Genomic DNA, 122,299 nt, shown 5'->3' on the forward strand with positions numbered 1-122,299 from the left:
TGTTTGGCACCTATATAAATATATTAATGCTATTATTTTGTTGCTTTTGCAGCGTGTTCTTCTTCTTGTTGCTTCAGATGTTGATGCATTATGTGCCTGTAAAATACTCCAAGTAAGTCTTGGTTCATTATCATTGCAGGCTGAACGTAGGAGAAATACGTATGCCCTGGGATCCTATAAATGGGTTTGAACTGGGAAAAGGGGGGAGGTTTAATCTGCTTTTGTAATGTTCATTACCATGAGTTATAGCACTGAAATCTGGTGAGTCATACTCTCAGAGTTTGTGTAGATTTGTCATTTTGGATGTCTTTATTTGAAAGATTTTTATGGAATCGAATCATAGCGTGGTGTAGCGTTGCAGGAGAAGCTTTTTCCCCTCCCCTTTGCTAACATCTGTTGCTTCCTTGCAGGCTTTGTTTCAATGTGACCATGTGCAATACACACTCGTGCCAGTGTCTGGGTGGCAAGAACTTGAAACTGCCTTTCTCGAGCATAAAGATCAGGTGAAAAAATACTGGAAAATTTTTAAGCTGCAGCTCATCTTTTGTAAAGATAAATTTCTTCCCTTCCCCAATTTAAAATACCAGCACTTAAGCTCATGATTATTAGTGGTTACTTCAAAACTGTGGTTGCATTTCAACATACTAGTAATAAACTAGTGAAGTTTTTAACATGACCTTGACTGAATGTGCTGTAATGTTGATAGAGTCAAGTTAAGTTTGCACACATTTTGAGATACAAAGGTGGTGATACTGGATGTCCAACATCCCTGAATTGTATGTTTTGCCTCAAAAATTTTTTTCTGTCTCAGAGACATCAAATATCAGAAAGTAAATACAAGTTTTGGCAATGATGAGTGCTTTGGAGGTTTTGTAAACGTGTTTTCAGTTTTCCATGTTTCCTGGCAATTTAAGTAACACTCTGATTCTTTTTTTCTGCTTTTGTTTGCAGTTCAAATATTTTGTTCTTATTAATTGTGGTGCCAATGTTGACCTCCTGGAAATCTTGCAGCCTGAAGAGGATACTCTTTTTTTTGTATGTGACAGTCACAGACCAATCAATGTAGTGAATGTTTACAATGACACACAGGTAAAAGCTTTTCTTTCTTCTCCCCACAGTGTGGTGGTGAGCAGTGTAGTGCTTTTCTGTGTTTGCAAGACATTAGAGCATTAGCTTGTAGGTCAGAAAGCAGCATTAGTAAGTAAATATTTGCAGTAGTAATGTACATGATCAGAAAAAATCCTTTTTCCAGTAGTAAAATCTCTAATGTTAGCAATGTGGTAGTTGTCAGTAGTAAACACCTGTTAATCTTGTTGTTATAAATCAAATTGCCATAAATCAGAGGATAAACATCCTCCAGAATGTAACATGTATTATCCCTCAGCATCTAGCAACACACAGAATTTGAAGTATTAAGCACAAATTATTTGATTTTAACAAGCATTAAAATGATAATTATTTCAGTAATGCTGTAACAAAGGAATATGGATTTTTACTCTTATTGTCTATAAATCACTATGGTATTTGTACTAAAAACCAATATTTTTTAATGTCAGGAATCAATCACAGCCTAAATGAATTTTTAGTTTCTTTTACTAAGTAAGAGTCCATTTTGCTCACTATATAAGATACTTACTCTAAAATACAGTTTTCTTCTTGCTAGATTAAGCTGTTAGTCAAGCAAGATGATGATCTTGATGTTCCTGCTTATGATGACATCTTCAGAGATGAAGAGGATGAAGAAGAGGACTCAGAGAATGAAAGTGATGGCTCAGAACCCTTAGAGAAGCGCAGACGCTTTGAAGAGGTTTGTTTCACTGCTGTGTTGTGAAAGGAAGAAAAATAACTCTGCTATTACATAGATTTTACATCATAATAATATTTAATTTTAAAATTGTGTTCCATTAGATCACAAATCCAAGTGTACAATTTAAAAATAATCTACTACAACAGGTACAGTTTCACATAAAAAAAATTATTTATCTGAACTACACAGAAATATTTTCTCCAAATAAAAAAATGTTTTGAACTTGCTTATGCATAATTCTTTGTATAATCAGTGAACTGGAGAGATCTATCTCCTAATATGTGCTATGGGCTTGGCAGTCTAGCAATAGAACTTGTTTAGATATGAACTCCTAAAACAAAAGTGTGAAGGTACAAGCTCAAACAGTTTAGCAATGCATTTTGTCTGTGCTTGTAGCAGTAAATTAACAAAAGTATATTAAGTGTACACATGAAATTAAATTTGCCATGTTACTTGCAGCGTATTTTCTATTTATATTATAGAAGCAAGCAGAGGAATGAGACCAGCAACATTAAGGGGCAACTAAATACGAAGACATCCTTAGATTAATATATATTTCACGTTATCTTCCCATTAGCATTGTATGTTTTTTTACTACTAATGTAAAAAAGGCACTATCTTAGCAAAAGAAGATACCAAATTCAAAGGAAAATTACCAATACACAAAAACTTTTCTCAAATCTATTAAATATTTCACAAAGATCTTATGTGTGTTCCTTGGAAATATTGTTGGTAATACTTTTCTCATTAGATGTTGTAAATGGCAATATTCTTTTTTTCTTTTTTTTTTTTTTAAGAAAGCTTTAAAACAAAAATTTTAATTACATTTTTTAAATTAAGTTTTAATTGAGGTATTTAGATGCTAATCTGTTAGAATATTTTTTATAGCTTTTTAACATGCTGTAAATTAATTTACAGGAGGTAATAGAGAGGACAATGAGAAGGCGACAAAGGCGAGAATGGGAAGCACGCAGGTGTGTAAATAGGTGTTTCGTGTGTTGCTTCTATGTTCTTCTTTCATTCTTTGATTAAAATTGTGTTAAGTATACAAACACAAGATACTAAGCTGTGATTTGCAACATGCTTTAGTTGTAATTTTGTTTACAAAAGCTAGAGAAAGCGGAGAGAGATACTTAGTACATAAAAAAGTGTTTAAATGGAGGAAATTGTAAACAGTAATTTAAAATTTGAGTACCAATAGGTGGATTGGCTCACTTCAAATAGCTGTAATATTCTTACCTGTCTTGGGGTGAAATTTGTGCTTATGTTTTCTACTTTTACAATTCCACTGTAGTCAATAGGAATGAGCAGAAACAAATCAGATAAAATGGGAGTTGAGGAATAATGCTGTAAAAAATTTTTCCTTTTTGCTTTATGAGTACATTTCATTGTGGCTTCCACGTTGTTACTAAAGACTAATTGCTTTGCAGATAATTCCTAACCTGAGTTTAATATTTTTAATTGCTAAAATGGAATTTAAGTATTAATCACCATTTCTGGCTTATATTTTTCATAGGATCCAATGACCAGTTCAGCATTTAGTCAAATGTGGTTTTTTTCTCCATTTTAGACGAGAAATTCTTTTTGATTACGAGCAATATGAATACCATGGGACCTCAGTAAGTATAAACTCTGTTTGCTATAAAACTTCAAGGTGGGAATGTAAAGGTAATCGGACAATATCCAATGTTATAATTACAATTATATAATTACCTAACAATACTATTCAATATAATAATATTATTACATCTTGCTATTTTTGTATCTTATTGTTATATATATATAAGCTACATTATATATATACAAGTAGTTTAACTTAGTTTAATGTTTTATGGGTTTTTTTAGATCTTTAAAAGGGTATCTATCATTTACAAAATACTGTCTCAAAGACTTGAGCATGTAGGAAAGTTGTTTGTCTTTCAAAGTGTCAGGCTATCCTAAACATAGCACTTAGGACATCAAACTGTTCCTTCTGTCATTTGGCCTCTCTGATTATATTTTATTAAGTGTTTGCTTTATACATAATGCAGATTTACAGAGCTCTCTAGAATATTTTTCTTTCTACTTAGTATCTTAGGAAGCAGCTGGCAGATTGTCAGACTCCAGTGTGATTTCTAGAGCTTTAATAACACGTGCTAGTACTTGGCAGATTTAACTGTTCTATTTGTTTAGTGAACTGTGTCTTGTGCTCATTTATCCTGTCTTTTTTGCTTCTCCCTCTTGTAGTCTGCGATGGTGATGTTTGATCTGGCATGGATAATGTCTAAGGACTTGAATGACATGTTGTGGTAGGTTTCTGTCATCATTTTTGTAGCGTTTGGAAGCTTAAACCTGTCGCAAAGACAGGCAAGATTTCCCAAAATTATTTGGTTTCAGTATGAGATTCCAGTTTCTTTTGTACTTGTCTTCAACTAGAGGATGCATCTGTGTAAATTAATTAAAAGGAAAAAGGGAGAATGGTACTATGTGTGTATGTCTGCAAAAAAGGGAATAATAGTAGATGATTTTGTTATTAACTTCTATGTACTGTTAGTAAACAATGTTTCTGATTCATTCTGTTATATACTTAGAGGATTAAATATAATACACTCTATTGGAATATTTGTGAGTTTAACCTTTTTTTTCTATTTCTTTTTTCTTCCAAAAAAATTTTAGGTGGGCTATTGTTGGCCTAACAGATCAATGGGTCCAAGATAAAATCACTCAGTAAGAAAGTTGTTGGTTTTTTTTAAATTTATCTTTTTTATTATTCTTCTTCCTTATTTATTTGTCTATCTTTTAAAATTTTGGTTTTGGGAGTAACTAACAGCAATTAGTAGAGATCAGGAAGCGTAAGGGTATTATTATAACAGATGTAATTAACTAACAGTGATATTAAATATATTAATACCTGAATGTGATCTGTTGCCTTCCAAAAATAAGAATATATATGTCTTTAAAAATTACTTTCTATTATTTAGAATTTTTAAGCTAACTTTGTTTTTCACAAAATTATAAATCAATTGCCTCTGGTCTGGGAAGAAATGGTGTTTAATAGTAGTTTACCTAATCATGAACTTGATACAGCTTTATTAAAGGAAAAATTTGTATGTTCTGTATCCTCCAGCTGCCTTTACAGTTTTAATGAACAAGTTTCAGATATTTTTCCTCTTTTTTTGTTATTTCCTACTAGATACGATCAGAATTCTAGTGTTACATGTGTCGACTTTAATTCTGGTGTTCTATTGTTACTAATACATGGACTTTTTTGAAGAGATAAATGTAATAAGTAACTGATTTCATTGGTCAGTCTGTTGGTTTTTGTTGTAATTGCATGGGTGTATAGATGAATATTGAAAAAATATTATTTAACAAGTTGGGGGGTTTAAAAATGTATCTACAGTTTTCATGCTGCTGATTTTAGGAAGCAATTTTGTGTTCTTGTTATCAAGAACAAAAATTCCCAGACAGAAAGTGAAGTGACAAACTTGTTTTTGTTTAAGAATGAAATATGTGACTGACATTGGGGTCCTGCAGCGCCACGTGTCTCGCCACAACCACCGCAACGAGGATGAAGAGAATTCTCTGTCCATTGACTGCATGAGAATTGCATTTGAATATGAGTATCCTTAAAGAAGGTCTGGGGAAAATACACACTACCCCTCTCTGGTGAACCCCTCTGGAGTTTTTATCTAGGGGAAAAAAAATCCCAGCACCATCTCTGCTGAGAATGGAAATAAAATAAAGGGAAAACTGAATGTTTGTTGTGCATGAATCCCTCTTTCAGCAGCTTGTGGAGCTTCAGTTCAGCTTAACCTTTCAGAACTGGTTACTGTTCTGTACTGTACTGAGGTCAGTGTTGCTCCTCTTGTGTTACATCACCTGAGCTTCTCATTGCATCTTGTGCAGCACAGACATGCAATGTGTAAGGGCAGCTGAATACTTACCTACTTGTTGTGGAGTTTGTGGGGTCAGAGGATATTTGTGCTTGCAGTTATTTGCCATAACTCCTGTTCAGCCTGCGCCTGGCACTGTATCAGCACTGGTCTCTCTACGAAAGTCTCTGTAACACCTCATACACCTCTGCTAGCCTTAAGCTTTGGTCTGTACAAGGGCAGAAGAGGCTCCAGGAGTTTTTGGCAGACATGGGGTGAGTTATAAAAATCTGGATCTTTTTTTTTTTTTCAGTGACTTACAGGAAAATATAGCTTGCAAGTAGTCAAGCTGTTGGTTTTTAAATATGATTGTGGGGCCCTGAATAGGTGGCAGTGTCTCTGAGTTACACAGCTTGTGTGTTGGTTTACAAGGAACGCTTGCTGTATGCCTTTATGGATGGCAGATCAGTAAAGTAACCTCTGCTTCCTCACATCCACTTTTCAATGACTGAAAAAACAAATGCCTGCAAGTTTAGTCAGACTTAACCTTAGTAAATTATCTAATAATTTTAAAAGTCCTATGAGAAAAAGGCAAAATACCTGTTTCCTCTGGCATACCTGTCAATTAATTTTTTCCTTCTGTTCTTAGTTTGCCTTTGAAGCAAGTGAAACAGAAATTTAATTCCATGGACATATCTTTGAAAGAAAATCTTCGGGAGATGATTGAAGAATCTGCAAACAAATTTGGGTAAATTGTTTTAATACAAAGACTTTATCTCAAAGTACTTTTCAATTAAGTTCAAATATTTTTGTATGAAGAAGATCTAATATGTTCTTTTAAAAATATGGTTCTTAGATTGACAAAGTAACACTAGACTTGTTGCAAATGTTAGGATAAGGCTTTTCTTCATGTTCTTTAGATTAACATACTCAGGAGACAACTGGTCAATGTTGATAATGTTGATAAACTTTCCTGGTTTATTTCATTTTGCAGAATGAAAGATTTACGAGTTCAGACCTTCAGCATTCACTTTGGCTTTAAGAACAAATTCTCAGCAAGTGACATAGTTTATGCAACTACTTCTCTCATGGAGAATATAGAGAAAGAGGGGCCTGAAACAACTAATTTCATTAAGGCTTTGGACAGTCTCTCCAGGTACTCAAACATGCCTCTTAAGTATTTTGCAATTTTATTTAGGGAAATGTATTGGGATTATGGATCTAAAGTATTAATTGTTGCTTCACAAGCTATTGAAGAAAAAAACCAAAACATCTCCATGAATAGTGTTCATGTGAAAAACTTTATTTTAATAAGAAAGTGTCTATTTTTATTCTTTTTGTTGCAGGGGTAACCTGGACAAGCTGCACCAAGGACTGGACCTAGCCAAAAAGCAGTTACGTGCCATTCAGCAGACAGTGGCCAGCTGTATTTGCACCAACCTTGTCATTTCTCAGGGGCCCTTTCTCTACTGTGCCCTCATGGAGGTCAGAATTCTGTGTTTGGCTTCTCATTTGACTCTCCTTTTTGACTGTATCATCCTTGAATAGCAGTTTCCCTAACTGCTTGGCACAGTAAGAGCTACTTTGTAAGAAAGAACCTATTTCTCTGTACTGTGCTGTCCTCTGATGGGTCAATATCGACATTGCTCTGAACTTCCCTAAGGCAGAATCAGCCCTCACAAACAGGAGAGGGCTTCACTGCAAAGCTGGGTGAGCTCAAACTCCTATATTGTAATGGTTCTTATTAGTGTTCTTTGAGCCACACAAAGCTTCTGGACTTGTCAGTAGGTAATAAAATTAAGTTATTAATTAAGTATAAGAATCATCTTGGATTGTAATTGAAATAATTCTTCTTTTCCTAGGGCACACCAGATGTGAAACTGTTTTCCAAACCAGTGTCTCTGTGCCTGCTTAGTAAATACTTACTGAAATCGTTTGTTTGCTCTGTAAGTAAATCAAAAGCTTTTGACTCTCAACCTTCTGGCTGGTGTAGGACTTATTGTTCTGTCAGATACTTGCAGCTGATTATTAAAAGCATTATATGAAACTATTAATAATATTTTTCTGCTGATTGATTGGATGATTTTAGCATAGTTGTGAATGCTGCTCTAGGGAAGATACCTACTTGGGACACTTCATAGCACTGAGTTTTCATTACTAAGATAATTACAATCTAAACACTTGTGTAATTTTTTAAGTTTTGAGGGAGTACATCACTGAAATTTCTACTAGTCCTTAAAGTGACTTTTACTGTAAGGAAGAAGTGGATTAAGAGATCCTGTAAAGAAACCACCTTCTGTTGAACTGTGGAATAGCTGTATCCTTAGGTGGCTATGTAATACTATCTCACATGGAGAACTGATATTAAATTGCTTTCTGAGCCTTGTGTAACAAAGAGGCTTTCTGACTTCCAGACAAAAAACAAGCGTTGCAAGCTGCTGCCCCTGGTCATGGCTGCACCCATGGATGTTGAACAGGGAACTGTGATCATGGTGGGGATTCCTCCGGAGACAGAAAGCTCGGACAAAAAGAAGTAAGCATAACGTTTACAAGCAAATATATCTTTCCTGTACTTATTTAACACTGATTATGTTGACTTGAATTGTATCCTTCTCAAAAACACACCTTTTGCATACAGTGTGCATGAGATACTTCAAGAGAAGATACAGATCTTCAAGACCTTCCTTACAAGGCTTTTTCTTTTCCTTCCTTCTTAAAAAAGGGAACTAGTTCACTATATGGCCCATTACTTCACTTCTAAAAGCCTCCAATGTAAATAATCTTGCACGTGAATAAGTGAGGTGCGTGTTGAATACACCTGGAAAAATATCTGGGAGCCATTTCCACCTCTCAGCCAGGAAAAAGTTCCATGCTTCTACCTTGGCAAACATCCTTTCCTGTGACGCTTATTTGTATTTCTACTTCTGCCTCAGCTTTTTTGGAAGAGCCTTCGAGAAGGCTGCGGAGAGCACCAACTCCCGGACGCTGCACAACCACTTCGAGATGTCGAGTGAGTAGCGCTGCCCCGCTCCGGGGCCCGCAGGGGGCGGTGCTGGCGCGGCTCCTTTGTGCGGGTCTGTGCTGCAAGCGCAACCCACGGGAGGGCTCGGCCCGGGCTCAAAGCGCTGCCTCCGGCTGCAGAAACCAAAAACTTCTCTTTTCGAGGCAGTCTGCATTTTGCATGCAGCAACGGTTTTCACATTTGCACTTCACTTTACAGTCCGTGATGTTATGTGTGAAGGCTGTAAATTTAGCAGCCGAACCAAACATGGTACTGATGAGACGCTTAGGCAGTGAAATCAGCCCAACTTGCACATGCTTGAAAAAGAGACAGGCTTTTTTAACAATATATATTTATCTATGCATGTTGAACATACAAAGAAATACTCTTAGATTTAAGAAGTGCCTGCTATATTGTGTAGTGAGCACCTAGAAATTAGTTTGCTAAGATCTAAGCACAAAATAAACAATCTCTTCTGCATTTTGTCCAAATAGCTTCTCCTTTTTAAAGTCGAGTAAGAATATAAATTGGTATACTCAGGCTTATTGTTCTTCAAGTGTGACATCTGGTATATCTTTCAGTTATTTGCATCCTGTAATAAAATATTTCCTATTTTAGTAATTGAATTGAAAACAGAAGATCGGAGCAAATTTCTGGATGCACTCATTTCTCTCTTGTCCTAAAGGTAAGACACTGTAAGGATTAATCTAAAAATTATTACAAATCAAGTAGCCTGCTACTATCTGTAGAATATTTTTTTAAAATGTGGCAACCTTTAGTGAAAATATAAATTGAAGCTAGGAGTTTCTTACAAAGACAATTGTTTTCGTTTGGAGGAGGAGGAGGCAGACAATGTACAAATGAAATTTTTTCCTCCTTAAGAGATGTAAGTTTTGTCATCCATGAGCTTCTCTTTCATTGTTCTTAACTTTTTGTGGCTTTTTAACTTAGGGTGGAAAAGGACCATGTGTTTGTGTTGTGAGAGAAATGGCAATATTAGCCAATTGTAGCTGACACTCTGTTACTGACATTTAATTCTGATGGCTTGAGATCAGGATGGAATTTTGGCCACAGCAGTGCCACTGGCTTTGACATTAATGCAGAATTTGCAGTTTTCTTTCACAGTGTTAAGTTTGTAGTTTATGTTGCTGTGTAGTTTTTGCCTGGAGCAGAGATGAGGCTATAAGACTCGTAGTTGTGACAAGTAGCTTCACACTAGTTCAAAGCTGCTTGTTAGACAGCAGAGTCATGCATGGCTTACAGGATTTCTATGGCGGTTTGTTTCTTTCTTTACACTCTGACTACTGATTGTTTTGTCTTCTGCTCTTGTTATGCAGTGGTGCCTTTTGGCTCCTTGTGCTGGAAGCTGAGGATGAGACCCTCTGAAATTATTTTGGATGTTCCAAAGTTCATGGTGCTGCAGTTTTGGTGTGTCTTAGGTACTGGTACAGGCCTGGACCGGTGTTTTTATGCCTTTTGGTCAAAAGGATTTTGATCTCAGCACAGAGATACTGAACACATCATTTTCTAAACATCCCACCCTTGTAATGGCAAAAGCTGTCACCTGGTATTTGTATATTGGATTCCTATTTATCAGACCTGCTTTTATTAGTAGACTATACTCTTGTGATGTTCAGTTGTTGACCCATAACAAAAAATAGGTTTTGAAGTTCCATATTTATATTACCATTCAAATGTGCTTTTAAAATTGTCTTGAATGCTTTTTATTTTTTTGAACAAACTATTTGAAACTCTCCTTGAAGTTCTAGAATATTGAAACTGGTTTTTAGTACTGTCAGGTTGAAGTCTTGTAGTTTAATTGAAAGACTTGTTTTGTGAGAGGAGTTTTAAGATTTTAGGGTTTTTAAAATCCAAATACTGAGTAACTGCCAAATACCAAATGAAAAATCTGGGGAATGCCAGTGTTAATAAAGCTTTTTTAGTCATGCATTGTGATACTGCATTGTCACTTGTAGCTTGACTCTGGGAATAGTTTTCCTGGAAGGAGGCTGAAATACTATGATAATTCTGTGTAGACTGTAGCACTATAAATATTGACAGAGTAGCTTATCCTGTTCCATAACAGCTTTCATTTTACTTTGGCCATATGAAATGGGTTATTGGCCTTACCCTGCTGTGCATTGGTGAGTGTGTATATGTGTACATGTGGAATGCTTTTCTACTTGAAGTGTTTGCTTGAATTCACTGTGACTTCAATGTTTTCATGTATTATAATGAATAAGTAGTTTATGTATTATTACATCATTCTTTGTACATATTTTAATACAGATTAATTTAATATTAAATGTGATTTAAATGTAGCCAATAGAAACCTAATTAAACTATTTTTATTCAAACAAAACCTGGTTTGAGTTTTTAAAAAATGTTTTATATGTTGTCATCTTATCTGAATAAAATCCCTGGGCCAAGCTGGGATGGCCAAAAAATTGTGGTTCCTTGGATAAAGCAGTGCTTTATCAATTTTGGTTTTGCATGCTTACTAGGTAGTATTGGCAATAAATGATATTGCCCCTTACCAGCACACTTTGGGTTTTACACAGCATACAATAATTCTATCACTTTTCCGAAGTGCCTTACTGGGCTTTAGATCTCTGGAAATGGAAACACAGAAGCTTCTGCTGTCTTTTGAACAGGCCAATTAATATGTAAAAGGTAGGAGTCTGCCAATAGATAAAAAAATTTGCATGTCAGCATTTTACAATGTGTGCAATAGAATCCAATGCTCCTTATGTAGTTTATTTTAGGCTCTAGAATTTGTAGATTAATATGTTAATACTACCTGGAGAATAATTGTATGAGGAAATTATGGAGCAGTTTCATTCAGCAGCAGTAACTTGATGGTTTGAGTGGCCCACTGAAATTTGTGGAGGTTAGGTAAACCCCATGGTCACTTGCCATCTCTGCCTGAAGAGATAACTATGCTTTTGACTGATGATCCCAAACAGAAATTACGGCTTTAATGAGTCATTTTAAAATAAATAGAGCACTGAGAAATCAACTAAGCCTCTTAAATGTATAGTTATATTCCACCTAGCCATCTCTGAATGCAAATAGAAACATTCCCTAAGGATTATATTGAAGCTGCAGTAACTCTTCCAACATGTTGGCTTGCTGTAATAATAGCCTCCTAATCAGGTCTTTAAATATTTCTGCTGCTGCTAATCTGAGAACAATAGCAGTATGAAACAAATCCTTTAAAACGTTTTAGGTTTTTCTAACAAAATAAAATGATGAAAAACCTTAAATACGAAAGTACTGAAGCGACTGAACAAGCTGATTTATACCATTCCTGCTCAGTAATTCATGGCTGGTTTCTTTATGGGGTGATAAATTTACACATAATTGAAATTGCACAGTAAGGACCTGATCTGATTGGAATTGAAGTGAATTCCTCTCCACAAAAGAATTGTGGTGACTTAATAGACTTGTACCTACCAATGTCAAGGTTGCATAGTGGGTAAGAATTCACTCTTACCTCCTTTCCTATTTCTCTTTAGGAGGAAAAAAAAAAAAAGAAAATTCAGGAATGTTACAGCTTCCTTGTATGAAAGACCTACACGGTCTGTGCCAGTTTGATTGTGGCAGTAACAGCCACAGGGGGAGGCCAGTGGGCTTTGGTCAGTGGCTTGGCCTCTTTAATGTCAGAAGCAGGTGCTGGGGAAGGGTAGAGAAACAAAGCAGTTGCATATGGTGCTTCCTTCCAGATACAAACAAGTGCTGTCCCAGTGCTTGTGCTCAAGGACATCCTGAGCCAGGTGTGGTTTCTGTGTGTTTGGTCACTGTCAGTCATTATCTGGGAATCTGGATTCACTTCCTCCCAGATCCTTGCAAAATTCTTGCCTGTGCAGTATCTTTTGGTGAGTAGATCTGCAGCCTAGCTAGATATTGTATGAAAAACTACAACTCTATGGAATAGTGTGTTAGTGCTGATTGTTCTTATTAATGGAAGTTAAAATCTCTTCAGTGATTTCTAAGCAAATTACTTTGCAAATATTCATTATTTTTACTTGCTATCATAAAACTTTTTATTATAAAGAACAGAAAACATTCCTGGGTTGAATATTTGGCGATATAAGCAGATTTTGTCTTGATCTACAGGAGTATATATGTTTATCATCAGACTGTCTTTTATGGTTTGGTACTTAGATGAAAAGGTAGTTGATGCTACAACAATAGGAGCTCTAGTTCATGAGCCATATCAAATTTAGCTACAGTATCTGCTGGTTTTTCCCACTACTCCCTGTGACTACTCTCTTAGAGCCTACTGCTCTGCATTTATGGCAGATGCAATAAATCAGAGCTACTTCAGAATCTGATGTTTTTAGCTGCTCTATCAGCAATTTGAGTTTATATTAGTAGATAGCAATCATCACTTGTAAACCTGACAGGATCTGAGAGAGCCATTGCAGTCTTAAAATGTTGAATTGCAGGAGAGCTGTTTGATTGTTTAGTTAAATCCCATGTACTCTAGAGAACTCAGGTAGGAAAAGTACCTTAGAATTGACATGTTTGACATCTTTTATGCTCCAGTTTCACTTTTTCCACTCCTGTTTTCAGGACAACTTTTCCAATGCTAACCTGTCCAGAAATACAAGAGAAATAAAGCTTTACATCACTCTAATCACTAGTCTGGAGTACCCCAGTTGTAAGGTCCAGAAGAGGAAGTTTTAAAATCAGTCTCTTTTGTACAGAAGTTCTTTGAAGATGGTTTTGTTGGGTTGAATTGGCCTCTCAGGGTGTGCTAACTTGTAAAGAGGGGAGTAGTACAGAGCAGTATTTATTAAAAGGGAAATGGAGTAATCACAACTGAGGAGGAATCAAAACGTAAAACACCAGGACTGTTCTCACGGCAATAAACAGTATCATTTGTTGATTTTATGTGTACATCTGTCAATCAATGGTTTTGGTTTCCTCATAGAAGGAATATTCTTGAAAACATTCCTCTGAAAGTTCCTTTGTGAGTAAGCTTGCCTTGAGGGAAAGAAAGCAGTGAAATGTTTGTTTCTTTAAATGGAAAAATTGAAATCCCTCTTGGCACTTGTGTACCATTGTTGGCTTCAAGGTGGTACTAAAAGTTCCCTTGGAGCAGATTCAAGAACTGAAAAAAAAGCTGCCCAGGGTGGAGCTCAAAAATGCCACCTTTATGTACAAGCATTTGGGTTATAAACACTTAGCAGGAAATACTGCAGAACATTCACTAGGGAAAGAAATTTATGTGAGCTTTTTATTTCAGACTGGACTCCCATTCTGTTAAAGCATTTGACTATTGATTTTTGTCATTCAGAAGGTGGCAGAATTAGAGAAGCAATGCAAAGGTCAAATATTGAAAATAGGCAAGAGATCCTTTACTTCATGGTGCCCGAACTCATGACATCCCTGGGTCTGACAGAGCAGAGAATGTGGGTTTCCCAGTCACTGCTGCTGTGTGATAGAATAATTTTGACTTCCTCTGCCCCCTCAAGGCAGTTGTGGCTGCTGGGTTTTTATCCTGGCATCTGTTACCTTGACTTGCTGTCTGCTCCTGTGGTTTGTAGCTGGGCAATACGCTGTGATCTCAGTAATGAGAGACAAAGACTTGTCTGGTAATTTGATATCACAACAAGCATTTAGCAGAGTTGCTGATGCATGCTATTCTCAATGAGCTGAAGGCTCATAAGTCATTCTTAAATCAGAATTAGAATCAATCCCGTAGGAATCGATGGGTAAGCCTAATCATACCTCATGAACTAAACTAAGGTAAAATGTATACACGAGCTGTATCACGACGTAGCTCCTTCCTGTACTGGGTCTGGGTTTATTTTAATAAGAGATCTGGGGATTTTTTTATTCCCTGGTTCAACACCATCCTTCTCTGAAGTCTTTGCCACTTGCTTAAGAACTGTAGATGACTTCTCTGGGTATTCCTTCACGTTAATGGCTAGGTTGCCTGTGTTAGACAAGTACCATGACATTCTGGGTCATTTTTTTTCTTTTCAAAACCTGTTTTAATTGAAATGATTCCTTTCTGGCCCTTGCAAAAGAGATAATACTCCCTTACAACAAAAGGGTGCTGTCTTTTTAAGTGGATGTAGCACTTAGAGTCACCTCTTCTCATTGCTGCAGCTTGTCTGTGTTTCCAGTCCTCGTGGTGTTGGTGTCTCTTTCCACTGTTTAGCTCAGTGGAATTTACTTTCATTTAATCATTCATTTGCAGCATGTCAGTGGAAAATCGGAGGTACCTGCCATTGAATTGGAAAGAATTCACAGGGACAGTCAGCTCTTAGTATGTTTTTATTTGCTGAAAGAAGTCACCAAAGGGCTCCTGAAATAAATATGCCATTAATAACGATCTACTGTCTGATGTGAAAGTCTAACTGGATCAGTAGCCTAGAAGGAAGGGGCATGTAAAATGGTCAGTATAGTAACTCAGGGCTCAAATAGCCAGAATCCAGAATGCACTGGATCAAGCATGCTCTGAGGTCTGAGATGACCTTCTTGGACCCTGGCTAAGTTCCTCGTCTGAGACACATGCTCTGACCAAAATGTCCCCTCCTTATTGTACAGGATGATATTCATCTTTAAAAAAATTAGCATTATAAATTTTTTCCTGAGGCTGCTGTGCTTCCTTCAGGGAAGTTTCTTTTAACTGGAAGTGGCTTTGTTACATCCTATGGAAGCTGTTAAAATTAATACATTAAAATTAAAAAAAAAAAAAAAGGAGATGCTCTCCCAACAGTTCTGGTCTTTTCCAGTGGTAACTGCCAAGTGCAATGAAACTCAGAAGAGCCTTCAGCAATGTCCAGCTAATCCCTTGTGTGGGGCAGACTGTCTTAGGAGCTTTTTTTTACAGGATCTCAAGTTTGAAAAACTGTTGCCCTACAATGGAAACAAGATCTCAACAGCTGCAGAACTTGTGCTGTAATATGATTCTGCAACCTGATACTTTAGTTGAGAACTGTGGTGTTTCATGGTGCAATTTGGTATGTGCCACACTGCTCAAATAATTGCCTTCTAAAGAGAGCCAGAGGTTGTTTAGTGTTTAATTTACACTGTCCATGTTTGCCTCAATTACACAGTCACTGCTTACTAGGTTAAATCAATATCCAGATTATAGACAAGATCAAATTTTGTCTATAATTGAGAGTTCAGGTGACTATCTAGCACCAGACCAGATCACCACCCAACACTGATTGTGGTATTTTCTTTGGGAATTTTAAGATGTTACCTGTCATCTCAAGCTTTACTTTCTCACTTGCCAAAATCTTCATGGTTGAGAACATTTTCTACTTGAAAAATACAACACCTGGTAGGCTCTTCATTATTTATAGCTCTTGTCAGTAAAATGCATTACCCTCCAGGGTTAATGGCTCTGCAAGTGTGTGCTATCAGAACAGCACCATTTCTGGACTGTGTAAAAGTTACATTTTGAAAAATTAAGCACAATCCTTTAAAGACCTGTATGCACATATTGTAAAGCACTCATGGAATTTCCCAGACATGTCTGTTCTAGGGAGGGAAATATTGTCCCCCTAAAACATTGTAAGGAAAAGCCAAACCATCCTGCAGTTTTTCCCTCTCTGCCTGCCTGTTTTCTCTCCTTGTGAGATTTTTCTGCTGCTGTGTTATCTGCCTCCAATGTTAAGCTAAACTGCCTCCCATTCTTCCTACCAAAGGGCTGAATCTCCCTCCCGTGTTTAGGTTTCTTTATCCTGTTATTGGGCTGCAGTTTGTTCACACCCACAAAAACAGCATACATGGGTGTTGGATTTGGTTACCTGCTTTGCAAATCCACTGTGTGCTGTTTCATGAACACGAAGAAGGGGAAGAGTATTGTTGTTTCAGCTGGTTCCACTTGCTGTGTAGCCATGTAAGTAGATTAGCTGATATCAGTGTTAAGGACAGAGTAGTTAAAACAATAACTTAATGAACATATCCTTTTTATGAGACCTTTTCCTTGCAAAAGCTACTGAATTCTGACTCATTTTTCTGACTCATATGGAATTGCTGGCTCCTGTTGGAGAATATCCCCTTAGTAAAGTCCCTGAGCATAGCACACTGTGTCAAAGGGACAGAGCTTTCCAACTGTTGCATACAAAACTGAGAAGGGGAGCTGAAAAGGACTGAAAATGACAGGGTGAAGTACAAAAATAGGAAATAAAGAACTAAGAGGAAAAGAGAGACTGAGTAACAATAGAGGGTAAGCAGTAAATCTGGTGTGCCTTTCTAGCTCAGGAAGGTGTCTTGGAATCTGTATTTCAGGGCACCCACTGGGTGGTCACCAGAGCTCTTTGAGTGTGTGAAATGAAATGGAAAACAATAGCTCAGCAGCAATTGCTTTTTTCCCTCTGATGAGGTGTTCCTTGAATTGCCAGCACGACTCCTGCTTGATTTAGCAGTGAATACAGCCAGGCATTTCCTGAAACGACAGCACTACATGGCACTATTAGAAATGCTAAGTGAAAGGTTCTTCTGTGAATAATGAGGGAAGGGGAATAGGATATGGGAGTGTGTCCCACTAAACTGTCTGTGCAACAAAAGGGGGAATGAAATGTAGCACAGCTGCACGGGGGTCATCTACCCGGTCTGAAAACCCTCATCTCATTCCACAGAGAGGTGATAGGAGCCAACAAGATCTGTTTGGAAGAGGTATACCTTTTTGGAGTAGTTAGAAGCTGAAAGCCAGCATTGTTTGTCTTAATAACTTGTCTTCTTTTTTTTTTAACTCATATTATCTAATAAACTCTCAGCCCTCTTAATTCTTCACTGGGAATTTTTGCCAGTAAATGTAGATATTGTTTGTGTTATGGGCTGATATCCCATTCTGACCAATCTCCATGTATGTATGTATCTGCTTACTCATCTGTTCCATTATCTCCAAAAAACCAATAAATGATTCCTTTTTAGAAAGGGTACCTTGTCTGAGCCTTTCAAAGATGCAAATACAGTGCATGGCTCCAAGAGTACTGCACTGACTTGGCAGAAACTATTTAAGAATCACTGCTACTCCTCCTCCTCCCTGATTACAGCCCTTAGGAAAAAAAATGTGATGACCCCTCATTTTTTTGTTATTCAGCACATTTTTGTGGTCTTTTCTTTCATTAAACTTTGTATTTCCTCTTTGCCTCAACTTCTTCCTTCATCAGGATGGACATTAGAGAGCACCTCATTCAAATGGACAGGGAGACCCAAAAGGACATTACTGTGACAGGTTAATTAGTTATTAGCTAAGCAATATCTAGTCTCATCTCATGCCTTTATATTTAGTAACTTGTGCTGGTTTTTATCCGGGGTCCAATCACTCATATTAGTTCTATCCTTTTGTTTTTAGAACAAAAAAACTTGTACATTGCTGAGATCAGTTTTAAACCCTCCCACTGTCCAGGGCGTTCACCGCCTTACCTACATACATGTTCTATGTACTATTTTCTAGTCTGTTAAAAAAGTCCTTTCCTATTGTACTTTCAACTTGGGTACAATCTGAAAAAAAAGTTAACTGCAGTTCTACATTTACATTTTAAGTTAATTGAGCTCTTTAGTTTTTGCTTCTGCCCTGGATATGTTCATTTCCGTTTCCAGGCTCTCATTCCTGTTAACTGTTTATCAGTGTACAGTGTCTGTGCCTTCTCTGTCACCTCAGATACTCAGTTTGGTGCCTACAGCAGGGTGGAGTCTTACCCGACTTTGCTCATTGTGAAGCACTATCATTATGTCTTTCCTTTTTCTCCCTCTGAGTTAAGACCCTTCTGTTTGATTCAGAGTTACTTGCAAGGTCGCAAAGTGAAGTTCCACAGCAGTTTAAGTGCTCCTGCATCCTGCCTGCCCATGTTATGAGGGCAGGACAGACTAAGACATTTTGGTTCAGGAGAAGGATTGCAGTTTGCCCTTTCCTTTGCAAACCAAATTCCTGTGTGGAAACAGGTACTAAAACTGAAATTCTCAATTTCATATTGTGACGTGACTCAGACTTCAGTAACTCTATCAAGGGGAAAATACTCCCTCTTACAATTTAGCGCCCCCTCCTACCCTGCCTTTGAAGTGGGCTTGTTTTCTACACACCAGTGGAGTTCAACACTTCCACTGCAATCTGCCAGAGGCCATTTCTGCAAGGCTGTGAATACATTTTGCAGAGAAGGCAAAAAAATCTACAACCTTGTGAGAGAGGCAGGAGAAAAATGGATTGCTCTTCCCACCACCTATGATCAGCCTTTAGGACAGACATCAGTAATGGCTTCAGAGCGTGAAATGAGCCCATGCAGCATCCAGGTATGAAGTCAGGATTGCTGTACTGAACTAAAAGTGCAGGTTCTAAAGAATGTAATCAGCTCTGCAGGAATCTGGGCAGGATGCCATGGATAATAGCGTTCCTTTTAGGAGGAACACTATAATGATGGTATGGATGTCTTAAATAGTTGTAGTCATTAATAACCCCAGGTAGACAAGAAGCCTCTTTTAATATTATCCAAACAACAGCATTTTAGCCCTAGAATCTTAGAATGATATTGGCTTCTGGGAATATCCACTATCTGTAGTTGCAGAATAACTGCTTTAATGATGCCTTTGTTTAATTTCTTCCTAACCCACCCAATGGAACTCCCTCTTTCTCCAAACTGCTGCTCAATCCACATTGTTACAGTAGACAAAGATTATATTTATGGAGAAACTAGTTCCATATGTCTGAAAAGGGACATTAATGTGTCTTATACCTTTCTGAAAAATAGAAATTCCTCTTCCATGGCACAAGCTGTGGGAGTTAAGATTTTATAAAACTGGCAGGTATTTGTGTGCATAGATATTCTCAACTGGACAAGACAAGAAAATCAGGAGAAAACGAGACAGTCTAAAAATAACATAAGGGTTCAAGAACATAATGGAATTCAAGTAGATGTTCAATTTTTAAAACTTGCCTTGCATGTCAACATTTTGAAATGTCAACAGTATAACAAAAATAAAGTAGATGTAAACAGTGAAATGTATTATGTTGCTTGGATCTTGGCAGTCGCTTCCAATGAAATAATAGCAGGAAATTATAGAGGAAAAAAATGGTGAAATCATTCTGTAGTCATTGGGTATTCATGTGAGTCTTCTGTGTTGAGATAACACTTGGGTTTATTTGTATTATAGAATGAAAGATTGCTGTTATAACTGGAAACTGTTAAAGGTTTTGTAGCTCAGGCTAAAGGTTATCCCGGCTGCTGCAACAGATATCCTAATTCTAACAAAAGATATACAGTAAGGACAGAACATTATAACTGGACGAGTAATCTAAAAATATACATAGTGCAAGAATTCTGCCGTGCTAGGCACTTGTTAGAGCTGATAAGAATTGGTGATTGTTGTTTGTTGCCCCAATCCTTCAAATATGTGAAGGTATATTGAAACTGAATCATACCATTTTGAGATTTCACATATGTTCTTGTCAAGCGGTGCCTATTTTTCTTTCCTGAGTGATCTTTTGTGCCCAAGCCTAAATTCTCTTAAGGTTTAACCTTCTGTGGAAGTGTTCTGATAACCAGCACAGTTAATGCTAATGAGTTATGTATGAGTGTAACAGAGGGGAATCGATTCAGCTCCGAATGTGTTTGAAAGTGGGAAAGGAGCCCAGAGGTACCCACATATGGTTAGAATAATTGTCATAGTACCTGGCGTGGCATCAAGAGGAATGTCACTCAGGGCTCTGTCAGCTAACCTGCTTGGTTGAAACTTCCGGAACATACACAGCTGAAACCCAAAAATGCATTTAACATGGCAAACTATTTTTGCTACCAGGTTAAAATTGTTGTTGTAGGATCTGGTTTTGTGCAGCTCCTAGCTTTTAGAGCATTTGTTCAGCCAATGAAAATCTTCTGGTTGTCTCAAAAAACCCCAAAATGTTCCACAGCCGGCACAGCTGGCACTAGAAGGTGTAAGACCTAAAATGGGCATGTGTAACTTACCTCCTTGCAGGAGCCAGCAATGACAGAGGCACAGGATGATACAACTGGCACAGAGTTCACAGCTTGCTCACTGGACCAGAGTCACTTTTGAGAGGGTTATCTTTTGTTTGCCTGGAAAAATCAGCTATTTTAAACATTTACTTTTGTTCTTCACTGTAAATAAACATGAACAGGCTTCGTCTCATCTGTTTTGTTTGTGTACACCAGAGCACCTCCCTGGGCCATGCAAACTCTCTGCCTGGCTAGTGCAGCCTGGAGGATCCACCAGAAGGGAACATCCCTGGATTTGGAGCTGAGGTGTAGTAAGGAATGGATCCACTGCTATTGCTGTACATAATAGCACTGGGGCACTTCCTCATGCCTAAACTAAGGCTATTTTTTCCAAAAGAAAGAGTAACTTGTGTGGATGACATATCAACTGAGCTTCAGGAACACACTGTACCTGCTATGAATATCCTACCAGCTGCTGCCAGGGCTTTAGTCAATTTGAGTGGCTTTTGCCATTCAAGGAGGATCAGAGTAAAAGATGCAGCTTATTTTATTTTCTGCCTGGTTTTCTAGATGGTCAAAGTCCTTCTGTACTGTTCTGTACTGGGTATCAGAGGTGGTCTTGTCATTTACTCTCCATTATTAATGTAATGAGATTTGTGTGCCTTGTTGAAAAGGCTGTGGCTTGTGGAGTGAGGTGCTTTCATTTTTTTTCCTTTTGTAGCCTGAGACCAAAACAGCTGGATAGTAGTTTCAAGGCTCATTCTTCTTTTGCTTTAATCAGTGCTGTATGTACAGTTCCCCATGCTGTATGATTCCATTGTTCTCAAATCAAAAAGCTAAAGCCAGTAGTTCAGTTAATGCACCAATTAATTCTAGTCAGGATGGGTAACATCCAGACTCATTCATATATTCATTTTCCTGTATCACTTTTAAAACAGGCTCTGATGCTGATGAGTATTTTCACATTTTAAGTGGTAAAGTTTGTGTGATATGATCCCCCATGATCCTGAGTTTATTTGGGTACGGCAATCAGCAACCCAAACTTATAGGTGCCAGTTCCAGAGAGGCAAAGCTCTCGCTCAGGGCAATAGATGAGTGGCCAGGGTGCAGCTGGGCTCAAGCATGATGAGAAGACTGGCACGAGCCCTGGGTAGATACCTTCAGCACAACACTTGTTTCCATGCTGAGTCCTACTACTCCCTACCTTTCTCTGTCCAATTTTGGGTTGAATCCACATGGTGAGCTTTGGAAGGAGGGGAAAGCTCAGTGTTGTAAACAAAATCCCCAAATGCCACAGACAAAGGACACTGTTAAATTGACTCATGATGTCTCAATCTGTGTTTAAGAAAAAGAAAAGGTGAAGGAAGTCTTGTGTATCCAAGCAACTGTAAAGCCTTCACTGTTGCCGTGGGAGGTTTTATCAGTGACGCAGTGGTTGAAGTTCTCCTTTTCTTCTAACTGAGGGTTCTAGTAGGTAGAAGGGGGTTTCTAGACAGAGAGCCTACTGCTGCAGAGAGTCAGCAAGGAACAGTCTGGAGTAGTCACACATGCACAGACACAAACAAAGGTCTGATCAAAATAAGAATGACAGAAGTCAGTCATGTCCAAAATAGAAATATAAGACCCTCTTGAGGCTTTGCTTTTGGAATTATTTGTCTTATCACAATCAGGCTACAAGTAAAGCAAATGCAGTATTTGACCTGAAAAGAGAACTCACCTGCTCTCTCCCAGTTAATCTAATACAGCAGGAATATTTGTTATGTTTTACCAAGCAGACTTATAAAAGCAAATCCTCAAACACGTGTACTTAATTAATGATTTTCTTCTTCGGTGCACACACAAAAAGGGATGCATTGTGGTACCATCTGATGCTGAATACTGCATTAATATATTGTTGAATATATGCATGAATTTGGCACTTACATGCGGCATATGGCTCCTGACAGGCAGGATTATCTTCTAGCATTACAGACACATGGATGAGTTGGAGGACACCTGCCTATGGAGTTTGAAAGATGGCCAAGGAAAAAGAAAAATTCCTTGCATAATATTTGATCAGAGAATAGGTTTTAAATAAAAATCTGAAGTTACACTGCTTTCTCACTTCAAGAGTAAAATGCTTTCATATATTCCAAAGAGCAGATGCCCAACAAACATCTCTGGACAGGAAAAGGAAATATTTCCTTAAACATCCTGCAGCAAACGTGACTGATTGAGCTTCCTTTTCCCTTTGCCTGGTGCATTTCCCTTCTTTGCACAGACAGGATCTAACCAGATTTGCAGGGTATGAACTGCAGGTTAATTCCAAATTCATAACTATGAAATGGTTCGTTTAGCAGGACAAAGGCCAAGCCGACAGACACCCTTTTTCCAGCTCAGCATGTGCATAGCAATGGGAGGGTGGCAAGGAGCTTTTGTTAATCTCAACCGAGCTGGCAAGAATGCTGCAAAATGAAGGCTTTGAAGATGTTTTTTCTTAATTTTTAAAGCAACAGTTTGTTAGAACAAAGCTTGAAAATCTTGCAAAAAAAAACAATCTGCAAAATATTGAATGTCCTCCCTGGCAGTCATATAACTTAGGCAGATTTCTCCACTAGCAATTAGTCTGTACAGTTTACTTTACCAGTCTTTATTGGTTTTGGGGGGTTTTTTAGATTCTGTTCTGCTGCATCTGTGAAAATGTTTTTCCCCCAGCTTGAATGCACTGAAAAAAAAAAAGAAATAGTTGGCAGAAAGAATTAGGGTATCAGGTCAGGTTGGGGCTGATCCAAGCAGTGGGATTTTTTCCTTTTAGTTTAAACGTGTAGAAATTGAAAGCTTTAAAAGCTTCGTGCTTAGAGCTGTTCCCAAAATAGCTGGGACTCACACTCCACTTCCTAATGTGCTCACATCACAAGACTAACTGCTGCTACTTGCTCTCTTTTGTCTGAGGCTTCAGTGGAGAGCTGAGATGCTGACTGCTCTGCTCTGCAAGGGAGCAGCCCTTCCTTCTTCCCCGGAGGTGACCCAGCTCTCCTCCCCAAAGGTAGCCCAGGTAATTTCCCTCTGGGCACCAATATCACACCCCACCTTCCTGAGCCCAAACAATCCAGTGGCTTTCACAAAGTACAGTGACCCTCTTCAGGGATTGGTTTACATGTTTTTATTTTTATAATCATAAATACAAAATAAAAATAGTAAACAAGTGCTATAGGTTTATCTTTTTGTTGGGATGAGGTTCAGGCTTGATCCTGAGCACTTCCAAGTTTTTAAGTTCAGGACTAGATCTTTGTTCTTAGAAAACAAATCATAGCAAAAACCAACTTAGACTTTTACCCCGAAGCCAGTGCCATCAGTAACAGCATTCTCTCAGGTTGTCTTTTAAAGCACAGCAACAACTAAGGATACTGAAGGATGAGAGTAAATGCAAAAATATTTTTACAAATGGACCCCACTTCCTGCAAGTATTGTTGGGTGCTGCCCCACTGACCTCAGCCACAAGTTATGGTTTTGGTAGGATGATGCTGTGTTTAGTAGCACGTGCACAGTTAGCACCGGCTTCTTCCAAGAGGTCTTTCTGTGTAATTTTTTCGAATTTTGGTTATAAGAGGATCCAACCTTGCCTTGATACAAGAAATTTGGCTTGTTAAAATTCCCTTCTAAGGCGTGGGTTTCCCTCCCCCTCCCAAAGACACCAGTTTTGATTTGAAATGCTAGTGATGCACTGTCCAGAAAGAGTTCATCTTTTGGTCAGACCGCAAATTCTGCAGCACTTCTGAAGGCTCTGCTGTTCAGAGACATGCAGACATTTGTCAACGGGGTTTAGTTCTTTAACTTGAGACAAAAGAGAGTGAGGTCCAGCATTTCAGCTAGTATCTGTGGACTCATTTTCTAGAGACCAGAGAGCTGAGCAAGGGTGAGGGTGGGTGACAAATACAGTTGGATGTTACAACTTAAAATAAAGTAGTCATGAAACAAATAAAGGCACCAAACCATATAACAAGCCAACTTTGGTAGATTTCTTGCAAAATAGATGCATTTAAATACATTTACAGTTGACAAGGTTATACTGTTCTTAAAAAGTTGCAATGATGAAATACAGAACATTTCATTCTTGTACCAAAACTACATATCACATCATAAAAACAATATTACAGCTTTTATTTAAAGGGAGACAGCGTTAGAACTGCACCTCTTTATAGAGAAGTAGTTGTAGACATACTGCTCTACTTTTGTATTGTCTGATAAAACAGACCCTGTTATTTGTGTGTTTAAAAAACAAAAGCAGTTATCTTCAAGAGGGTAAATCTTGTGCTCAATATTCAACATCAAAATTTGCAAAGGCAAGGCTTTAGTCTCTTATTCCAGTTTGTGAATTGTTGATATCTCCAGGATTTTAAGTTTGCTAAGCAAGGCAAGAACAGAGTCAATGTAAATCTGTCAGACCCACGGCTATGGTTAGTCCATAAGTCTGGTGTTATCAGAAAGCTGCAAGAGTTAATGCTCAGGGCAGGTGTGCACTGTATTGGTACGTGATTGTGAGGACCTATGAGGTCGTAGTGCTGCTCTCTGAGGAGTATAAACAGCACATTTCCTCGCTAACTCTTGGTAGAAATCTTATGGCAATGCTGATGCTGCCACCATTAGTAGCATAATCCTGTGTGGATTTACAAGGAATTAGATTGGAGGAGTATCACACATCCCCTTAAGCCCCTCCCTTAAAAAGGTTTGTCTCTGCAGTGTAAAATAAAAAAGTATAAGCTAATATTTCAGGCTGTGGTGAAGTTCAGGAGGTGTTGAGCTCAGGAAAATTAGTTATGTTGCCCAAACCATCTTCCTTCCAGTCTGCAGAGTATTACCAAGGCAATGCAGAGGAGCTGAGAGCTGTGAGAGTCATGACTTCACAACTGATCGATCACCTGGCATAAAGTCTCAGTCAAGATATTTTTGGTAAAATTCTTCTAGCAATTTTTTACTTGATTTGGTAAATGAAGGAAAGCACATGTTAACAAAATCATAGTGGGGAGCCAACCAAGTGCATGTCCAACTGAACACACATTTCAAAATTGGCAGCAAGCAGAACTTGGCAAGAAGGCCACCAAGGCATCATTCCCCCCAACCATCAGTATCTGGGGCGGTTTTTATGTTTCCAGTCTCCTGTAGTGCAGACGAGAGGAGCAGAGGCCCTGCTGGAGCTAGGACATATAGTGATCTCCTAGATTTCTTAATCTAGTCCTCGAATAATTCTGGCAATGACTTCATATTCAAGTAAAAACAGAGCATAAGCTGAAGAAAGAGAAGAGATGAAGAACCTCAAGGGACAACTCAGTGTTATCTGATTTGTACTCCACTAAAGGACAGCAACTACCTGAAATCTCTTTCAAGGTTTCATATACACAGACCAATACATTTCACTGAGGGACTGAAACAACTGAAGAAAGCCAAGTAACTTTCTCCAAACAGTTACTGCTTGCGGGATTAAGGACCAAGGTTAGTGTCATGCTTTGGACAGAATCCCTATTTTATTTGCCCAAATAGATCAAACCCCCCCCCCCCCCCTTATCAGTCCGAGCGGGAACTGCCAAATGTAGCCTTTTGGGAGAGATGACGGAGATGGGAAGCTGCTCCTCGGCTACAGGGCGCATCCGACGCCCGGTGCCAGCAGTCAGGCGGTGCCCCGAGGCACCGGCAGCGACAGCGGGCGGTAAAGTACTCACAAGTGTCACGATAACGCCGGGGAAGGGCCGAGGCCCGCGGCAGGAGCCGGGCGGGCAGGCGGCGGCGGCGAAGCCCGGACGGGGCGTCCCGGTAAACGCCGCCGTGACTCGCCCGAGCTCCTTGGTTCCCCCGGCCGCCCCGGGCGGGGGAGACGCTGGTTCGGCTGCTCTGCGCGGCCGCGGAGGGCTCTGCTCGCCCGGCAGCGCGGTCGGTCAGTACCGGGAGCCGGCGGCGCCGAGCGCGGCGCTGCCCGTAGCGGAGCGGCCGGACCCGCCGGGGAGCCGGGCTGGAGGGCAGCGGGCGCTGCCCTGCCTAGGGCCGCCGCTTCACGGGGGTCCCCGTTAAGAAAAGCCTCCAGGCAGGGGAGCGCTGGAGCTCCCCGCAGACGCTCCCGGCCCGCAGCCGTCTGTCCGTGCCCCGCAGGGCTGCGGAGCGGGCCAGCCCCGCTCAGACGTAGTTCTTCTTGTCGTACTCGCCGTTGGACGTGGGCCGCCGTGGCGCCGAGTACTTAACGGGGAAGGAGGTCTCGTCGCGCTGGGAGCAGGAGCAGCAGCAGATGAGGCAGCCCCCGAAGAGTAGCAGGGCCGTGGCCGCCCAGCCGATGTAGAGCGCGGCCCCCATCTCCCGCTTCTGGGACGACGGCACGGTGGGGTCGTAGAAGTCGCTGATGACGATGTTGGCGAACCAGCAGAGCGGGATGAGGACCAGGACCCCGCAGAGGATGTAGATGGCCCCTCCGGCGATCACGATGCGGGACTTCATCTTACCGGGCCGGATGCAGTTGGTGCACTGCGCGCCCACCACGGTCACCATCAGCGCCACCAGCCCCAGCAGTGCCACGATGACGGTGAGCGCCCGGCCCGCCTGCACCTCGGGCGGCAGCGCCAGGATGGAGTCGTACACTTTACACTGCATCTGCCCCGTGCTCTGCACCACGCAGTTCATCCACAGCCCTTCCCAGATGGTCTGCGCCACCACGATGTTCACGTCGATGAAGGCCGACACCTGCCACATAGGCAGCCCGCAGGCCAGGATCACCCCCACCCAGCCCAGGATGCCTAGTCCCAGCCCCAAAATTTCCACCGCCGCCGAAGTCATGCTGCTGACACCGCTGTCCCACGGGCTCCGCAGGAAGGAGGGCGCAGCAGGTCTCCTGCGCTGCCCCGGGCGGCTGCCGAGCCGGGTCTGAGCGGCGCGGTCGCGGGCAGTGCTTTATGAGGAGCCGCGGGGCGCCCGCCCTCCGCCCCCGTCCCGCCTGGCCCGGCCCTGCCCGGCAGCAGCACCGCCCGCCGCGGGCCGGCACCGGGCCAGGGGCAGGGGGCGGGTGTCCGGCCCTTCCTGCTGCTCGAGGGGTCCCGCCGGAGCTGGGAAACTTCGCTCTGGTCTCCCCGGCACCCTGATCTGGGAGGAGCTCGCAGGAACGCTGCCCGTTCCCAGTTAAGCGTGGGGCGGGAGGCATCTTGTCTCGGATTTCGGCTGTTCAAATTCCTTTCAGTGCCGTTATCTGTGTATTTCCTATTTACTGATAAAGTCCGCAGCCAGACCTGTGGAGAGGTCTTGCCAATACAGGCACCCAGCAGTGTGGAAGTCCTGGTTATCGGAGTGTAATCGATCATTTTTCAGAAGACTGAGCACTGATGGACAGACACAGCTCTCTCCTGCACACTGTCAGGCAAAAAGTTAAGAAAACACTGTCAAACGCTTAGGAGCCACCCTGAAAATGGAAGCGCTTTGAATATGGGATCTGCATGTCACCTGTCAGTACCAGTAGACAGATTCTTAGTTTGGTCCAGGAAGAATAACTGCTCTTAGCTTACACCAGGCATGAAACTCTGTTAGTTCTGATCCTGGTGCCAAGAGCAAGGCATACAATTTACACGTTTTCACAAAGACTCCAAACCTGACTTTAGTGTTTTAATTGCTCGAGTACATTTTGAATCTTTATGGTATGTTAATGAGTTACATGGCCCTGTCAAAAATCTGTATTTACAAGAGGTTTTATCATCAGGCCGGGCAGACACTGTAATTGCTACAGTCTCTTCATGACTGCTGGTGTCCTGGATTGTTCTTGCAAAGTAGCCTTGGTTCAGCCCCTGCTGCAGCCAGCAGCAGCTCTCAGCCCCCCAGGCTGGCAGATGCAGGGAGTGTTTGTGGTGTGAATGCTGCAGTTACAGAAGCTGGAGAAAGAGAACAGACCTCACCAGCTGCCTCACAGCACTCACGAGGAGCTGTGTTCCAGTGGCTTTGCACTGGGTGTCCTGAGAAAGGCTTGTTTTGATTGCAGTAAGTTAGGATGTTTTAGACAAAATTGAAAGTTATGTTCACAGTGACTTTTGAATTGGTTTGACTAGATTTAGTTTCAGTTAGCCCAAAGTGTCCTTCCAGTGTAGAGAAGATCACAGAGTTGAAAAGAGCACATTTCCTGCCCCTATATAAGCGGTTTTCTCTGTTGTACAAAAATATACAGCACATAATGTGGCATGCAGAGGTTTGTGATCCAAATCTTAAGACTGATATGTATGCAGCATTAATGGAAAGGTCCACATGTTAAGCAGAAGCAGCAGAAGAAAAAATAAGCAAAGGTTAAAGGAATCACATGGATTGACAGCTGAGGATGTGACTGCTGAGGTAACAAGGAGCAATGCCCTGCGCACATCCTGACAGGTGACTTCAGCAGAGGACCCCAGTGTAGTAACAGGAGGATGACAACAAGGTCACAGCACACTGGATATGGCCTTTCACTTCCTTTTTTTAACAACCAGAAGATGAACTTTAGCTGCAAGACACCAAATAGCCACACGACACCCAAAAAAAGAAATACAAGAACATCAGGAGCTTGTGGACCGTCATGGAGTTGGACATGCTGACGCAGGATGATTGCAGCCTTTTGATTATCTCTGCCTGAGGAGCTGCAAACATTTCTAGCATGGAAAATGTCTTCCTAACAAAGGCTGCCTGGTAAACGGAGTTCAGAGGATTTATCTCCTCTCCCAGTTGTATATAAAATAGATATATTTACTTCCATTATTCAAAACTGCAAATTCCAGTGTGCAAGTCCAGGAGGAATGTGTGACTGGGGCTGTGCAGTCTGTCAAACTGAGGCTGCTTACAATCACTCAGAAGAGTCCCTGGTGTCAGGGAGAATGTGCAAAAGAATCATCCACAGAGACAGAGATATCTCAGAGGTGAACAGGAAGAAACCCAGAACACAGGCTGAAACTGAATAACGTCTGTATTTATGATTATAATAATGATTATATAGAGAACAGCACAGAAGAACAATTAAGAAAGGGGGGAGAAATGCCAGTTATCTTAGCCCATAAGCACAGGAAAGTCCCACCCTTGCCACTTGCCCGGGAGCACGGAACTCTGAGTTTCCTCTGATACATGGCCTGTGTGTGCTCCTGTGCTGGCTGGGAGGCACTCATGGGGCTGGCGCAGCTGCCTGGGTCTTTGGGCTGAGAAAGGAAACCAGCCCATGGCTTGTTTTACCTCTGCAACCCTCACCCCACCTTCCCTTGCTACCTGTAACCCAGCAACTGATTCCTACAAATCACTTAATCCAAGGCAATTATTTCTCTGGGGAAATACATGCTTAATAATCACAGAGCAACCGAACCTTTCTTCTTAGAGGCATTTCCATTCCTGGTATTTCACTTTTGTCTGTTTCTTTTCATTATCCCAGATATTAGCTTTTATCCTGGTTACTGGCAACAACCTCTGTTTTTAATTACTTTATTTTCTGATCCTAAAAGTCTGTTGCACAGACTACCTTTAATGAGACCACTGGTGCAAGGTGCTCACAGGTTTGCTTACTTGACTTACTGGTACCTTGACTGACAGAGCTGCTGGGGGGCCTGAGGACCCCATCAGCATCAGCATGTTGTGGTTTCTGACGGTGTTAATGTCAAAACACTGGAAATTAAACTCCCAGAAATGAAAAGGTTCTACTTTCTTAAATGGAAGTACAAATCAGCATGATGTTTTATTTGGGGTGTTAAGTAAAGAAAATCCCTCCTTGTAAGTTAAACCCTTGCTGGAAAAGTCTGGATTCCTTTAAACTCAAAGGCACAATGTTTTTGCAGCAAAGTGGCTCTTTAACAAATGACCATTCCTGTCATTACATCTATTCCTGCTTCAGCTATGTATTAATTGAATTACTCTAGGGGGATACATAGGGGGGCTTTACAGCCCGTGAAAATGGGCGGAAGTGGTATTCAAGCTGAGAACAATTGCACAGGAGCCATACTATGGCAAGAGGGGCTTTGGGATTAGAGGTGATTGTGTTTTTGCTCCTTTCCTGACAATCAGGACAAACACCAGGCGCAGAGTTATTGGGAGGGCTGTGAATGGGGGGTCCAGGCTCTCACCAGCATTGCTTGTCCTGGTGTATGAGCCCTGTCCCATGGCACAGACCTGCTGTGCCCAGCCCTCCAGCCTTGCCAGGGCTTTGCTCAGCCCCAAGGCCTCCCACCACCAATGTTTGGATAGATTTGCCTTTGGACCTGAAATGTAGTGTGCAGAGCACACTTGGTTTATAATTTGTGGAGTGTCCCTCACCTAAGTGCTTCTGCTCTTTCTAATTCCTAAAATATTAAGCATCTGGAAGACAGAGGGAAAATGACATTTGGGATCAATCTTATGCACAAACCTTGTATTATTTGTGTGAGTAAGATGGAGTATGAGTCAAAAGATTAATTAAAAGCCCAGTGATCTCGAGACAGCTTACCATAACTTTTGGATCAGACATAAGCAAAGGTGAAGAATTAGGAATCCTATTAGAGATAGATTTTGTGCCATATTTTGTATTCTAATTAGTGCTGAAATAAAGGCAGGGAGATTTACAAACACAGAGGGGTTAGGCAAAGGCTGTTCTTTATTTAGAAAGCCTGAGGTTTCTCAGCAAAGATTACTTCTTTCTGAATTATCATTTAAAGTGCAATTTTTTTCCCAACAGAAGAGATTCCATACTAGGATAGGGCTCCAGGAAGTTCTTGTGTGTCAGCAGTGCCAATGTATCTTCAGCGTGACACATCAGAAGACTGGCACACAGGAAATGAGTTCTTGTCAAATGAGCAGGTTATTACAAAATGAGAGTGGACAATTTCACCACAGGATCTATTTCAAGATGATTTATTTTGAAAATAAGCTGAAGTGGTTAACACGAAATTGTCACTTCTTCTCTTATATCATCTTTTGAGCAAAGAGAAAGCCAGACCAAAATTTTGCAAGAACAAGTAGTATTCTCAATGACTAATGCTAATGATGTAGAATCCAACACTTTTTTTAGTACAAGTGTTGCTGCTGCTCTTTGGGATTGAGGAATGGATGCCCTGCTCCCCCTCAGTGGTGATATGGCTAGACTCAGGTAAAAGAAAGGAACGAAACAGATATATATATATAGCTGGAGAAACACTGAAAGAATAATAAGTGTGCTTCCAGCCTTCATATATTTGCTGCTGCATATCCCTTTCCAGGCCCTAGCCCTGTATCAGTCTCTGCTCTTTACACACACCCTCTGCCTGGATGCAGCCAGGGCTACACACGGTGGGAATGCTGAGACAGTGTTACAGGCGCTTTCCTCACTGAATGAGGAAAACAGTAGTGGTAAACCATCATTAGGACTAAGTTCCACATCCCCCTGCTTGAATTTCTTTACACACAAACTTCTAGAGCAGCACTTGAAACTTCCCAGTGTTGGAATTGATCATCATGTCTCTCTGTTAAAGCACACCCTGCTGAGAACATTTCCAGCCACCACAGTCAGGACCAGCTGGGCTGCACTGGTGAGCTGCTGTGCAGCCAACCCTTCAGCACCTTGTTTTCTCCATTTAGCTTTCCAGAGAACACTGTGGTGTCACTGGACAGCCATTAACCCCATGTTAATGATGTTCCAGGGCAGTTAATATGGGCAATGAAGGCCCTTTCCAAAAGTTTAGAATGTCATGTAGACAAGCATATAAAGAGTTTGATCATCCTGCTCGTCAGAAGATCCCACTGAATATATGCTTAGGCCATGCCACTTCAAATATTTCTCTTTAATGCTATGGACAGATCTTGAGAACATAACATATTAAAGCTTGGATAGGCGGGGGGGAGGGGGGGAACCTATAGGAAATACACATTGTTTCATGCCCAATGGTTCATTCTACATCGTGTTTCCTTCAGCACAAAAGTAGTTTAATTTTGTCCTCTTCCAGAGTTAGCCTCCTTCCACAGATTGTGGTGTACCAGGATCCTGGTAGATCTCTTTCTGATGTAATTCTTGGGAAATCACATCAGATGTCAGTTTGTAAAGAGCAGCGTCAGTAAAGAGAAATGCCATTGTTTTAAATATACTTCGCAGATGTTGAAAGTAATTAGTAAAGACATGACCATGAAGTTACTGAACACTATTCAGGGTTAGTGATGGGAAATATACTACATTTATCAAGTTTCCCAGGAAATGTGCATTGCTGAGAAGAAGTTTGGAAGGTTTGGGACACCTCTTCTCGGCAGTGCAGCCCCTACACGTCTTAGATGAGCTCTACTGGGAATAACACACATCTGTTTGGTAAATTCTGATTTCTTTCTTAAAAGGGAAGTTTGTTTTCAGTAAGAGGAAGGATGGCTGCTACTGGTGAAAAGATGCAAAATGTCTCTTATACTGGAGAATATTTGTAGGCATTTCTTATTGCTTCTTCATTGCCATAAGTAGCATCTTGAAAAGGAGGGCTTGTACGTGCTTGTAAATGCAAAAGAAACACTTCTGTTCCTCTGAAACTACTATCAATCAAACAGTCTTCATTTCCTGTAGTGTGTCACTGAAAATGAAGCTTGGGTGCTTTTTGCAGCAAGGGAAAATACTTACCTGCTGCAGATTTTCGTATGGATTCCTACTTGTAAAGTAGGTTGTGTCGGTAAATCCTGGTGCATGCACAGATGGTGGCTTCCTGTTCGTACCCTGCCCGAGCTCCAGCTCTGAGTTGCAGACCTCGGAAGGGCTCAGCAGTGAGACCAGCCTTCCGTGGACCTGACATCTCTGATTCCTGATGCGGTATGCCTGCAAAAACAGAGGAAATTTCAGATGTTAGAATGGTGATTCCATAGATAAATGGGAATCACCTGTTGGTGATTCCATAGATAAAGCCCTACACAGAAGAGTATTTTGATCAAATCAGCACTTTACCAAACACTAACAGACAATGGGAAGTTCACCCTTAAATTTCTGTCTTTCAGCACACCCAAATCCTACAAATTATCCCAGGGAATATCTAAATTACGGTATCTGACATTCACACTAGCTACATTCAAAGTACTTTTTTCTCTGGTAATCCTTTAAAAGATGATGTCACCCACAGTGTGCAGGAGATTTATTTCTTAAAGGTTTGGACCTGGAGCCATGTACTGTAACTTGGCAAAGCATACACAAATATTTTGAATCAAACACAAACTGAAATCTTACAGAAATGAAAATGATTTATGTATATGATTAAGTTGTTTAATCAGGCCTTGGGCAGTTTTATCTCCAGGGAGGATTGGGAGAATTCAAGATGGTCAGAGTCTCACATTAGTGAGTCAATATCTCCATGAATTGCTTTTATAGTGCAGCCATTACAGCAATCACACAGAATTTTAGGCTCAAATCCAAACATTCATCTATGTGAGGAAAAGATTGCACTGAAAGAAAATCAAGTTAAAAGGGATCTCACAACTGAAAAAAAAGGACAGTTTTAAGCAGCATATCTTAAGGGAAATAATACCAAGGAGTGTGGAGTTGGTTTATCTATTAAAACTCAATTTAGGTTTCAGTTTATGGTTGTATTTATTTTATTATAATCAATATCACCATTTTCTCTGGTAAGGACTGGAACAAAAGGCACATAATGTCTTTTGCTGAATGAATGAGGTATTTCTGACTAAGATGTGACTCTACACGAAGCTGAGATTTGAATTCAAGGAAGGACTTCTGTGCTTTTGATAGTGTAAACCTAGATGTACCAGGAACTTTAATAAAAGGCATTGGAATTTCCAAGGGAAAAATAAAACAGAATTATTTTTAAAATAATAATTCTGGGAATGAGTGAATCACAGTCAGACTGCTGTTCACAGCATGAACATTTCTAAACTATTTAACCAGTGTTCTTCAGTACAACCATTTCTTCTGTTTGCACTTCTGCTAATACTGGTGTGAGAAATAACAAACATGCAGCATGTGTTTGGGGGGGCCTGCATTTGCTGTAGGTGTCTGCAGTGCAGCATTTCTCAGTCCCACATCCGAAACAGTTTCAGTTCTGCTGCCTGGCATTCCTGTAAACTGCAGTTCCGTAACGAGTCTCCTAACAGGTTTCGAAAGTAACAAAAGTATGTTTTCATCAAGTGAGTAATGCACTGTAACACTCATTGTCACAGGACGCTCTTTAATGCCAGAAGTTGGGATGGGTTCAAAAAGCAAGAAGAAAAATTCATGGAAGAGAGAACTATCAAGATAAAACTTCTGGCTCAGGAAGCTGCTGAGCCCCAGATTGCCGGAAGCTGGGAGGAAATACAAGCACGGTGCTACTTTTATCTTTTCCGAAGCATCTGTTCCTGGGCACTGCAGAGGCAGGGCACTGGCTAGGACTGACCTCTGCTCTTACCCCAAGTGCCCTTCCCTAGGTCACTTTCTGGCCTAATGGAACCTTTTGGGGAGGATTGTGGCCTCCCGGAACATTTTGGTCAGTGATCCGATTCAGCCATGACTTGGGAAAAATATTGGTGTACCTCAGTAGTGAAGGATTTGAAATTTCTGGAGGCTGTTTCACCCCTTGCACTAAATCCTGCCAAAGGAAAGGAGTGACAGTCATGGGAAAGCACTAGCTCCCACCTGACTGTGGGAGATGGCAGATGGCAGGCTGTAGGTTGGCATTGTCTGTGCTAATTTCTTATAATTTCTGCAAATTAACTAAACAGGTGTTTGTAATAGCAGTGCATGTGTGCAAAATCTTGTGTCCATCACAGTGTTCTAATTTAGTGAAAGAAAAACCGCCACAGTTGTTCCTTTGGTGATAGTACAAAGCACCTATATGGAAATCCATTGAATATTTTAAAATAAAACCTTAGTTTCTAAAGAAGACTGAAATGGCATCTTTTAACTCCTCCAGCAAAAAAGTGTGTATCAGAAGTTTGAGGTATAACATTATATTTTGTTGTAGGAAGTGGAACTTGCTTGCACTTTCACTGGCTTTTATCTTGTTCTTACTCAGATCACATCAATGCCCAGCTGATAATATCAGCACAATGTGAATTGCAAATAATGCCAGTCTGCCTTCAGCAGCATTTGTTTCACTTCCACATTTTCCTGTTGTGAGCTGCAACCCAGTTTGCTTAATGGACGGGAATATAGGCAAAACAGGAATGCATTTCTTGGTATTCAGAATTTTAAATCAAAATACTTGCTGCTAGGCCACACATACAAATTGCCCGTTCAAAATGTGTGGATGGATTTCTAGAAACTTTCCTGAACAGTTCTTGCAGCAGCAAAGTTGGAAAAAACCTTTCCGGTACTTCTGCTAATAGCGTTTTAGTTTTGACAGTGTTGCATTTAGAGTTTGGGCTATGTCACGCTGCTTCCCCACGAGAAAGTGATCTGTTTCTGTAATCTGACTGTAGGTATCTTTTACACTCCAGGTTTATGTCCGCTGGAGTCCCTGATACCTCAGAGAACTTGCAGGTGAGAATCGCACTCAGCTCTGCAGCGATGACAGCGACCAAGGCTCTCACAGAACCAGAGGGAAAGCCGTGAGGAAAGAGAATAGTGGAAGTAAAACAAGTACATTGGATTTTTTGCACAATGTTCGGGAGAGGAATTTGCTTCATGTGTGAATGAGCATCTGAAAACTAAACAGGGTTGTGTTACATACTCCATTACAATCAAAGAGCACAAAGTTTAAGCTCGATTTCCCCCGGTTATCACACCAGCCAGGTTTTCCAGTGAGGAGTATCGCTAAAACCTGCTGTAGGTGGAGCAATCTCAAAGTTCAACGACGTTTGGGTAGAAAACAGAAACCAAACCATTCCGTGTAGATGTGGCACCTCAGGAGTTAGTCCGCCGGTGGCCTTGGCCCGCGAGCCGCCATGGCCGCGCCCGCCGAGGCAGGGGACGCTCTATCCCTCCTCTTGCTGCTCCCGGAGCCGCCTCTCGCTGCTGTCTCCGGCACGGCCCGGACCATAGAGTGGCGCGAGGTAGGCGGGCACTCTGCCGCGGTGGGTTGTGGGATGCGGGAGGGCTGTGGGGCGGGAGCGGCGGATCGCGGCCTGGCGGCGGGAGCGGCCGCGGCCTCAGGTGAGCGCCGGGAAGGGGCCGCGTCCTCCGCGCTGGCGGCGCCTCCGCCCCCAGAGCGCTCCAGGGGCTCGCCCCCTGCAAGGCGCGGCCTCGGTCCGGCCTCCCGCCGCCGCTCGCGGCGAGGTTTGTGTAGCCGGTGTGTGGGGACGGGAGAAGCGCACCGGGGCAGGAGCCCCGGGACGCCGCGGTCGGGCCGTTTCGCGCACACCTTGGTTTGTTTTTAAAACAAGGCAGAGATTAATTTGAGATGTGGACAAGGCCGCGGTGCTGGGGTAGCCGGAGATGTGAGGAGAGGATGGAGCAGGAAGTGCTGTCTCCACTGGGCATTCCTCGGATGCTTTTAAAATTGCAGCACCCACCATGGGATTGCAGCTGCCGGGAGCCGGGGATGCGGCGGGGGCATGCACAGAGCGACGCGTACCTGCTTTGACCGCTGACCGAACCAGTGCTTTACTTTCCTGGGTTTTCTTTTTGTGGTGTTTTTCTTGGATTTTTGGCTTTTTTGTCTTTAATTATTGTTCACGTGTAGGTCAGAGACTTGATGGTATCATGAGACTTAAGCATGACGTGGAAGTGATTTAAAGACAAACTTAACAGTTTGCTGTGCGTTGCCAGTATGTACACAGTTATATTTATGCTCTGTGGGTGTGAGGCAGAGCTGCCTGTTTCCTGATGAGTGATTGTGGCTAATATATTTAGCTTTTTAATTTTAAAAAGCCCCTGCTTTTCACAATTACAGGTCTGTTTAAAAGTATCTCTGTGACACAGTAACTCTGCAAAAATACTGTCAAAAGCTCCTCGCATAGGGACAACATCATCCCTAAAACTGATCATTTACAAGAATGGCATCACTGCTTCCTTTGTGTGTTTCAAGTGATCGAATTAATTGAAAAAACACTACGAAAAGAAGTTGTTTAGAGTCATATGTTAGCGTTGAAATGGAACTTTTAGGATTAGAGCTTTAGGTTTCTGCATTGCTTTTTCTTGGCCTTTTAAGAATAGTGCTCGTACAGGTGGTTGAACTCCTGTTTAGTCCTTGTTCCTTTTGCTGTGCATATGTGTGCTGTTCAGTCACATGCATGTTCCGAATTTTGATGCATTCCTAGTAGTAATTCCCGTACAGTTTCCTTGGTTCAAATACAATAGCAGAAGGAAGCTGTAGAACTTATGAGCACTGAACATCAATTCCAAGCCAGAGCTGTGGCTCACACTTAGCATAGTCTGTCTGCAAAGGTCACAGCTGGGTTGTTGCATTTTCTGTGAATTCCGTATTTGGTGGAAATGAGACAGTCATTTTCCTGAATAAGAATAAAGCAGAATTGTTACTGTGTAAAAGATGATTCCTTCAACTGATAATATCCATTTCTAATGAGGAAAAATGAAATCACCTGGGATTGCTGGTCTAGAGGGAGTGGGGAGGAGGGGGTTTCCCGCAGTGGTGAGGACGTGCCAGGAACGAAGCATGGCACACGGAACAGGCTCTGCTGGACACACTTGTTAGAACTCAGTGATTCACAGATTCATGTCATTTTTTCTATTATTATAGGTGTGACTCAGTATTTGACGTTTCTTCCTTGGGTTTTGTGGTTCATTTAGTGAGAAACCACAAATACTGGTGGTTTACTGACATATTCTCGGTGTTTCTGTCTGCTTTAAGTCTGAAAAGTGACTTCAGAATGCTGATGTTGTTGAGACCATTTCCAGCACTGGGAAACCTTTTAAAGTTTTCACTGCTTTTATTAAATACTGCCAAAAAAGTATCTGAGTTATATAGCCTCTGATGGAAAGAAAGAAGCCTCATCTGAGAAATCAGGAGGGCTGTTCTGCTTGTCGAGATGGTTGTAAGGTCCCTCCAAAGTGATTATTTGAAAATGTTGTTTGATACCCTTATATGGAAATGCTCTTTGTACATGTTTGGTAGTGCTTTCTTTGTGCTGGTTCCTATTAAGAAGCTCCCAGTCTGCCTGTTCCTCGCAGTTTACTTCTTGCATCCTGACAGGAACAAAGGAAATGACCCATTTTCCTTCCCCTCTCTTTCTCTCACCGGAATACTGTTCTTAGCAGAGGACGGTGGGATGGCACGTTCCAGCTACAACTGAACTTGGTCGTACTTTGCTCCTTTAGATTGCCAACATGATGTTGTTCAGGATAGGAATAAACATGTTGAGATCTGAAATGAAACTTTATTATGTTATCCATTGTTCAAAACCAGATTTGGACATTCCTATGCTGTAGCGCAGTGTCCCTTTTTTTCTGCTAGGCCTGCTAAATAGGGCCCAGCATTATTTACAAATAAAGTTTCACTGCTTTTTGCAAGTTGTTGTGAATGTATCTTGTCTATTCCTTTCTCCTTGAACTGTTTTGTATGTGCTGATTTGCTAATCTCATACTGATTGAAAGAGTACTTTGAAAATGTAAAGAAAACAGAACAGATACAGTTCTTGCTCTCGTTTGCCTTAGTTGTGGGGTTTTTTTATACATTTTGTTCTGGACAGTTGATAAGAAATTAGATGTTACAATTTCCAGGTGTGGGACTACTCAGACTGTTGTTAGAGACTCAACTTCACGTTGTTTTGATGTTTGAGTCAGCTGTGTGCAGACAGAGCTGGTGGGTTTCCGCAGTCACTGATGTGCAGTGTGGACTGGTCCAGCGCCAAGCTCTCACTTGTGAGCAGTGCTGAGAGTGCTGCGGTTGTTTGGTGCTGTAAGAAGATTTAATGTATGGCATTTTGTTAATTCTGAGGTTTTGATTTGTACTGTATGGTAGAGCTTCGGGAAGACAGCACGTGGTCATCCAGGTTTGGTGGAATGATTTTCGAGGAAACCTCATGAGGGCAGTACTAGGAATTGCAAAATGTCATGGCTGAGCAACTGAGCTCCCAAATGAACCTTGGCGCCTTAAGCATTGTAGCACAGCAGGTGTTTCTGTGGGGTTTTTTGTTGTTGTTGAGGTAACTTTTAGCTAGCACATTTCTATTCTAACAGAAGACATTGGGAAGTGACTAACTGGAAGTGTGAGCTGCAGTCATGATGTGATCAGAGCAGCTGGGCTGCTGCTTTGGCTACAGCAACTTTTCGGTCAGAGTAAGGCACGAGGTTTGCCTTATAGGAAACCGGTTTTGTAAGCTGTATTTGTGGAACAGATGATTTTATGAAAAAATGTTCTTTTATGAGATGACAGACTAATTTTGAAGCCGAATGTGTCATAATCAGTTGACAACAATTTTGCCTCTTCTGCTTTTTAATCAAGTAACTTTAGTAATGCCACAATGGATGTGACTATACTGTCAGTTTAAGGTAGAAGTGGTTAGAGAATTTGCCATATGTATTGAAACCTGAATCGTTCCCCCCCTCTCCTTTGTCTATGGACAGCTGGCCTGGGTGGCTTCTCCCCTGGCATTACTGTGAGAAATGGGTCAGGTATGTCTACATTAGCACTCCGTAAATATGAGCTTTTCTAAACTCTTGAACTAGGTTACTAATTTTATTGACAAGGTGACAACAGAGGTTTCCAAACCTAGAAACAAGATGTGGACAGAGCCACAAGTTACTTCTGTCAGTGGGTTTGTGACTGTCTTTAAGGATCTGTGACAATAGTTAGCTGGAGGCTGGAATGAGCCTTTGAATACTGGTCAAAGAAAAATAAGCACTGTGTTTTCAAAACCATTCTTAAGGGATGCTTTCCAGAATGTTTTGAGGAATACACAATTAGAGGATGACAGAAGATGATTAGAATCAGGACCTCCCTATTTTCCAGGCAATGGATGCATTGGGCTTTCATTAGTAAGCAAATGAGCTGGATATGGGGGAAAAGTAGTTGGAGGAGGAAAAAAACAACTTTCCTTGCTCATAGGGTAGCTGATACCTGCACAGCTGCCAGGATTTTAAGTGCCTGCTGCAGGGCAAATGAAATACCATGGGAGCTGAAGACCTGTTTACTTAAAACTCCAAGTGGCAATTATGCTAACTTCGATGTTTCCTTCAGTCCATAGTTTAGTGTGTCTCTGCCAGGATTTGACTGTCAAACTGCCAGTGTTAGAAACTGGACTGTATCCTGCTAAAACGACTCCTGCTACCCAACAGGAAAGTCTGAACACACAGGTGCCTGCATAGGTCACTTCCCTGCTTTTCCAGGGGAAAAGAGCAGGGAAGCTGAGAGCAGCATTGTCAACAAACCAAGCTGTGAAGTGCTCCTGCCACTTCTGTGTTTCCTGTCCCTACTCTGGGGCTGCTGTAAATGAAAGGGCCTTGCTATTGCCCTGATAACTAATCTATAGCACAGCTAACATCCTTGAGTAAAGAGATAAGGGCTTGCCAAAGTCCAGCTGTTCAGGGTGTCTGAAACTAAAGAACAAGTCTTTTTTGATAGTCCTTCACACCGGGGTGAATTTTTGTGTCCAGCATGGGTTAGCCAAGTGTAGTGTCCTATTCAGCAATAGCACTTTGAAGTCACTGAAAATAATGTTATGTTCTGACCCTCACCTGAGAATCATGTAGGTGTCCTGTTCTCATGAGAATTTTTGGATGTGGTAATAATTCTCAAATGTAATGTTTGGACAACATTTGCATTACATTCGCCTATCTGTGAACCATCCTTCTATGAAGACAGGATGGGTGAAAGTTTGTTGTGATACTAAATTTTAATATTTTGCATTTTAAATGAATATTTCTGTTTTGAAAATTTTAAGTATTTAAATTAAATACTCCTGTGATTTATTTCAGAAGCAAGACATTTTGATTAATGGCTTGTTTGTTCTGGTAATCCTTAAGTATGTGACATTTCATTCTACTAGAATAGAATGTGATTATTACATGCAATTGATCAGTTCAAAATTAAAAGTAATGTAATCTTCAAGTCAGCTAACATGCACTATGACTTTTTTTTTCCAGCGTCTGAAACTTGAAGTGGAGAAACATGTCTCAGTCAGGTGAAAAAGTAAAGGTAAAGAGATGGCTGCATAGCCAAAATTTTGTCTAGAATCTGTTCAACTTCTGAAATACTTGTGGTTTTACTGAAGTGCTAAAAATGTGAATAAAAGATACCTTATTTCTTCAGATGTGTTTCTTAAAAGGAACTGCTTAGCAGAGACAGAGATTGCACGTGATCCTAGTGATAGGCTTTCTGGTGTTCACCAGACATTCAGTCTCTGCTTACAAAGTTAAAATGGTACCTTCACCTAAGGAAATTTCATATGACAAGCCTTCATTTCTAATGTTTTTGCCCATGTGGATAGGCTTTAAAAGGATTGTTAGCAAATAAATAATTACCTTTTAAGTGATTTCCCTTGTATCCCCCCACACCACTGGAAGTGTATGGCATTGTAAAAAATCTGTTCTCATCATAAACTCATCTGTGAAGAAAACATCTGGTTCCAGGTAGCCCATAGGTCCCTAAGTCAGGTGGCTGCAGTTCTTATTTAGGCTCCTATTAGGTTTTCAGTCAATGGATAACAGATGGTGAAGCAGACTGCCCTGTTTATAGCCCAAATCTCTTTGATAAGTTTTTCAGGCATGTTTCTTTTTCCTGCTTTTGTGTTAGAAGTTAAAGATTGTGAAGATAGGTGAACAGCTTAACAAGCAAAAGATACATCTCTGTGTGATTATATCTCAGTAATCCCCCCCTTAGTACAATGTTCTTGTTTTTTACCTGTAAGCATATACATTATTTTTATAGAAGATAGTAGCAGCAGACACCAAATTTGAACAGATTTTTTTTTATTTTTAGCTGTAGTTATTTCTTAAGATTAATAATAGTGTGTTCTTGCAAGCTTGCAGATTTTTATTTTTATTTTATCCAAGGGAAGACTTTTGTTTGTATAGCCCAAGGTACTTATCTGATTTCTATTTGTATCTGCCCGCTTGGTAAATGAGCCTTTTCAAGGTCTGCCTCGCTATTGCAGCAAGAATTGTTTCATTCTCTATTCTTCCTTGTGCTTTATAAACCCCTGCACTTTATTGTGTAGAATCAAGTAAACTCTTTTCCAGCTTTTTAGGGGGAAAGGGATCTCATTTATATTCAACCTTTGTTTTCTTGTCAGTTTTCCGACTCGGCAGGCTATGTGGGATTTGCTAATCTGCCCAACCAGGTTCACAGGAAATCTGTGAAGAAGGGCTTTGAATTCACACTGATGGTGGTTGGTAAGTGACTTCTTTAAGTATTTTTGGCGTTATACAACAACAACAACATCATTTCTTTCAGGTAGACATATACATCTTCCTACTTAGCATTTGGCTGTTACACAGAAGAAGAAGCTTTGAACCTCTATACACTTTCTAATTAAATCTGTTACTATTTTGTCATGTTTAGTAGGAGGGAGTATTTATAATGATTAAAGATGATGCCTTGGAGCCAACAGGACATTTTTGTATTCCTGATTCATCGTCAGATGATAGGGATAGTTGTTCAATCTTTCTTTGAGTCTTGTTTCCCCATTGAAAGCCTGAATGCTCATGGTGAGTATCTTGCTGTTGAAATGGTGATGCTGCTGTTGTGTTTTCTGCTGTTCTGTACTGACTCACTCTGGTGTCAGAGATAAACCTGTAATATGCCTGTTCTATCAATGAGCACCTCTCAGTCTCTTTGATGGAGAGTCCTTTAGGCACAAAGCTCTTCCCAGGGACATGTTGAATTATGATTCCATTAAATCAGTTTAATGGTGTACATGTGCAAAGGGAGTCCACAAAACCGTCACTCTTCTGTAGCACCTAGTGAAAAATGAAAATGTGCTCTGTAGTACCATTTGGGATTACTTGGTGACAGTATTCAGCAGTGTTTGTGAGATAAATAGGTAATTCATGATAATTGTGGAGTTCTTGTGTCATGTAGTTTGTGATGAGAAATGCAGATAACTTTTTCATCTCTAAGATCGGGTTAGTAGAATCTAAAATAACATGGCTAGTTGGTCTAAATGCTGACTCCTTTGATTCCTTGAGTTAGGAAACAAGTGATTTTTTGAAACTCAGATTTAGTAGTTAAATTTACACGTTTCACTTTATTACTCAGATGTAGGACAAAATTTGTATCATTTGAAGTTACAGAATTATGAAACTTCTCAGGTGAATTTTGAATAATTTGCTTTATGGTTTTCAGTTTCATAGAACATATATGGGCTTAACTGTAAGGGTGCAAAACTTGACTGTTAGTTTGGGATTGCTTTACTCATTTTTCTTCCCAGCAGTGTTCCAGGTTCAATTTCTAGCTTAGGAAAACCTTCAAGCTCTCAGAAATTTTCTGCAGGAGAGTTACAGCTCCTGATTTTGTAAGTTTAAATGAAAAAAGCTGTGATTTCCCTGCAAGTAACTGAGCTATCTCTAGATCTATAGTCCAAGTGCTGTATGACCTTTCAGCTTTTATTGTGACATCTGTTACAGTAAACTTAAAATTTTCATGTAACTGTTATGAAAACACTGGAGGCTTGTTTTTCCGGTGTTTTCAAAGCGCTTAGCTGAACCTTTGATGTTTTTATATCAAAAGCTAGGGTGGATCCTGATGAACAAATTATTTTTCCTATAATGTGGGCTTGGAGAAAGACAAGGTGCTTTAAAAATCTTGGAGTAAAAAGTGTATATGCTTAATAACCTGATTTATTTTGTTTGTAGGTGAGTCTGGCTTAGGAAAATCCACTTTAATTAACAGTCTGTTCCTGACTGATCTTTATCCAGAACGTTATATTCCTGGAGCTGCAGGTAAATGTGGTTTTGCAGTTCCTCCAGCACACTCCACCCTATAAAAGTTCATGTTCTTTTCACTTAATATTGCTTCATTCTTCACCTATTACACCACTTCGTCACGCTGTATTTAAATTTTCTAAATTACGTTTTGCTGAGTTGTCATTTTCCTATTTAGATTTCCTTTCAAAGACTCAGCTTTTGTTTCTTTATCAGTTGTTATTAAAAAAACACCTCCCAAACCTTTTAGGTATCAAATACCTAAATGTGGTTTTGCTCTAATCCCCATTTCTTCTTACTGCTTTTTGTCTCTAGTGCCTTAAATCATGGTTAGAGGTGTAAATAACCTTTTTACAAAGAATCTATTGTGCTTTTGAGTATTATGATTTTATTTTTGCATATAGTCATAATAAGCCCACGTTTTTGTTCATTGTTTCTTGTTTACTTACAAAAACATGGTGTTAAATTTTGCCTACTACTTTGTGTATTTTGATAAAATATTTTATGTCATGCAGGTTACAACACACTTGTGTTTGCAGTTTCTCCTCTCTTGCTCTCTCCTGTGGGGGTCTCTGCAGCAATTGATAGGCAAATAACAATCCAAATGTTCCTTTATTTTAGAGAAAATAGAGAGAACAGTTCAAATTGAAGCTTCTACAGTAGAGATAGAGGAGCGAGGGGTGAAGCTGCGTTTAACTGTAGTTGACACACCAGGATATGGAGATGCCATTAACAGCCAGGACTGGTATGTGTGTAAATACTGCTTTGTTAATAAAGTGTGTGCCGTACACAAACACTACTTTAGTGTGTCTGTTACTTTCTACAACTTCCACTTTCAATTTTCTAACCGCTTCTGATGTTCTTAAAAGTTTTGTAGGCTGTGTCCATGATTCTGCCTCAAAATTAACAGCCTCTCCTTCAAAAAGTTTCTCTGAGCACTGCGGTCAGCTTTTTGTCTCTATGGCCATTCCAATAGGACAAAATTATGGTGGGGAAACTTTCTGTCTTTTACTTTCTGTGTCTCTGGCCCATCCAGTTTCCATGTTTTTAAGACAGTTCTTTTCATTCCCTGTCTTCTATATGTATTACTAGCAATTTAGGTAGAACTGGTGTTTTTTTATGGTGAAGTTAGCACTTGGCTCTCTCTGGCCTAAATATCACTGAGAATCTTTAATGGATGAAGTAATTGTCAGCAAATACACTGGAAAACACACATAATTGCTTTAGCATAATGATTGTGAAGAGAGAAGTTTATAAAGTAGCTAGATAGGAACTGGGCAATTAGTAACAAAGCTAGAATTAATAAGTTCATAAATGTAGTTTCCAAATAATTACACTCAGGCAATTCTCATGAACTGTGGAAAGCTGGTAACTTTTTTCAAATAAAGATGAGCTATCCTTACTGGGATGCTTCTAGTTGCAGTGGAGTAAAACTTCGAATTTTGACATGATTGTTTTTTAAGAAGCGCTAACAATATTTATTTTACTTAGTTATTAATTTTGTTGACGCTTTATTTGTGGTGGTGGTAATCCCAAGGCAAACAAGGGTCACTGTGCAGAGAAATGGAACATAAAGCTAATACAGGTTTATTTGAGTCCTTCAGTATAAGTTAAAGACAAGAAAAGAGATAAGTAACAGGTAAAATAAACATATATATTGCTAATAGAATGTTTTTCATTCTTGCATTGACAGAATGATGTATCTGCAGTGTTCTTATTATCAGACAGGGTTTTTCTCTTCTTTCTATGGTGTAGATGTAGGGACACAGCAAAAGTGAAGGCAGCGAAGTTCTGTAATGTACTAAATGAAAGTCTGAAAGTGAAGCTTTAGTGAGGTTTTTATTTTCCTCCCACTTTTCCTACTTTAGTAAGTTGAAAAAACCTGAACTTTTGGAATAAAACAAAGGCATCTTTCTGGGCTGCATCATGATCTTGCCTATTTTGTGCACTGTTGACTAGAGCTTCCTTCCGCTGGAGCTGAGAGCTCTGCAGCCTGTGCATTGTGTTATAGAGAGCTCTTCCTGTTGATTGTGTTCTAGTGCCCTTTGTTTATTCTGCTCAGATGTTTCTTGGAGACCTCCATGTTCAGATTTTCCCCATTCTTTTTGGAGGTTTTCTGAGTAGAATCATTCCGTGGTGATTCATACCTGAGTAGAACAATTTATACGTAATTTTCTGTGACAAATCTGAAACATCAAATACGCTACAGGAACAAACAGCACTTACATCCTACAAAATAAAAAGATGCAGTTAATGGTATCACTTTAGTCTGCTTATGTCACATGAAAAACCTTTCAGCCCAGGCAAGTGTCATTTTGACAAAGTCTGTTAATCTTTACAGGATGTCTCCAGGACTTGAATGGACAGACTCTTTGTTCTGAACTGTAGTGAAGACTAACCCAGTGCACCCACCTTCCTTCCTTGGTAGTTCAGAGGAAGGAGCAAGTTCATGTTCTTGAACTTATCTTTGTGTTCAGGAGCATTTACTGCAGTTGTGGTTCACTGGTAGATAGTGCTGATCATGATCCACGGTTTATAAAGCCCTTTTTTTTTTTTTGGGAAGGCTACAATTTGTGCAGACTATTTGTTTTTCAGGGTGATGAATTTTACTAAGGCTATTTTTGAACACAGGTAAACCAAACTGGCATGGTGTCTCTAGGAGGCAACAGTCGCTGGGACTGTTTCAAATATCCTTCTCCTGAGTGGGTTCCCTAATGGCTTTTAGTCTCTGTCTGGGCATTGATGAAAGGGCTAAATTTTAGAGTTTGACTTTCGTGGATGGGAGCTCAGGTAAATTTTTACGTATTTTGTGTCACAGAAGAAGGACTGATAAGGATTTTGTGCTACCAGGAGTGTGTCCAGGAGGTCTACTGGATTGGGAAATGATTTGTTATAGATTTAGTACAACGCAGAGTAATTCTCGTTTTCTGGGTGCTATTGTACTTAAAACAGTATGTAAGGAGAGGTGGAGGTGAACCACAGTTAACTATAGTGATAATTTTTTAGATTCTGAAGCTTTAGTGCTGGCTGGATTTCTGTATTTTACAATCAGACCCACACCTAGGGTTGCTCATGGCATCAGTTTAGGGGTGTGTTCAGAGAACAGCAAAATTCCTTATGGTGGGAGGTTTGACGCGTTTGACATCTTTTCCATGCGTAAATACATTGAGATCATGAGAGAAACATGTCCTTAAAATAACATCTTTCATGAGAAGAGAGAGGATATAATCGGGGAGGAAAAAAAATTGCTTGATGCTCAGATTTGCTTTGATACTTGGCCTCAAAAAAGTGGTTGACAAAAGCAGACTACAGGTGAACTTGTTCGATATTACCGATCACACGCTTTATTTCATCTTGCTTGTGGTGTCACAGGTCATTCTTTGATAGCTGCTCTCTGCTCTCTGGCTGCTGCTAAATTATTTATTTTTTTCTTTCTTTCTCTTTTTTTTTTTTTTTTAAGCAGACTAAGGTTATATTTTGTGGGTTTTGGCAGCTTGATAATATTGTTCATTTTCCCCCAGTGGGCTTAAATGCAGTATTTGTGCTGTTTGCTGTTACAATACAGGATGTGCTATCTCCTAAGTAATGACAGCACTGTGGTATAAGCCAGGTGTTTCCCGGACGTCAGGAGGTACAGGACACTTAACACCATATTTGTAGGGAAAATTACAGCTGTTAGAGCTAGAAAACTGCACGTAAACTGATTATATTGCCAGAGAAATGTGTGATAGCTCTTTCCCATTGTTAGTGTTTGGTTTCTGTCCTAATATTTTTATGTCTTCAGTCTCATTACCTTTTACCAGCTAAGAGATCAGCAGTTGAAGATCAGCAGGAACAAAAACCATATTGATGTGTTTCAGCACATTTAGGTATTAAGATGCTGGTTCCTAATGAGTAGAAGTAAGGTCAAAACCCAATAAATTCCATCTTTTGCTGTGTTGTGTTCTGTAGTATGACTTAGAACAGCTGAATCTTGCAAAGATGTAAGCATGTGTATATATATTCTACTGTGGATTTATTCCTGCAATTCAATCCAAAAGCTTACCTAGCTTTGGAGAATCAAATTCCCTCCAGGATCTCTTCCATCATTCTTGTTACTTTCTTTTATTATCTTCTTTGCAGCCATGCAGCCCTGGGTCAAACCTTGCTGCCTGTTGCAGTATTTGCCAGCATTCTGTGTTCATTTTCCAAATTTTCTTTTCTGTTACCTGCTCTGTTTCCTCCTTAAATGTATCTCATCAAATTTGTGCTTTCTCAGCAACAGAAATATGTATGTTCCTATTTCTCAAGTTAAGCTTTCTGCTTAGTTGTTTCTCAAGTAGTTTAAGACATGTTCATGATACACAGTCATCTACCTAATCTTATCTACGTCAGCTGTTCATTTCCCTTCCCCTGCAGTACCTAATATAAAGTGTTCTTTTATATTAATGGTATTTGCAGGTGTCTGCATGCTCTGGAACAGCTTAAAATGATCTTCTTAGTTATGCATTGTGTTTTCTCTCTCTAATCACTGCTCTCTGTGTCTGATTAATCTATGTGATCAGATTTTGTGCTCATTTACTTCTTTGTAGGGAATATTTTACATTACCTTGAGCTAAGTAGGAATTATTTTCTTCGCCAACAGAAAAGAATTCTGTAAGGTAACAAAAATAGCTTAATAAATCATGTGATGCTTGAGTGCATGACTTGCAAATGTATTTGTATTTAATTCAAACAGACTAGAATACCAGAATTTTCAGAGGTAACTATAGAAACTTGGCTCTAGGTTCAGGGTTGTAAATCAAGAGGATATCTAGGATATGTCATTTGTCAACTAGTTTAAAAACATCTTCAGCCCCTACCCCCAGAAAAAAAGGCAGAAAAATCCTCAATCTTCTATTCCTGTGTTGTCTCAGCATAGAGTCGTTTTTTCTGAGCTTGCACTTGAACTTTTTATTCAGTGAACAGAATAACACTTGAAATTGGCTCTAGGCATAAGTTGACACTTAGTGGTTGTTATGAAAACACCCTTTTGCATTATCAAAATATTTTTCCTCAGTACTAGATAAAATGCTAGGAAGTTGAATTTTTTGTAACAGTAATGTTTTTAATGAAAGTGTGTTTGTCCTGTTCTTATCTTTTCGTGATTCTTTCCTTATTACTTAAAGCTGATGTGAGATGCCTCTCTTTCTCCCCCCTCCCATACCGCAGCTTCAAAACAATTATCCACTACATTGACAACCAGTTTGAGCGATACCTACATGATGAGAGTGGTCTGAACAGGCGCCACATCATAGACAACAGAGTCCACTGCTGCTTTTACTTCATCTCTCCTTTTGGGCATGGGTAAGCAAAAACTTGAGCTGCTTTATTTTAGGGTGTTGTACCTTGTCTGTTCATTACTTGAACTGGTAACTTAGCAGTAATATTAATTGAGTTACTTCCCAACCTGTCAGCTCGTGCAATTAAAGCAGTCTTTGGGGATTAATGCTCTCCTTTACCTTGTCCCCTTTTTGGCATTTAATATTGTTTTGAGGTAGTCAATACTGCATTGTTTATCACCCAGAAACATAAGTGTTTTTAATATCCAATTAATTGTATAGTGACAATTTTAATTACAACTTAAACTTTACACAACCAAGTTAATAAGCAAGGGCATTAAGCTGACTTAATTTATTGTGAAAATATTGTTTATGTGGACACTTGAAATAAATAATTTTTAATACATTTGGTCTGTTAAAAAACAAACAACACAAGACCCCATGCCTATTTTAAATCTTTTTTTTTCTTTTTCCTGCTTGTTGGCAGACTGAAGCCATTAGATGTAGAGTTCATGAAGGCTCTTCATGGAAAAGTGAACATTGTCCCTGTGATTGCCAAGGCTGACACCCTGACGCTGAAGGAGAGGGAGAGGCTGAAGAGAAGAGTAGGTCTAACACTTGGTCATGAGAACAGAGCAACCCATACAATATAAAAGCCAAATATAAGTAATTTCAAACTGAAGAGGGGTGAATGATATTGGCCAAGGACCTAATCTTCGGGAAGTGTGAGGTGGGAAATCTTCACTGAAGTCTGATGTGCTCTACCAGTTCCACTTGCTAAGATGTGTCTGTTAACTGGCTTCATGTATCTTAGCAAGCAATGCACCCAGTAGGGCAGGTTTTGAGCAACGTGGTCTGTAACAAGGGTTCAGGCAATCCTGAAAGAAGAAGTGGAGATGTTTCAGACTGGCTCTCATAGAGCAGTGACCTGAGTGCCCATTAGTGCTGGGAGTGCATTAGGTGTGTTCTGAGGGCATATCTGCAGTTTCATCCAAAAGGTGCTTGGGTTGTGCACTCTGCTGCATGGTTTGTAGCAAAATGTGGTTGGAAACTTATTAAATAAGTGCACCCATGATACAAACTAAAACACTAATACGGAGACAGGACAGTTGGGTTAATATATGAGCAGGATGCTTTTGTAGCTCCGTTGTTATGGATAAATGCATGTCATTGTGTGAACATTTTTCCTCCTGGGTTATCTGTTCATCTGAAACACCAGGACATACTCAGGGTTGGAGTGGAGACTGTCTGTCTTTCCAGACAGTGGTACTAAAATCTTTCTTTTGCTTTGGAAGGTTTCCTCAGCATCTTGAAATTTTGTTTTTTGACAAACCTTTCCAAGACAGCCCAGCTTTTGGCAAATATGACATTGTAGTGAATTAAATGGAATAACGTCAATATTTGTGGTTATACAAGTCTTTAACCTTAAATTGAATTTCCGTTTTATCGCATCATCTGGGCAATGAATGTAAATATTTAATCTGTTCTGGTTTATCTTCTTTGACTGAGAATGGTTTCATGCACCTTCTTAAAGGAATGGGTAGGTGGTGTGATTGTATTGTGTATGCTTAGAGGTAACCCAGTAAAATTTATTGAGATCACAAGCTTTGTCAGGTTCAATTGACTCAAAACAAGTACAATAATTTGTAAAGTCTTAAGGGGTTTGAACCCTACAAAGCCTGTGAATTTTTACAAATTTAATGACTTGAGTAATGTAGAGATAATTAGTACTTCTAAAATGCAGTCTGTATTTTACACCAGAGTAAACCTTTTCATGGTAAGGTATCTTTTATATTACGTTTTCATACAGGGCATGACAGTTGTTTTAATTGTGATCCTGTGACTTCCTGTAAGCCTTTAGGATGGTTATTGGATCTTTATTCCAAGGGTGTTTGTGTTGGGAGTATTTTTCAATTTTCTTGAAGAGGGACTACAGTTTTATTTAACTGGGAAAATAGTATAGATAAAATGATGCCGGCAGAGCAGCACATTAGCTGAACTGCACCTAAATGCAGAGGATTTGTTTGGGGCTCTTTTGTGTGAGCCAGCGCCACAGTGACAGGTGTGGCCATGGTTTGTGTGGGCATGTGAAGAACTACAGTTCGACAGAGTGAGGTACTGCTGGCATTGCTGCTGTGTTTTATAAAGCTCAGTGATGTAAGAAAACTTGCCCAAGAAATGGAATGAATCCTTTGTAGCTGAGGAGGTTGAAAGTGGGGACAGTGACTGTATGAACCTTGTCTGCAATGCAGACAAACATCCACTGAAGAGGGGAAGAGATATTTGTATAGAAATGAGCAGCTTTATGGTGAACCAGGTGAAAGGAGGAAAGAAATAAAAAAAAAGTTCGTTCATTGAGACGAGAAGGGCGTTTAGATCTTGCTGGAAGAAATTCTGTCCAGGCTCTTGAGCTTTTAATTCTGTTCCTCCACAAATACTGTAAGGTAATGACAGGTGCACTGCATGCAAATTGAAAGAACTCATAGGGAAATAATAAAGCAAAAATGTGGCTGATGGTGCAGGTTTTATTGCTATTCCTTTTCTGTTACTGTACTGACTTGGTGAAAGATTTATATCTCACATTGTTTGTGGAGCTGCTACTTTTTATAAAATCCCCTGTATTTACCCTTTCAGCAGTGTACTTCAGGCTCAGTATTCATAGTTGCTTACTTTTTGGTTCAGCATTTGGGAGAAGAACGATGTTGAAAGAATTGAAGGAGGCATTTAAGTGGTACATTAATTATTTAAAAATATAATTCACTGGGAATTTAACAAACTTTTAACTAACTAATCTTTAAAACAGTCTTGACATATGGACACCACATTTATACACTGGCTAAGTACAATAAGATAAAAGGCATCTGTAGTCCGAGGGAGTGGTTAGGAAGCAGGTAAACAAGTTTGCATTATTTTTATACTGCAGGCAAAGGTCAGTCTGCAAACTGAGTTTATATTAAGTGAAATGTATAATGTGCTTCCAAAGCTTTGAAAATCAAAGCTACTGTATATTGTTTTAACTCAAAGCATCTTGGCCAACAGAGTCTCTAATCAAGAGTAGGAATCAAGGTCCTGCTTTGCTGACGCAGCTTGAAGTCCTACTTTTTTTAGATGTTTCTGCCATTTGGCCGTCAATCTGAAGTAAAATGTTTTTGTTTTGCCGCTATGGACTAAGCAGCAAGATTAGCTTGTGGTGCTTGCAAAGGAAACCCAGCTTGGAGTAATTCCTGTTTGGGCTTTCTGGAATTCAAAGTTATTTTTTAAAACTCTTGAGTGGGAAGAAATGCAAGACATTTTCACAAGCTGTGCCATGCAAGGCTGCTAAGGAAACATGCTCAAAGGAATGACTTCATGAGAGGGGAGCTAGTATTTTGACTTTTTTTTTTAATTTCCCATGGGAAGGCTAATCTTTAGGAACACAGAATCCTCTGAGGCCAATAAAATTCAGATTTGAAGAAGCAAAATGCTGTTTCATTGTTAGGAGCATAAAATACAGTTTGTTTTTATTGCAATTCTTTTTCCTTTCAGGAAAGCACTAGGTTTAACAGCTGTAATATATTATTCTAGCACCCCTTGCTGTCGGCTTTCCCGTTATTGTTCCACTTGCATTTTATCTTGAAAATCTCAGCCAGGTTAAATGTGCTTTCTTGTTTTATGCAACTACTTAAAGGCATCGAACTGCAGCGCTGCCCCACCCATCCCATCTGTGCATCCTTTACTGTCATTTGGTGACAGTTCAGGTCTCTTCCATTTTGCAAAACAGTAACAACATGCATTGATTTAAATGTCATTGTGTGAGTGTATTAAATGCTTTTTGGCAACACTTATTCGCAAATTTCTTTTCTCTTTATGAAGTATTGCTCTCTGTGTAGGTGGGGGCTCGCAGTACTTTTATTCAGTGTGTGAGTGCGGGGGATGTTTATATACCTGGCAGGAAAACATTGTCAGGGGAACAGCTGTGGCTCATACATGGTTCTTTCCTCTGCTTATGGTCTGGAGAATTGTTTTCTTTTAAACACCTGTTTAATAACCAAGTTCTGGTTGGACAATTTTCATTTATACTGTAGCTGTTGGTTGCCATGATGACAGAGGATCGAGGAAGCCAACAATACTCATGGAAGGCTCATTAAGACCTCTGTATTTGAAGTCTATTTGTTTTTGTGCTACCAAGTTAATCTCCAGTTGTATACATAGTAATGCCATCACAAGTCCTTACACAGGCTCTTCTGAATATTTTTACAATTAATTCAAAACCCTCTGTGAATTTGCCCAAGCTTTGTCTATGCTGAGAGTTCATTCAGCAGCGCAGCTGCTTGGTTCAGGTGCTGTTTGTAGGGTTACAGTTGCTGCTCTAGGAAGTTTGCACAGTTTCTCTTTTCTGCTGAAACATCCGAGATCCCTTTGGAGAGAGTCATTGTGGAATCTCAGCATTCTTCATGCTGTTTTTATACCACCACACTTCCTTTACTGAAAGTAACTCTTGTCAGTGCATTTGATGCTGTGACAAGAGCTGACTTAAGTATATTCAATAGTATGGCAGCAGAAACATTCTCTTTGGTTTTGAAAAAAGGGTTGACTTGTGCCACCTTTGGAAACTGCCAAAGGTCTGGAGTTATGCTGGCTGCTCACCCCTGCAGTGATTTCATTAGGAAAAGAATGTGCCCAGGAATACAGATACTGTATTTTTTATGTTAACCTCAGACATTAATGACAAAGAAAACTGTTCAAGAACAGGGTATTTTTCTTAGCGGATTTTTAAGGACTTTCTGCAGTTTAAGTGGATAATAAGCTTTTATCTTTTTTGATTCAAGAGGCAATAGGCACTGTCTTCTAAATTTTTGAACATATCAAATGCACAAAAATGTAGTTTGACATGGGGTGAATGGTTTTGATGCTGTAACTAATGAATTCCTTCTTGTTACTTTTACTCTTTTTTTTTATATTAACCTCACTTTGCTTCTGTATTTGCCTTGTAAATCTTCTGGCACTTTTTAATGATTTACTTGCTATGTTTTCTAAAAATACATTTATCTTTTGTGCCTTTTAAAAAAATCTTCAAGCCTATGTTATTTTGCAGTTTGGACACTGAGTCAAGTGAATATTGGTGACAGACTAGTAAATCAATTTTATGTATTTTTAACTGAATACCTCTTCAATGAAATAAGAGTATTCCTGCTTCTTTTTTGCAAACTTTCAGGTTCTGGATGAGATTTCTGAACATGGCATTAGGATTTATCAGCTCCCTGATGCAGATTCTGATGAAGATGAGGAGTTTAAAGAACAAACTAGAGTTTTAAAGGCAAGTTTCACTCCTAGTTTATCATTTTGCTGCTGTAGTTCTTCACTCTACAATATGCCGAAGGGTACTTTATTACTTATACAATGTATTGAAAATTTCAGTTTCCTTCGTACGTTGACTCTGCATTATAATCCTTTTTAGTCCAGTCTCTGCTTCATCAGAATTCCAAGTGTAGTGTGTCACAACTTTCTCTTCTTTTCTCTTTTATGTGTAAACAACTGTTAAACATGAACTACTATTTGCAGTCTGTTTTTTGACTCAAACATTGTAACATGCAAGCAAGGAGAGAGATTGTGTGTGTTATGGTTGCAGTACTAATTAACAACTTGCCTCTTGTTAAAGCAGATAATCAAGTAATTTCCTCTTTGTGCTTGCAAAGGTGTTTGAAGAATGTGTCTGAAATTCTCTTTCTAAGTACTTCACTCTGTATCTGAAGTATGTTTCTGTTGGCTGTTCTCCATGCATGATGTTATGTCAGATGACATATTATGCCCAAACTGTACTTGAACAACAGTCAAGTGTTCCTAAAATGAAACGTCATTTCGTTCTGTGCCTCTGTTCATACAAACTGATAGTAACAAAGCTACAGGTGCTCATAAGGAGAGGTTGCATTGTCTAGAATGGGATTTGTTGGTTTTCTGATGTGAAAGGATTTTAGTAGAGTGTTTGTCAACATTTCTTTCCCCCCCTCCTGCCTGTTACTTGAATCTTTGTCCTTTCTTTAAAAGAAAGACAAAGCAAAATACAAAAACTAACCAGCCAAAAATCAAAACAGTAACTTGTTTTTTCTGTCTCAACTAGGCTAGCATTCCCTTCGCTGTTATTGGATCCAATCAACTTATTGAGGTGAAGGGGAAAAAAATCAGAGGCCGCCTGTATCCCTGGGGAGTTGTTGAAGTTGAAAATCCAGAGCACAATGATTTCCTCAAGCTGCGCACAATGCTGGTGTGAGTAATGGTAAAATGATCCCATCTCCTGTGGTGACGTAACTGCCACAATGACTAAAGACCTATAGCAGTGTTAATTCCTTATTTTAAAACTAGCCCTGATGGCAGTGTAGAGTGACATTTTAGTCCCCTGCAGCTTGTTTTCCTGCTGTATCCTCTGATCTCTGAATTCAGAATATTTTCTATATTTTATGTTGCCAGATATGTGTGATGGTTTTATGTCTTAAGTGAACTGATTTGATGGCTTTACATACCAACTGAAGTTTTGTTATGGCACAGCTGGTGGGGCAGAGAGGCTTTTAAAATACTCTTCAAAGTGAAGGGTATTCTAAAAGCAAAGGGCAATTTTCTTGGCAGTATGGGAAATCCTTTGTTAAATATGATACCCCACCCCGTTATGATTTTAGCCGATACGGATATTCTGCCTGCGTAAATGGTTTTAAGTGATTTTTAAAAAACGATGGTTTGCTATTGTTGGAAATTAATTCCGTTGTGTCATTCCAAATTCAGTTTGCACCGGGCAGGGATTGCCCTCTGCTGGGCATTGGGAGCAAGTGGGTTTTCCTTTTTTATTTTTTTTGGCAATTGGAAATAGTTAAGCAGTGTCAGCTGTTGTGCGAGCCAAGCAGCTCCACCTAGTTCCCAGTTACAAATTATATTTGACAGCACTTAAGAGTAATAAAATACTTTAGGAATTAAAGTATCTTTCTGAATAACTGTCTTTGGAAGATTCTTAACACTGCAAAAACTGGTATGAACAACTTGTCTGGAGTAATTAATGATCAAGAGGAGGACAGCATATTTTGGGTCTTTGAATAGTATTGATGGGGGCACTTAGGAATGAGTTAAAGATCAATGAACTTGAAAGCAGAGTTCTGGTTGGCTTTCTGACTGCCTTGGTCTGTAAGGATTTACTTTTCTGGTAAATAGATCCATTAGATAAAACAGAAACAGAAGATAAAAGGGTGTTTTTCTTTGCTTTGCTGAGAATGACAGAGTGTTTAATAGCCCTTTGCATGTTCTAGAACGCACATGCAGGACCTGCAGGAGGTGACCCAAGACTTGCACTACGAGAACTTCCGTTCCGAGAGGCTAAAACGCACTGGCAAGTAAGTGTGTGCTGCCCCTGGGCTCTGCTGCTCCTCATTCCCCACTGACATGGGACTTGCTCTTCCTCCTAACTAATCCCACCTGTAAACAATTATTTCTGATGAGATTTCAATCTATGGAATTCTGAAATTTGTATGAAATGCTGTACTTGAAGAGGACTAATATATAGCGAAGTGCTGTGCTTATAAACAGCTGTGTGTTCTGTATCCATTTCCTTTTCTCTGTGCTTTTAATTGGAATGTGCAGAAAGAAGATGCCTGCGAACAAAATAGGTTTTACACAATGATGTCTGCTTGGAGAACATGAACACTAGTGGGCACATTTAAACAGCCCCCAGTCTATCTGCTTAGGGAGGTGTTTCTTCTCTTGCTCCTTCATATATAGCTAAAGAGAGAAGTTTAGACCAAACAATCTTCTCTGATAATTTATGTGTTTTTAGGGAGTTTATTATCTCTTCTTTAATTCTTGGCAAGGTTGTCCTTGGCAACTTAATGCAAAAAATCCACATCTACCTTTGCTGCATCTTTTTGGATAGCAACTTGCTCTTGTCCACACTCCACTTGTTCTTTAAGTATTCAGCAAATCATTTTGATGTTAAAGAAGGAAGGAAATAGGAAATAGCCTACACAGCTTTTTAGTGGTTGATTTTTGTACCGTGAATAGATAGTGGAGGAAATCTCTTCATTAAAGATCCATATAGCAGTAAAGAAATCAAAGTTTAAGAAATGGACAGTGAATAGCAGGAGTCTGTGAGGTAAAGATGGCCTTTTACAAAAGGGAAGTATGATTTTAAAAATGTCCTAATTTCCCCTGTGTGGAAGCATGTAGACTTTGTTAATGTTATATTAATTAAAATACAAGTCTTGAATCTGTTCTTGGAGATTTTTACTTCTATATTTTATACTATCAATGCCTTCTTTTCTTCAATAGGCCTGTTGAAGAGGAAGTGGTAGACAAGGATAGAATCCTCCAGCAGAAAGAGGCTGAGGTAAGAGGGACTTTCTAAAACTTGTTCTTTAATATAACATGATAATGTTCCATTTTCAGTTTTCTGACTTGTTCTTTAATATAAGGTGATATGTTCCAATTTCAGTTTTCTGCATCAGCTACTGCCTATGGCAGGTGGGATTGGAGTTGTGCAAAATGACAGCCCTAACCTGAGCATACAAGTTGCCCTTAGTGTTTTGTTTATAGTCACTTGCACTGTGGATGGGAAGTAGTGTGTGCACTCTTGTTTGTGGGCAGAATGTTTATCACTTCCCGTTTGGGTGCTAATTTTCCATAAGGATATTTGCTATTTTAAGTATTGAAATCAATTTATGTTTGTCAGCTACATATGCTGCCTTAAGCATACAGTGGTGAGATAGACTGACAGTCTAATGTCATTTCAGATGTGCTTGTGCTTACTGCAAGCATGTTACCAGTAAATTTATTTTTATCTCTTGTGGTTATGGAGTAGAAATAGGCTTTTGAGTCTTAAAAATCCCATAATATAGGTAATACATATGTTTTTTCATCTTAACCTTGACTTAAATCATAGTATTTTTGTTGCACCTGTCAATTTATGGATTTGGTGTTTTCAAACTCTGATTTCTCACTCTGTTTCCAAGTTATTGCTAGGCCTTTTAACTTGGTATTTTTATGTTCAAGTTGTAAAGACTCAGAAATTTTTAGCCTGGTATTTAAATTCTAGCAGTATGCTGCCAGTGCTCTTACTACTTGCAGTGGGAAAACTGAAGACTTGCTGCCAATTGTAAGATAGTGGGGCTTTTTCTCTTTATCCTTCTTTTATCCAGTTCAGCTTGGATCCATGTCCATAACTGCAGGAAAGCATGATTGGAAGGATCATTGCACATGTGCAGTGATTTGGAATAAGAAATCCAAAACTACAAGCAGTTTTGTGTGTTTCTGAGGTGGAAGATTGACTCCCATACATGGAAATTTTTGAAATTTATGTTGGTCTGTGCAGTTCCTTTTTCCCTTATAGCATCCATATTTAAAAATAGCTCACCCTGGTTAGATATTGGCTAACCCTGGCATGTTGATATAAATAGCAAAAAATTTTCCGAAGAGGAAATGCAGAAGCAGCTGATTATCACCATAATTAGTAGTTAATAATATGAATTACTGGAGATTGAGTGAGCTGCATATTTATCACTATATAACTTCATTTCAGCAGCATAAGCACACTTGATGGCTGTGCACATACAAGAGTGGAGCTTCTGCAAGTTCTGTACACAAATTAGCTGCCTCCCATTTACTGGGGCACGTGCAAAGGAGCAGTAGCCCATCAGCTGATAGCCAGCAGTACTGGACACTTGGCAAATTTCAAGAGCATTTTTTGAAAATGGTTTTTGTTTTTCTTTTTTTTCCTTACTGCTTCCAAGCAGACAAGTAGACTTAAATTCTCTAAGTCATAACTGTTTCTCCTGTTATTTGAACTACGTAAATTGTACATGCCTAGTAGTTAAGTAGAATCTTGGGTACCCTTGTAGAACTACTTGTTTTAAGACTTATGTCTGAAAAAAGTCTCCTATAAATATTTTCCCTGGAAATTGTTGATATGACAGGCACATTACATATATATATATATATATAATGTCTATTTATGCATTGACACAGAGTGGTCAAAATAGACCAGTATATAAATATGTAATGTGCCTTTTATATAACATGGCTAAAGGAATGAAATTTTGAATTTCTCAGGGGACAGTCTTTGAAAGTTTCCTCTGGGGCTAATCATCTCTGAATAATTGCTGCTGAAGTTGAAGGGGATTAGGTTAGAACTTGAAAAAACAAATACATTTTTAACTTCTGCATTCTATTGTTCCAAAGAGATCAAGAGGCTTTGCTGAATCTTCTGTAGATAAGCTGGTATGAAGTCCCTTCATCTCCAAATCATCCCTAAGGTTCAGACTGGGAAAAATCTGTGGAGGAAAGAGGCACAGAGGAAATGGGCTTGCATTCCATGGCCTTCACAGAGAAAACAAATATCCATTTCCCCTCCTGTTCTGCATTCCCATCAGTAACGGTGCTTGATGTTCTATTTACAGTTTTGTGAGGTTTATATAACCTTGGAAGGAATGAATGCTTGAACTAGTGCCAGGATCATCTTTATCAAGGCATCACTTTTGCTAAATGGTCTTTTATTATGCCAAAGGATGTGGTCCCCACTTCAGCCAATTTGGAATTGCTAATCTGTCATTTTGGATTTACTGCTTAGTCTGGTTGTGCTTTTGCTCATTTGCAAGTGATGACCTGTTTCTAAGAGCTGGAAAATGAAAATAGGCATAAAGATATTCTTGTTCCTTTCTGTAAATATGATGCAGAACAGATTATTTTGATGTTGTAGTGTAAGTGGACACAAACTTAGTTTGTAGTTTTGTGCCATATTTCTCCTACTCTGAAAATGTCTTGTTAATAAAAACCTTTCAAAGTTTTGAGAGGTAGTACTTTCAGAAAAATGTTAGGGCTGTGATTACATGAAAACAGCAAGGAATAAACTCCTCTGGTTTTTCTAGTGAGCTACCCTGAGACTTCGGGCGAAACCCACCACGCCGCTGTTTTCAGTGGAGTTGGTCAGCAGTGGGCTGTATATAGTAGAATGAAACAATGTTGAAATTGTTTTCTCTCTGTCCTTCCATTTTCTGAACGTGTGTAACCCTTTGGCAGATGCGATAAAGAGCCCTGGGTTAGTGTGGGAGTCAGGAGGGGGGAGCAGAAGTGTGGGGGCTGCCAGGCTGGGGGCCAGCGGTGGCCCCATGGGGAGTGAGGACGTGACCAATGTGTGCAGGTAATGCCTGCTGCTGCTGGGGTTTGGGAAAGCATTGTTTTGAAAGGTAAGGGGAAAACTTTTATGGGAAGAGACAGCATGACTGCTGATGAAGACCTGCAGACCTGAGGGAAATAAAAACAGGTCTGCAGTTTAATTTGTTTTGTGGGATGTTACTGCCCAGTGCAGGGGGCAGAATGCTTCAGCCTTGCCCTGTGAAGTGTGCAGTCTTACTCCTGGAGACTTCCAAAGAAGAAAACCATTAATAACCACTTAGCACTGGGAATCCCTGAGGAATTATAATGTAAAAACTTTTTTTCTTTGAGTAATTGCTTTTTTTTTTGTCCTTTTGAGCTGTTTTTGAACCAACAGTGCATACTGCTCATGTACTCTAATGGCTGTGGTCAGAGTGACTTCTGCTCTTTGTCAACATGTCCGATGGAAGACATTTGTCTCAATGGTAGCTCCATTTCCAATTTATCAGGAGTATTTTTCTTGTCTTCAGTTAACAAAATTATTTTGTTCTTTTGTATTGGAGGTATTTTTAATCAAAAGAACTCTTATGGGAACATTCACTAGAAAAAATCCACTGTCTCCAGTTTTCCATCTTGCCCTGTTCTTGCAGCCTCTTCACTTACACCTTTCTTATGTAAAGGCATGGGCAGAAATAATCAGACTTGGCAGAGGGGAAACATACCAGTGGGAAGTAAATGCTGTTTGTTTCTTAATATTTCTCCTCCTATGATACCTGCATGCTGGTCACTGGGAAGCCATCCGCGTTGTTTAAACAGGAATAGTATTTGTTGGTATTGCGATGAAATCCTGTAGGTACAGCAGAGCTGTGTGTCTGTGGTTTCTGTTAAGGGCATGGAAGCTATGAACAAGAGATGTATGGTTCACTTTTAGCTCTGTAACCTTAGCTCTCGTTTTAAATGTTTGTTTCCTTTCTGTTTTGCTGCAGTAGTTACATGATAGTTTGAACTAAATTGTAGACCTGGCGTAAGTAAACTAAGGGGCATTTATACCAAGGTTTCGTTTATTCTTTTGCCTTTTGTTATCTGAGAATTCACAGGAATTATTTGTTTTAACAGATTTCCAAACATTGTTTGCTAGCTTCCTTTTCATTATGTGCATTTGGCCCTATGCTGTCATGTTGTAGCATCCGTCCTTTAGGGGATGAACACAAATATATCAATGCTGCTCTTGCAAGTGAGAGGACTTGCTGCTGAGCAAGATCAAAGTCATTTTCTGCCCTTGATGCTTGCAGTCCCCAACAGCTAAGGGAACGCAGATGTTGACGTGACATCAATTTCAGTCTTTGGTGTGATTTTTTAATTACATTTGCCTTTATTAAGAGCAGAGGTTTTTTTCTGTCTATTCAGTAGATCCAGTAAGGTGAACACGAGCTGGTTTTGGTTTGTATTGTAATGTGGAGGAACAGCTCTTGTGTCCTGTCCTCTACTCGAAGAGGAATTGTTGAAGAGACTGGCATGGTTACCACTTGAGCACAATACAGCTTGATTCTCTTTTTTTCATTTTACAGCAATGTGCCTAGTTTTTTTCACGGACCTCTTGCCTGCAAGTTTTTCTGCTGAATTATTCTAAAATAGCTTCAGAAACTTGCTATTACTTACCTAATGGAAAAGAATGAGACTTCACCAGTAGGTCTCAAAAACACCACATGAGAATGGAAAAGGAAAATCTTTTACAATCTTAACATTAGAGCAGAGTAGGTATCCTGGGATTTTTGTGCTACCTTATATTTGTGTCATATGCAGCATCTGATTTATTTTTTGCTATGGCCATATTTTTATCAGTTAAGAAAATGCAATTCTCAATGCTATATTTAAGTCTTAAAATATGATGTTGGCTATTAGCAGAATTCTGCATTTGAGCAATCACTGTAATACATGTGCAGCAGCATTTCCCCCTGTGATTACTGAATGGTTTCTATTTTGGGAATGTTTCATGGCTCAGCTTGGAGTGCTCTTGGGAAAGCTCAAGTAGGAGAGCTTCCAAAAAGCTAGTTTTATTCTGATGGTAAATCTGCAGAGAGGCAATTCAAAGGACCAGGTGTCTTACATTTTACAAGTTGATCTTTGAAGCTTACTTTTTTCTTGTATCATGAAATCAATGCAACACTCATTTTGGGAACTTTCTGCTTTTTTTTTCCTCCTTCCTGCAATGTTATGCCATCTTCTTGATCAGAAGCTTTTTGTTTTAAGTATTTAGCAGAAAGATGTCGATGGATTTATAATAATCCTCACAGACTTAGCTGTATCTCATGCTGTTCCTGCGTGACTCTCCTTTTGTTGGAGGGCATCTCTGCAGCAGCCACAGCAACTTGAATTAGCCTCTCCTGAACCCTGTGCTGCTGCAGCAGGAGGATAAGTACATAAGCCAGCTAGTTTTGGGCAAGCTCTGTTACTGCTGGCTGTGCTGCAATCTTTTTTACTCTTTAGTTAATCTTCAGTATTTTACTCTTTCCTAAATATGTATCTGAGAGCAGGCAAGGAAAAGTGATACAGGCACCTGCAGTTAATTTTTTTTTGTTCTGTGATGTTTCTTTCTTTCCATTTGGTGGTGTGGTTTTTTTTGTTTTGTTTTTTTTTAACGAAACAACAGCTCAACACCACATGCATTTACTCAAGCATTTGTCTCAGGTTCTTTTGTACTGAACCTGGTGGAGTAGCGACTATCAGAATAGTTAATGTGGCTGACTGGATGAAAATACAGTATAATTGTTTAGACATAGTGCTTTTTCAGTTTGTTTCCCCCCTGAAAATAAATGAAAGGAGTTTTCTACATAATTTAAAAGAAAAGAGAACTTGCTATACAAGCCTCAGGTTTTTACAAGATCTCTGGTTTGAGAGGGACTCAAAGGTTATACAATGTGCATGGAAATAGCAGAGTATTTCCTTTCCACCTTGTAAAATGGGGCACTTGTAGTTCTGTATGTGGAGCTTCCCCACCTGCATTTGGAAGGAAGTACCCAGTCATTTGTAAAGCAAATTAGAGGTATTTGCATGTATACTTCGAAAATCTATATTAGTGTTCTTTCCTCTTTCTTAGAACATTTGTTCCAATTAATTTTTTTTTTTTTTGAAAAAACAACGAGCAACAAAGCATTATATATAACTGGCCTTTTATGAGATGGAAACTAACTTTTAAGTGTTAAAAGAAAATGCCTTAAGAAAACAGTTATTTCCAGGAAAAGTCATTGTTTAGATGTAAAAAGTATTGGTGCTTAGTATGTTTAGTCTGGCTTTCCAAATTTTATAAACATCTATTTCTCTTTTGAAATAGTTTTTAAATCTTGTCTTCATGTTTGGCTGTTAGTGCTTCTAAAAGTGTGCAGAGTTCCCTGATAGTCACAGGATGAGTGCTCCTACATGATACTGTGCTTTGAGCACCTGTATCAGAACAAAGCTGCTTTAGCTCACTCAGGTATAGCTCTGTGCATGCTTTCCTTATTATGGATTAAATGCTGATTCACAAGTCTGCAAACGTAGCTGGCTTCAAAAGATTTGGATTCTGTTGCTTAATTTTCATTATAAGTATTCTTACAAATCTTTTGTGAAAGTTAGATGGACTGAATTGAAGAATATGAGATGGGAAAAACCGAAGTATTCAGTTATGTGAATTACTGAAAGTTTCCAGTTTGTGAAGATGAAAATAGGATCTGTGTCCTACCATGGAAGAAAAAGTTTTAAGGTTTCCTGGATTTTTGGGCTTCTCATGAAATTGTTGTAAACATTTGGGTGTCTTTCTCTTCCAGCTGCGCCGCATGCAGGAGATGATTGCCCAGATGCAAGCCCAGATGAGGATGAAGCCTGGTGATGATTAAGGTGCTTAACGTCTGGATGCATCAGGTATTGCTTTTCTGACTTGTTTTCACCTCTTACATAAGATTTTGGCAGTGATTGTTGTTAAGTTTGCACTTTGGACTTGCATTTACAGTACTTAACAGGAAATAAAAGTGATGTCATGAGCAGACTAGAAAAGGTATATGTCAATGTTACCTTTCCAGCTGTTTTTAAGAACTGTAAATCCTTCTCTTCAGTGCCTTATTTTTGGATCATCAGGCTTTGCTTCTGTTAGCAGAAGCTGCTCAGAAAGTTAATTTGATATGTAAACAAAAGTTAGAGTGGTTTGGGGTATGTAGGCTGCTGAGTTTTCAACAGTTTTCTCAAAGAGCCAGACAATTTTGGTCAGGTGTGCTGAATACAGACTCCCTTGATGATAAGTATGATGTATTAGGGGGGATCAGAGTGAGTGAAGAAAAAAATTTGTGTAGCACATACTCATTCTTTCTTCCGGTAGAATTCATCCTCTAAACGCAAGAACAAAAAATGGACGGATATGAGGAGTCCTGTTGCTTAATACTTCAGTTTAATACTCTAGTTGTGATTGCTGGTCTTGTGGAATGTAAAGCTTGAATAAAATGGATTATGTTATCCCTTATGACCTTGTGTCAGCTGCCAACATTCCAAGCCTAAAATAAGGAGATTTTTTGTTGCCTTTATTTGAACCTTCAGTCTTCCTGTTTACATAAAAAGAAGAAAAAAATAATTAAGAAATAAACTTATTCACTGGATTCTCACTTAAGCAGAAGTTGATGGTTTTACTGGTATGTGCACTGTTATCTTTGAGTGAAGTACTTAAGGGGAAATAAGTAACTCAGTCTCAGGTTTCTTACTGTCACAGTTTCAACTGTGGCAGATAGAGGAGTCTTCACATCATGTCTTCCAACTTCCATACTAAGATATGTTTTCCCAGAGCTGGAAGTCTAAACACTGAGGCTGACCACATGGTGTATGTGATAGCAGTGTCTGACAGAAAGCTCTCATTCCCTGCACAGGAGCTGGTCATTTTGCAGCCTGTTCAATATTGTTAAATATTATAGTTGGAATTGAAAGTTCCAAGTTTTCACAGTGACTTTGTTGTCATATGGTCAAATTCTGACTACTTGTGGAAATGGTTATTTGATGCAGGAAAGTGTTCTTAGTGTAAATTATTGTTACTGTTTTTTGCTAAGGAGCTCAGTTCTTTGTAGGAGTTAGAAATCATGTTTAATTACATGGCACTTTAAAACTGATAGTAAGAAAAAACCACCATAAACCTAACCTTGTCCACAGTTGCTGGCAGAGCACAGGATGGCAAGGGGTACAAATATATTCAAAGTTCTTTCTCCAGTTCCTAAATGCTTTGAAATCAGTATCTGAGGGCTAATGGGATGTAGTATTCCCACTAATGGTTAGCCAGAAATGGCCCCAGATCCCCTGTGTTTCGCAGCTTCTGGCAGTACTGGATATGGCCTTTAGAAAAAGGAACTGGAGCATGGTTTGTCCCAGGCTGAATTTGCAGCCATGGCTACGTAAGTAAACAGAGTTTGAGCATGCTCATGTGTGTCCAAGGGAAATGTTCTTCTGTAGATACTTCACACTGCTAATCTGGAGTGCAGCTTGGACCACTCTGTGTGTTAAGGAGACTTTGCAGATTTAACTGAGTGTTCCCATGATCTTGTTGTGATTTGAACTAAATCTTGAGGTCACGTTTATTGGCCTGAAATACTGAGCATGGATGAGATATTTTGAGAAGGATTTGAATGAGATCCTCATACATGGAGGTCCTGCTGTTATTTTGGAATTTGCTAAGATACATTTCTGATGCTGCTGTGGAAATCATGTTTGACAGGTTATTTCAGGAAAGACTTTTGAACTTTGGGTTTTGTTACCCTTGAGAGAGAGAGAGTGAGAGATAGATTGATTTTTAGTGTAGTTTGTTGGCCAGTATGCACAGTCAGAACTGCAGATGCAGTTGTATGGTTCTGGCAGCATAATGAAGGGAATCCTAATCCAGATCTTAGCCGTAGGGAAGTTTCTCTCATGCATGTTAACTGACTTTGCAGCTTAGGAGGAGTGATGAGTTCAACCTCCACCATTCCCATCATGATGTATTTTATTGACCTCACTATTTCTAGAGAAACCAGGAAGCTTGTAATTAACACAGTGGTTAACAGAACCAAACTGCCAACAAATTTAAATATAGTTGGTATTAATCTTTTTGTTCTATCAGAGTTTATCTTGAGCATCTCTCAGGTTCTAGTTTTACAAGAACTTTAAAGAATCACCTGTGCTACTGAAAGCACAGTCTCTCCTCCCATTGCTCTTTTGCACCCTTACTTTGTGCTGAGAAAAATATGTGACTTTATAAACACAGAGTTTATGTAAAAATTAATATTTTCACTCTTTTTATTTTGGGTACATACCTACTTTTTGTGTTTTCTTCAAAAGTCCATTAAAATATTTTCCCCTACATAAAGCACAGATACAAAGATGTTTTCAGGTATTTTGGGAAAAGAGGAGTGGGGTATAGTATGAAGACTTTCATAGGTAGGAGCTGGAGAATAAACAGTAGGGTAATGAAATGTGTTAATATCCAAATATGTGAAATACCCACTTCTGATTTCAGATGTATTTTGGGGTGGGAAGGAGATTGCTGAATGCTTTGGGGTGTTCTGGGAGGAGCATTGCATAATGATTAAGAAGTGCTAAATTCAAATCCTTGCCAAAAAGACTGACAAGTCTGTGTTACCAGAAACTGCTGCACCGATGGGATGACTGGAAGGTCTGGTTTGCCTGATCCCTTTTGAATAGGGCCATCTTTAAAGGTTTTATGGAAAGAGCAAAAGGAGAGTTTACTTCAAGCAGTTTCCTTTTCTTTCAAGGCTGGAGTAAGAGAAGAATAAGGGGAGTGACAAAGGCATAGATTAGACGTAGATGAAGGTTTCCAAAGAGGGTGGACAGATTTCTTGCCGTGAAGTAGAATCCTGAAAGGGAATGAAGATGAATGCTGGTGGAGACTGGGTTAGAGGTAGGAAAGGAAGATGATTTTGGCACACTGGTCATTCCTGTTTCCGGCTGCAGTTTCTGACAAAAGCCTGTGAGAACAGATGATGGTGATTAAGATCTTTTGAGTGCAGCCCTAACAAAGGTGTGTTGAGCTACACTTTTGTCTCTTTCCTCTAAACATTTAATAGCTTCTGTGTGCAACCAGTGCAGGTGGAGCAGGCAATGAGAGCACAGCTAGACACCAGGATATTCTTAGAATAAGTAGTAACAATTTTTTACCCTGACTTTTGATATACTCTCCTTACTAATCTTCCTTAGATTTTTTTTTTCCCCTTGTAAAACACAAGATACTGCTGTAAAGTGTAGGAGCTTATTGGTTCTTATATTTGACAGTTCACACAAAGGATTGAAGAGGAAGATGGAAGGGTGGAGTAAGGTACCAAAACCTAAAACAGGTTTAGTTTTATTTGGGTGCTCAAATATGAAATGCTTTTGAAATAAGCCTCTGTAGTAACTCCAACAGCACATTTACTAATTTCTGAACTTTACCATCTCAGATGAGCAATTACTATGAAAAGCTGGAATAATTGTACCAAGTGAAATGGTTATTAGTTGATGTTTCTTCCCTTTGCTTCTCTGTTTCTCACAGCGTATCTCTTTGCAATCTGTTTTCCTCTTGCTATTCTAACAAATCTGGTTTGTCTGTCTTCACTCAGTTTCAAGATCATACTGGGACAAATCAGTAACAGAAGCCAGGCTGTGGAACGCTAATATAGCCATCTGGAAATGTAGTTATAGTTAGGGAAGTATATTCAGACAAAAAAGAAACCCAAGCATCTTGCACTTAAAATATCTGTAGCATGTTGAAAATTCTTTTAGTATAGCTTGTGATTTCCACAAGTATTTTAAAGCCTCCTGAGCACATTAACACTGTTCTGGTTCTTGCTAAGAACAGTGCTAAAGACACCAAACAGCTTCTTCTTTCTACCAATGAATTGACATCATTTAACAGAACAACACAAAGCATTGCCATAGCAACCAGCCTTCTAAAATGATGCTGCTGAATACTGAATTGATCTGATGAGAAATGTCATTTGAGGCAGCAGAAATGATGATGTAGTTTTTTGGCAGCTGAAATTGAGAGCCTAGAGAATGTGAAGCTTGGGCAAATTTGTAGTATTTGGAACATCTGCCTGGCACTGCCAGTGGATGTTTCTCTGGCTAGAAGCTAGACCAGGAGAGTGCTGTCAGTGTCCAGCTCTCCTCAGCTCTTCTGACTCTGGAGTTGTTCAGCAAATCCTGCATTGATGGGCTGGCACAAGCTTTTTCACCCTTAGAGAACAGACTTCAGCTGGAAATTGTATGGTATAATGGGGAACCTGAAAATGTGTCAGGGCCACTTTTTGCCAAGAAACAGAGGAACGTTTCTGATAGTTTTGAAGCTTAGATCCTGGTATGTAGATGTGCTTCTGTGGTTATCAACCCTATTAACATATTTAACTGATGAGCATTGGAAATCAGTTCAAAGGTCAGTTTTGTAACTTACTGTGAACTCAGCTGATGATGATTGCTGTGGGGAAGTATGAGGTCTTGCTACAGAGTAGCAAAGGAAAGGGAGGGAGCAAACTTGAAGCAGTGAAGTCAACAGAGGGTGACTGAAACAGCAGAAAACCAAAATGTTTGGGGTGTGGTGACAAAATGAGTCAAAACCTACAGCAGGGCGCTGGTATCATCCAGTACTCCTCTGCCTTTTGGAAAGATGCCATTTCTCAAAGTTCTTGCTCACGAAGGGACACACAAAGGGCTGTAGTTATAACATTAAATGAGTGCTATTTGAAGAAAAACAACTGAGGTGAGAAAGTGCAGCTGCTTATAAAGCAAATTTCTCTCATTGGGAATTCAGAAGTGAACACATAGAGGTGTCAAGTCGCCCTGCATTGCAGTGGTGTTCTTGGAAGAGCTGAGGGGGAGGCAAACCCATTTCCTTTACAAGGTTTTCAAAATCTTTACAAATACAGGATTCTGAGCTATGTGACCACATGATCAGGGTGCAAGTGTATGCAGTACTTGCTAGTTATGCTACTTACTGAGAGAGTTCTGTTTTAATGGCACACTGGAGAAATGCCCTCTTTGTTAAATGATGGTATGAACTCCCATTGCAGATGGAGGCATTTGTTAACTCTGTGTGTTCGTGAAATGAGCACGGGGGACTATAAGGCTGGTCTAGTAAAGCTGGAGGTCAAACTTGTCAAGAGTAGTATCAACCTAATTGTATCATAAAATACTGCCTTACAAGGAGATGAGGAAGAAAGAGCTGTGAGATGAATCCACATTAGAACTACACGAACATACTTTGCCCAAGTGTGTTCTATGAGCTTATAAAATGTGGGTATCGTGGAGCTAATGCTGCTAACATTGGTGCACAGCTGTGCTTAGAACCCAAGCCGACATGTTTATTGGAAATTCCAGTCCTTTTGTGAGTCTGAAACATGAGTTACGGTTTCTTCTTGAGGTATCTTCTGTAACAGATTAGAGTTGGGCAGGCACTGGCAGAAATCAAGTTTCTCTTTCAAATTTGAAGTAGCAGTGTAGCACAAGAGGTTAATTTTGAATTTGAATATTTAATTTGCTTAGCAATTTATGGACTCTAGCTTTAAAGCCTTATTGCTAGCTTGCTTGTTTTAGTTGTTATTAGAGGTGATGGGCTCTTTAAAATAAGAAGAAATTGTGTATTGAACAGAATTCCCACAATGAGAATGGCAAAGAGCAAAGCATGTTGCTCCTTAACCCCACTGTAGTCTGGATGAGTGTTACACTGTATTTTACAAGTAAGTTGGCACAACGGTGTTTTTTAGGATGTTTCTATTTTTCCATCCAGATGAGCATTTAGATTAAGCTATTTTTTTCTGTCAGGAATGAGTATTTTTGGGACTGAAGAATTTGAGGTGTTTCCCCTGAGTTCCAAATCGGACGCAACTTCTTAAGCAGGATCCAACTTTCAGGGAAAGCTGGGATTCTGCTTTCTTTGTAGCAGCCTTTTTGATTGGCAAGTAACTGTAGAAATACCCAAAACTGACAGTTATTTTTGAAATTACAGACCAGTATCCCTTCTTTTTCAGGCACAGGAACAGTGCTGTATGAATGCTTGAAAAAATGTCTGCTTTCCTGCTTTACCTTAGCAGTGTTGGTGTATGATGTCGAACTTGCTGCCTACTGCTAGCCCTGTTTAGCTGAGTTGTTTGTTTCCCTCAGCAGCAATAATGCTTCACAGAACAGGCCAAGGTCGATGTGTTGTGTGCAGGACTGTTGAGAGGAGCTGTAAGGGCTTCTTGTGTTCTTGCAGGCTGAGGGGGGGTTTAGGTGCCTAAGAAACTATGTAGCTAAAAATAAGTTCTCATTTATAAGCTCTTATTAGACATTTGTGATAAATATTTGGGTCCAAACTGCTCAGCTGATCTAGTTGTAATGCAGGTCCCTGTGATGCAGAAACTGAAACTCCCTATTCCCTGGATTATGCTGCTTTGCTCGGAGGGGCTCCAACTGCCCCCAATGCTCTGACAGTGCCAAGAGTTTGTCCGTTCTAATGCTCTGTTTTCCACTTTTGTTCCCAGCAGCATACGGTTCTCTAAGTGGATGGGTGCTCTCTTTTCTTTGCCCAAAAGCTGGATGCCACAGACCAAGACCTGCGTTAAAACAAACACAAAGTCTGAAGATCGTGTTGTAAAACTGCTTGGTTTATATACTCAATGTTATTCAACTTATAGTGTATCTCTTTTGATTCTTTTGGTAACACTGTCTTCATACTTACCTATGTGGTTTTATTATCCTTCCTATACCTTTTTATTCAGAAACTGCCAAGAGTACACTGTGTGGACTAGTCATTGTGGTGGGTTTAAGGAATTAATCATTTATCTGCTAGGTTGTTCTGAACGGTTTCGTGGTTAATACTAAGACTTTGTGGCCTGTTTACAGTAAACGTTTGTGTGTTTGCACAGTATTATAACTTTCACCTGCCATTTTAGGTTATTATGTATCATATCCGTTTTTCAGAACTTCCTCTGTGCTTTTGTTGCATTTGAAGCTTCTTCTCTGGTGATTTGCATTTGTGTGATGTATGAGAAAATGTACAAAAACGCCCATGATTCACCAGTGATTCGAAAAAGCTGACTTTTCTAAATCGCCGTGCCTTAACACACCATGAACACTCCACACACCAACAACTTGCGTGGATGCCTCTGGAGGTTTGGCTTCAGGTCTCAAGTTTTGATGGCAAAAATTTGTCACAGGCATTTCTATCTGTCAGCTGAGCGATGGCATGTACTGAATTTTTATATATACCATAGCACTACTTTTCATTGAAGTTTTGTAATAAATTGTATGAATGTGGAAAATGCTGATTTTCTTTTTGGGGTGTTTTTTGTTATTTTATTTTATTTTGCCTTTTCAAGCTAATGTATGAAATGCTGTAATGGTGTTGTGCACAGTGCATATTCAGAGGAATTGTGATGTTTACCCTGGGATATGAAGGTGTTTTCTAAAATTTGTCTACCTGCAAACTGCTTTGATTTCATTTTAAAACAGCTTTAAAAGTGTTTTACCTATAAGTTAGGTAGCAAAACTTCACATCCGCTTTTTTTCCAAAGTTCATTAGGCATCTACTGATGTCTTTAGGTGGGTGAATATCTTTGAAAATCTGATCACACACCTTCAGTTCATGAATGTTGCTATTTCCTTTATGTCATTGCTGAGTTATAGCTCTCTTCTGCATGCTTTTGTAGTCTTGTGTGTTTTATATATGCACAAGTGTAAATTACTTTCCAAATATGGGATTGAGACACTTTGTCTTCTGTCCTAAATTGAGGTGTCTTTCATGTAATGATTACGCCTAATTTTGCTGTCTAGCAATGAGTGTTTAATCAGGATTCACAGATGATTGGCATCACAGGGATGCATATTTGGCTTGTTTGGAGTTGAATTGCATAAAATGGACGTTACATTATTACTTCAGTGGCTGCTATAACAAAGTTGAAAGAAGAAATGGAGTGACAGATTTGCATTCACACAAATTTTCTACTGTTTTTATGAAGATTTGAATTTAACCATGTCTGTCCAGAGGGCCGAGGTGAGAGATTTAATGGCAAACTTTCATGATTTGTTTGCTGTTATATGCACCTTTCTTGTTGTTTTTCTTCCAGGATTTTGTATCATATTTTGTAAGCCTGTTAATTATGTGCTGTCCGTTTGTGCTTCTGAAAGTCAGGATAGCCACACCCCTCCTGAGAAGCCCAGACTTCAGTTGGAGATGTTAGTTACAAGCTGGATTAGCTCTCTGAGCAAAGGTGGCATGAAAGCTTCATCTTTCTAAGCCAGCTAGGACAATGGGGAAGCAGACTATCAAAAGCATCTAGTCTTTAATTTTATTAAAAACAGGGGGTTTTTTCTCTCTCTTTAAAGCAAGGTGCCTAAAGTCACTGTCACAGTTCTTGTCTGGGAAGCCTCAGTGAAAAGATTTTTACTAGGGGATACTGAGTACCAATTGATAGTCTGTACTTTCTTTGGGTTGTGGATTCCAGATGGAGCATTTTGGCTCAAAATTTGAGATCTATTTCAATAATTGTCCAAGAAGGGCTTGCAGAGCTGCTGATTCCATATGTGAGTACTTTCCTTTCAATGTAGGGGTTTTTTTTTATGCTTTCTGTCACTTCTTTGATGTTGACTGATGTTAGTTTTCAGTTACATTTGAACTTGGTTTTGCTAAAATACTTAACAGTTTACTGGGAGAATATATAGTTGTTAAGCCAAGTCTTTGTATTGTGGAGCTCTCTGGATAGAGGACACTGGTTAGAGCCTACTTTCTGGCTTTGCATTTCAACTCCCATAGGTGTTGGCAGTGCCAGGGCCTTGGAAGACAAGTCCTTTTCTCTGAATTTCATCCTGGCCTTCTCCAGACTGACATTTTCCAGCACTGGGACAAAGTGCCCACATGTAACTTTTTTAATGACTGTTCAGCAGGATCAAAGAGCATTTGACTGCAATCCTTTCAGCCTTCATTAGTTTTAAAACACTGTGGCAGATATAAAACAACTCATGAAAGGCTGATTGGTTTGTTGGTGCCTTTAATTGTGGTGCAGAGTCTCTAATGGTCTGTGGCTCTCTCGCATTTAAAAACAAGGAAATTTGCTGACAATTACCTGATTTATTTTTTTCTTATGCTTTGAATCAATGGCTGAAAGTGAACTCGGGATGAGCTAATGTGGTTTTAAAATGTCTGTGCCTTGGAAGTGTCTCCTTGTTTTGTTATGAGGGATGTTTTGATTTGAGAAGGTGGAAGAAATGCCAAGGTAAATGCTGTGATGACTACAAGGATTTGAAAAGTCGGTATTGTGGCATCGGTGTCAGATTTGTTCCCAGGCAGGGCAGTCCCCTTTAGTTATGCAGCCATCACCCTGCCAAGCTTATCCTGTCCTGTATTCAGAGGAGTTTCAGGTCTGATAATTTGCCTGTCCTTGAAATGGGGAAGGCATGACCCCTCCCTGCAGCCATGAAGTCAGGGGAAGGATCTGGGTGTCCTTAGTCTTCACATCCCATTCTCCTTCCTTCTCTACCGTTGAGTTTTCTATGAGCTGTTCTCATGTTATGTGCAACTGCTGCTTTTCATTTAAGTTCTCTCTTGCCTTGTCTTAAAGAGTTATGCTGACAGCTTTTACCTAAAATAACTTTCCATATAACCTCTTTAATTTTTTTTAATGGGAACGGAGCACATATTCCTGCTCCACACAGCATGGTTGCAGTATGATTCAGGACTTCCCACTGTATTTTGAGATGCTAAATCTGGAAACACATTTCCTATTTATTCCATTTGTGTTTGGGTTTTGTATTTTTTTAAAATACTGTATTCCTCCTTCTCGCCGCTGTTTTTCTGTTCGAGAGCAGGGACTGCTGCCTTTTATAGTGTTTAAACCTTCAGGGAGGTGTAGCCTGCCCGGGTCCGGGTGGCTGCGGGGGGACTATTCCTGCACATCACCGCGGCCCGGGGCTGCGTTCGCCAGCCGCTGGCACGGGGCGGGGCTGGAGGGGGGATCGCTCCGGTGCTCCTGCCGGCGGGTCCCGCTGCCCTGCCCGGCTCCCGCAGCCCCCGGCCCGGCTGTCACCCTCCGGGGGCGGGCCCGGGGCGGGCTCGGCTCCCGGGATTGGCGGCCCCGGGCGGCCCCGGCCCCTCGGCGGCGGCGCGGGGCGGCCCCACCGCTCGCACTCCCTCAGTCCCCCACCCACCCTCGCACACACGGGCTCGGCTGTCGCTCCGGGGAGGCATCATGAGCACGGGCATGCGGTACAAGAGCAAGCTGGTGAACCCAGGTGAGGCGGCGGGGACGCGCGGCCGCTCCGCCCCGCGGCCCGGCGCGTCCCTCTCGCCTCACTCTCTCTCCTTTTCTCTCCCCGCTGCCGGTCCCCGCCGCGGGCATCCCGTCCTGGCCGCGCCGCCCCGCAGAGGAGAAGCAGGTAGGTGGGCTCCCGCCGGGCACGGCTCTCCGCGGGGATGCGGCAGCTACCTGGGCACAGCGGCGGCTTGGCTGCATTCATCCGGGAAATAGGCGCTTTGCCTGCCGCATCCCCCCGGGTTTTGGCTTGGGTTTCTTTTTTGTCGCTGCCTTTGGGTGTGTCGAGCGGGTTCAGATGGAGAAAGGCAGCGCGGGACTGGCAGAGGCGTTTGGGTATTGGGAGCACGTCTCCCATCCGTCTGCCCTCCGCAGCACAGATGCGCAGACACAGCCCCGGTCCCTGCCGCTCCTTGGTGCTGCAGCCGATCGGCACCTCGCAGGCGGCCAGGATTTGGGTGTTAGGGAACATCTGCTTTGCTTTGCGAAGCTAATAGCTATTTGGAGACATGCCTTTGAGTCCTGGAGAGAGAGGAGGGGTGATGCAATCAGATGACATCGACAGGTTTTTTTGTTTATTTGGTACTTGGAGGGATTTAGGGTGTTTGAAAAGAAGAAGAATCCTTTTCTGCAGAGCTTGAGTGCTTAGGTAAGAGGTTATCAGGGTCCCGTGTGTTCCTCAGCCCCCATCATCATGATATAGTCAACATCTGCTGTAAATGGAAGAGCCTTTCTGTCTCAGAAGGGTGGGGATGGAAGTGATGGTTAACACAGCAGAGCAGTGCATGGGAAGAATCTCACCCATTCCCAGCCTGGCTTACACTTGCTTTTGGGTCCAGGCTCTCTGAGGCTCCAATTCTGTGTGAAGCAAACACCTTGCCTGCTAAGACCCTAGTACTGCACAGCTTTTTTGGGCCACAAAAAAGCAAACTAGCATTGTAGCAGCTTGGGTATTCACCTGGTCATGGCAAGAGATGGTATTTCCCTATAAAATGCAGACTTGGCACTGTGCATTTTTGTGAGCTGCTGATTGCAGTGATGAGAAGAACAAAGTGAATCTAGGGGTAATGGGATAATGGGATCACCAGTTGCATTTTTCCCAAGGTACTTGAAATTTTGCTATTATTTTGTAGTTTTTTGTGAGTATTGCTGTTAATTCTTCTTTTATTTCTGGATGAAAGCAATCCAGAATGTGTTCTGACATTGTGGAACATCTAGTGTAAGCTGTGAACTGGGGAGAAGCTTTGTAACCTCCCCAGAAACATGCTGTTCTTCAGTTCATGTTTTTAAATTAAGAAGGAAGCGGGTTATGTACAAGGCTCCTTTCTGTGCATTCCCTAGGGGAAGAAGTGAAGTAGAGATCAGAGGAGTCTGTTGTAGATATTATCATAACTCCTGAAGGCCCTTGTCACACTACATAGGCAAAAGTGGGCTGGAGCCTGAACCCCAAAGAGCCCATGTGTGCAGGACAGTGCAGTTCCCGCTGGGGCAGAGGAGGTCTTTCCTCCAGTGTGGAGAGGGTGTGTGTGTATCTGCGTGTCTTATGCTGAGTGTAGAGTGGGTCTTGCATGACAGAGCACAGTTCATTATGGATTTGGGCCAGCCCTGTTACTTGTGGATGGAAAGGGGAAACCAAGCTGTGAACACAAAGCGATCTGTTAAAATTGAAGTGAACATGCAAAAGCATAAAATGATTTTTGTTTAGCATTTTTTAAGAGCAGGATTTTTCTTCCTGTGGTTTTTTCCAGTCTTCTTGCATCTGACAACAGATAACAATTTAATGGATTTACTAAAGCTGTGGTTCTTGTCTGAATTAATTTTTCAAAAATTATTATAAAAGCTATTTTGTAATGAATATTTGGGAAATGCAGTGAACTTCTGAGAGGGCAGTACAATAGATTGCATATAAGTAGGGTTACCTTTGGTAAAGTCTTAATAATATTCATGACTTACCGAGTCCATAGAATGGAACAATGTGGTGTCAAACAATATGTCTTCATCCTCCCTCACAGCATGGTCAGGGCTGATGCATTGTCTGGGTTCAGGGTACTCTGATTTGCAGGCTGGGCTCCTAATTACTACCATTCATCAGGAAAAAATAACGGTAGATTCTCCACCTCTCTGATTTCCAAGGAATGACCTCTTAATTACTGAAGTCAGTGGAGGTTTCATACCAGTCTCTGTGTGCAGAGCATCCAGTATTCCCAGGGGAAGGGTTGTTGTTTAAGAGCTTGGGCTGGTGTGGAGCTCTGTGGCAGGTTGCCTGGTGACACCAAGCTCCTCAGTTTTATTACATCTCAGTTCAGCACCTCTTGGAGAGGGATGGTTTCTCTCCTAACAATTTATTTACCACTGGATCACTAGGAGGGATTCTCATGGTGAAGCTGGGTAGGAAATGAAGCAATGACTAACGTCCCATGAGCAGAAGAATAGGCCCTGGGTAGGGAAACCCAGCAATTTGTCAAGAGTATTGACTTGAGAACCAAACAGGGCAAGTGCAGCAGATGGATGCTCTGCCAAAGCCAGAGGTGTTGGTGTGGGAGGAGTAAAGGTGAAACCTCCCAAGTACCTGGTTCAACTGGAGTCTCCTGGCACACTCCTCCAGAACATGCCTCCTAGCTCGTGTTGTTGGCGTGTGTGTGTTTGGGGTGTTACCTTGCCGTGTCTCTGAAGCTGGCTCCTGCTCATTCAGGCTCATGTCTCTAATGTTCTTTGAAGTCATTGTTTCTTTTTAAATCAGGAGGATGGGAACCTCTCCTTCCCAAGTTGATCTCTCCCCACCCCATCAACTTGCAAAGTTGTTTGGGTGTGGGAGCAGAGACTATCTGGTGGATCCAGTTCTTTCAGTGGGTTTGAAATTACAGGGCTGTGCCTTTTGCACTCAGCTTAGCCCTTTTTTTCTACTTGAACATATTTTGAAGTGGTCTGCTTGTCAGTAAAAATGTATGTGGGGGGCTGTGTATAGAGAAGATGGTGTGTAAAAGGTAGTTTGATTGGAGGAGTGGTTTCAGTGTGAGTCATTGAGAACTGAATTCATTGCCTTTGTGTTTCAGTTTTTGAGAACCTGGGTTTTATATGTTAAAAACTTTCATTCAGACTCCTTTGATTTTTTTTTCTTATAAAAAATGGAGCAGAGATTTCTGTCTGTTCCTGGAACAGCAGATATTGCAACAGCAGAGATGTCTTCTATCTAAAATAGCAACTGTGCCAACACAGAGCATCATTTTTAAGGTCAGCTTTCAACCCCAGCCATGCCTACCAGAGAACACTGGCTGGTGGAAATCCCCCAGTTCCCTGTTGAAGTGTGCTGAACTGCCTTCTCCTTTTCTCTGCTATGCTTATGGAGAAATAAGCCCAGGTGGCCTTACAGGAAAGTGTATTTCCTGAAAAGCTGCACTCTGGATAGAGCTGAGGCACCTGAGGTAGTTGTAGATACTGCCTGTGTCACACTGAGGACAGCTCTACTGCAGGCAGCTGCTGATGACCAAGAGCAGATTAAGAGGAGGGAAAAGTGGTGATTCCTTGTGCCTTGAGCTGGTTGAACAGGACCTAATGTGACCCTCAATTTCTATGCAGATACCTATGTGGGGAAAATGGATTAGTTGAGTTTTGTGAAGCATGTGATGAGAAGTATAATCAGAGTGGTAGGTTCTCTTGTACAGCAACTGTACAACAAAGACCACAAGCAGACCTTAGTCTTTACACAATCTCCCCAAACTCTCTGCTGGAGTAGCTTGGAGGATTTGTACCTGCACTGAACCTTTGTGGCATTGCCATCTTTCACCTAAATGTTTTTCTTACAGTAACAATTCTTGTAGTCTTGTGACTAGAGGAAAGTTCTTGCTTGTGCAGAGAAGTATGGAACCTAGAAGGAGAACAGACTACCACTGACTTTTTAATTTTCTCAGAATTAAGCCAATTATTTTATAATTGTGATTCTTTGAATCATTGCGAGCAGCAGTATGGATCTGTGTTCCTGCTCTGTATCAATTCAGGGTGGTTGTGGTGAGGTGGCTTTTTTTTCCCCCTTGGAGAAAGCAAAATTATATTTGCAGCTGTCTAATGGGATATTTCACCACAGCTGGATAGTCTCTCACTGTGTCATAGCTTGCCCTGGGTGAGGCTGTTTCTCTTTGACTCCCCACATTAATGTCTCTTCCAACCTCTGTGTTTTCCAACCCTGGTCATGCATCCTGGCCACCAAGATGTGCCTGCCAGAAGGGGAGTAGCAAATTAGTCACAGAATCTGGAGGTAAATAGTGGAAACACTCTTAAAGCAGCACATCCCTGCTTGTTTTTCTGATGTCCCAGTATATCTTGGCCAGATGTAGCATAGGAGTGGAAGCTTTTACTTCTCTGTGAAAAGCCTTGTGTGTTTCATTCATTTTTTTTGGCCCATTTCAAAAGACAGCGTTGGTCCCTTGCCCTCCGAGCTGGGCAGAGGCTCAGTGCTCAGAGCAGTGTGTTGGGAGTGGGCTGGGACTGCAGAAGGTCAGGAGGTTCAGCCCTGCCTGTCTTTCTGCTGTGCATCTGTCTAAACAGCCTGGCTGCAGGAGGCCCTGTATCACGGATGGGCTGTTCTGGGCTGGGAAGCAAAGTTCATCCTGGGCACTTGGACTTTTTTTTTTCCCATTCTTTGTCTGCTTGGCTACCTGTAAAAGGGCTTTAAGAAGAGGTCAGTGCATGGACTTCATGGTGAAACGGAACCACTGGAGAGCTGGGAACAGATTCTGTCTCCTCCTGCTGCTGCTGTCTCTCTTCAATTATTTATGCTCCAAATGGATGAAACAGTTGTGAGTGCAGGGCAGGGGAGAGGTTCAGCCCTCTCAGTGCAAGTATCAATCTGCAGTTTATGGAAAGGAGAAGTAAGTGCTTCCTGCACAGGATTTTTGTCACTTCAATTTCCTTGCCCAGCTACTTGTGCGCAACTCCAAAATTCTGCTGCACTTGTAAGAGATGTGCAGGGCTGTTCCAGGCACACTAACCAAATGTGTAAGTTCAACAGATGTTAGGACATGATCCTTGCTGGTGTTAAGGAAGTAGGAACAACCTTCATTTAACCCCAAGAGATGCTGGTGACTCTTGTTCCGCTGCTGGGTTGCAGACTGCTGGGGCTTTGCAAAAGAGGGCTTGCAATTGCAGAGGGGAAAATGTTGCTGCCATTTGAACAAAGGAGAAACGCAGTCCCTGGGTGCTTTTAGTCTCCAGAGTCAAGGACTCTCTTACAACCACTTACACTCTCAAAAATGTTACTGGCTTCATGCTGATGCTGTTCTTCATTTGATGGTTCTAGCAATAAATGTAAGGGGCTTGTGTTATGACAGTTCCCTGGGAAAGTTGAGGAAAGGCAAGTCAAGAGAGAGAAACAACTGGTGGAATTCAGTGTCTTCTAGAACCCATATTGCCCAGTTTCAATCTAAGGTGCTGTTCATTAAATACCCAATAAAATGGACATCTTGGAAATCCAGAGGAGATTCCATCTCAGCCAGCTGGTTGGTCGCTATACCAGGCCAGGCTGGGTGCCTGCTGTGTGTCTCTAGAGCTTTGCCAAATTCGTTTTAAATGTTTGGTCGTAGGGGTTTCCCCAGCTGTTTTGGGACACCCCACAGTGGTGGCTCCTACGACCATGCTGCAGTTACTGCTCATATGTGCTGAAACCAAGCCTGGGGAGTTTGGCTCCATCCTTAATACTTCAGCTACTTCTTGCTGAGGTACCTCTTGGCTAAGTCGAGAGGGTTCCTCTCCCATTCCCATTTCTCTTCCAGTTCAAGTGGGCTCTGTGTTACCTTTTTTCTTGGATAGTAGAGTACGAGCTGGAGGGTGCATTCTTTGCTTGCCTGTAGCATTTTCTTGCCTGGCCAACACTTAAGTGTTTGTCCCCTTCTTGTGCAAGGCAGAGGTTTCCCTGTGACAGTGAAACCACACAGGGTAATGCTCTACTCATAAAAGAAATGTGTGGCACCTCTACTACGTGTATGACTTCAGATGTTTGTGAAGTGTCTGCAAGTTGTTTCATAGCATACTGGAATAATTCCCATAAGGGCTAGATTTTGTGTGTGTGTGTGCATGTCTACAGTGTGGTTAGCCTTGAAGCACAGGAAAAAATGTTTGTCTGCTGTTACACATTCCTTTCTCCCAGAGATTTGTCCCTGGAGCTGTGAAGAGGTTTGCAGTCATCTTGTTCCCACAAAAGTGTTCAGGAGCTGGATTTGTGTGTGGTGCTGGGATCAGATGCCAGAACATATGCTCCTCATCAGTATGTATGTGTGCTGCTGTTCATCCATGACTTGGTTTTCCAGAAACACTGTTCAGCATGAAAGTGAAAGGCAGCGCTGCATGCTGAGAGGGAAGATTTGGATGTACAGTGCTGACCATAGGGGCTGGGTTGCAGGAAGTGGAACAGATCTGTTGCTCCTGACTTAAGTTAGAGCTGTCTTTGTTTTAGGACTGAATGGGGTGATATTCTTCATTCCTTCTCTTTTGTATTTTCAGTGCATTTAATTGAAATCTGTTATGACCTGCTAACATTCAGCTCTACACTGCTATCCCTTCCCTCAGTCCTCACTCCCTGCCCGCAAGGCTGGTACCCCAGCAACATCACAGCAGCCAAGTGCTGGGGATGGCTGAAAGGAGAGTGTGCTGAGAAGATGCAGGGACTGCTTTGCTAATGAGGAAAGCTTGGCTAAGTGTTGGCCAAGAGCTGAAGAGGAAATGAAACCCTGCACAAGCATCTGCAAGGGTGTAACGCCAAGAGGGGGAGGAGAATTGTTTAGTTTTTGGCTTGAGTACAGCTGTCCACTCCTGAAGTCAAAAGAAATAAGAGAAGTTGAGGCTGAAGTTGAGCTCTGGAAGAGGGATGTAGCTGTGCTGGGCAGTGCGGGGATGCTCAGGGTGGCAGAGACCTCTCTGGACGCAGCTGCGGAGCCCTTGGCTTGCCCCAGCCTGGTGCCGTGCCGTGGAAGCCAGGGCCGAGGGAGACTCAGGGTTAACACTTGGAAATGTAGCAGTGGAGGGATCTTGGGCTGTGGTTCATGCAAGCCTGGGGCTCTGTGGGGTGTGAGCCAGTGTAGTTGTAAGTCAGTCAGAGGGGGGAAGCCCTTACTAGAAGTTCACTCAGCTCTTAAATCTGGGCTGTTTCTCTGCGCAGTGGCTGCTGGCAGTAACAGCCGCCTGCTCGTCCTGCCCTGACTCTGCTGGGGAGAGAGGGGCAGCGGCTGCCTGACCCTGCCTGTGCTGTGTGACCCCTCGGTGCCAAGGAGAGCGAGACCTGAACTTTGTGCGGCTCAGCCCTTTGCTCTTCCGGGGATCTTTGGGAGTGCCCTGTTTCTCTTGAAGCTTGCTATCCAATGTGTCCAGGGTGTGTGTATGGAGCTGGGATGGCCCGTCTCTGCCTGACCTCACCCGACGCAGTTGGTGCCGTTCTCCCAGAATGACTCCTGGCAGGGAAACTGGGAGCTGGGAGTGCAGGCTGAGCAAATAAACCACAGGATCATGAGTGCTAGCTCCTGGAGACTGGCCCTGAGGAGTGAGCCCGTCCCACTGACCTCTGGACGTTTTCAGTGCAGAAGCAAGGGAGGGGAAAGAGATCCACTCAGCTTGTGGGAAAAGAGGCTCCAAGGGCTTAACATCTTCCTTCTGCTCTCTGTGATGCAAAGCCTGTGGCAGTACAGATGTGGCTCCAGTGATTGTTTCATTTTTCCTTGCAGACCCCTGGTACATGAAGCTGTGTGAACACAAATGAGAGCACAAGCCAGGGCTTTTACTGCTATAGTTTGTATTGCAATTATTTTTAAGATTACTTCCCAGGCAAGTCACTTTGCTTTCAGTTTTTTGTAATGTCTCCTGGCTGTTTCCTCAGTGTGGGAACTATTTTAATCCTTCCTGACGCACTGAGCTCATTCTTGCTGTGATACGTACACACATGTAGTCTCTTTAGATCCTGCAGTCTTACATCCACTTTTATTTTCAAATAAATTACATACTACATTAATTATATATTCAGGTGAAATGTGAGTCACAAAGGCATCTGCCTGCCCTATGCACAGTCCCCTTGGCTGTGCGTGCTGTTTGGTATAAAGCTCTCCTGAGTCTCTGCAAGTGATATGAAGTCCTGGAAATGCGGGTAGGCAGTACTGGAAATGCTTATCTGGACCAATAGTAATTTCCCTCTGCCCAAGACCTGTTGTGTCAAAAATGTCAGGGAGATTTATGGCTTTTAAGATCCTATAGATTCTCAGAGGTTCCTGCTGCTTAGGGATTCTGGTGCCAGCTGGGATCAGACAGTAATGGAAGAAGCATCAGAGCCTTCAGGAGCTGATATTTGCCGTTTTGTAGGCAGTAGGCTGAATCAAGGCAGCAGGAGTTAATACAAGAGATGGAGCTGGTCTGCAGCAAAGCCTCGCTGTGATTGCACAGGGCCAAGATGAGCAGGAATGTGTCATTGGGGCAGTGAGAGATGCTGTCAGGGATGATCTCTTGGCCCCCAGCAGTTGTTCTTGCAGTCCCGACTCTCAGAGATGGTTTCTGTGATGCAGCTGGAGCAGTGCACTGAAGCTGTAGCAAGCAGAAGAGAAACTGCTCGTGTCTTGTCCCGAGGTTTATACCTGTGCGGGTCAGCTGCTTTAAGGAGCTCCCCTCCCCTTGAAAGGAGCCCTTGGCAGAGCGTGTATTTATGAGGGAAGTGGGTATTTGGGGAAGACAGTCATTTAGCAGAATTGGTGCTTTTATGGAACAGTTAATCCAGGCACATGCTTGGGAAACACTCCAGGTTCACTGAGCAGCTGGACCCTCTGGATCAGCTCTAGTCTGCCAACAGCCCTGGGGCTCAGACTTCAGAGGCTCAGAGCAGGCCCACGGAGGTCAGCCAGTTAGAGGCTTGTTTGCTCTGTACGCCACATGCACCTGCTTGGGACCCTGATGACCATCACATGCAGGAGCATGTCCTCTTGTCACCTGGATAAGCCTCATCTGCCCTGCCCCACCATGCTTGGCTCACACCAGGTTCACAGCATTGGACCTCACAGAAATTGGAGTAAACCAGAAGTAACTGGATGGAGCCCAGCGTTCCTGTCCCTCAGTTCCAGCTCTGTTCAGCCTGCCAGTCCCCAAATGGAGAGGCTGCCTGCCATCTCGGAGCTGTGGGATGGCATTATCTGCTGCAGCTCTCATTAATGTCAGTGAAAGCCTTTCTGTTTGAGGTGGTAGGGCTGGTCCTCAGCAGCTGCTCAGACGTTCCAGCCAGTGCCAGGCGTTTTGCTGCCTTGTTTGAATGCCCAGTGTCATTCAAACAACTCCCTGCTCCTGCCGTGGTCACACTGTCATGGGCAGGTGTCAGACAATAGCAGAATTGTTCTCTTTGTAAACAAGTGATGGTGTTACTGGAGCTGCCCCTCATGTGGCAGCAGTGCAGTGTGTGCGTGGGGTTGCTAATGAGGGATATCATGGGGCTTGTTAGTCTGAAAGCATGATGAGCCATCTTCTGGTTCTTTGTGAAGTGTGTGGATGCTTCTTCCTGTGCGCTGTCCCTGTGCTGCATCTTGCACTTGGGTATGTTTGGTACTGAAGTGTGTCCCTGAGAGGTAGAGCTCACAGCACATACTGGGCATTTTGGAGGTCTCAGATCCCATTTATCATGACATTAATGACAGTGGATGTCCAGGAAGTACCTGGATGAGACTGCTGCTCTCGTTTCCTCAGACACCCTGTGTATGCTTGAGGGCTGAGCTTATTTGTGGCTCCAGTGAATCCATGTGTATTGGGTACCTAGAGCTTGTCCCTTAGTTGATTAGGGATTTTCCTTCATGACAAATAACTATTTTTATTATTTTTCAAAAAATAAAATAACTAAGGCATCCACCCACCTCTTGGCTGGCATCCTGCAGTAATAGGCCAGCATGTGTTTTCTTCAGAAGAGGAAGCAGGTCTTGCTTTGTCTTTGCAAGGCAGGGGTTTATAAATGAGACTGAAAAGCCTGCAAGGGGCAGTGGGATGAGAACCCACACAGAGAATAAATCTGAGAAAATAAATCCCAGAAAATACATCCCAAGAGATCGCTGTTTGGCCTGGCAAGTCAGAGCCCAGGCTGGGAGCCCAAGAGAACCCCTCCTCATTTTGCATGTGACATTGGTTCCAGGCTTTGCTTGAAGATAGTTATCTTTGGATTCTTAAAATATATAAAGGTTTGATTTCACGCTGTGCTGCAAGTCCCAAGAGCTGTTAGTGGGTATCTAATCTGATTTTGCACCCAGTTCACATTAAAGGGGTGCGAGTGACAAATTACTCTTGGCCTGTTGTGGCTGTCACTTGAGCTGACATTGCATGAGGATGCTGGCTCTCCACTAACCCTTTGACTGAGTGGAGCATTCCCCACCCTGCCTTGCTGCTCTGCCTTACCTATGTGACTGTTTCCATTTCCTTTGGTTGCCTCATAGGAAAACACGGTCTAGCAAATGCAATTTTTTCCACTCCATTGCTTCCAAGTTCTTTCTAACATTGTGTGTTGCTGCCCCTTGTGTGTCCAACAGCTACAGAATTTACAGTCAAATGACTTTCTGTCTTCTCTAATATCTTTTTAATCTGGTTTCATTCTGACTTCTAGAAATCCACTGTAATCATCCCAAAGGTGACATCTTCATGAACTCTGCTATTCCAGTGTCTATGTTAGCATCTCTCATCTTACATCTCATGTACTTTACCATTTTTGCTATTTTCAGATGAGCCCAGAAAGAAATTTATGAAATTGGCAATACCACAGAAAAATTCTCAGGAGGGAGGATTCCACAATTATCTGTTCCTTACAATCAGGACTGTATTAGTGAGTTGCTGATAACAGTTTTGCTACAGGGCAAGTAGAGCATATATTGATGACTCTGACTGGATAAACTTTACAGTGGAAATCAAGACTGAAATAGCAGCAAAGACCAGTGTCACAGTGATACTATCTGCAAAGAACAGATGTTATGGAGAACCCCGTTTATTAAATGATTGGGCTGTGGTCCTGATGCAAGGACAGTAGTTATTCAGCTCGGGGCACTAACCTTTTGTGATTTCTTTTTTCCTCAGTTGTTCAGGGAAGACATTGTTATCTTAAGGTGGAAAGGATTTTAGGAGGAGTAGAGCATGCACTTTTGAATGTGTGTCTTTTAATAACCCTCTGCAAGATGTGGGGCTTTAGTCTCTGTCTCCTGCAGTCCAGTTGGATGCTAAGGTTTGTTCCTAAGGCTGTAATTTTTGATGAGGAGAGAGGCAAAATGGCAGTCTTGAATTCAGTAGAAAGTACCATCCCTGAGACCTTATCAGGACAAGACTCATATTCTACATCTGTCCTGGTCAAATTGGGTTGCCTGGTCTTGCTGTAGTATTTTATACTGAATTATCAGTGGTGAGATTTGCCAAAATTGTAGAGTTGGGTTGTAAACCCAGTGCCTTTTTTTTTTGGAAGATCATAGCATCAGCTCTGATCTTCTTGCTCCTAGTATGAAGCTCAATGGGGCCTTGTGACATGGTGGCAGGGCTATTGAGTCTTTGCATGGCAATGGTGTCTGTGGAGCCTCTCCTGTGCCACAGCCTTGCAGTTTCCTACTGTGCCAGCCCAGAACTGTGGGCTGTTCCTACCACAAATTAAGTGATCCTGCTTGCAGTGCCTCTGAAATTGTCAGCACATTCTAGATTAACCAAGGAGCTGACACATTCCTCTGGTCTGGGTTGGTGGTGTAGAGATGAAAGGCAATAGGCTGAAACATGAGCTTTTCCACAAAGGCCATTGTACAATGTAGTTATTTAAAAGGAAAATTTTTTAGGCAATTTGCAATAATAGGAACCAAGGGCCAGCCTTCTTTTAATACAGATGAAAGTGCCCAACTCCTTTGAAACTAAGAGGAGCTAGATACCTCCTGTATTTTTATAAATTTGGCTCTGGTGAGCAGCCTTGTCACTGCTCTCCCCCCACCATCCCTCTCTGATCTAAGCTGCGGTGTAGCAAGAGCTTTCACCATCTCCCATGAGGAGGCTGCTGCTGCCTCGGCATTTACACACCTGGTGCCAGGCTTACAGTTGCCTTTCATGTGCTGTGGTCCATGGATTAGGTCCAGGAAAGGGGTTGGTGAAGGAAAATAACTGAAAATACTGCAAGAGGTATGTTCCAGGCTGCTCTGAATGGCCCTTTCATCTTTGCCTCAAAAAAATCAGAGTCGAAGCTCTGTGAAAGGATCATGGCTGTGCTCAGGAGTGACAGAGCCATCTAACATTTTGGTTTCTGTATTGGAACTGAAACTTTTACAATGCTGCTTCTATTTTAGGGATCTGTTCAGCAGAGATGCTCCATTGTGGATAAATACTCTTAACCTCATCCCACCTTCATTTGAAAATTGTCATCTTTATTTTCCTTTGGACTTCTCCTTAAAGCCCTCCTGTGTCTCCCTGGCAGGAGCTGGCTAGTGGATAGTCACTGTTTATGGCAGTGGCTGTGCTGCTTTCTGACTGCTCTGTGTGCCTGGCAGTTGTCTCGTGTGCTGAGCACGAGCCCTCTGCAGCTGAGATCACTTCTGTGCTCTGGCTAGGCACCCTGACATAGGGATGTGCTCTCTGGGAGCATGGGGCTGACTGCAGTCTGCTCTCTGGGTGACAAATCCAGGGCTGAGGAGCTAGGCAGTGCTTGCCCTGAGGCCTTGTGCTCCCATGTGCCTGACTCTGCTTCACCCAGACTTGTCGCAGCATGGAAAACTCACACAGGCTTTGCTCTTGCAGATCTTTTCTTATCTTTTGCAGTGTTGATCTCTTTTGCAGGGGACAGAGAACATGGCTTGGAGCTCTCCAGGGTGTCTGGATGCAGGGTGAAGAGCATGACCCTTCTTCAGGGCTCTCCAGCACTGTATCCTTAAGGGCTCAGCAGACATCACTGGCCCAGCCAGGGCAGGTGTGGGTGTTTGCAGTGAAGTTCTCTCTACTTAAAGGTGGCAGAACTGAAGCCCAGGATATAACAGCTCTGTCTAGAGGCATTTCTGTCTGGAGGCCATGATTTTTAGGGATACACAGCATACTTTGATGAAGGAGTGGCTCTGCTCCCCTGTGAGTCAATCACACCACAACTAAAGCTTCCCAGAGGCACTTGAGCCTCAGGATTCCCCTTAGCCCAAATGTTCAACTTCAGACCTGTTCCTTCCATGTAGTGGTTGGTGTTTCTCAGGGCATTGGGTGTGAAGCACGCCCTGCTCCCCTCATTGCTGTTGGAGCTCTCCCATTGGGAACTCGCAGGCACTGCTGTGTAGGAGGTCTGCGGCTCCTCATCTCCCCAACAAGGCAGCCTGTCTGTTGCGCAGTTGCTTCCCCACCAGGTTCTCATTGTGTTGATGACTTCTTCTGGATCTTACTGAGTTACAGGTGTGAAGCCAAAACTGGCAGGAAGAACCTGGTGGGAATGCAGCCAGGTGGGAACAGCCTTCTGCTTCCTCTGCTGAAACCTGTTTGTCCTGCAGTGTATTTATTCCTAGTCTATGCTGAAGAGGAGCTACATGCACAGCCCAGGTCCATGCCTGGTGCCAGGGGTTGAGAGAGGTTCCTTTCTCTGGTGCCCACTGCTTCTAGAAGGGCTGAAGCCCACAAGAAAGAAAGGTCGTTGCAGTTTTGACTGGTTGTTGTCCAGGGCTGGCCTCTAGAAAGAGGCTGAGGAGTAAAGTGCCCTCTGGGCGATGCAGTCATGCTGTACTTCTCCTGCTGTTCAGCCCCAAGGTTGTTGTGTGAGCCAAAAAAACTATCACAGGATTGGCAGCACACACAATCCAGTCTTCCACCTGCTTGAAGGAAGTCTAAAATTATGCAGCATGTGATCCATAGCTGCACTCGAGCATGCTCTGCCCCTTGTTCCTCTATCCACTGCATTTGCAGTAGCTCATATCACCCTGTGGGGTCGTGCCCAGCATTGCTTTGTCCAGTGGCTGCTGTGTCACCAGTGAGGCCAAGGCCTTGTGCAGGGGCTGCAGCTGGGTTGGATTCCAAGCAGCGTATGGTTCACAGCAGCTGGATTTGCTGACAAAATGGCCCCATCCAATGGCAGCCATTGCAGTGAGACTGGGAATTTTGGAAGAGACCCACAAAACCTGGGTGCCTTCCTGTGTTGAGCAAAGTCTGGGGTGAGGGGAAAAACCCATGACTGTGTAGGAGTGTGTGTGTATGACAGTGATGTGTGGTGGCCGTTACTGCCTGAGGCACTGCTGGGTACTGCGGTCGGGTTAGAGCTTCCAAGAATGAGACACTGATTCATCTGTGGTCAATGTGTTTTTAAAAGAATGCCACTAAACTGTCAGCCTGGTTTCTCCTGGCCAAGTGTGACCACTACAAGGCTCTTTTCCTTAGGATTGCCCTGTGCTGGCGACTTCAATTTTCATTTTCCTTTCTCAGTCTGGTTCCTCAGGCATTTGTGCTGTCTGATCCAGGTGAGAGAATCCTGCTGCCACCTTGGCCAGTGTGGCCACTTGTACAGTGGAGAATGGTGCTGTGCTGGAGAAACCACAGGGTTGTGGTGCTGTGTTGCCAGTACAAACCATTTCCAACACTGTGTGTTTGGGGGGAGATAGAGTTGGGCTGCTGCAGTTGGAGGTCAGCAGTTGGAGCTGGCACAAGGCAGAGCAGTGAGGCTGAGCTCATCTGACAACACCAAGCTGTGATTTCTCCCCATTGCTCTGCTTGGGTTTGGATTTGGGGAGTTGGGGCTTGAGTGTAGTCCTGTGCAGCTTGTGCCATACCCTGCTGTTAACTCAAAGCAGTTTCTGCCAGGTTTGTTCTTGCAGGGGAAGGAGGGAGGGTGGAGGGCTCGGATGGCAGTGGACTGGGAGGCAGAGATAAATGAAGTGTTGAGCTCTTAATGGGGCACATGCTCCATTGGTTTGGGTTTCCCTCCCCACCCATCCCAGTCTTTTTAATCTGTGGCACAATTTTGGGAGCAGTTTGAGAACGGAAGTGATTTCAGACTGGAGGTGACCTCATCCGTCTCCAGCTCTGAGGTGGAGCAGTGTTTGGAGGCCCAGCCAGAGCTTATGATGCTCTTTGAATGATGCAGGCGAGGGGCTGAGACTCCAGGAGAGCCCTGTGCCTCCTGCCCAGTGGGCTGCTCTGGGCATGGCCAGGGGTGCAGCTGTACAAGGGGGTGGGAAGTGAGTGATGGATGTGGGGGTTTTTATCTTTCCGTTCTCATCTTTCTACATGCTAGAGTGGGGGGAAGTAGGAGGGAGAAGCAGAGTCTGAAAAACACAGCTGGACGTGTCACATATCTGAGCAGTTAGTGTTTATGATGAAAAGTCCAGCCCTGTCCTGAAGGGTGCTGAGCTGTGCCCAGCTGGAAAACATGCTAAGTGTGATCATATGCTGTGTGGAAAGGTGCTGAAGGTATGTGCATGCATGGAAGAGTCCCTGCTGGGTTCCTTGAATCTGAGGGCTCTGTGGATCAGTAGAAAAGGGAATCAGAGCCCTCCGGGAGGCTTTGCTTTTTAGGAGCCAAGATGTCAGTGAGAAACCTGGGAGATCTGAGGATCTGGAGCATGGGGTGGGAGCCAGCTGGGGTGTCAGCTGCAGGTCCAGATAGTGATGAGGGACTCATGAGACCACAGATACTGCTTGCAGAAGCTACCAGATAATTCTGCTTCCTGACATGGCAAAGGGCCCTTCCTCCTGCCTTGATGTCTGCTATTTTGAGATGGCCAAGATTTTCTGTTGCACAGCTGGAGCCTGGAGTCTTTGGACTCTGCTGGTGTCCAGCAAGCCCAGCTCTATTCTGGATGCTGGAGCTGGTCTGCCAGGTGCAGCCCTGAACTTCAGTAAATATCCATATTTTTCAGCAAGGACGACTTCCAAGTGCTGTCTCACAAGCTGTGTGGGAGTGTCCAGCCACTTCCCCTTAAGCTTATTTGTCTTCTGGCTCCAGCTCAAGCTGAAGAGATGCTGGGCTGTGGTAGGCTACGGCTGGGAAAATAAAAGCAGTCTTTTCTCATGTCTCTGTGGCTGTGTGGCTGCAGAAACTCCCTGTAGCTGGGTAGGCAGTATTGGAGGGGGATAAATTAACTGGAAGAATTTGCTTTTCTTTTGGCCTTGTCCCAGGTGGCATCAAGACTCTTGGAGATAAATTCTCCTCCCACCACTGCTAAATAAGGAGAGTTTAACCATTCGTGGGATCTAGCAAGAGACTTTCTTCAGCCCTCCTGCCCCCTTCCCTGTTGCACTGGGAGCAGGGACTGAAAATGAATCCTGTTGTGACCATGTCACAGTGAGGACAAGAGTTTGCAGTCCCACTTTCCTCCTTCCTGGCTCAGAATTGTCTCCATGCCTGTACGTGATGAAACAATCTCAAAGTGCATGGACAAACAAGGATTTTGTGTTAAAAATGTCCCTCTTTTCCCCTCTGCTCAGCATTGCACAGCTGTGCCCATGACACCGAAGCGCAATGACAGGTGACTGGTGCTGGCTGGGTGACAGAGGAGCTCTGCCATGTCTTTGAGAAGGAGTTTGGGTCAGTGGAGCTCCAAGAGAGGTTTGTGCTGCTGTCAGTGGTGACTGCCTGGCAGGGCTCAGGACCTTGGCAGTCCCTGCATCTGCAGCCTCTGTGTGTGAGCCCCAGCAGCATCCCAGAAAGGGACCATTATCCCCAAGCCTTGCCTGTTGCTGAAGTCAGGAGGGAGCAATAAAGATGTGTCCCGGCAGCAGCCTGGAGCGGGCTCGTGTGTTGGGAACAAATGAAGCTTTGTACCAGGCGCTGCCTCTGGTGGGAGGTTTGTCAGCTCTGGAGCTGGGATGGTAACGCAGGGCTCTGTGCCCAGCCCTGCTGTGCTGCTCAGGCCCTCCCCCGAATCAGGGCAGGGTCATTGGTTCTTCCTTCACTGGGCGAGGTCTTGGCAGATGATGCTGCTTGCCTGAGCAGAGCTTTGCCGGTGGGCTGGGAACTGCAGGAGGCAGGACTCCCCTGGTCTCTCAGGTTCAGCAGCCCTGTGCTCTGTGGCTCAAGCTGTGTGTGCTCTCTGCAACGTACTAAGTCCCCGGGAGCAGCCTCAGGGTGACTGGGACAGGGCTGTAATGGACCAGGATGGCAATGTCACTCTATCTGGAGCTTTGAGGAGAAATGTCTCCTGGGAAGATTTCAGTGGAGCAGGGCGGAGTGGGACAGCTTGACAATATGTGATAGCAAAGCAAAGGCGAATTGGAGAAGCAAGGGAAGCTCCTGTGCTCGGGCTGTTACACCAGATACACGAGCTACAGGAGGATACACTTTAGAGAAAGGTCTTTTCCAGCTATTGAGAATGGACCTGAGGTCTGGCTGCTCTCCCACCTCTGGCTGCAGCTTCAGTGCCATGTTGATGTGGGGCTGAGCCATGGTGGAGCCTGCCAAGTGATCCAGAGTTGCCCTCTCCAGGGGGGTGCAGTTGGAGGTGAGATAATCAAAAACACAGTGGGGCAGAGAGGCTGGTGATGGGATTGGGGCAGTGGGACAAGATCATGTTGGGAAGGATCCCTCCATGAAGCTGTGTAGCATGCTTTAGGATTTTGGGTTTGTGGCAGTTTTGTCCAGCTGGTTGCTGCTACTGCAGTATCACAGGGTGCTATTGTTGCTGTGTTTTGTTCATGCTACGTCCTGGTATTCCCTCCATTCTCACCCAAGAGCACTGTTCTCCAGGAACACTCAGTTCTGCTGTCTCCAGTCCAGACTTGGAAGATTTTATTGTTAAGGAAAGGAGAACTTAGTACATGTTCTGCTGCTCTCTGCTGTTGTCATGAGTCCACCACAGGCACCAGCTCTTCCAAATGGAAGCAATCTCTGAAGGGAATTGCAGGGCCCATGGGCAGGCTGAGAGGAGCATAATGTCTCTTCTGACTCTGAAAAAATGGGTACTCAGGAAGCAGCAAACACAGGAAAAGGGTAGTTGCTGAACACAAACTGCCAAGAATTAAGCTATCTGTTTTATAGTATGAAACCTCCTGTTGAGCGAGAAGACTATTTGCCCTCACAAAGCAGGTGTGACTGGTAAAACAAGGTGGCAAAGTCGTCCCAAAGTTCAGCTGCCAGACAGGACCAATACTTCTGTAGCCCTCTGCACACAGGGTGTCCCCAGTTTTTTTCCCTTTTTTCCTCCTACTGTTTTTGGAAGCTGCCTAGACTCTCCCATGGTACCTGCTGCCATTTTCATCTCCACTCCCTGTGCTTTTGTGCTGCACAGGCACCACTAGTGTATTTTGCAGCTGGGTACATGGTTGGTCCAAGCAGCGTGTACATAAAAATGAATGCATGGAAAAGCTGTCTGGGTAAATATTTCTTTGCACAATGTGATTTCTGCAGGACCCTGATATAGAAAAAAAGAGGGCCTGGTAGCTGTTAATTTAGGGATCCTGGCTTAAAGCCAAAAGGAATCTGCCACTGATGAGAGGGCAGGCCAAGAGATGAGGGAACAGCTTTATCAGTCCCTCCTCTGCTGTGGTGCCATGCGGAGCAGTAATTCGGTGTAGTTGTGCTTGGGAGCAGGTCCTCTGTGCCTTCAGGGAAGTGGCCTGGAGGTGGATATATGATGGAGCTCGGTCACAAAATCAAAGGGGGAGGGCTGCAGTGCCTCTCAGGCCTTCACTTTGCAGAAGGGAGGTATTAGGTCACTGAGGAGGGTGAATTCAGCCTCTGTCCCAACTGGCTGGCTGTTCACTCCCTGTGTGCTCAGGAGAGCAGACCCTCTCTAGAGTCCTTTGCTGGGTAGCTGCTCCTGTGAGCCAGCACATAAATGGAAACAGATGGCTCCATCTCAGCGGTTAGTAGGAATCTCTCACTGCTGCAAAACTGCTAATGAAGTTTGGGGCTGGGCTGAAGCAGACAAGGCTGCTGTGCTGGTGGGGTGTGCTGGCTCTCAGCTCTGTGTTGGGGTGCCTGTTACTGCCCCTCTGTAAAAGAGCACCAAGATTGCTGAGCCGACCCCCCAGCCTGGCAAACTGTCCTGCAGCAGCCTCAGCCAGGGTGTTCATCTGGGTACTGCACTGGGACCTGTCAGTGTCCATCAGTCTTGGTAAACGATCTGTGTGGTTGGTCATCCTTACTGTGGGTTCCAGACCTTGCAATTCACACCTGTATTACAGAAGAGCATGGGGAGCCCTAGTATCTGACACAATCCCTGCTGAGACTCTGAGCCAGATACTTCTTCATGCAAGGTCCTTTGCTCTGTTTCACTACAACTAGTAGTTGACCAACTAGTCTTATTTTTGCCATACTGGTCACCATCTCCCTGATAAGGAGAAGCAACACTCAGCAGTTACTGACTATTACTCTTCATCTTGGAAGAAACTTTGTTTAAATTCCCTTTGACAGCACAGTTTGATTTAGATGTTCTGTGACTTGAAGTTTTCTCCCATCATCACGTAAAATGTGAATCTCCAGTCACACTGCAGGGCAGAGGGAAGTGGTGAGTTGTGCAGCAAAGGTGTAACCAGGCTTGGTGTTTGCTGGAGCAAGTAGGTGATGGAGAAGGGGAGAGAAAGGTGTTGGAAAGCATTTCTTGATTCCATTTTTGATTATTCTGACAGCTCCCCCTGAGGCACGGCCTCAGTGTCTGCAATGGCAGGGTACAAGGAGCTGATGTGAATGCTGGATGGCTGCACAACCGCAGGCAAGTGGGGAACAATCCTGGTCCCCAGCTGCCTTGCTGCCCTTACCTTTTCTTCTTCATTCATGTGGCAAACTGCCAGGCTCTGTATCTGCCTGGGCAGTCCCACAGCTGTGTCGGTGGCGCACAGCACAGCTGTGCTGGGGACCTCCTCGGGCAGCTGGGGCTGCGATGCCCTTTGGGAACACCGCGCCTGCTGCCGCTGTGATCCGGCGCGGGCACCGGTGCGTGCCAGGCCCTGGGAAGCCTGGCCAGGCCCCAAATGGTGCAAGAGGTGCTGACTGCTCAACGGCTGCAGTGTCTCAGCCTTGTGGCCTGCGAGCCTGGCACAGCTGGGTAACACTCCATCCAGCTCTTGGTGGGCAGCCAGCAGTGGGCTGGCATGGATCATAGGGGAGCGAGTCAGCTGCAAGCTCCTGGGATCTTCTGAAAGGCATTTCAAAGCCCCTTGCATGGAGCAGGCAGCAGTTTGGGTTTTGCAGCCAGGTGCAGGCAGTGATGCGGAGCTTCTGGAAGTCTCGATGGTTTGCGATGGAGAGCTGTGAGGTCTGTGCTCTGCATGGATTCAGGACATTGCCCATGGAGAACACAGGATGTCACAGGGTACAAGAAGACAGAATTGACAGATTGTCTCTGAACACTTCAGTCTGTACATCTCCTCTGAGGGAAAAACTGTGGGAAAGTTGTGGATCCCAGCAGGGTAAGTCCTCTCTGTCAGGTGGAGCTGATGTGTCTGTGCATCTCTGCAGTCCTGGGGATGCTTGTGCAACCATCAGGGCTTCAGTATCAGTACTGCTTCCCAGAAAGCCACTTCTTAGTGGCAGGGGAGGACAGACAATCTTGTACGCTCAATGAGGATCTCTTTGGATACCTCATCTGGGCACACAATCCTCCCCTCCTCTGGGAGCTCTGAGAGACAGCTCTGTGTTAAATTACCCCAATTTCATCATTGCTCCATCTCTTTCTCAGGTTTCCTGCAGGAGGGTGTTATGATCTTTTTCTGAGAGCATCTCACACCATGGCTGAGAATCAGGTACGCTTCTTTAGGCCCTGCCCAAAAGGAGTGTTTGGCACAATTGCTCATAAATTGGAGGTGTGCTGTAACCTCAGTCCAGCTGATTGCTTATTCCTGGTGATTAGCTAATTGCTTCCAATGGCCAACAACATCACGCCTGGGGAAAAGGGGCAGGGTGCAGGTATGGGAGGGAAGCCTGTGTTTGCCAGGCTGAAAAGGACAAATGCTACTGCAATGAAGCACTCAAATCATCATGCAGTTCATTCTGCTGTTCATATTGAACCAAGAACAACATCCTGGGGAGGAAGGGAGCAGAATTTTCCTCTGACTAATGCTGCTGGATTGTGCAGGGCTGTGGGGGAACTGCCAGCCAGAGAAACCATCAGGAGGGGAAAGGAAATGGAAACGGAATCTAATTATCCATCTGCAAAGACAGATGCTAGTCCCGACACAGGGCCCAGCCCTGGGCAGACTGATGTGGGCAGTGACGTTTGCCCAGACTGTTTTTATGGCGGGGCTGGGAAATGGGCTCCTGGGGGTCCCCTCTGGGATAGCAGATGGTCCAGCACACATCACAGCGAGCCAGAGGAGACTGGAAGGCACACAGCTGCTTTCACCAGGAACACTGGCCCATGCTAGGCTCCGAGGGATGGCACTTCGCAGCCAGGTATGGCTGTGGTGTGTGGAGATGGAGGTGGAGCACAGGCAGAACTGTGCTGGTGCAAAGGGAGGAGGGTGAGTGCCTGGCTCCCTCTCAGCAGGCTCATCTCGGTCAAGTGGGCTGGGGCTGCAAGCCCAGGGGTGAGGGAGGGAAGGAAGGTGAAAGTCCCTGTGTGCCTCTGCCATGTCAACGTGCACAAGGACTCTGCTTCATGTTACTGAGTGTGCTGGGGCAGCTGACAGCAGGGAAGGGAGGGTGTGTGGCTGGAGCCTTGGCCTCTGAGTGCTTGATGGGAGACCTGCAGGAGACCCACTAGGAAGGAGAAGGTACCTCTACCTCCTTGTTCTGCAGAGCTTTTCGGGGTTATTGCTCACAGTCTGAGGCTGGCTTTTCTCTCCTTGGGTGCCTCCCAGAACTGAAGGTTGCTTTAGAGAGCTGCCTTTCCCCCCTTAATTAATGGAATTTAAAATTATTTGGTGAGCTGAGTGGGCTTATTCTCCTCTCTCGTGGGCATCAGCTACTCCTAAAGTTATGTTAATTGTAGCTGGAAGATAGAGGTTGGGAGTTCACCCAAGACAGTTGGCTTTTGTTCTCCCAATTCGGTTTTCAGGAGCCTGCTGGGAGGACAGCAGGGTTAAGAAAGATCTCCTTGCAGACCTGGGAGTATCCATGAGATGGGTGAACTGGGAATGAATCAGGAGAATTTCTGCTTGAGTGGAGCATCTTTTTTGTCCACTGCCTTGCTCTCCATGGTCTCTGCTGAGTGTGCTGTTTGCAGGTGTGGTGCCCCAGCCTGGACTGTCTTCCCCTGTGATGCCGTTGGATTAGCTCCTGCTGGGCCAGGCGTGGGTGTCTGACAATGCTCAGAGGCCGTGATGTCCTCTCCGGTTCAGGATTCAGCCTCTTTGGTAGACAGGCCTGATCCTGCATCCCTTACTCACGTGAGCAGTCGTCTCTATTTCAAAGGGACTACTCGGTGAGTAAGGATCGCAGGATTGGGACCACTACCTGTAACTTAAACTGCACCTTCTGTAGGATCCTGTCCCCAACCTTTTCCTATTCATGTATGTTAACATGCATCAAGAACTTCCAAAACTGATGTTCTTGTCATTTGGATGGAGAACCTGGGAGCTGGAAGAAGCAGTGCCTTTCCATTTCAGAGGATAAATCACCAATATTTTCCATCCTCTTCCACCAAACCGCTGTCAGCCCAGCCAGCTTCTGTGCCCCAGAGCAATGTGTACCTGTTTGTCTCCCAAACGTTGTTCTTGGCTTCCCAGGACTGGCAGGGCTCTGCTCTGCCTCTCTCTGGTTTTCCCAGCTGTACCTTTGAGATGAGAGGCCGAGCATCTATTTAAGCCTGATTTCTGCTGCAGAGCTGGAGGATGAATCAGAGGGAGAGATGAGCAGCAGTAGTGCTGAGACTGCCGCAGACCTTGCTGCACCACCTGGTTTCTCCTTCTGTCTTAACAGGCTAAATTTGGAAACCTCTGTCCTGTGCTAAGGAATGTGTTCGCAACCGGAGGAAGCAGCGAGGGCGGCTCGTTTGACCGGCGCGTTGATTTCTGTGCGGCCCTGGCCGGGGAAGCCGCCCGGGCGCTCCCCGCTCGGACACGGCCCTTGCGCGGGCCGGCTTTTCCCTCGCGCGGAACGCGCCGGAACCGCACGGCGGCTGGTCCCGCGGAGGGCAGCGGGCAGCGACCGAGGGGCTGCGGGAAGAGATCCGGGCAGCGACCGAGGGGCTGCTGGAAGACGTCCAGCCAGCTCCACGTCTGCCCAGTTTGTTATATCGTGCAAATTACCCTAAATGAGGAGCTGGGTGTGAGAAGTGCTGTGAACTCGCTCCAGAGCAAATCACGAGTTTAAACAAGCAAGAGGCAAATTACGGTCTTCGCTCCTTTTTAAGAGCTGGAAGTGGAGGCATGGCATGAGTCACACAGTGCTTCTTGGGAAGCACGAGGCACTTCAAGTGGAAGCAGGGAGCCTAAATAAACCTTTGAAATGGAATTTGATAGATTTCTGGAGGGATTATGTGACAAAGCAGCAGTGATCCTTGAGCGGAAATTAAAGTTTGACCTGTGGGATAGGTAAAAGAAAATATGATATCTGGCTGCTGTGCAGATTGTGTTTGTGGCACTGAACATACAGGGGATTAATCCTGTGCATTGGGATTTCTGCATTTCTCGTCTGGTATCTTGCTTTTTCCTGAGCATCACAGGATGAAGCCTGGCTAAAGCATTGGGGCTCTGATGCTCCCAGAAGCCGCTTACATGAAGCCTTGCTCACAAGTTCGAGGTTAAATTATTCATCAGAGTTTAGATCAGCAAGGCTTTTTCCCTTGGATCAGGTCAGCAGGAGCCTCACGGTGAGTGTGCAGCTCTGCTGGTGATGGAGCAGCGGAGTTCAGACCTTGCAATACCTGTGAGATTCATCTGTCTGAAGTCAGCACTGATGTTCCTTATAGTGGGAGAGGAGGCAGCAGGAGAAGAAGGTGGTAACTGAGCCCTGGAGGTTCCCAGCCATGCACCTGCATGGAGGATATCTGCTGTTCCTCAGCTTCCATTGCCCTGGTCCAAGCTGGGAATGGGTTTTGCTGCCTGCTGCTGCTCCTGTTCAGCTTGAGCAAAGAGCTTCTCTGGAACTGCCCTTCCCTTCGTCCTAGAAAACAGCCAGGAAGAAAATTTCCCTTCTGTGGGGAATTCTGAAAGTAGCTTAGTTTGCTTCAGAGGAAAAGGCATAAATGCTGTTATTACATGACTGTGCTGACCCTGCCAAGCCACGGATATGCAGTTTCACCACTCTTCCATGCAGGCCAGGCTGGCTGGGTGCATCCCTTGTGGGACCCTGTTGCCTGGCTCTGTGCTGCTCAAGAGTGTCTGTCTGGATCAGGATGAAGATTTTTCCTTCCATGACATGCTCCTGGTTGTTCACCAAGGATGGAGCCTGAGCACTGCAGTCCTTAGGCCATAGCATCTCTGCCAGAAAACAGCTCCCCTGCAGGTGGGGGACTTCTCTGCTGTCACAGTTTGACAAAGAAGAGCTGGTCCGTGATGTGGGAAGGACTTGGTGCACCCCAAGCCTGTGTTGCCCTTGGTGACTGTTTGGCAGGTTGGGGCTGGGCAGAGCTCTGCTCTGACACTCAGAAACCTGGATCCTGCAGCCAGTTTGACCCCTGAGCCGCTGTTGCGGGTGCCTGCCTGGAGAGGAGCTTAGAGGTGCCAGTGGAAGAAAACACTTTGGATTTGCTCTAGATCTTGGAAGTGCCAAGATCTTTCCTGCTGAGCTCTGCTGCACACTGCACATGAGATGTCCTGTGTGCTGCTTTTCTTCTTTTAAGGACGGTGTACATCCGATTTCTGTTTGGAGGAGCAGGCCAGGATTTACACTGGGCATTTCTAGGAGCTGTGTGGACAGAGGAGTGTGATCAGAAAGGACAGGGGCAAAACGAGATTGGCTTGGCTGTCTTTGGGAAGTTCGGACACAGACCAGCCTGAGCCAGCAGCTCTGGGTGTGTCACGTGGCACATCTGAAGGACACAAATGAGTCTGTCATTTATGGTTTGGTGACTCTGAGGATGAAAGATGAGCATCTCTAGGAGGGACAGGAGAGGCTGAGTCTGGGACCAGTCGACGATCCTTTAGTATTTTGGAAGCCATAGCATTGGCCACTCAGCCTTAAGATGATCTCTGTAGCCAAGATACACTCTTTTTTTCTTCTCCTAATCTGCTCTCTGAGTTGTCAGGCTTAGTCTTCTGACTGGAATTCCTCCCTGGCTGCCCATCCTGAGGGAATGTGTGATGTGTGAGAGCTCAAGGCACTCAGGAGACAGTAGTTCCTTGTTCCTCTCTGCACTGTCAGCACAGCTCCTGGGGCCACGAACAACACTGTGGTTTTGTCGCAACCAAATCATTGTTGACTTCATCCGTGATCCCAGCTCAAAAGAATGTTCTGATTTGGTGCAGTGGGCTCATGGGGACACAGCATGTCTCCATGTGTCCTCAGAAGATGCTTGTGGTTGGTGGTCGTGTGGCCTGTGGCCCTCAGACAAGGGTTTTCCAAGCCATGAGAATTCATGGGAGTTGGAGAGGGTTTGCTTGCAACTATTGTGGTTTATGGTGTAGAAGGACTGGTGAAACCTCCTTTTATCTTAAGAAGGTTTGGATGCACCTTGGGCGTGCCACAAGCCATTGCTTTTGCTGCCCAGTGCAGGCAGTGTGGTACAGTCACTGCTCCTCAGTCGTGTGCAAGTTGCGGCCCCTGGTGGGAGAGTCCCCCAGTCCTGGAAAGCAAGGATTAGGTGAATCTAAGAGGAAGAAGAGGTGTCATGAGTATGGCCTGACCTACCACTGAGCTGGCTGACCAATGTAGGGCTGTCAGCTCCCTGGGGAATGGAGCAATGCTCCAGAGTGAGAGCAGAGCTGCCAAACAGAGACGTGCTCTGAGCAGTGGCAATTCCTGCCACACCTGGATCTCAGTCCAGGCCTTCTGCTTGACTGCTACACACAGGAACAACTGGGAACAAAACTCATTGGGTGTAATTAAGGATGCTGCTGGTGGAGCAGGGTGGTTTGGAGAAGGGTTTCATGGATGTGGTATGACAGCTGTTGTATGGCGGGAGTTTTCCTGCTCTGGGAGTGTTTCCCAGTTCTGCATTTATTTTCATCAGCCTTTAGGACCTCGTGCCTGCAACTTCTGACATTACCTATCAGCTTGTAGGATGGCAGCATAGGTAAAACATTGGGGTTATTTTCCCTCTTCTCACCTTTCCGCACTCACAGCTGCTCCCAGACTTCAGGCCACTGGACCTTATAGTGACTCAGTACCTTATAACAGAACCTGGTGTCAGTCAGACTTGGAGTACTTGGGTTGTGGCCCAAGGTGACCAGGGCAGGCCCTGCTGGTCTGGCACCCTGTGGAGCCACTGCTGGAGCCCTGCAGATCCCGGAGAAGCAGGAGGAACTCTGACTGAGAGCGAGGCAGGAGTATGGCTGTAGCCTGAGTCCTTCCCATTGGTGAGCAGAAAGCTGCTCAGGAACCTGTGGGGCAAGGGACAGGTTCCTCCAGCACCACCAGTGCTGTCATCTCCTGTCACTTCATTATACATGCTGTGGTATTAACCCCCCAGTTTCTGGAATGGTGTGATTATATGAAATTAGCAGCTTTTGTCTGTTTTATATAAATTCCTGTTCAGTTTCTGTGGCTGCACAAAAGAGCTAGAAGGCATATTTCATAGAAAGGCTCGGAACCCAGGCTTGAGATTTGAACGACTTTTTTGGTGTGAAGGGCTGTTGCTGGGCTGGGTTTGTCTGCTTAATGAACACACAGATACTTCCTTATTCTGAAACATCTTCAGAGCTTGAATGGTTGCTGTAAGATCCAGAATGCATCTGCTGCTATTCCAATTGGATTCAGAGATGAGGCTGCAGTAGAGCCTGGACTAGACAACAGATCAGCTTGCGCCACGTGGAGATAGATCCACGTCAACCAGGACTAGGACCTGGGGGTTATATTTAAACCCTGCTTTTGGGGGGCTTTGCGGACCCTTGAGACCTTCACCCACACAGCCAGAAGCAGCACATTTTTGCTGAGAGCAGGTTTCCTCCAGCAAACCTTTGTCTCGGCTGCGTCAGGCAGGATATATAAGAAATCCTTCAGCTGAATAGGCCCATCTGTCACGCGGAGTCAGACTTATGGCAGGGACAGCATCCGGTACGTGCACAGCCTCTCCGCGGGACACTGGCGGGGCGAGAGACATCGCCTCTGGCCTGCGGCCGCCGTGGCCTTTGTCCTGTCCTCGCTGGCAGGCTCCTCCCGCGGCACAGGCGGAGGCAGGAAATCCCGGGCAGCTGCCTGGGAGCCTGCTCGCCTTTCCTCGCCTCTCCTCGCCTCGGCACCGAGGCGAGCCGAGCCAGCCCTGCGTGTGTGTGCACGCGTAGGCGGGGGGGCTGCCGCATGGATTTAGCGAAGGCTGGGAGGGAACACATGGGTTGGGGTTTTTTCCTTTGGCCCGCGGTGGCTGTCCGTCCGTCCTGCCAGCCGCGGTTATGGATTCGATCATTATTCAGGAGCGGTTAGTGGAGCGGCTGCTGTCTCCCCGGACGCAGGCACAGCGAAGCCACCCAGGCAAGCTGAAGGTACAGGGATGTATTTATAGCACTGCGCGAGCCGGGGAGCAGCGGGGACAGGAGGGGGGAGGATGGTGCCCGAGAAGACGCGCGCAGCACAAGATGAGACCTCTGAGGAGCAGAGGAGCGGAAAGACGCCGGTAAGGGAGGGACGGCGGGCACAGAAAGGAGGGGAGCAGCCCCCGCGGGCGCAGGGCCGAGAGGCGCGCTGGGCAGCCGCGAGATGCGCGACGCTTTTGTGCGGTTATGCGATGCAGTGATTCCCTGGCTGAATGGCGTGTGCGGGCTTGGGGGGGCTCAGGGCAGGAGTCAGCGCTATGTGTGCCCACACGCAGTCCGATTTGTGTTAATTAACAATGTGTTAATGCTGTGTTTTGCTGGCCGGGTTCCTTCTCTTCAGCAAATGCTGGTGGGCGAGTGGTTTTGCCGATACTCCTGTGCTCAGCCCCAGGCCCGAGGAGCAGATGTCCGTGGCAGATGCCTCGGGGGCTGTTTGTGTTATGAATTTATGCAGCTTTCTGCAATGAAAGGAAGCAAAGGGTCTGCCTCTCCTCCAGGGCTGGGCTGTGCTGGTTCGTGCAGACGCGGATGTGGCGGCCGGCCGTGCCTGGCCGCAGGGGAAAGGCTGGAGGAAGGGCTGCCTGGGAGGGAGCTGGGTGGCTTGTGCTGAATGCTGTGACACCGAGAGGGCCCCTTCCCCCTGAAGAAGCAGATGCGCCAGGGTCTAGCACAGCTCCATCATTTCTGGGGTTTGCTCCAGACCTCGATAGGGACTAGTCTTCAAATTTACTTTGGTCTTATGATGTTTAATTTTAGCCCTTTTGAATATACCCAGTAAGGCCCCTTTTATCCCCAGGATGAATGATGAAGTCACGTGAGATCTGGGTTGGTTTAAACAGCACATCCACCAGAGATGTGAGGAGAGAATTGGGAAGGACAGCAGTGATGGAGGCTGTACTCTGTCTTGGAGGTACAGACAGCCCTGTGAATGCCTCAATACCAGGACAGCTTCTCCTCTGTGCAACAGATCCTGAATGTTTCTACGCCCCCAGCAGGAACAGGGCTTGAACCCACCCAGGGCTTTGTTGCTTGGCTTGAACTCCCAGGGAGAACACTGGCTGCCAGGGAGCCCTGGCTGCCTCAGCTGGGTATTAGGGGATGTGAGGATGTGACATGTTGCTGTAATGTCTGGTGAACCAGCAAGCATGTGCCAAAGGAGAGTACGGGTGTGTTTTGCTTGGCCTGGGGTGCTTTGGTTTGTGACAGGGTCCCAAAGACTGGCCACAGCTCTTGGTGGCCTCAGTGGTGGTGTGTAGGGCACGTTCCCAGGCACGTGGTAGCGGGATGCCAGTGGGAACAAAGGCAGCAGCATGGAGCAGGCGGTGGGAGAGGGGCTCCTTGTGCCAGAGTGCCGCTGGCTTGGCTGGCTGAGGCCCTTTCCCGACAGCTGGAGCTGGCAAGGGAAGCGCAGTGCAGGAACCAGCTGTCCCAGCTTTTGTCAGCTTGATGGGACCTGGCTTGTGAGGGTCAAGAGCATGGGGAGGGGGCTGTGATACATTTAGGAACTCCTTCCATTCAAGCCTCTCATTTAATTAATGGATTTTAGCTTTTCATAACCCAGAAAGCCGCCTGTCTCTGTCAATAGCCCTCCCAGGCCTCTCTACTCCGTGCGCGGTTGCTCTCCAGATAGTACCTGGAGGTGGTGAGTGGTATAGAGCTTTGAGCAAGGCACACACCAGGCTCAGGAGGCTACTTGGGCCCCTTAAGGGCCATGTTGATGTTGCCATGCTGGCAAAGGTGGTGGTACGTGCCTGTCATAGTGCCCAAATATGGCTGGGATAGGGGCACACGCTGACCGTCTCAAAGCAAATGTGAAGAACCATGAATCAAGGCTGGTGCAGAGACCACGCTGCCGTTCCTGAGAGAGGGCTCTTATAAGAAGGGGATCCCTCCTCACAAGTACCACTTGCATCTCTTGCCTTCACCCTTGACAGGGCTCTGCAGTGTGTCCATGGCTGGTCAGAGGGAGACATGGCTGGGGACAGGGTTTTTCCCCTCACAGGTCTGGCTGCCTCCCATAGTGAGGGAAGCTCTTCTGTTGGTATTGCACTCAGCACTGACCTTCCTTTCTGCAAGGGAAATGACTGCATGAGTCATGGGTAAAGGGCAGTGTCCTGCACCAGCTGGGATTTGCTCATTTTGGATATCGTGATTCCACGGAGCTGTGGGGAGGCAACCAGAGGTACAGCAAATCCATGCTCTCTTGGTTGGACTGAGCAGAAATGAGAGATCAGGTTCAGCCAGTTACACCTGGCAGAAGTAAGTGGAGTTGCACCAGAGCACAGCTCCCCAGTGTCTCCACTGTCAGCCCTTAGTCATCTAGGTTAAAAACCAAACAAAACAAGAGAAACACACCCCACGCCTCAGCTATGGTTTCATTAGCACATTACTAGTACTATTTCACACATCAAGTCACTGGAGAGAGCAGGTGATCCTTCTCTTTCCAAAGTCTGGTAAAGATCAGGGCAGGAGAAGCACAAAAGCGAAGTATGCTGTATGTTTTGTGGTGCTTGCTGGGAAACACTGGACATTTTACTGTGAGATGTTGGCTGTTATGTGTCCACTTTGGCTGTGCTCATGGATGTGTTTTACCAGGAAGTGAAGCAGCTGGGAGACAGCTCTGGTACTGAGGGACAGAGGCTGGAAGCAGTCTTTTCTTCCTTGTTTTTGTGACCTTGCCATTATCACGTTTCTCACTCTGCTTCGCACACCTCATTGCCCTTTACTGAGCCCTTGGGGTGGCAGTTTGTGGTGTCCCCCAGGCAGGCATTGCTTTGCTGCCACTTATCACCCGGGGGTCTCACTGCTGCTTGCCGCACTGCTGCCTGGAATGTCACTGCCTTTTAGATCAGTCATTCCAGTTGCCAGTGGAGCACTTTGGGCACTCTCTAATTCTTCCCATTTCTCTAATTTCATTTTCTCTGTCTCTTCCTGCCTTTCTGAACTGTGGGGTGGTGAAACAACATTGCTTCAGCTATGGGAGGTGAGGGAGATCAGAACCGACAGTCACTCAGGGCTAAAATGACCAAGTTTCAGACCCAAACCAAACCTCAGTGGCTGGAAGGTAGTGACAGTGCTAAAGAACAGAATCCTTGGGCCACAATGGCTGTCAGCCACATCTCTTCCATCTCAGCGGGCAGCTCCAGAGCAGCCATAAATTGGGAGGAGGAGACTCTCTGTCTTCCCTGCTCAGTGTCCCCACTGGAACGTCACAGTCTGACTGAGGATGCCCAGGGATTCTCACACAGGTGGACTAGTAACTGTAGAGACTTGCTTGGGAGCAACCTTGCCCACCTGCAGTGTGGAAATAGGTGCAAGTCAGCACTGCCCTAAGCTCGACACCCTGGATCATACTTTGTATTTCTTTGAGTGTGCGGCTCAGGAATGGAGATAGTTAAACTTATGAACAGACGTGTTCCCTACTGTGCCTGGAGAATGGATGAGGAGAGTCGTGTGCTTGAAGACATCCATGGAATAGGAGCTAGGGCCAATTTTGAGGAACTCCTGGCTCTGTGGATATGTCTGTGGTGTGAATCTCAGTGGTATGATTATATCCAACCATGTTGAAAAGCAAACTCTATCATGTCTCTAGCTCAGGCATTTGTTGCTTGTACAGAGCATGTGCCATGCTTGTGGGATGCCTGTGGATTTTGTGCTGTCAGAGAATGCTCAATGACAAGAGGCTGTGTCTGGGGAGGTGGTTGGGTGGTAGGTAACACTCCAGTAATACTAAATGTAATACCCTCACCAAAATCATCTTAGTTCTATTATCAGTATTTCCACATCCTTCCACTTCCCATGCTCCTTGAACTTTGGTCTCTTCAGAAATAACACAAGAGATTACTCAGGATTTCCTCTTATTCAGCCAGGAGTGTCTGTGACACAGCAAGAAATAATCCCCTCTCAGGTCAAGCAGAAGCTGAGCCACTGTACCTTTCTCTAGACATGGCTCAGGACAGTGCAAGCCCCAGGGTGCTAATTACAGAGCTCTCCATCATGTAGCACACGTGCCTCTGGAGGGAGGGGTGTGGAAATGACCTGGGGAGAGGTGGCATTTGGTGACCCTGTTGTGAAGGGAGCCTGTGACTGTGCAGAAGAAGCAAAGAGTTAAGAAGGTTGTCTGTCAGCAGCAGCCCTGGATGTGCTTTCTGGTGGAATTGGTGGGCTGTGCCTTTTCCCTTGTGCTCTCTGTGCTGGGAAGCTGCTGGGAGAGCAGCCAAGCAGGGCTGTTGCTGGGAGATGTCCCTTTGTGCACACCTGTGGGAAGGGCCAAGTCCCTGAGCCCAGAGGAGGTGTATGCCTCACCCTGCACTGCTGCTAGGGCAGGGACCGGCCTCTCCTCCAGTGCTTGGCTCTGCTCCAGGGGCTTTTTGAGTCCAACTCCCTGTCACTGTGTGAGGCTCAAACAGAAGGGGTGGCACACCCTGACCTGCTGCCATCCACCTCTGCCCTGCAGGACCATGAGAAGCAGTACGTGGGCTTTGCCACTCTGCCGAACCAGGTCCACCGGAAATCTGTGAAGAAGGGTTTCGACTTCACCCTGATGGTTGCAGGTGAGGCTGCCTGTGAATGAAGGTGTCTGGGCCACATGGTGGATATGTGGAGGGAACCAGCTCTCCTTCACTTCCCTCAGGTGCTTCCATAGCGCCTGGATCCTCTCCTCACTCTGTTCTGGTCCTTGTGTCAGGCCTTGCTTTGCTCCCCAGCCTGTGGCAGTTCTCCCAGGAGGAATGGGCCCCTCCTTACCCCTTGTAACCCTCTCGAGCAAGCTTTACCTTCAACAGTGACCACCCTGGGTGGTAAAGGCAGGGCCAAACAAGGACCAAGGGAAAGAGAGGGAGAATGGGGGAGCCGGGAGATCGCATTTGTACAAGGATTGAGACATCTTGCAGCAAAAATCTTTCCACTGCTGGAAAAATGCAGTGCCAATAAACAGCTCCTGACAGCTCATCTCTCTCGCTTCCTCTGGCTCAGGATTCAAAGCCTTGTTCAGAGTTTCATTTGTAAGTCAATTAGTGGGTCATGTTGCTTGCTTTTTCCTCCTCCCCTTTGTGCTCTGTCAATTAGGAGAGTCGGGTCTGGGCAAATCCACGCTGGTGAATAGCCTGTTCCTGACAGACCTCTACAAAGACAGAAAGCTCCTCAATGCAGAGGGTAAGTTGGGGGCAAAGCGGGGTGAATGGGACTGTCCTAAGGACTAGTACTTTGGTTCCTTGCTTCAGCAGCAGCTATGAGCTTGGCTGGAACCCAGCCCTCTTGTTTGTGTCTCTGCTCTCCTTTGTGTCTGCAAAGGCACTAGTATTGAACAAAAAGGGTTTGGGTGTAGGTCTCTTCTGCCCTTTGAAGGGAAGATGAGGCTGCAGAGCAGCACTAGCCCTTTGGGATGGGATATTGAGATTTGTCTTTTGTTCTTGGATGCTGGAGTGTGATAGGAATTCCCCTTCCCCAGTGACCGGACAAAATGTTCAGAACAGCTGGGCTACTGGCACTTCAGTGATTTGTGTATCTTCTTGGAGTCTGTCTGCTGGCCTTCTGCAGCACCACCCCCTTGAAGCTCCTTAGAGCATGATCTGGGGTTTTTTAAACCTGTGCTACTCCCTGTGTCAGTGATAAGGGGGAGCTGGCTGGTCATGGGTGCAGTGGAGATCCCCCAGCATTACTGCCTGGCTTTAATTCATGTGCTCCTGTTCAAAGAGAGGATCAACCAGACAGTGGAGATCATCAAGCACACAGTGGACATTGAGGAGAAAGGTGTCAAGCTGAAGCTGACCATAGTGGACACACCAGGCTTTGGAGATGCTGTTAATAACACTGAATGGTGAGCAGGGCACTGCTGCCTTCCTTTTTGTCCTTGACTTCACAGTCATTAGGAGACAGGAGACACTACTGATGATTTTGTTTTGGTTGAATTGTCCTTCCCAGCTGGAAGCCCATCACTGACTACATTGACCAGCAGTTTGAACAGTATTTCCGTGATGAGAGTGGCCTAAACCGGAAGAACATCCAGGACAACAGAGTGCATTGCTGCCTCTACTTCATCTCTCCCTTTGGGCACGGGTGAGAGCCCACACTCCAGGCCTGGGGCGTGACTCAGTCCAGAGGGAAGACCCTTGTGCCCCAGGATTGCCCTGTAGCAGCTTGTACACTGCCAGGGCTGTTGGCACAGGAGAGGAGCTGTCTGGATGTTCTCCCTCTGCTAAGCATCACAGCACCCCCTTCCCATCACTGGCAGGACAGACTGCCTGTGAACAGGCAGAGCAGATCTCCCTCAGGCCTTACAGCCTGATTTGAAAATCAGGAGAAATAATGTCACTCAGACTTGTATGTTCCTATCTAGCTAAGCCAGACTGATGTGTAGGAAAGGGAGTTTTAAGCTGCCTTCAGTCCCTGCCCCTTGCTGGCTCATGTGTCAGCCTAGCCTGGAGCAGCTGAAGGGGCTCTGTTGGCTGCCAGGACAGCTGGAGGGAGACCCCAGGCTGTGGCCTGGGCAGTATTTGGCCTGCAAGGGAGCAAATACCCAGCTTGTGTCTGAATGAGACACTCAGCAGCTAAAATTGGACACAGCTTTCCTGAGGGTATGGCCCTAGCTGAGGGCTGTCCCAGTGCTGCTGCAGGCTCTTGTGACAGTGCTGTCCTTTTCCCTTTGTGCTGGGTGGGTGAGAGAGGCTGGAGGGAGAGCTGCCCAGTGTGTCTTTGCTAACAGTGTCCCTCATCCCTGCTGCAGGCTGAGGCCTGTGGATGTTGAGTTCATGAAGGCTCTGCACGAGAAGGTCAACATTGTGCCCCTGATTGCCAAAGCCGACTGCCTGATCCCCTCCGAGATCCGGAAGCTAAAAGAGAGGGTGAGATGCTCTTTCTCTACAGAGTTATACCTGATGTAGTGGCAGGGATGGGCTGAGGAGGGAGGGGAGATAGATATATATGTATTTATGTGTCTGTGCAGTGTGTTTGTGTGTATATATATATATATATATTCTGCACATACAGTTGCAGCCGTGCTCTGCTGTGAGAAGGGAAGTCAGCAGAGAGGCTGACTCTAGAAGAAACATCGAATCCTTTTGCCATCTGTAGACTATAGCAAACCATGGTAGCACAAACAGAATAAACCCAGTATTTCTGTATTGTTCAGTTTTACATCCTTTTGGTTTTGTCTTGCATGGACACAGATCCGGGAAGAGATCGACAAATTTGGCATTAAAGTGTACCAGTTTCCTGAGTGTGACTCTGATGAAGACGAGGAGTTCAAGCAGCAAGACAGAGAGCTGAAGGTAAGGAATCTGCTCAGCAGGATCTGTGATGTCAGGCTCATGGGTATGTGGGTCAGTCCAGAACGACCCAGAGCTGCCCTGCTTGTGCTGAAGGCCTGTGCTACTGCTACCCAGGGAACAGCCTTGGCTCATGTGGTAGATGGCCTGGAGAAGGTGCTGATGTCCTTGCTGGTGCCAAGAAGTCAAGTGTGGCATGAACACATGGCCCTTCTGCTCTCCCTCCAGGCAGTGTCAGTCTTTCCTCCATCTGCCCCAGCTTGTGTGTTTAAGATGAAAGCTGGGTCGGACAGCAGTTCTGAGCACCTGTTTCTGAGTGATGCCATCAGCAAGGAGGAGAGATTTGTGAGTGATTAGGCACCACTGTGACACATTAGTTGCATTGGGGGACACAACATGATTGTACAGGCATATCTGGAGGCCTAGCAGCCCAGTCCTGACTGCCTCCCAAGCCTGTGTATGCATGCAGTACAGCCTTGTTTCTCCTGTCAGAGGGGGGCATTGGGCTTTGACTCCCTTCTGAGCAGAGTGGAGCACAGCCTGTACATTCCTGCTCTTGGCCTACATTGTCCCAATTGCTTGGTGTTCCAGCCTCTTTGCTCTGGCTTCCTTGTAGATCTTCCCCTTAATAAAGGGATGCAGGCATCTTATAGAGACACAGCTTCCCTCAGGACAGCTGAGGTCAGGCTGGGACCTACACTGCCTGTAGATCCCAGTGCCTTAGGCTTTTCTCTGCAACTGGGTTGTGGTGCCCTGCTCTGTGGCACGTGTGGATGTCCCTGTGCCTTTCCTACCAGCACCTTCCTCCTGCTGTTCTGCTATGCCTGAGCTTGGCTCCCGGAGAAGGGATCCATGGGCAGGCTGGGCTGAGCTGGGCTCAGCAGTCCTTCTCATTCCAGGAGAGTGCTCCCTTTGCTGTCATCGGCAGTAACACTGTGGTGGAGGCGAAAGGCCAGCGGGTCCGTGGACGGCTCTACCCCTGGGGCATTGTGGAAGGTAAGCATGGAGCCTGGGAGCACTGTGAGGAGGGGCAGGCAGGCATGGGGCAAGGACAGACAGGCATTTCCAACAGGGATGGCAGGGGAGAGCTGGGACTGTCTGTGCCACCTTTGGCACGTGGCAGGGGACAAGATAGGGTAGAGACAGAGGCACCGGGACTGGTTCAGGAGGTCTGTTACTGGGAGTATATCAATAACCCTCCCATTGCAGGCTGAGGAAGAGAGGCAAGGAAGAATGCTTGAGCTTTAATGTGCAGTAGGACATGGCTTCTTATTAAGCAGGGGAGGCTGGGCATTGCCCATTTATTTTCTGGGGAGAAGCTGTTGCCCTCAGCCAAACAATCATAAACCCTCGTGCACTCCCTCTTCTGCTGCTGCTCCTGTAAGTGCTGGAATTACTGGGCTGGAGGCTGTGCTGATGCACAATGTTTGTCTCCAACTTTCTTCCTTTCTAAAGGGAGAAATGTCTTAAAGCCCTTAGGCAGAATAACCCTGGAATGGCTTTTGCTGCTGTTGCTGATTTGCCCTTGCTGGTTTGCTGCTTTAAGACCTTGCAGCTTTAGATCCCAAAAGCTTGTGTTTGTACTCATGGGCTGGTGCTGGCTGCTTGGGCTGCCCAGCTGTTGGCTCTGCACCCTTGATGGCTTCAGAGGGGGCTGTGCCTGTCGGGATGCTGGCATTTGGCAGTAGGATCAACTTTGTGAATCCCTGTGCCTGATACAGCTGGTTTTCCCCAGCCCTGCAGAGAGGCAAATGGAGATCATCACGGCAGCACAGTGCTTCCCACAGCGCTGTCTGGAGCCAGGCTCCCCATGGCAACAGCAGCTCAGCTCTCCATTGCCTGCTTTTGGCTTTGCCCCTCAGGAGCTGATTTTGTCTACAGGGGCCTTTTGATAAGTCCTAAATTCTGATGGGACAAGGAATTTACCTCCAGCACCAGCTGTGCTCACTGTGGTTATAACAGTGACATCCGATGTACATGGGATCCTCTCTCAGGGCTCTGCTGCATGTGCTTAGTGAATCCTTTTACACAGATAAAGTCCTGGGAGCACAGTGCCTTTGGCAGCCTGGCCTCAGTGTTGAGAAGTGCAGAGCACCATCAAGGCCTGTGCCAGGGCAGTGGCAGGGGTGGATGAGGAAGGAGCCCTGAGGTGGGGTTTTAGTCCAGTCTGGGTGTCCAGGAGCTGAGAAGGGGCTCCCTGGAGAGGCGTGGTGAGGTGTGATACCCAAGCACTCTCCTGTTGCTGCTTCCAGTGGAAAACCAGGCACACTGCGACTTTGTGAAGCTGCGGAACATGCTGATCCGGACACACATGCACGACCTGAAGGATGTCACTTGTGATGTCCACTATGAGAACTATCGAGCTCAGTGCATCCAGCAAATGACCAGGTGGGTCCCCACCTCTGGTGGAAGGGGTCTCTCTCTGTGGAGCTGGGATTGCTCTCACAACAGCTCATTGGTCAGGAGGCTGTGGATCTGCTGGGGACTTGCTGGGCTGCAGCCTCAGGAATGGCACTGGGAACTAAAATAGCAAATCCAAGCATGTTTCCCACAGCCTGAACCCAAGGCGGGAATGCTTTTGAGAATCCACATTCCAGTCTGAGGATTCCCCATGCAGACATAGAGAATTAGGCCTGGAGATTCTTTTGAAGAGCTGTTTGTAGCAGTGGATTAAATACATCCAGCCTAATAAAACGGGATAACCATCTCTCTGGTGGGTGATAGCTGTGTGCATTGCCAAAGAGGAATGCATTCTGTGGTCTGCAGTTATGTCTAAATAACAGCATGGCCCTTGGGATGCTGCTGTTTCTCAGACAACAGGGCCCAGGCAATTAGTAAGACAACACATCTCCAAAGACTTCTCTGCATTGTCTTCCCTTTGCATTTGATGCGCTGTGGTTTTAGTTAGAATGATCAGAAAACAGAGGAGAGAACACTCACAGGCTTCTCATTTGAGACCTCTATTTTTCCTTCTCCCTTCCATGACTGAGATACTGGTGAAAAAATTTGGGTTTGGTAGGATTTGGCTCCTCTGTTGTGAACCATTCCCTTCACTTCCTGCCAGCCCTGGCTGGGTAGCTCTGTGCTGCCACATTGCAGAGCAGAATGGCTGTGCTTCAGCAAGGAGCAGTCCTGCATGTGTGCTGACGTGCAGGTTGGCACATTCTCCTGACACACAGTGTGTCCGAGTACTTTTGCATAGCAGACAAGCCTGTTTTTTTCAGCAGCAAGTATATGGAGTCCCAAAATAACTATGTTAAATGCTAGAGCTGGGTGAGCAGTGTCACAGCTGCTATTTAAGTGGGGCTGTGTGTCTATTAAAAGAAGAGCACAGTGAAAAAGTGGTTGCTAAGCTTAGAGAAAGCTTCAGCTTGGTACTGTTTCTCACGCCATGATTAGTTCCTTGCCAGTGAACAAGTTTCATAAAACCAGCACAGGGCCATTTCTAGAGAGTCGTTTTGGTAGGAGATCCTAAACTCCAAGGCTGGAATTGTCTCAGTAATGAGCCAATGGTGACTCCAAGTGGTGAACACCTGCAAGGAGCATTTTGTAGTTCCAGTTTCAGCCCTGACTTCTTTGGCTACTAACATTCCTTCCTTATGTACTGAGAGCTCTTGTTTTTTGGAAGAAAATCGCCTCCTTCCTGTGTCCCCTACCTGCAGTCATGGGCACCCCAGCCCTCAGAGCAATGCTGCTGTGCTGTGCCTGTCTCATGCCTCCCACCTCCTGAACAGGAGGTCTCATTCTCCATCCAAGGGCATGCCACAGCTCTGAACTGGATTGTCCCATGGCCCCTCCACCTGGTTGGGTGTTTAATGCAGCACTGCTGGTGGGTCTGCCATGGGGAGTGACAGTCATTGTGTGGTGACACCAAAGCCAGCCATCCTGAACCATGACTGACTGCTCTTCCCCCCTCTCTCCATTTCTCTAGTAAGCTGACTCAGGACAACAGGATAGAAAGCCCCATTCCTATCCTGCCTCTCCCAACACCGGACACTGAGACAGAGAAGCTGATAAAGATGAAGGATGAGGAGGTGAGTACCATTTCTGCCTGTGCCTCCTGGGTGTTAGAGCTGGAATCCAAGGAGTTTCTCCAGGGTTGCCCCATAGAGGCAGTCCTGAGGCTTCCCGCTCCTGTGTCCCACTATTGTGGGCTCCTGGGGTGGAGGACAGGGTGTGAAACCTGTGGCTTCCTCTGTCAGGGAAACATAGCTCCATTCCACCCCAGACACAGGTGCTTCTGTGCTCAGGCAGGAGTTAATACTCTCTGAGAGATTCCCTTGTCAGCTCCAAGGGGCTGCCCCAGTGTGTATCTCCTGGTCCCTTTCTGACTCTCTCTTCTGTGTCTCCTGCAGCTACGGCGGATGCAAGAGATGCTGCAGAAGATGCAGCAGCAGATGCAGGATCAGTGAGAGGCAGGTACCCGGAGGGCAGAGGGAATCCCCCAGTGACCATCTGAGACCTGGCAAGAGCTGTGAACATTTAGAAAACGTTTCCTGTTGTATTGAGACTTGTGGGCAAGAGCTGCATCCGCACCCTCTAATTTATTAGCAGCAGTGCTGGCTTTTCGACCAGCTGGATTGTGGAGAAGGCTGTTCACTTAACAGTTTACTGATGTGTATTTCTTTTGTAATAATTATTCTTTAATTTCTTTTTTTTTTTTTTTTTTTTTAAAGAAACTAGCCTGGGAAGTCTCTAAGGCATCCTAAAAAAAAGAAAAGAAAAAGGTCCCCCTTTCCTATGTACTCTTGTTCGGGAATGCTCTGGTATTTAAAGTCCTGGTTTCTCTGGTGTACGAACTTAAACAGTATCTGTGTCAATGCACGTAGGTGTTTACTCCCAACTGAGGTGCTGTGCCCCCATCCCTGTTTCCCTTGTCTGGGGCCAGCATGAGCATTGTAAAGGCAGCCATACCCTCCTGTGAGTTTGACCTGCACTGCTCGGGCTTCTCAGCCTGGGGACAGTGCTGGCCCAGAGAAATGGGGCTGGCGATTTCTCTGTGCACTGACGTGCTCAGGAGTCCTGATGACTGCCTGGTATCCTGTCCAGGTTTTTATGGGTTTTTTGTTTAGTTGGTTGGTTTTGTTCTTCCTATCAAGAAAACTTCAGGATGTTTGCACTGAGCAGCAAGAGACTGAGTGCCTCGAGGTTGGTTAGAAGAAAACTGCTCTCAGTTACATCTTTCTGGCAGAGAGGCTGAGTTGTTGACTATTGCCTGCAAGGAGGTGATGGGAGTGAGCACCTTCCCTGCCATGGTTTCCTTCCACAGCGGGCTGGAGGCATTGGTAGAGGAGCCCCAAGGGTGTTTCATGGTTCAGCTCTGGTTGTCAGCTGCAGAGTGTCTTCAGTGTCTGCTCTGAAAAGCACTGTGGCATTTAGAGTGCTTGGCCAAGACTGCTTTGGAGGGGGTAGAAACACTAGGGCTGAAATCTAACCCCAAATGCAGACCTGTCCCCTGCCCCCGGGCTTTGCAGTCCCACGAGCACATTGCTGGCTCTGAGCTTCTCCTGGGGAAAGGGGCAGTTTTTGTGGGCCTGTACCCGAGATCTGCAGGCAGCCTGTGTGGGCAGGTGTTGGGTTAGCCTGGCAGGTGCAGGACTGTCACTGCATGGGGCTGAGGACAGCCCAGCAGGCTTGGCTCATGCTCCCCTGCCCTTCCCCTGGGCACTCAGCCCTTCTCCCCCTCCTTATTCCTTGGCTCTTCCTGTCCTAGTGCTGGGAAGGCTGGTGGGTCTGCTGGGCAGAGATAAAAGCACTCTTTGGGCAGCAGCTCCTGTCCTGTTCTTGCTTCCTGCAGTATTTTTAACTTGAGTCCAGCCAGAGCAGAGCCCTGCAGTGTGATATGCCTGACAGGGCAGGGCTCGCCAGCAACACTGCCATGCTCACAGGAGTCAGGGCTGTTGGAGGGAGAGACGCTTGGCTCTTCCTTCTGACTCCAGGGAGTGCAACCATGGGCTGGGCCCTTCTGCTCCTTGGCTGATTCCTCTGACCCCTTTCCCCTTTTGTATCTGCTCCTCCATCTCTGGCTCTCCCCAGTAGATCTCCCTGGGTAGGAAGCACAGTGTTGGCCAGGAATAGCCAGGCCCTAGATTCTGTTACTAGGCACTGCATTTGTCTGATTCCTCCATGGGGCTTTAGAGTCCTGGTCAGGGTTTGTCCAGGTGGTGAGTAGGTTGGCTGGTTCCAGTTATTCACTGTACAGAGCCTCTGCTTAGCCACAGCATGGGCTGTAGGGGCAGGGGAGAGACCCTGGTACCATGTGGAAGGACAAAGTAAGGATGGAAGCCCTTTGACAGAACTGTGCAAGCTGGGCAAGACCAGTGTTCAACAATGTTTGGGTTTTTTTTTCATGCTTCCCTATTTTGGGCTCATAAGTGGCAGTGCCAGGTGCTGGGAGAGCAGAAGGCTTCAGCTTGACTTCAATAACATGAAGGACCAAGGCACCTAAGAGGAAGTATGGCCTTTCTTTGCATGATGTGCTTACTTGAGCAGTGGAGTAGACTGAAACAGGAGCTTCCTCCAGGTTTTCCAAAAAGATGGACAGCTGAATTCTCAGCTCTTTCTGTGCTAGTATAACAGGAAGCATCTTGAAGTATCTGTCCCCTCTTTTCTTACACTAGTCTTGGTGAGGAGGATGTTTTGTTGCAAATGAGCCCTGTCCACTTGGAGATTTTCCTTCTTCATTCATTCCTAGAAGATAAAGGAGACCCTTTCCCTTTAGCATGGACAGACAGCACCTGACAACTTTCATGCTGGGCTGTGCACAGAGGTGCTGTGTGCTGGTGAGAGCACAGGGTACGCTGGTCACAGGCAGGCAGAGCTGCTGAGGGTGGATCTGCCCATCCCTCCATGTGGGGAAGTCTCCATCAGCTCAGTGCACGTGGCTCCTACATCAAGTCAAGAGTCACAAGCCTGTTCTCTACAGAGAGCTGAAGCCTTTGGCTACCAGCTGGCAAAGATGGTTCAAGTTGCAGTTAGGAGAAAACACACAGGAGTGAGGCACCAGAGATGGCTTCTACAGAGGGGTGGTGGTACCACTGAAATCATGTGCAGGAGATTCCCTGCTCAGAGTTCCAGAGTTTGGGGACTGCTTGGAAAGGGATTAGAGACTGATTTTGGGGGACACCAGGGGTTCAGATTCTGGCCTGGAAAGTGACATCTGTATATTTAAGGAGTGTGTTGTACTGTGACATCAGTTCTTACAGTAAGTGGAGAAGAGACTCCTGAACACATGGAGCTTGGCCATGTGGCTCTGGCAGTGAGAAGTGTGGATAGGAAAGTAATTTAACACCTCCCCTCATGCAACCCTCCACAGCCTCACATGCGATCCCCTGCACCCCCCGCCACATTCCCATGCCTCTGCCGAGCTTTGCCCTGCTGAGTGAGTGGCTGCAGGGATGGTGTCCCACTCCACAGCTATCCCAGCTGCAGCTGGGGCTGTCGGTACATCTTGGCCCCTGTGCCTGACAGGATCCATGGCATGAACTCCTTGTGTGTGCTGCTGTGCTGGTCCTGCCTGTGCAGTCCTTGCTGCCTCCTTGCATGCCTCCCCTCAAAGGAGGGGGTTCCACTCCTTGTGCTCTGCAATGGCATTTCCTGCTCTTCCTCACAAACTCCACTGTGCTTTAATGCTGGCTTGCTCCTGCCATGCACCTTCCTCACCCCCTGCTCCATTCCTAGGCTCTTTGTTCCTGTCCATCTGTTGGGTTATTATAATTATATTTTTTTGTAAATTTCTGTTTGAACATTTTGTCATTGTGAACAAAGAAAACAAAACCTTTTAAAACATATCCATTTTATTAAATGATTATTGTTATTATTATTAATGTTTACTACCTGAATTGATCAGTGAAATAAATACATTCAACTATCCAGCCTCTTTCTGTTTAATTTTCAGCCCCCTTGAGCAGCATTGGTGATACATTATGGGCAGGAGAGAGCAAAACTGACCCTGTTTCTCCTTTTATCTAATTCAGTCAGAGTGAGCTTCAGGCAGGCTTCCTGCATGGGATTTCGGGCCTGTTTATTCCAGAAGCTAGCAGGATGATCTTGAAGGTTCTTCTATATGCAGGCTTCCCCTAGCAGTGGTGTCTAAATCATCAATGGTCAGCTGGCCAAGATCCAGTCCCAGGAAATCCAGTTTGTAAGTAGTCAGGAGAGCATTGCCAAGTCTGTGCTGCATGCAGAGCCACATCAGGTCTGGCTCAGACCAGCTCCATGCCACAGCTGGCCTGAACACCTGCCTGTGAATAAACAAGGTGCCAAATGCATGAGATGAGGTAAGTTTGCTGAACAAACTTACCCTGCAGTAGTCGAGCTGCTCCTAAGTGGAAAGCAGGCCCTGCAGGAAAAACGGGGTTAGTTTGTTGCCTAAGATCTCTTTCCCACTCTGGCCACCACAGTGAAACAACTGGAATGATCTGCTCCAATTTTGTAGAAATTTAAAGTTTAATTTTTTTCTTTAGAGCATAAAAAATTTCCCTTGGTTAGGGCCACATTCTGCCATATTTTGCACCCTCAGTTCTCTTAACATGAGCACGTTCAAGGCATTCATCATTTCTGTTCTCTAGGATGTCCACAGTACAAGGTAACAGAGTTGAGTTCAATAGGGCAACAGTTTCACAACTTAGTTCTGGTGGCCTTAGGCTAAGGAGTGTAATGTATGCCTGCTCAGGCTGATGGCAGAGAAATGTCTGTGAAGATGTGATGGCCATGAGAAGACATGATTCTGCCTGAATGTAATTTTGACCCTTGGACTTACCTGTTCAAGTATTTGTGTAACACAGCTTCTGAATAAAGCATGTGGTCAGTCTTTCTCAGTAACTGTGCTTGTCGAGAGCTGTGAGCTCCCTTGGCTGCCTGAAGAGCAGCTCCTCAGAGCACTGTCTTTCTGAGTCTGTTGGCCATCCTGTGAATCCAACTAGTTTTATTTTGATGTAGACAGTGAAATGCCAAGAGTTATATTTTACCCCTATAATGATCATGAGAGGATGAAAGTGTCTGAAGAATGTTTCTCTGGAAAGATGGATGGATTGAAAGATCATTTCTATCAGCAGATCTTTCAGTAATAAGTAGATTTTGTGTCACTGCTTCAAGGGAAACCTGAGGGTCAGCACCCAGAAAGTGCTAGGTGTCACCATTCTGCCAAGTTTTCCTGATGAGATGGGAACCTAAAGGTCGCAGTGCTCAGGGAGTATGGTACAAACCAGTAATATCACCTGCCAGTCTGAAGTGCATTTTGAGTTATGCAACTGAGACATGGTGACGTTTCTATTGGGCTGAGCCTGTGGGCCCAGAATCACAGTTACCGGTACTGGCAGCATCTCTCCCAGCAACTGTGTTCTTGTGAGCGGTTGTCAGCTCCCATTTCTTGGAAGACTTGCTCAATGAAGCCTCAGCTTCCGGTGACATGCAGCAGACTTGTAGGAAGGCCTCATGTGGGAGGTGTCCCTGGGATGAGCCTGACCCTTATCTTGCCGGCCAGCTGCAAGGGGATTATCCGGGAACGCAGCTATGCACACGCTCTTGCACTGACTGGACTGCCTTGAGACCTTTCTCTTGTGTTGTAAAACCAGCAAGAAAGCAAGGATTGAACTACTCTGGTAAGTCAACAATGCTACCTTCTACTCTTTTTTTAGTTTTTAATTGATTGACAATTACAATTTGTCAAGCACAGAAATTGCTGCCTTGTTGCAGGTATGTGTAGTTGTTCTCCTGGAGAAGTTACAGCACTGGCACAAGACTGTAATATAAAAAAAGGCTTGTTGACCCATGTCTCCCAGCACAGGTGATTATTCACCTGCTGGAGCAGGGTCTAGCATAAAAAACTCCACTGGCCTCCATCCTCAGTGGTCAGCACCCTCTCTGCAGCCAATTTACAGTTTATTACTTCTTTTCAAGACTGGAAAGGCTATTTTGTACTCATGGTAACAGTAAATTTATTTCTGAATCTCCTCCTGAAGTTTGCATGAACAAAGCTTTGCTTACAGATGTAATCCAGAGTTATGATAAGGCATGAGCAATTTCATATTCTAGTTTTTGATTCCTTGACAGAAATTTTCTTGGCTACCCTGGTAATGCACTCCAATAATGCTGAAAACACAAGCAGCTCATGTACACTTCTGAGGACTAGTGAAAATGTATTTGATGGCTGCAGCTAAACCTTCCAGTAGCCATGTATTCATATCCCTCTTCAAATCCAGGGTTGGAAGACTGTGAAAATTCCTTCTCCTATAGTGAGAGATCAAGAATTTGCTCTCTATTAACTCTGTTCTTTTCAGAGTTCTCATGTCTCCAGTGAAGGACACCAAATCCACCCAACTTTAGAAACTCATCCTCAGAACAAAACAACAAAAGACCTTGGCTGTGGTGTCAGTCCTAGAGTGTGTGGTGTCTACTTGTCTGGCCTCCCCCTCATCCAGTCTCACCAGGGAAGTGTTTGCAGGTGAAAATGAAGAGTGGAATTCTCTTGTCCCTCCTTGGCTTCCTCCCACTCGTGACACCCCTATGCCCTGTGCCGTGCAAGTGCACCACCAACATTACCGACTGCTCGTCGAAAGACCTGACTGTAGAAAACCTGCCCGTTGCTTTCCGTCCTTCGGCTGAAATCATCCACCTCGGTTCCAACAGGCTCACCTCTATTCCCAATGGGCTCTTTGACAACCTGAGGAGCCTCCAGGTAGTCTACCTACAGGGCAACCCTTGGGAATGCACCTGTGACATCCTCTACTTGCGCTCCTGGCTCCAGTGGCAGCAGAACCGGAGCCTGTACAGGGATGTGAGATGCAGCTCCCCGGCGCACCTGGAGGGCCGGATCATCGCCTACCTGACAGAAGATGAGATTGTCTCCACATGCCAGCACTGGTACTGCAGCCTGGCTCTCCTCTCTCAGGTGTCTCTCTTCATCCTCCTTTTCCTCCAGGGTATCTTGGTTATCTTCATCATTGTCTACCTGCAGAAATTTCGGAAAATGACCACTGAAGCCTGGAGCACCACCCGAGAACTAGACCGGCAGGTAGACCCTCGGGCATCTTCTTCAATAAACCCTTACAATGATGATTAACGTCACAAGACAGAAGACCATCCTCCCTTTGGGGGTTGCTGTGCCAAGGTCCTGTAGTTTGTGATATTCAGAGGGGGCAATTCAGTACAACATCTAATCCTGACTGCAGTCTGAAGCAGGACTTGAACTGATCAGACACTTGCTGTGTTCCTGGAAAATCAATCTTGTGGTTTTTTTCAATGCTTTAAATTCTTTAGCATGATCTTGACTGCTTGTCTGAACTGGAAGTGGTTCTGATTTGGTAGACTAAGGAAATAATGAACTACAGCAACCAGAACTGACTCAAACAGCTCATAAGCTCATAGGGGCTCCAGTGCTCGGTTCCTCCTCTCCTACAGTATTCCAGCCATATTTCCAGGATGCTTCTGGTTGTGCTGGATCAGGTGAGGACAGAGGTGGGCAGTGAACTGTTCAAGTACTGAGCTAGGACAATGGAGAAATACAGTTTCCTTCTGCAACCACAGACTGCATTAAGAGCTTTGGACTAGTGTTTTAGTCTTCTCCTGCCTTGCTTTCCCAAGTAAAAGGGAAAGGAAATACCTTCTTTCTTGATGCCTCTTTTCTAATGTTCTTCTGGGGGAGGGAGGGAATGTCAAGAAGCCCACTCATTTTACCTTATCTGGATTTCTTTCAATCTGCTTGTAGTTTTAATACTGATTTCAAGTGAGTGAGACTGGGGCCCTGAATCTTCATGAGAAATTCATCCTGAAGCCAAGAATTGTTTGACTGTGCCTGTATGGCACCTGGCATGAGAGGTCTGGTCTTTAGAGACTCAAACTGCAAACCCCACTTGTGCCTACTGCTGTTTATGGTGTCCCTTAATTATTTTTGAAATGAAACAAAATTGAAATAAAATAATGATGCATTATGATCTAAATGGCTTTTTATTTTTTTTCTATTCTACATTGGGTATCTTGCATGCTGTTGTGCTCCCTGGAGTTCCTCACCCTCAGATTTTGTGCCAAGCAAAACAAATCCCAAGGGCAGGTGGAGAAATTACTGGAGTGCACTGTAGGGTTAAACTTTGGCAGCTGCTGGCTTCCACCATGGGCCAGGAGAAACAGGGAGTTTCTTCTAAAGCCACTGAGTGGCTGCTTATTGTTTTGTGATGCAGCTGGAAAGGAGAGGGCGTTTGTTTGGGGCAGCAGGGCTGTGGGGTGACCAGCAGGTGAACGACCGGTGCCCCTCAGCCCCCAAACCCAAATCGTGGGGGGTCCATTCCCCACTCAGTTCACACATGAGTAGAGCTTGGCCGCGAGAAGAGCTCTTTGCCTGGGGGCTATGGGCAGTGGTGGTGCCGGGGCAGCTGGTGGCAGGGGATGGGGCAGGTGGGGGCAGTGACCAAACAGGTGGGGCAGTGATGGGACACGGGCCAGGGGAGGGCGGTGACCGAACGGGTGGGGACAGCGGTGGGACACGGGCCAGGGGAGGGCGGTGGGACACGGGGCAGGGCAGGGCGGTGGCACACGGGGCAGGGGACAGCGGTGGCACACGGGCCAGGGCAGGGCGGTGGGACACGGGCCAGGGCAGGGCGGTGGCACACGGGCCAGGGGACGGCGGTGGGACCCGGGGCAGGGGACGGCGGT

The 122,299-nt window shown here is 44.0% G+C and overlaps 5 protein-coding genes across 12 annotated transcripts in view; 4 read left to right on the forward strand and 1 right to left on the reverse strand.

Annotated features, from left to right (window-relative positions):
* Nucleotides 1–11,030, forward strand: part of CDC45 (cell division cycle 45) — a 12,351-nt gene extending 1,321 nt beyond the window's left edge. The window contains exons 2-19 of the mRNA XM_042034935.1: nt 53–112; nt 411–503; nt 952–1,089; nt 1,664–1,807; nt 2,726–2,781; nt 3,378–3,426; nt 4,034–4,095; nt 4,463–4,513; nt 5,290–5,409; nt 5,805–5,936; nt 6,311–6,409; nt 6,656–6,817; nt 7,008–7,146; nt 7,524–7,607; nt 8,076–8,194; nt 8,595–8,671; nt 9,281–9,347; nt 10,000–11,030. Of these exons, the coding sequence (XP_041890869.1) occupies nt 53–112; nt 411–503; nt 952–1,089; nt 1,664–1,807; nt 2,726–2,781; nt 3,378–3,426; nt 4,034–4,095; nt 4,463–4,513; nt 5,290–5,409; nt 5,805–5,936; nt 6,311–6,409; nt 6,656–6,817; nt 7,008–7,146; nt 7,524–7,607; nt 8,076–8,194; nt 8,595–8,671; nt 9,281–9,345 (1,650 nt within the window). The 3' untranslated portion in view covers nt 9,346–9,347; nt 10,000–11,030. The remainder of the gene's footprint in view (nt 1–52; nt 113–410; nt 504–951; nt 1,090–1,663; nt 1,808–2,725; nt 2,782–3,377; nt 3,427–4,033; nt 4,096–4,462; nt 4,514–5,289; nt 5,410–5,804; nt 5,937–6,310; nt 6,410–6,655; nt 6,818–7,007; nt 7,147–7,523; nt 7,608–8,075; nt 8,195–8,594; nt 8,672–9,280; nt 9,348–9,999) is intronic.
* Nucleotides 11,031–23,713: 12,683 nt separating this feature from the next.
* Nucleotides 23,714–27,483, reverse strand: CLDN5 (claudin 5). The gene has a single exon (XM_042034890.1). It carries the CDS (start codon nt 27,379–27,381, stop codon nt 26,731–26,733), a length of 651 nt encoding a protein of 216 aa, XP_041890824.1. The 5' UTR covers nt 27,382–27,483; the 3' UTR covers nt 23,714–26,730.
* Nucleotides 27,484–36,521: 9,038 nt separating this feature from the next.
* LOC121667812 (septin-2) lies at nt 36,522–71,926 on the forward strand. Of its 3 annotated transcripts, XR_006017161.1 has the most exons (14): nt 36,522–36,586; nt 41,477–41,528; nt 42,625–42,724; nt 44,186–44,272; nt 44,876–44,999; nt 49,445–49,579; nt 50,042–50,159; nt 54,749–54,850; nt 55,652–55,797; nt 56,823–56,906; nt 57,838–57,895; nt 64,458–64,551; nt 67,927–67,969; nt 71,145–71,926. XR_006017161.1 is itself a non-coding variant. In XM_042034888.1 (13 exons), the coding sequence occupies exons 2-12, from the start codon at nt 41,502–41,504 to the stop codon at nt 64,524–64,526; spliced, it is 1,050 nt and encodes a 349-aa protein (XP_041890822.1). In that variant the 5' UTR covers nt 36,522–36,586; nt 41,477–41,501; the 3' UTR covers nt 64,527–64,551; nt 71,145–71,926. The 3 variants fall into 3 exon arrangements, 2 of the variants coding, with proteins under 2 accessions (XP_041890822.1, XP_041890823.1); XM_042034888.1 differs by lacking the exon at nt 67,927–67,969; XM_042034889.1 differs by lacking the exon at nt 67,927–67,969 and having other exon boundaries at nt 71,148–71,926.
* Nucleotides 71,927–74,800: 2,874 nt separating this feature from the next.
* SEPTIN5 (septin 5) lies at nt 74,801–114,315 on the forward strand. 6 transcript variants are annotated; one of them, XM_042034895.1, is made up of 13 exons: nt 74,801–74,889; nt 75,023–75,033; nt 95,495–95,558; nt 106,843–106,939; nt 107,454–107,540; nt 108,081–108,204; nt 108,309–108,443; nt 109,111–109,228; nt 109,553–109,654; nt 110,551–110,647; nt 111,904–112,039; nt 113,583–113,685; nt 114,007–114,315. In XM_042034895.1, exons 3-13 carry the CDS (start codon nt 95,544–95,546, stop codon nt 114,061–114,063), a joined length of 1,071 nt encoding a protein of 356 aa, XP_041890829.1. In that variant the 5' UTR covers nt 74,801–74,889; nt 75,023–75,033; nt 95,495–95,543; the 3' UTR covers nt 114,064–114,315. The 6 variants fall into 6 exon arrangements, with proteins under 6 accessions (XP_041890829.1, XP_041890828.1, XP_041890830.1 ...); XM_042034894.1 differs by lacking the exon at nt 95,495–95,558 and having other exon boundaries at nt 74,807–74,889; XM_042034896.1 differs by lacking the exons at nt 95,495–95,558; nt 106,843–106,939 and having other exon boundaries at nt 74,844–74,889; nt 74,977–75,033.
* Nucleotides 114,316–115,113: 798 nt separating this feature from the next.
* On the forward strand, nt 115,114–121,584 carry GP1BB (glycoprotein Ib platelet subunit beta). The gene is made up of 2 exons (XM_042034898.1): nt 115,114–119,253; nt 119,932–121,584. The coding sequence occupies exon 2, from the start codon at nt 120,102–120,104 to the stop codon at nt 120,711–120,713; it is 612 nt and encodes a 203-aa protein (XP_041890832.1). The 5' UTR covers nt 115,114–119,253; nt 119,932–120,101; the 3' UTR covers nt 120,714–121,584.
* Nucleotides 121,585–122,299: the final 715 nt, after the last annotated feature.

The sequence above is a fragment of the Corvus kubaryi genome, unplaced genomic scaffold (assembly GCF_017639235.1).
Source record: "Corvus kubaryi isolate FWS band 111438036 unplaced genomic scaffold, C.kubaryi_AGA036_p1.0 37382, whole genome shotgun sequence".
In the NCBI taxonomy this organism is placed as follows: domain Eukaryota; kingdom Metazoa; phylum Chordata; class Aves; order Passeriformes; family Corvidae; genus Corvus; species Corvus kubaryi.

Coding starts and splice junctions, on each gene's coding strand:
- CLDN5 (XM_042034890.1), bottom strand. CDS start 27,381: ATGACTTCGGCGGCGGTGGAAATTTTGGGGCTGGGACTAGGCATCCTG.
- LOC121667812 (XM_042034888.1), top strand. CDS start 41,502: ATGTCTCAGTCAGGTGAAAAAGTAAAG. Junction 41,529..42,624: donor AGTCAGGTGAAAAAGTAAAG/GTAAAGAGATGG, acceptor TTTTCTTGTCAG/TTTTCCGACTCGGCAGGCTA. Junction 45,000..49,444: donor GCCATTAACAGCCAGGACTG/GTATGTGTGTAA, acceptor CCCATACCGCAG/CTTCAAAACAATTATCCACT.
- SEPTIN5 (XM_042034891.1), top strand. CDS start 102,246: ATGGATTCGATCATTATTCAGGAGCGGTTAGTGGAGCGGCTGCTGTCT. Junction 108,444..109,110: donor ATCTCTCCCTTTGGGCACGG/GTGAGAGCCCAC, acceptor TCCCTGCTGCAG/GCTGAGGCCTGTGGATGTTG. Junction 109,229..109,552: donor TCCGGAAGCTAAAAGAGAGG/GTGAGATGCTCT, acceptor GCATGGACACAG/ATCCGGGAAGAGATCGACAA.
- GP1BB (XM_042034898.1), top strand. CDS start 120,102: ATGAAGAGTGGAATTCTCTTGTCCCTCCTTGGCTTCCTCCCACTCGTG.